The sequence below is a fragment of the Acomys minous genome (assembly GCF_964271855.1).
Source record: "Acomys minous genome assembly, chromosome: 8".
NCBI classification, from domain to species: domain Eukaryota; kingdom Metazoa; phylum Chordata; class Mammalia; order Rodentia; family Muridae; genus Acomys; species Acomys minous.
The window spans coordinates 8,737,419-8,880,728 of NC_140489.1; the positions used below are offsets into that span (position 1 = coordinate 8,737,419).

The following is a 143,310-nucleotide window of genomic DNA, read 5'->3' on the forward strand; positions in this document are numbered from 1 at the left end:
CCTGCTTGTCTGGATCTGCACCAATGATGCCCTTGGAGGCCAGAGAAGGCGTTGGATCCCTTGGAACTGGAGTTACAGGTAGTCGCAAGCCACCATCTGGATGCCGGGAACCCAACCCTGGTCCTCTGCAAACGCAGCAGTTAGCTTAGCTGCTGACCGTGTCTCCAGCCCCGTCACGTACGAGACACGTCCCTACTGCGTAGCCCATGCTTGCCTCAAACTGGCAATCCCCCTGCCTTAGCCTGCTGGGGGTGGGCTTACGACTCTGTACCTCAGTGCCAGGCTTCATCGTTCGTTACTGAAAATTTTCCCTCTAAATTATAAAACCTTGCTTTTCTGAGTGTGGGGGGCAGAGCTCTATGCTGTGCTCCGGGTGCTCTGTGTGCAGGGAAAGGCCTGAGCTCTGTGGAGCTGGAAGCAGGGGAGAAGAGCGGCTTTGTGAGCAGGGAGGACGCCGCCATCTTTACTCCCCTGACTAAAATGAACAGGGTCTTCCTTTTTATGAAAATACTGCTCCACACGCAATTTCACAGAAGCCCGCTATGTGTGGCAGGATGCTTAAAGCAATGACAAGTCCCTGGTTCCCGCAGCCCTTGCTTCAGTGAGTAGATAATGTCATGTCCCTGAGACCTGCTGTTGCGTGGCTTCTGTGGTAAATTGTGTTTCTCTCCTTTATTTTTTTTTTCCTGGTTTCTCGAGACAGGGTCTCTCTTGTATTAGTCTTGGCTGTCCTGGACTCACTTTGTAGACCAGGCTGGCCTTGAACTCACAGCGAACCTCCTGCCTTTGCCTCCCGAGTGCTGGGATTAAAGGTGTGGGCCACCATGCTGGGCTCTGGTTGTGGTTTTTAAGGTGTTTTGTTTTTCTCCCTCTAGACTAGAATCCATTCTATAATCCTTGCATGCATCACTAATCTTTTTTTTTTTTTTTAAGGAGAGTGTACACACATGTATACATATTCAGGTGTATAGAGGAACACGTGTGCATGCAGGCATGTGGGGCAGGAGACCTTCCTTTGGCGTTCACATAGACTAGACTGGCATCTGCCTTCCCAGCACTGAGGTTCACACTTGTGCCCCATGCCTGGCTTTCTTCCGTGACATCTGGGAATCAAACTGCTCCCCCGACTTGCAGGGCAAGGAAGTGTTTGACCCAGGAGCCCTCTCCTTAGCCCTCCCTGGCCCAGTTCAGTGTATTTGTTTTTGTTAATTGCACTGCAGCCCAGGCTGTCCTCAAACTCTCCATGTTCCTGCCTCCACCTCTGGCCCGCTAGCATTTCTGGCTAGCGCTGATCCATTTCCCCGCCCCGCCCCCCCCCCCCCCACACACACAAAATTACGACGAACAGGCACGGACCTTTCCTAAGACTCTGTAAGTGTAAGCTGGGCAGCCTGAGATGAACCAAAGGACAGGCTTCCTGTCCACCATGTGGCCGCAAAGAGCAAACCCCTGCTGTCAGCCCATAGCACGCTGACAGGGGCCGGGGCTCTCTAGTCCAGTGTGACTGAACCTGGCGGAAAGAATTTAAAGCTCACCAATTGCTTCCCCCACCCCCACCCCCACACACGAGATGCAAGCTAACCGGGCCAACAACTGGAAAAGGCCCATCCCAGCATCAATGGCCATTTGAAACTGCTGGGTTCAGTGAATCATACCCAAAGCCCAGCTAATCCTGGAGGCTAAAACAGGGAGATACTTGAGCCTAGAAGGTTAATGTCTTCCTAGAGTATACCTTGGGACTCCCATCTCAAAACCAAACACCATGGCTGAGTGGTAACAGCATTGGCTGCATGGGTGTGAGCACCTGAGTTCAGATCCCCATTAACACAAGTAAAGCGAGGTTGCAAGTGTGACCAAATAGGTCCATCCATCAGGCTAGCAAGTAAACAACAACAACAACAACAACAAACCCCCCCAAAAAAAACAAAACAAAAAACCCAACAAACAAGCAAAATAAAACCACAACAATTATTGGGCAAGGTAGGCATGGTCCTTGACACCAGGAGAGAAGTCATGGTCGCAGAGGACGCGACTAGTCCACAGGTTGGAGGCCTAGTACCCTCCCAGCAGGTCAGGCCTCTGCCTCTGCTTCCCCGGCAAAGAGTGGGTTAACGAAGTAGCTGAAGTTGGTGTCGATTTCCACTTTCTGAGGAGAGTCGGGCGGCTTCACATCGGGCTGTGAGGTCACAGTGTCAGGAGGCTCACAGAGCTACGTACCAAGCCCAGGGGATACCCACACGGCTTCTCCATCTCACCTGCTGCTTGAAGACTATCACGTCGAAAATCGGATTTCGGAAACCCAGCGGCACCCCAGGCGCTGAGGGCTCAGTCTCGCCATGCCTTCTCCACCTGCGGGGATGCGGGTGCAGGTGAACCCCTGGGGCAGCCTGGCCAGCCTCTGGGAGCCGGCCCTCAGGAGGGGCCACACTTGGTACCTGAGCCTCCCGCTGCGGTACAGCAGCAGCAGCGCCGCCCCCAGCAGTGCCAGCAGCACCAAGGCCGCCACGCCGCCCGCCAGTCCTGCACGGAACCCGTCCTGATCCAGCGCGGAGTCCTCCGTCGGCTTGCCGGAGCGCCGCAGTGTCGCCGACTGGATGCCGAGCACGCTCCCTGCAAAGAGACAGGCTCAGCGGGCAGGGTCAGCAGGCTCGGCGGAGGGGCAGGAGGGCGCGGGGTTACCTTGTGCCACCGCGTCCTGAAGGAGCTCGTGGCCCAGGCGCCCCGCTGCGCCGGTCTGGTGCCCGGTCTCCACGAGCACCACCTGGATCTCTGTGTGAGCCTCGCGCAGCACCTTGGACACAGCCACATGCAGCCCCTGGTACTGGGGCTGGGGAGGGAGAGGATTGGCTTGGCCTCTACCTTCTGGCCGATGGGGACAGTTGAGTTGGAGCTCAGCTGCCAACAGCTGGGACTCGCCCTGTAGTCTCGTTACCTGCTTCAGGAAGAGGTCCAGCAGCCGCTTTCGGTACCGCTCCAGGTCAAATGTGGGTTCATGGATTAAAGACACGATGGCTCCTGTGACGGGAGGACAGGTCAACGCCCCAGCAAGAGAGGGGAGGCCTCGGGGAGCGCGTTAGAGGGCGGACAGAGAGCGCTCACCGCAGAGGTCGCAGCACTGTCCTTGAGGCAGTAGGGGGTCGCGGCAGGTGGCCGGAGGGCAGTGGCCGCCCAGCGGCTGCAGCAGAGACGCGCAGACCCAGGGCAGCGTCTGAGTGGGGACACGGAGGTGAGTGCAGGAAAGCACGGCGGCAGCCACACTCCCCACGGCGGCCGGGGAGGACCTCGCGCTGTCCCCGTCACAGCGCACTCACCTCGGCGTTGCCGCAAACGCAGCCCGACGCGTCGGTGCAGGCCTGGGAGCCCACACTCAGCGTGCCCGGCCCGTGGAAGCGCAGGCGGCCCTCGCGGGACGACAGGAAAGCAGTCAGGTCTTCATCCCGCGTGAACGTCTGTGGGTGGTGGCATCAGCAGAGGCCAGGTGAGCGGGGGCGGCGGTGGGGGGGGGCGCGCAGCTGCAAGACGCCACGGGGACGCGCATAGGGGATGGGACCCGAGTCCACCTGCTCACCTGGCCCACGGCCGAGAGGCTGCGAACATGCACCAGGTTGGGGCCCGGACCGAGCGCCACGCGGAAAGACGCGTCGCGCGGGAAGAGGACGTCGTCGTAGCTGCAGGGTACGAGCTCGGCGTCCACGGAGAAGAGGCCACGTGCCTGGGTCGCGGAGCTCCACAAGTGTGGATCAAACCACGAGAAGCGGTCCGGATTGCGGAAGAGCAACGGGGCACCTATGGAGGAACGCACCAACCCACGCCGTGCACTGAACCTGCACTGCCGGGGGGGGGGGGCATTCCCGCGCCCACCTTCTACAAACCACGCTGCAAGCCATGCCTATCTTTCTCACCAGAGTCACAAGCCGGGTCCGAGCCAACTCCTGCAGCACTGAATGAGGCTCCCGAAGCCAGGACGATCTCCCCGTCCAGCGGCAGGAGCTGCGGAAGGGGCAGGCTGAGGTGGCTCGTGGTCCAGGCACACACTGCAACCCGCTAAAACCTCCGGGGCACCAGGGAGAACCCAAGCTGGGACCTTGGCGCAGATCTAAGTGAAGTCAGGGCCCCCCCCTCTGGAGTCTTCGCCTGCCTGAGGCTAACAGGAAGAGCTGGTCTCCCCAGGGAAAGAAAAGGGAAGGGTGTTCTACATCGGGCACAATAAGTGCCCGGGATAAAGGACCCCGGACTCCGAGCTGGAGCCAAGACTAGATGGTCCCGTAGGCCTAGGTGGCAGAGTCTGGTGCTGAGGAGCAGGACACAGCTGAGACCCTGGGAACCCATGGAACACTTGAGGCAGGAGGTGACACTTGCCAGCACCCATCACTCTGGAAAAGATATAAGACAAGGTCTCCCAGGTCGTAGAAGCCAAACTTTAAAATGCTCCTATGCCACTGGGGAAGGGGCATCGGTTTCAGGACCAGGGGTGCCATAGAAGGCAGGGAACCTAAGAGTGACTGTAGCTAGCAGCATGGTTCTGCTATGGGAGCCTTCTCACTGCCCAAATCCAATTCTAAGATAGGACTGTGCTATGGGCATGGGAAAGGATGGTCCCTAACACCATTTCCTGGTCCCCTCCATCTTTTCCCCAGAGCTTGAGGGGACAGGAGCATGTGGGAGCTGCTCCCTGCAAGGCATCACCCACAGCGCAGGCTCTTGTCCCCACTTGGCCTTCCAAAGTTTCAGACCTGCCCAAAGGCTCGCACTAGCCATGGGAGATGACGTCACAGGCCAGCCACACCCATGCCAAGGGTGAAGCACTGTGAAAGCCAGGGATCCACCCACAGGCAGGGCCAGCTGGGGACAGACGCAATATGTTGTAAGCATAGTGCTACACACAGCCATGTGAATGGAGTGCATTTTTTCATAAAGAACGGGGCGGGCTGGCATAGAGCTCAGGGCTGGAGCACCTGCCTAGCGTTTTTGTGTGACCCTGGGTTCTGTCCCTAGCATCCCAATAAAAGATCAGAACTGAAGAGGAAATACGACGAGAATGTGGAAAACCACGGTAGTTAGAGAACAGTCGTTAGTGGGTGAGATAAACACCAGGGCTGATCTAACTCCGGGTGTCCAGTGATAGCTGTCCAAGTCCAGGCTCCACAGAAGACTGCAAAGAAGTCCAGGAGCAGGGTGGGCATCTCAGTACCAAATTCATACATGAGGGAGGGGAGGCCGAGGCAGAAACAAGAAAAGGTAGGGGAGGGAGGGGGGGGCAGGGGAGCTTCTTAGACCTGAAGTTGGGAAACTTCAGCGCCACACGTGTACAGTATGTTTAATACCAAAGTCAGAATATTCTAGCTTCAGAAAGGAAGAACAGAAAGGAAGCAAAACATAACGGGACAATAGACAGCCAGAGAGATAGATGGCCAAGTGGTTAAGGACACCGAGCTAGCAGAGGATGCAGGTTCCATTTCCACACGGTGGCTCACAACCGCCTGTTCTCTGTCGCCCTCTTCTGGCCTCTAGAGGCACTGCATGAACATCGCGTTGCCTGGAGGACCGGAGTCTATTTTGCAAGATTTAAACATGAGGAAATAACACTGAAAATTTCAACAACATACTCAATTTTGAAAAACTTGTTATCTTTAGCAATAAAATTTCTACAATGTTCTAAAGCTTATGACCTCCGAACATAGAGCCAACATGGCAGCCAGTACAGAAATGTGACACGCTTTACATGACAGGGCTCCTACTTCCATAGGAGTGGTGAGCATGGCCAGTAAGAAAAGAAAAAGAAGGAAGTAGGCCTGAGAACAAGAGAAATGGCTGCCATTTTTTCTTATGATAACCACCAATGGAACTACATAGTATAAATTTTAAGGGCATCATTCACGATTGACACCGACTCTATAGAGTACTCATGAGTCAATCAGTATTATGTACAGACTGTTTGTCGTTGTTGAGACAGGATCATTGTGATCCCTGGCTGACCCAGTGGTTCTCAATCCTCCTAATGCTGTGACCCTTTAACACAGTTCCACGGGTTGTGGTGCCCCTCAGCCATAAAATTATTTTTATCGCTACTTCATAACTGTAATTTCAGTTATGTTGTGAATAAATGGCTATGAATCATGACGTAGATGTTTCTGAAGATAGAGGTTTGCTAGGAGGGTCAAGATCAGCACTCAGGAGGCAGAGGCAGGCGGATCCCTGTGAGAACAGCCTGGTCTACAAAGCGAGTCCAGGACAGCCAAGGCTACACAGAGAAACCCTGTCTCAAAAAGTAAAAAAAAAAAAAAGTGTGTGTGTGTGTGTGTGTGTGTGTGTGATAATCCATGTAGACCAGACTGACCTTGAATTTAAAGAGCTCAGCCTGTCTCTGCCTGAGTGCCGGGATCAAAGGCATGCTCGCACCATGCCTGGCTCTGCAGAGAACAACTTAAAACCATAGAAGAGCCGGGCGGTGGTGGCCCACGCCTTTAATCCCAGCACTTGGGAGGCAGAGGCAGGCAGATCGCTTCAAGGCCAGCCTGGTCTACAAAGCTAGCCCAGGACAGCCAAGGCTACACAGAGAGACTCTGTCTCGGGGGGAAAAAACAAAACAAAACAAAACAAAAAACAAAACCGTAGAAGAATGAAACTAATGGAAATATTGGAAGGCACAGCCCATGCTCTAGAATGGAGAGAGCTGCCGAAATGCAAGTATTCTCTGCAGCACTCAGAGCCACAAAGAGCAGCACAGGGGGAGGGCAGGGCGCTCTCCTACCCACAAAGACAGAGACAGAGATACAAGGGGGTAGGAAGTGGGAACATCCCAGGGAAGACCTCTCCGCTCAGGAGAAATGGGTGAGGAACTGGTGAAGTCCAAGATGAGGCAGAAGGATATCACTGGGAGCTGGAGGGGACTCCAAGAAATAGGGTAACCCTCTGCCCCCTCAAAGTGACCTGTGCCCTTGTTCAGCAATGGACGTCCCTGGGCAGTTCACACCCTGAGCAGGAATGCTGAAAAGGAAAGAGCAAGGAAAAGAGAGAGAGGTAGTCCTGAGCTGTCCGCTAAGTGGAGAATCTTTAAGATTTTGTGGTAATAGAGACACCAGGCAGGAGTCTCTGCCTTTGAAGGTTACACACACACACACACACACACACACACACACACACACACACACACACCACTGTCCCTGAGGCTGGGGAATGGTGCCTCAAGTGGGTGAGGGTAACTTTGCTGTAGCCCAGCCAGGGACTGTCCTCTGGGTCTGCCACACCTGTGAGCCCCAGGGCACACTCAATGAGGGATGGGCTCGGGTAAAACTTGGGTATCAAACCTTGGCTAGCAGCTCACACCTGTATTCCCAGCATCTTGGAGGTAATGTGAGAAAAAAAATTCCAGGTCAGGCTCAACAATACAATGAGTTCAGGGCCAGCCGAGGCTACTTGAGACCCTGACCCATAGAAAATATAATTTCTTGCCCAGTGTGGTGACAGGCAGATCTCTGAGATCCAGGCCAGCCTGGTGTACAAAAACTAGCTCCAGGATTGCACACAGAGAAACCCTATCTTGAAAAACCAAAAGACGACAAGCAAAAACCAAACCAAACACCAAAAACCAAACAAACAAAAAACTTGGTCAAGGAGATGGGGCTTTTATATTTGAACTGCCACGAAATAGTGTCCTTTTGGTTTGGTTTGGTGTGTTTTGGTTGGTGGTGTTGATGGTTCAGCAGTTAAGGCCACTGGCTGTTCATACCAAGGGCCTGGGTTTGAATCCCAGCACCCATAAGGTAGCTCACAAACGTCTGTAACTCCACCTCCAAGGGACCAGTCACCCTCTTCTGCGCACTGCACACATGTGGTGCACATGTATATTATGCAGACACACATACACAGGAAAAGCAAAAATAAAACCAAACAAAAAAACACCTCTTAACAAGAACAAAGACAAACAAAACCCTCATTCGTGCTCCAACCGCAGGGCCTGAGCACAGTGTCACGGGAGGTCGAACTGAAGCCTTTGCGTGTGGGCGAGGCACAGGCTGTTTAACTTCTTGCTTCCTACCCTCCCGGCTGGGCCGGGCTAGGTGGGCCGCCAGCTTTGCATGCAGGTTGCTAACGTGGCCTCCTCAAGGACAGGGTGGGGCAGGCAGACTTCCCGGAGCCCACCCTGCACAGCAGGATGCGGCGTGGGGGGGGGGGGCGCAGCCCAGCTGGGCTGGGCGGTCCCCACGTGCTCTCTTATGTCCCTTCCCAGAGAGCCTCTCCATCCAGAGGCTCCTTTGGGCCACACAGAGGCCTAGGAAGGGGCTTTTGGCGACCCTGGGCCAGCCATGGCCCCTGTGGCTACAGCTCCGAGCCTTACCATGTCCGAGATGGCGTGACTGTCTCGGACCATGACCGACACCATCTGTAACAAGAGGTGGCGTCAGGCGCTGGACTGGCATACTCTCCACCCTCCGCCTTGTCCCCAACCTCCACCTAGGCACCTTGTCCGCCGGGAATTGGACCGCATCTCCCGCACACGGGGTCCGGTTCTGGCTCCAGTTGGAGGCAGTATCGAAGTAGGTGTCGGGGACCCAAAGTTTGTAGGTGGCCCGAGTTAGTGCTGGAGAAAAGAAGGCTGAGCGTCTCTTTCGGGGAAGGCTACCCTCGAGAGAAGCGCGACACAGGTGCAGATCGGGTCCCCGAGGTGACCCTGACCCGGTGCTGATCTGTCAGCGCCTCAGGTCAGACCCGGTGAGGACCCAACTGCGGCGTTCTCTGTTGCACTCTTAGCGGATCTGCAGAGCCCGAGCAAACATGTCCTCGCCCTCCCACGGGACGTTGTCTCCTGTTCACGGGACGCTGACTTCCCGGGATGGGGTCCGCAGGGCTCGGAGAGGAATTAGCCGCAGGAAAGAGCTCTAGTGGGAAGCGCACTGGGCGCAGAGAGGGGTACCCGGAGCCTGGAGCCCCGGCCCTGTCACAGCGGTGCGCAGAGGAGCCACGAGGGGCTCGGAGCCCACGAGGACAAGACGTGGTTTCTCCACTTCCTGGCCATTGGGGGCCTCACCAGCCCATGCCAGAGGACGGCGAAATTGAGGCAGGCTGCAAACGCAGCCTCCATATCCCACCCTCTCCTGAGATCGGAACCTTTGTGGGCTGGAGAAGCCTCAGCCTTAGGGTTCAGAGCCGGGATGACGCGCGGCCTACCGCAGAGCTGCAGCCACAGCAGGACCTGGCCCAGAGTGCTCATCTCGCCGCCCCGCCGCTGCCACTGAGGCTCACACGTCGCAGGTACGGACTTTGCTCCTAGGGGCCCACGTGACCGGGCGGGGCTGAGGGGCAGGGGGCGCCCAGATGTTACACATTTACCTAGGGACCCGCCCAGCTGTCTCCTGTGGCCCCTTGGATGAATCTTCTCAGAGGAGATGACCTTAGCATCTGCCCTTTAGGACCCAGGGCCCTCGGTACCCAGTAAGAGGGTGTTGGCCTGGCCTGACTTTCCCTGGGACATGGGGTGGAGGTGGCCAACCCGTCCCCTCATCTTCTCCAGGCCTGAGTTTGTGGCCTGCAGGGATCGTGTGTGCTGGAGAAGGGAAGGGAACACATGTCGAAGTGCAGGTGTGTGGTGTCCTGAAAGTGAACAGGTGGGAAGGGCAGGGCGGGACACGCCTGACTAGATGTGAAGTTGAGTTGTAGGAGACTGGCAGGGTGGACGATGGATGGGGAATGGTCAGGGAAAAAAATGGCACCAAACGGGGGTGGCAGGGGTGGCGTGAGGAGAGCTGACATGAGTACACGGTAGACCGTAGCTCCTGGTGTTGGATATTAAATTCCTGAGAGCAATAGGTGATGTCGGTGGCTGCAGAGTGACAAGGCCAATGGCAGAGGGTGGCTGACAGATAGGAGTGGGTGGTGGCAGGGTGGTTAGCGATGGGCAGACATAGACACAAAGGGGCTGTGTGGTCTGGGCAGGGTGCCTGACGATGGCAGTTAGATGGACAGTGTGCTGTGAAGGGCGGGTGAAGATGTTGGATGAAGGTTGCTTGAGGGAACTGGGGGGGGGGGGCGAGGAGAGGGGGTGGAGTTTCTACGGGGAATGGGTGGAAACGGCCTGTAAAGGAAGGTAGGCCACTCGGCTGGAAGGATGATGGAGAACGCGCAAACAGGGGTAAAGGGAGGCTAATAGAAAGGCTTCTCCCAGTCCAGAGGTCAATATGCCACTTGGAGTTGTCTCTTGTGATCCAGCCCTGCCCAGTCACATGTCCCTGAGGGGCAAAATGGACGAGTGCAGAAGGCACCAGGAAGAATGTGGGTGAGCCATGGCGGATGAGCTGCAGTAGGTGGGTGTGCTGCTAAGACTTCATTGTCAGCTTAACTGTTTCACCATGGAAACACCTCTGCCGTGGCTGTGAGGGTATTTGCAGATGCCATGCAGGTAAGACCTGCACAGAATGTGGGCAGCACAGCCCCATGGGCAGGGTCCAGACTAAATATAAAGGGGACAGCAAGCCGAGCGGCTTCCCCAGACACAGCACAGCGTCACCAATATCACGGGATGACCAGCTGCCTCATGCCCCACCCACCGTCCCTTTCAACTGAAAGCCCAGATACACTGCTCCTTCCCGAGGCTGCCTTTTGTTGGATGTTTTGCCAAAGCGTGGGCATTTGAGGCATCACCTTGGGTTCAAGTTTGTGGTAATGGATGGATGGATGCTGTGATGTCTGCCTAGTGATGGTGCACCTGGGGACGGTGGAGGGATGTGTGGGGGGTGGGAGACAGTAGGGGAGGGTGCTGTAGAGAGGGAGGGCTGCTTGGAGACTGCCTGAGCTCTTCTCCCTGGACTCAAGCACTTACCTAACTCCACTCTTCTTCTCCCATGCAGGAGGCAATTCATCCACTAGGGGGCACCTGTTGTCACACCCAGATTGGGTGCAAACTGTCCAGGGCACCGACTCTGTCTAGCCCTTACCCTGAACAGTTGCCTTCAAAGTGGGCATCAGCTCTTCTGGCTCAGGAGTAAGTGTTGAGAAGGGTTTGCCAGTGCCTCCAGATAGATCCCACACAAAGGAGACTCGTGTGTGTGTGTGTGTGTGTGTGTGTGTGTGTGTGTGTGTGTATGTGTGTTTCTGTGTGTGTGTGTGTCACATTCTTGTTGCCTGTTGTTCTATTCCTCTAGAGACAGCACTGTCGTAGACTGGGCTCTGGCTCTCATTGCTGAGCCAGTCTGACCCATGGGACACAAGTGCTAGTGGCCAGGTGGGTCCTCAAGCCACACAGTGGCCACATGGGAAGGGCAGTGAGAGTACCAGGTGAAGAGGCTTCCTGTAAGAGGCAGCATTCCCAGCAACCACATGGTGGCTCACAACCATCTGATGCCCTCTTCTGGCCTGCAGGTGTACATGCAGGCAGAGCACTGTACATAATAATGGAAGGACAGCATCAGGAAGCTGAGTTCACAGTTCCCTACAGTCCCGCAGTAGGAGGAACGGCAGTGTGTCTACAGAAGACCCTGATGGTAAACAGGACCCCAGGCACTCAGGCACATGTGGACACACACTTGTAAACTGTCAGGACCCTCAAGAGGAACTATGGGCTGGAGAGATAGCTCAGCTGTTACAGGCTAGGCTCACAACCAAAATTCGGTTCCCAGCACCCAAGGCTGTCTGTCTCTCCAGCCACCTCCCCCCACCCCAAAAAGAAAAAAGTAAAGAGAACCCAGGAGTACTCAGTGTGGCTACTTTGGGTAAGGGTGGAGCCACAGGATTGGCTTGACTGTCATCTTGGAACCTTCTTGTGCTAGGGAGCCGTATCCCTCACTAGGCCACTGAAACAGTCACCAAGCGGCTTCCCACTAACTAGTTCATTCAAACTGTGCCAGGAATGCTATATCCAGATGGTTGTCTTCTTGGCATTGTAGTTCATGGCCAGCCTGGGGGTTGTGGGAACCTCGAGTGACAGCCCTGCAGTGCTGTGGGGGAAGGATGGGTAGGTGGGGGATGGGATGGACAGATGGACAAGGATGTGTGCAGAAAGAGAGAGCCTACCGAGGCCCCGAGGCACTGAGGAGGCTGGCAAGGAGGGCAGGGACACTGTTGCTGGGCTGGGGTGGACTTGATACAACTTCTGGGGTGCGGTGGGGAGGAGAGTGTGAACTGGATGGCTTGGGGCTCCTTACACTCTGAGAGATGCCATTAAGTAAGTCACTGGCCTTTCTCAGGATGAGGAGCCAGCAGCTTCTGTCCTTCCTTCTCCACGTGGTCAGTTGTCACCTCCTGTCCCTTTGCTTTGAGACTGTAGGACCACAGGTATGTGGGTCAGGGGAAGCCACAGCTGGAGGCCAGGCATCCTGACTCCTGGCTTCGACACTCTTTGTTCCTCCTCGGTGGGGTCCCTGCAGGGACAAAGGCTGCTTGACAAGGAACAGTTTGGCTGGTGATATCCCAGTGAGTAGCAGCTCCAGTGACCTGGCCCCTGACAGTGCGGTCACATGGCTGTTCCACAGCTAGGGGGCACACAGGTGGAGCCTTGTGGGGCTCAATGCCTGTTGTGTTCCACCCACCTGGGGCTGCAGTGCCAGACACCCCAGGAACTAAAGCACCACAAAGTGGAGGTGCAGGATCCAGCTGTCCAAGGCCACCAGAGGGTTTACCCTACATGGCACCCTGGGAACAGCTGCTATCATGACCACACACAGGAATCCCACTCCAGAAGTCAGCACTCTGCCATGGCTGAAGTGCCTGGGTTCCACTATCTATGGCCCTGGGCAGGCAGGCAGGCTCCTCCCACTCATCTTCAGTTGTGAGCCACCAGCTTGTGCTCCTTTCTGCTGCCAGGGGCCCTCAAGTGCTCAGGAGAGAACTCGGTGAGCGGGTTAGGGCAGAGGGGGCCTTCTTGCTCAGCTCTGAATTCTCCAGGTTTTTTTTTTTAATGAGGTGTGTGGGGTTATAACATTCTATCGTCTATTTCCAATAAAGGGGACACCAGGCTTCCCAGTCTCCAATGCTCCCACTTGTGGTTCTAGTCACCTGGCAGCGTCCTGCATAGCAGGCAGTGGGCACAGAGTGACTGCTGGCCACAGGCAGCAGTCCTCCAAAGACAGTGCACCCGCCCCAGACAGCCCAGGGCCTGGCTTCCTGTCTAAGCCTCATGCTCCCTAGCCAAGACAAACCTTTCAGAACTTGGGCTCCCTGGCAGGGCACAGCTCATATCTAGCCTGGTTCCCATCAGCACACTGTTCTTCACCCTGAACCAAGCCACACAACCTGGTGTGCTACAGGCAGGACCTACGGTGACATAAGCAGGCCTTGCTCAGAGCCTTCTGGTATCTCAGGATGGTGGCGCCAAGTCTTGGAATGAAGGGTGGCCCCTTGTAGCCACAGAGTGTCCCCAGGCAGCTGTCAGCCAGCCACTTGTGAGAACAGCTGGAGGAAGGCCACCCCTGAAGCCTCAGCAGTAATCAGCTACAGCAAGAAAACAGGACTCTTAAGTCAGCTTTATTTTCCTCTAATAGACACGTTAGCATTGCAAAATTTTGCATTCTACAGTCTTACAAACTTTATTATTAGCAGCAGAACAGAAACATTGCAAGACCTCAAAAACACAAATAAATACCAAAGGAAACCACACATAACACACAGTAAACAGAATATGAAACATCATAATGCTATCAGGAAATGAGACGTGCTGCTAACTCCCAGGACAGGATTATTGCTGAGCAATAACTCATTCTGTCTCAGTTTCTTAGAAGAGCAGAACACAGGACTCTAATCACTGGTCACAATCACTTGGACTGTCAAGATGGGGCCTCACAGCGAGCGGCTACTACAGACGGCAAGTGTCAAAACAGGCAGATTAAAAATACAGTCAGATGAAAGATTGGCCTTCTTTGGTCTTTGTTTTTGGGTAAGAGAACTGAACACAAGAGGTGTGCCATCAGAAAGAAGAACGCAACTCTACGACAGTCTGCACTTGTCTGCACTGGCCCCCACTTACTCAGTCAGAGCACCCAGACTCTTAGGGAAATCCTTGGAAGGAAGGCTGGCTTTTGTGTTTTCCAATTAGGTCATTTATTTGCCTTTGGAGGTTATCTTACTTGGCTAAGGGGACTACGGGTGTACGCCAGTCACCACTCACTATAGAGTGGCAGTGACCCTGGACTTGTAAACTCCATTCCACAGTGAACTCACAAGAAAGACTCCAGACATGGGGTGGCTAGGGAAATGGATTATACACTCTGCTTGGCTGCTGGGGCCTGCTTAGCCGTATGGCTGGCTTTGGTGTGGGCTACTGCCTAGCAATGGTACCCAGGAAACCCTCCAAATGGACAACAGGCTAGGTATGTCCAGGCCTTTGGGATGGGCTGCTGACCTCTTTTCACTGTCCCTGCTAACCCAGCTCTCTGACGCCACAGCACCCAACGGCAACCAGTACCAGCTGGGGTGGGACAGTTAACTATGGCTGGGTCACTTGGCAACTATCACCTCACCTGACCCAGATCCTTGTGGGCACATTCTATTTTGTAGAAAACAGCTGCTATGTATTTGCAAACAGAAGACAGAACCATGATCTTAGTCTGAGAAGATTGGGGGGTGGGCAGACCCTTACTGGTTACACACGCTCAGACACAATGGCATGCCTGGAAACTCATACTAGCCAGTAAAGGGCTGGGTTGAAAGTAAAAAATAGTACCATATGCTCCACCGAGCCCCTCTCCGTTCATCCTCCCAAGCAGAGGGATGTATGAGAGGGTAGGGACCGACCCTCCCTGCCACCTGTCAGGTGGGGTATGTCTTGGCCAGGTACGAAGTGCAGTCCCTGCAAAGCTTGGCAGTGTGCAGGGGGAAGAGGGAAGGGCCATGCTGCTGGCACTGGTACCCCCCCTGGTCTCCTCTCGGACTGGCAGGAGTGGTCCTCCCAGGACCCTGTTGCTTGGTGTGCCCAGACATCCCCCTTTGCTGGATGCTGTCCATTGGCTGCCAGGCCTGCCATGGGTGACTGCTTCAGTTACATTGGTATCATTAATGTTAGGCCCAAGATAGCAGGCATATGGTCCCAACTCCAGGCGCAGACTAAGGAGGGTTTGGGAAGGTGGCTAGCTATCCACAGGGGACTGTGTCTGAGCTCCAGGTTCTCATGAGGCCGACCACAGATCTGGCGGTGGTGGGTCTGAAGGCCCCGGTGGAGGCTGCCTGGGAAGCAGAGCCCCGGTGCTTCTGGCTACAGCTCCCCAGAGTTCCTGTCCTTGGAGGAAATGGAGAAGGAAAGGAGGCAGGACGGTGGCCGTCAGCAGATGCCTCCCTCAGCTGATGGCTGTGTTGTCTGACTGTTGTGCTGTCTTAGGGACATGGTGCTCTCTGTGCACAGGCTACTCCAGGAAGGGGAGATGGATGTAGACTGAGATGCAGACCCCTTCAACAGGCCTTTGCTGCTTCGAATGCTGGGCATGGGCTCTAGAGAAACAGAGCTGGTGGGCTGGGGTGTGGGCGCTGCTGTCCTGCGTGCGCCCACCACCCACGCTCATTCACGTTCTCACCCATTCCTGTCTTACCTGCAGCTGCACGGCCTGCGGTGGGTCTGTGTAGCCCCAAGAGGTACAGGAGGCCTGGTCATGGCCCCTCAGGCTACCTTCCTCTCCCTGACAACGAAGGGAGAAGGCCCTCACTCCCAGTCTGGTCCTGGGTTGTTACTGACCCAGGCTTTCTAGCTAAGTCACCAACACCGTGGGCCAGGCCTCAGGACACACTGCCCCTTAGAGGCCCGCATCTTCCTAGGAGCAGCTTTGGGCAGGTATGACACTGCTCCTGGCAAGCAGGAGTTGTGTCCAATTTCCTCATGGAGATCATGGAACAAATGGCCCTTTAAAAGATGAGCAAGTGACACTTTTGCACAGCCAGGTACACACACTGCACGACCACCCTGTTTCTCGTGGCCAGGAGGACCCTGTGAAATGGTGAGGGCTGGCTGCCGGAACTGGCAACAGGGCCTCAACTCTGCTGAGACCGCAGCCCAACACTGGCCCAGGTGGTGAGCACCAAAGGAATGCAAGATGGAGTGGAGCAAGGCATGCCCAGGCAGGACGTGACACGCTCCACACCTCCCGGGAGACGTGCCTCATCACGTCCTCCACACAGCGAGAGACAGGGCACAAAGGTATGAGCTTCCCAGCTACTTTACCAAGAAACACAACAGACACACTACAGGAAGCTGTGACAAGCCAGGCCCTCATCCCAGGGGACAAAAGTTACTTAGTTACTGTACTCACATCCTGCAGGTTCCTGGGTGAGGCTAGGAGGCCCCTGCCCTCACATCAGAAGGAGCCTTGTAAAAGTCTCACCAGAAGGGAGGGAGTGCCCGAGGAAACCTTAGAGTCACCCTTACACCACCAGGGTCTGAAACTGAAGACAGGCAGGGGTTTTACTAGACACAACTGTCAGCCTACACCTGTGGGCACTGCTCTGATTTCTTCTAAGGAGGAGCTGCAGGGATGTCCCTGTTGCTGACCCCTGGCCATGGTAACGCTACCCGAAGCCAGCTAAGGACTTCCAGGTGGTCCTCCCAACTCTAGGTCTTTGGGGAAGAAGCCCGGGGGACAGGCCTGGAGGAAGAAGAGGGCACCTTTGAAATGACGTGGGCTCTGCAGTCTTTCCCTATGAGCAGGACCACAGCCACTGACTTACCCCAAAGTGGTCCCAGCAGAGTGGAGAAAGGAGGAAAGGTGAAGAACCAAATGTTTCAGCCATGGAAGGGCAGGGCAAGTGCTTGAACCAGGAGGTCACTCATGGAAGCACGGGGACAGGTGTGCGAGAGGAGGGCACTTCCAGCAGGCACTGGGGCGAAGGCACACCCAGGACAGATGGCAGCACCAGAGACAAGGTGGGCCACCGGGCACCAACCCAGCTGTCCCCGCGCGACCATGAGGAGAGCCCAGAGGCAGGCAGTCTGAAGCGCGGGCCCAGCTGGCCAATTGTGGGCGCGCCTTTTGGGCAAGTGGCACAGATGTGGTGGTTCGCACACACTGGTTTTGCCTAAGAAGCACCCGTCGCGTGTAGCACCCATCAGTGTAAGAGCACCGTGGAGCGTGGTGCACAGCAAAAGGGGCACCGGGGCAGGGCTCCAGGCTTCTAATCACAGTTGGACCATCGAGGGAGAGACGTAAACAGTGAGCTCAGAGTGCCATCTGGACAGGACAGGCGGGGACATCAGCTGGCCACCCTTCTAACAGGAAGGCCAGGGCTGCTGTGGCCAGCCTGGGCAGGCCCCCAGACCAGTGGTCTCGGGAATGCTTGGGGGGGGGCTTCTCCTTTATGCTGTGGGGGGCTTCAGGAAATGTGTGGCTTCCACTCACACCTCCCTCCCTTGGGGCGGGGCTGAGCTGCTCTGGGGGGGGGGTCTAGAGTTGGACTCTGAATACGTAGCAGCAGAGGTTTCAGAAGCCACCAACGGAGGCCTGGCTTCCCCAGGCAGGTTGGGAGTCGCCTGAGGGCCCTGGTAGAGACAAAGATCTGGTGGTGGTGGAGAGAGAGAAAGAGAGATCTGGTTAAACTATCACTTTCTAGAATCATGGTGAACGCAAACCCAGGGACAAGAAGCAGCATGTCACATCTAAGGCACATGTACCGTATGCCACCATCTCTGAGCACAGATGTTGCTTTCGGAGGTCATTAGCCGAATGCAGCAGTATGACAGCATGGGAAACGCTTGCTGGGGCCTCCTGCAGCACAGGTCACCTGCCTATCCCCGCACACTGGACACTGGAGACCAAGGCTGGTGCTGTCAGCAACACAGAGCTTGTCTAAACATGGGGCAGAATTTTAAAAACCTACAGGATTTTGTTTAGAACTCCAAAGTTCAACTAATGCCCTATTTTAGGGTGAGAACAATTTAAGTCTGAAGTGATGCACAGCATCCATGGGCACTGCCCCTCACAGTCATTGTGAAGTCGTGTCACTAACTACGACAGATATCGAAGGGTTACATTTCTAACGAGAAATAACAACAGGTTGAATATTCTCTTTCCTATCACAAGTGATAACCAGTGTTTGATATTTTACATTTTCTTCCAAGAAATATCAGTCTATCAACGTTTTAAAACAAAATGTCTGCAGTAACAATTATTTGTAGAACTTTAAATTAAAAATGACTTCTGAATTTTGAGACCTTATGCCTACTCAGGGTCTTCTGACAAACAAATTATTAAAACAGAGACCAGATGAGGCCTTAAAAATAGACAATATACTATATTTGAAACAAGATTGCACTCTTGAATTTTAGGATGAATATATCAGAATTGTATTATTATTTCATAAGTTCTCCTTTTAAATTAACATGCTGACACATCCAGCTACCTCCATGTGTGTTTTCTTTTTTGGTGTTCAAGTTAAGGAAGAAAAATCATGTTTCTTTTTAGCATATATGTTTCCACCTTAATTAACTAGATCTTTAAAAATGAAAATGAAAACCTTCTCTGGCAGCAGTATTTATCTTGTTGAAGGATAAATAATTCCTCGGAGTGAATGTGGCTAGTCTATTAGGAAATCTGTTGGGGTCTGTTTTCACATGTGGCTCCTCCTGCCAGCCACGCCTCCTCCTCCTCCGGCTGCTTCCTCTGTTCCACAAGGTCCTTTCTGAGGGCGAAGACCTTTGTGAAGACAGACCGGTTCAACCCCCCAGAGGAGTTACCTTCTGCTGAATCCACCTCCCCAGCTTCTTGTCAGGGGTCAGGCAGATCCGAAGTATCTACTATGACTTTAATAAAAATTGTATCATCTTTAATATACGTCCCGTTCTCCAGAACAGTCTGGGCGACAAAGACAGGGCAGCCAGAGGCGATGTTCATCTCTCCAGTGGGCTTCTTGAAGCTGCTGCTGTTGGGATCCGGCTTGAATGCGTCTCCCAGGTGGCGTCGAGAAGACCCCTGATCCATCAGCATGAGTGTCACTTTCTGCTTGAACGGCCACGGCAACAAAGCATCGTATTCTCCACGCATAATGACAAAAAACAGCGACAAGTGTGTCCCTTTCCCCATTCCGTCCCCATTCAGGTAGACCCTGGCACACATCTTATAGCCGAAATAGCCTGTGTAGAAAGGCTGGCTGTAGAGAGACAGGGTCTTCCCCATGACGGCCTCCTGCTTCCGGCGCTTGTAGTCACGGATCTTCCAGATCAGCACACCGTTGTAGCTGGCAGTCTCGAGAACCTGGAACCGCAGGTCCATGTCGGCCAAGCGGATGTCATGAACACTCAGCATCTGGTCATGCCGGCTCAGCTGGGACTCCAGCAAGCCTGCCACAGGCAAGAAAACATTTGGCAAATGAGACACGCAAACATCAGAGAGGCACATCTGCACCAGGGTGTGGAACAGCAGCCCACAGGCACTCCTGTGACTGCAGAAGGTGGACATGTGCAGAGCGCACAAGGCGTGGGCATCTGCACTGTGCCTCCTCCCCGCCCCGGGTTGTCAGAGCCTGGCGGCCTGTTTGTTCACCTTCCCCTGCCCTATGGCCGTGGCATCCCCAGGGCCTAAGCTGTCTCCTGTTTACTCTAACAACATGCCTTCCATCTGCTTAGTACAACCCATGCAGCACAAGAATCCATGCCTGGCCCTAACCCTGCCATGCAACTCATCGCTGTGCTCACTCAGGCTCAGAGCTACACGCACACATCTGCTCACAGTGTCAGAGAGGCTTGGGTGATGCTCGGCTGCCCATGTCCCCACCTGGTCTGCCCCGTCCCTGGAACTTCAGAGTGTGTCAGGGGCATGTTGACCAACAGGTCCTGACATCCTTAAGTCCTGCAGTTCACCTGCAGTCCAGCCCCTCTGGTGCGGAGGGACACATCCCCCCCCCCAGGACTTTCAGCATGCACCGCCTCTGCCTGAAGCGACTGTTGTAGGGCAGCACATGCTGGGCCTGAATTCCACTCCCATGGCTACTGGTGCTGTGGCATGCCACTGGGCGCAGCTGCCCTCACCTGTGTTGCGAGCCACCTGCCCTGCACTCTTGTCCACACTTTCCAGCTCAGTCACACGGTTTTGGAGGGACTCCACACTGCTCTTCATGCTGTCTGCTTCCTCCCAGTTCTGCCGGAAGGGGCGGATCTCCTTGTCGAGTTCTTTCAGTTTCTCTGCTTGGCTGTCTATCACTCGCTTCCAGACCAAAGGGGTTAAGGATAAAAGCCAGTCAGAACGCTGAGCATGCAGTGCTGTCACCTAAACATACGCTGGAGCCATCAGCCCCTGTGCACCCGTCAGCCTCCTGGAGTCCCTGGGGATAAGGACTAGTGCAGAACACAGATGAAGTAGGAGCAGTCAGACCACAACCATCTCATGCCAAGGACCTCAGATGTGTCAGCAAACCCAGCCTGCGGCGCTTGCTTCCAATCACCAGGAGAAGGCCTGGCTGGATCAGATGAAAGGGGACAATAGCCAACACTGCAGGTGTGCACATGGCCCAGAGCAATTCTTCCTCTTCCTGCCAGAACTCCTACACAGCCTCCCCACCTGGGGCCATTTCTGGATGGCCAACTGCCTGTTTGTCACATGTCTGCATCCAGGCATCCTGTCAATACCATCAGCTCTCTTTTCAGAACCCTGGCTGTGACCTTGACCTCATCCTCACAGTGTCATCTCCCTATCCTCCTTATAAATATCTCACCAGATTGCCACAGGCCTCACACCCTCCACCCACATACTCCCCTGGAGCAGAGGAGATGGGACCGAGGCCAACGCCTCGCCTGCTGATTAGGGAGGATTCTCAGGGCACCAGACTCTTGGCTCCAATCCATCACAGTTTAGGATAATGGAGTCCTGTCATCACAACGATCTGGTCTGTCTGCCTGTCCTGCTGCCTGGCTCAGGACAGAAATGCTGCTTCTGTCCTGTGACTTCAGAGGGGACCCTAGAACTGTTCCCATGGAAACAAAGAGCTCCATCCATCCTGTCTTTACCTGAGACCCCAAGCATTAGTGGCCAGAGAAGGCTTGCTGTGGGTCCTCAAGCCTAGAAAGAGGTTAAGTGTTGGCTAATGACAGTAGGTTCTGCACTCAGGGGCACCAGGACGTATGTCCTGACACAGGGCCTGCCAACAGCAAGGCCCGGTTCTGCACTGTCTTAATTGAAGTAATTCAGAAAACCTTTCTATGGGAACCTCCTATAGGGACCTAGGAACAGAGACTTGTGCTCTGGATGGGTGTGTAAGGGCTGTGTGTGTTCCTGTGTAGTAGTGGGGAGAGTCTCACGCTCCAGCTTGTCTGCTCCCTGTGATGGAGTCAAGGAGCTGAGGATTTGCCATTCATGAGAAGAATCTACACGCGCTCCAGAGGCAGCAGAGGATCTCTGGAGCCGCTGGTCACGCAGAGTGCTCAGGGGACAGCCCCAAGGACAGCCTACTGTCTTCACTTCTTCTTTTGGAAGTCTATATTTGAAATTCTGGGTTTCGTATCTTAGTTGGCTATGACTAACCAGGAAGGAACAAACAAGGCAGGTCTGGATTCCCTCGCTACAGAGGAAAAGGCTAATAATGTGCGCGCCTGTTTTCCCCAGGAGATTTGACGCTGATAAGTAAGAAGAATGACAAGGGGCCAAGAAGATGGCTCAGCAGGTGACAACACTAGGACACAAATGCCAATCTCCAGCACCCATGCGAAAGGCTGGAGACGGCAGTGTGTGTGCCTGTAAACCAGCTTTGCAGGGAGTAGAGCAAGGAGGTGCGCAGGGCTTTCTGGCCACCAGCTCAGCTCCCATTTACTGAGAGACCCTATCTCAAAGGAAGAAGGCAGAGTGACAGACCAGCATCCTTGACATCTTCTTGTATCCTCAGGGCACACATATGTACATACATATGCACATATAACCCCCTCTATAGCATAGATAATATCCTCGGTCTTCCAAAAACCTGCTATGTAGATGTTTCTGTATTTGTGGCTGTGAGCTTAGCTATCTTTTCAGCTCCATGTCTCTATTTAAACAAGAATGTATAATCAGGAGAATATTTGGCTCCACAAGAACTGTTTTCTAAGGGTCAATTGTACTGACTTTAACAAACACCCACAGCCTTGAGGTTCTTGAATGAACTATCCCCATAAAGCAAAGCTATTAGGGGTATTGTTAAGAAAGAAAAGCCTAGCCGGGCGTGGTGGCGCACGCCTTCAATGCCAGCACTTGGGAGACAGAGGCAGGCGGATCGCTGTGAGTTGGAGGCCAGCCTGGTCTACAAAGTGAGCCTAGGACAGCCAAGACTACACAGAGAAACTTTGTCTCAAAAAAAGAAGAAGAAGAGGAGGAGGAAGAGGAGGAGGAGGAGGAGGAGCAGGAGGAGCAGGAGGAAGAGGAGAAAGAAAAGCCTGACTGTGGTGTGAGAGGCGGTGTTTGGTTACTTAGAGGACCAAGGAGGAAGCTGTGAGCTGCTCCTCCTCAACAGCTAGTGACATGCACAGGAGGGGATGAGAGCACTGCACTGGCCAGGGGACACTGCCTCACACTTGTCAGCCCATACTCTGTGTGCAGGTGCATGCTCCACACAACGGGCTCCCCAAACAACTTCTAAGTTGCATCCCAGCAAGGGACTTCAGCTAGATTTTTTTTTCAGACAGACCTTTCACTTGCATAACAACCTTCAAAGCAGAATGCAGGTCTGTGTCAAGCCTTCTTTGCGAAGAACAAATGAGTTTAATGCCTAGAGTGTCGTGGTGAAGACTCAGCCACTCAGTGTTTCTATAAAGGCCCAGCCTAAGTGCAGGTGCAGAGTTTAACTACGAGGTCAGGAGCTGGGAAGCAGCAGTCTCTTAGAATAAACAATCCTGGCTCAGGCCTGTTTCTCAGGACTCAGATGAACAGCTAGCTGTACGCACTTCAACTTCAGAGTTGCAGTGACTCTCCTTTGCCCTTGTCATCTTTAGGTCACTAGGCCCTGGCCATACAAGCCTGTAAGCCTGGAGAGTGAGCAAGGTGGTGTTGCATGTGGCCTGTGGCTGCTGACCTGAGCCCTGCCGCACGCGTCACTGGTTCATTCAGCAGCTGGCAGCAGCAAGTGTAGATAAAGTCGTCACTCAGCTGACTTGTTCTTATTTCCCCTCTCTTGCGGCAGGAATCACACTATGCTGTGGTTCAGACTCAAGAGATCCTTCCACCTCAGCCTTTCAAGCAGCTAGGACTACAGACATGTGCTACGGGGCCTGCCTGCCTTCTCTCAGTGTGTGTGTAGGTAAGTACGCGTCCCACCGCACACACAGGAGTCAATGGTCTCCTTTTACCATGGGTTCTGGGGACTGAACTCAAGCTGTCAGGCTCAGTGACACTACCTCTCCCCACTGAGCTGTTTCACAAGCACTCTTTTCTTTTTTTCCCCCTAATATCCCTTGCAGGGTTCTGGCATGCTAGGCAAAGACACTACCATTGAGCTATATACTCAGCCTTTTTTAGTTTTATTTTGAGACAGGATATAATTAAATTGCCCAGGTTAGCCTTGCAATCTCTAAGCAGACTACAATTTATTTTAAATGATTCGTTTTTATCTTATGTGCATTAGTGTTTTGCTTGCATGTGTGATGGTGCTGGGTTCCTGGGAACAGGAATCACAGACAGTTGTAAGCCGCCATGCAGGTGCTGCGACTTGAACCTGGGTCCTCACAGATCCTCCTGCCTCCCACGTGCTGGATCAAAGGCAAGCACCAACCACCACACTTAGCTGTTCTTTAAAATTCTATTAGGCTGGCAAGCTGACTCAGCAGGTTCAAGTGCTACTAAGCTAAGTCTGAAGACCCAGGTTCACTCTCTAGAATCCACATGCTGGAAGGAGACCAGGAACTGAAGACCAGCTTGTGATCTCGTGCACATGTGGCAGATGCACCTTGCCTATCCAAAAGAACAGGTGTAATAACATCAACACTTCCTGAGCCAGCAAAATGCATAGATAGATCTCAATTCGACTTCCTTAAAACACCCTCAGCAGCACATGCATGCACTGCCCATGGAGGACAGGAGAGGGCATCAGAGTTACAGACAGCTGTGAGTCACCTATGTAGTCACCTATGTGCTTCTGGGAATCAAACCTCAGTCCTCAGCAAGAGTAGCAAGTGCTCTCAATCACGGATGTGTCTCTCCAGTCCTGCAGAAGTGTATGTATTTGTTGGTTTGGGGGCCTCTCTGAATTATTATGGTGAAATAAAGTTGGACATATATGTGTCAAAAACTCAGAACAAAGTACTTGGCTTGATTTCACTTCAGGAAGTGAAACTTGGCCCCCAGGGCTTATGGACAATGTGTACTCCCAATGCAGGGCGATGAAAGCAGACTTTAACCTCCTCCTTCTCTGCAGTGGTGGGGACGAAACCTAGGGCCCTGCACCAATTAGATAAGCGCACTACCACGGAGCTACCCCCCATGCAAAACAGCTAAGTTTTAAAACAAGGGCTTCAAGCTTTACTTTGCTCCAGGGGTTGAACACACAGAAGCGGGGTTTGGGTCAGACTCCTCGGCAGGACCGTGCCAACCCAAGTTGCCCCTGAATGTTCACCTCAGAGAGTGACTCCTGGTGGCATGCGGGCTGCTCACCTGCAAGTGAAGGATTTTGGATTCATTGTTTCGAAGCATTTCCTTTTGTCTCTCGATTTCAATTTCAAAGCTACATATCTGATTGTGCAAACTTTGTATGCTCTTGTTTTTCTCAACACTTTCATTCTGAAGCAAGGAAACCTGAAAAATAAATTCTTCAATTAATTTAACAAAAAGTGATTTGGTATTAATTAACAATAATGATAGTAATTGAATTTTCACAATGTAAGCTTTCTGTTGGCTTCATTTTTTTTTTTTTTTTTTTTTTTTTTGGTTTTTCGAGACAGGGTCTCTCTGTAGCCTTGGCTGTCCTGGACTCACTTTGTCGACCAGGCTGGCCTCGAACTCACAGTGATCCGCCCGCCTCTGCCTCCCGAGTGCTAGGATTAAAGGCATGCGCCACCACGCCCGGCTGTTGGCTTCATTTTTAAAAAAGATTTATTTATTTATTATTATGTATACAGTGCTCTGCCTGCAAGTACATCTGCACACCAGAAGAGGGCACCAGATCACATTATAGATGGCCATGAGCCACCTTGTGGTTACTGGGAACTGAACTCAGGACCTCTGGAAAAGCAGCCAGTGTGTTTAACCTCTGAGCCGTCTCTCCAGCCCTTCTATTGGTTTCTTAAAAGGAGCCCAGGAGAAAAATCTCTCCACACAAGAGGGGAATTGTGGAGAGCTGGCAGGGAGCTGGGTCCAGGGCAGGTGACTGAATATCAGAACACAGGACTAGTTTGTTTGTTTGTTTGTTTGTTTCCCTTTTTTTTTCAGGACTAGTTTTGAAGTGCTCACTGAAAACAAATCTTTTACCAGTGTAGCTTCCAAATTCTGGCCAGGACACAAAATAAGAAACAGTTTTGTATTTACCCAGCTTGTGCAAACCCTGAGTATATATCTGAAAAACGGGCCCCACAGAATCATACCTGCTCTAAAAACACAATGTGCTTGGTATTTTCTGCTCTGTTTTTCTATTTGATATAAAATAATAATAAAAAGCTAGTCTCCTAGCTGACACAGGCATAGCAAGACAGATACTGCTTGGCCAGGCGGTAGTGGCGCACGCCTTTAATCCCAGCACTTGGGAGGCAGAGGCAGGTGGATCACTGTGAGTTCGAGGCCAGCCTGGTCTACAAAGTGAGTCTAGGACAGCCAAGGCTACACAGAGAGACCCTGTCTCGAAAAACAAAAAAAGAGAGTATTTTTTAAGGGGGTGGAGAGATGGCTCAGCACACTGGCTTCTCTTCCAGAGGTCCTAAGTTCAATGCCCAGCAACCACATGGTGGCTCACAACCATCTATACTGGAATCTGATGCCCTCTTCTGGGATACATGTGTACATGCAGATGGAGCACTCATACATAAAATAAATTAATAAAATCTTAAAAAAAAAAAAAAGACAGATACTGCTTGTTTTCACAACTGAAACGTTGAAGCTAGAAGCTAAGGGAGACTCTGCTTCTAAGTTCTCCTGGGCAAGATGGTGGTAACTGTTAACAATGTAACAAGCCACCAAACAGCTGAGAACAGATTTGAAATGTTCACACCATTTTAAAAAATGTGAGGCAATGTATAGGCCTATCAACTGGCTTGTTTTAATTGTTTCCTAATATGCCCACACCCAAACATCACAACCACTATCTGTCAATTTTTAAAAAGCAAACCACAGCCGGGCAGTGGAGGCGCACACCTTTAATCCCAGCACTTGGGAGGCAGAGGCAGGTAGATCGCTGTGAGTTCGAGGACAGCCTGGTCTACAAAGTGAGACCAGGACAGTTAAAGCTACACAGAGAAACCTTGTCTCCAAGAAAAAAAAAAAAAGAAGCAAACCACAGCCCAATGAGTGTGATCTCACACGCTGCAGTGACCTCACCCACTAGTGCTGTATCCCCAAACACGAGGAGGGTGGCTGGGCTGAAGTTACATAGGCACTTTATCTCACCCCTGGACCAGCCCATTAACTCCTCACACACCCAAAGAGATCCTGATGCAAAAACTCAGGTAGTTAGTCAGGTATGGTGGAACACACCTTTAATCCTAGTACTTGGGAGGCAGGTGGATCTCTGAGTTCAAGACCAGCCTGGTCTACAGAGTGAGTTCCAGGACAGAGAAACCCTGTCTTGAAAAAATCAAACCAAACCACAATCAAACAAGTAAGCAAAACCACCAAATCAACCAAAATAGAAAGAAAACAACTGGAACAGACAAAACTTGCATGTCTCATAGGCAAACATGCCTTTACTTTTCAAGACACAGCAGACCAGCTTTGTTCCCGCTGTGTAAGGCCATAAGCTCCTGCAGTGCCAACCTGCACTAACGCAGAAGGGCAACAGCAGGCTTACAAAACTCTGCTGAAGTTACTGCTCCAACATCCCCATCCAGCAAAGCCAGCCTGAGTCCCCAGGTTCTTCCTATCCTCACCCCAAGTGGAGACACCATGTTTAACAAGGAGCTCATTGATATTTCTAAAAATACCAATCGCCCTGCAGCAATCAGGTCTTAGTTGAGCAGAAGTAACTAACAGTGACATGCACCGTGACAACTGGTCTCCATTTCTTCCCTTATTTGACTACGAATCACTCTTCTGTTAGAGAGCATAGCTGTGGAGTGTCTGCATACGACCACTTCATTTGGCTCTCAAGTGACCACACGGAGGGAGCAGACAGGCGTGTTCCAGAAACAGCCTTCTCACTCTCCAGTCAGTGCAGACAGGGGCCGGCCTCCACAGCTGTACAACATCCTTTTGTCTCAGCACTTCCTGGGCTGCTGTAGTGAACAGCCAGCACATACCTCAGAGACACTAAATGTCTGCCTGTGTTGCTGTTAAAGTGCAGTGAATAAAACGGACAAATGAACAAAACAAAAAACTAATTCTTTTTTTCTTTTGTTTTTGTTTTTCCAGACGGAGTGTCTAGGTGTTATCTTGACTGTCCTAGATCAGGCTGGCCTTGAACAGATCCAACTGCCTCTGCCTCCAGAGTGCTGGGATTAAAGGTGTGCGCCACCATGACCCGCCCTCTTTTTTTCTTTTGAGACAGGGTCTCAAGGAGCCTAGGCAGGTCTTGAACTTGTATGTTGTTAAAGATGACCCTGAACTTCTGACCTTCTCTCCCTCCACTTCCATAGGGCTGGGATTACAAGTATGTGCCACAACACCTAGGTTAAAACTAAGTAAGTAAGGGGGCTGGAGAGATGGCTCAGTGGTTAAGAGCACTGGCTGTTCTTCTAGAGGTCCTGAGTTCAATTCCTAGCAACCAGATGGTGGCTCACAACCACCCATAATGAGGTCTGGTACCCTCTTCTGGTGTGCATGAAGACAGTATACATAAAATAAATAAATAGATCTTTTAAAAAAAAAAAAAAGGAAGAGCCTTCAAGACAGGGCTTCTCTGTGTAGCCCTGGCCGGCCTGGAACTCGATCTGTAGACCAGGCTGGCCTCAATCGCAAAGAAATGTGCCCGCCTCTGCCTCCCGAGTGCTGAGGTTGAAGGCGTGCCCGGCTCTATCAGTTCTTGGTGCTATTCTGTTTTAAGTTTTTAATCCAGCATAACTGACCTCCAGTGAGTGTGAGCCCATAACCATTTCTCCTGTCACTCTTTCCTCATGGAGACACAGCCCTGCTGTGGGGTGAACACACGGAACACATGGTGTGAGAGGGCGCACTAACTGGAAGACCCTTGCTCCAGGCTCACAGCAGTTAGTGCAGCCACCAGGAGAAACAACTGCAAGCACAGGACGAAGGTAAATACCTTCCTATCTGGGTCTTAGAAAAGACATAGCTGTAGATCATGTGACACATGGGGACTGGCCAACTTGCTCTGTGAGGAGCCAGCCAGTATGATCAGGGCCAGAGCAGCATGGAGCATGCTCACCTGAGGGGTGGCTGCTTTTCACAAGACCATGGAGCTAAGGACTAGAGTATGGAAGTTGGAACAATCTTTGTCCTAAATCGGCACTAAGATAACCTTCCAAGTGGTTAAAGAGAAAAGGAAAGGGAAAGTGGGCATTGAACGTTGCTTGTCAGCTAAACAGAAGTAAACAGAGAAGCTCAAGATTCCAGAACAGAACCGACTCTACGACTCTACTGGCAATCTCTTCATGTTGGGCCTTTCATTCAAAGACCATTGAGAGTTACAAATTACATTTACTCGTTAAATAGTCTGAAGAACCACAGAACCCGGCAAAAGCTAAGAGACCCATGTGTGCCTACCTTCTTCTCCAGGGAGTTGCTCCACTCCTTCAGCAGGTTGACGTGCTGAACCGCGGAGCTGGCCTCATGGGCCTTGATCTGCTGGTTTGTGCCCTGCAAGAGCAACGATGGGTGACACTAAACCAATCGCTCCACCCAAAGGACAGAAAACCTAACATATAACTCTAGAAGCAGCACTGCACATGAAGGAATCCCAGGGGCTCTCCATCGGGGCCTCCGAGGCTACAGTGCAGCGAGCGCAGCAAGAGCACGGAGATGCTGCAGCGCTAACTTCAAGTCACGGCCCTCCTTCCTCAAGTTCTTCTCACCCAGGTTTCATACTAGTAAAGTGAGGGAGCTAAACTTGAAACTCATCCTGTTCCTTTACAAATCATTTTCATGAAGGTAATCAGAGAGAATGTTCTGGAACCCACAGCTACAGCCAGTTGCTGCTACAGCTGCCCAGTGAACTATGGTACAGCATTGTATCCAAAAAGGCACCGCCTCACCAGGGTGAGTGTGCTGAGAAATTTACATACAAAACATAAACAATCTACAGAGTACATAAGATGCAGACCATTCCAGCCAAGAGCAAGCACATTAAATAGTACTTTTCAAGGACACAGTTAGCATGAGAATATAATTTGTTTTGATACCAGAAAATTAAAAAAAAAAATCAGAAAAAACATTTTCATGATCTCCAAAACATGTACTCTGTACATAGGGTCTCTCTATATGCTGATCTGAGCTTGGCTCCTCATCAGCATACATACGTACACACACAGAGGATGACGGCACTACGCACGACACAGAAGGGAGGTGCAGCGCCTCCTACGCTAGAGCAAGGGAGAGCTTCACTCTTATTTTCAGCTTTTCCTCTTCTCAGAAAAAAATGCTACAGTGCAGCTCCCTGCCTCTGTACTGACCCATAGCAGGCACCAGCGACATACGTGAAACTAAACATACACTTTGTATCATATTTTGCCTTTCGGTAGATAAATATTAGGATATATATTTGAATGAAAACTCAATCCTAACTTACTAGCAATCTCAGGAATGTTTAAAAAAAAATAAACAGAACAGATGCAGGTTTCTAACGCTAACACTGTTTCCCAGGATGTAGATTTTCTACAGGCTTTGCTCAGTCAAATCCAACCTGGGCAGGGGTCAGTCGGCACACATGTGTAAACAAAGCATTATGGACACCCATGTGTGATTCTTTTCAGCTAAGGGCTGACAAGCAATGCCAAAACTACACCCAGTTTAACTGTCGCTCATACTCGGTAATAAACAGTTCAAACAGCCACAGAAACTCCACAGCTGTCACTGCGCTCTCACTGTGCGGAGCTGTTTGGGGTAGCAGTTCTTCTGACGGCCGTGTTGTTCTGCCTGAGCCTCAGAACACCCAGGCCTAGTAAGTGAGCACCACACCTGCTGCATGTGCAGCTTTTTCACCCATACAGCAGGGTGATTTGGTTTCATGACAAAGACTAAAAAGAGTGAGAACTCAAATGTTAAAATATTAAGAGAACTTTCTTCAATGGCAGAATGTCAGTAACTGGGAAGGACAAATGTTGGATACTGACCTGAAAAACGCAGCCATAGCGCTTAAAACTACAGGTGCTGGGGGCATTGACACACTCTGACAAGTGTGCACTCAACTGCAACGGGAAAGAGACGTGAGTTGTGACACAAACATCTGCATGAAAATGTTCAAACATATCAGGGCACAGAAAGCATCCAGGCTGTACTGCTAAAAAGGCTGTTTATCAGCAGCAGGTGTGTACGCATCAACTGCTTGCTGGACTTCAGGCAGTAAAATACAGTTTCATCACAAGTATACACATATACACACCAATATACATGAATACATTTACTGTAACAGTTCTTAAACTTCCAAATTTTTTTTAGAACAAATTGTTCAAACTGTGACATGCCGTCTGAAGTGCCAGAGTTAAAAATAGAAAAGGGAAAAAAACAAAACAAAACTGAAATGCACACTTAAAGACTGTTAACAAAAACTGTATGAAACACAAAAAAATCAGAAAGCATTTGGGATGCAACTGGGTCACACACCTACTGTACAGTACACAAAAATAAACCCATTTTCAAAGCAAGCGCACACACGGAACCATTACTACTAACACTTGAGGTGGCTGGAGGTAGTTACTGCTTCACTGAAGAGGCTTTTCCTGCATGTTCAGAGGTTCATAAGCTGTTCAAAGATTCCTGCCGCCATTCTAACAAGAATCTTATGCTGTCTCCTCAGCGGATAAAGGAAAAATTAAGAGTGCCTAGAAAAATCTATGCTATCCTGAGAGAAAACAGCCTCTTGTTTAGCTCTAGGATGCCTCAAGCAAGAGACAAGGGAACTAAAAAGATGTATGCTAAGGACAGCCTTGTGTCGCTGTGGGCTGGAACGCACTTCCTGTGTGCCTGCCGCCTTCTCACAGCTCACAGCTGTGCCATCTGTGTCGATATGGGGAGGTGCAGGTTTGTGTAGCGTAGGATTTTTCCTCAGTCTACGAGGACCACGGTGGTTATTCTCTATGCTTGGTACTTAGGACTGAGGGGCAGACAGGGATCCATTTTCCCTCTGTTCACTGACCCTTTTACACAGCTCGGAAGAAAGGCAACCTGGCATGGGCTTTGAGGCCCCTACCACCACCAATCATACAGAAAAGGGCCTGGTAGCTGGACAGTCATAAAGATTAGCACCCTAGTTTCCCAAAATCCAGCCAGGATGACAATGAAATACCAACAGGGGTTTAAATTATGGGCAGATCAGCATGGCCCTGCACACAGAAACTGTTCTTCACAAAGTCTGTTTAAAACTTTGTCTGGTAGTCTTTCAAGGCCAGGGTTCATAATTACAGACATGACCAGCTAACACTTCTAATGCTACAACCAGGGCATGCTGCTCTGACATGCTGTTTCTACTATAACCTCACTGTCCTACCTTTTCCTAACCTGGTTTTATTATCAGTACACTAAGAACCCTGAGGATTGTACAGGAACGTCAGAACAGCAGGAGACTAATGCACAGCCCCACAGCTCCCTTCATGAGAAACCAAGAGAAAATGCGGTTTAAATTTTTATTTTAAAAGAAAAGTAACCAAGAGGCAAATTTTCATCTTAATTCAGAGCTCTGAGCAGACAGAATGGAAGTGAGGGTTATAACTTCAGGGAATCATTTCAGCAGTGAGAATCTCCATATTTCGACTTTAACAGAGACTCTTCCAGTGTCTGGTGTGGGTATTTAGTTGTACTTTACACATGTCCTTCCTGAGGCACATATGGGGGCCCAGAGGCCTGACAGCAACCTTATCCACCACTGTCCTGGAAGATGTACCTAGGTGAGCAGGGCTCTCGTGGTCTCCCCAGCACTAGGCCCACACTAGCCCTCCTACTCCATACCAGCTTGCATCCCAGGCTGCTGGAGAAGACTCTAGCGAGCAGGCTCTAAAGGTCAGAGCTTTGAGTACTAAGTAACCATGGGGCTGGTCAGCTCACATGTAAAAATATTCAAAATCCCTGGAGTTTTCCATATAGTATCCAGATGGACAGATCAAATGAAATCAGCGATAAAAATCTACATGTCTTTAATCCCAGTGCTTGGGAGGCAGAGGCAGGCGGACCTCTGTGAGTTCAAGGCCAGCCTGGCCTACAAAGTAACTCCAGGACAGCCAAAGCTACACAGAGAAACCCTGTGTCGAAAAGCCTTAAAAAAAAAAAAAGGTACCTGGGCAGGGTGTAGCGTGGTCACTGGACTCCTCACGTGTGCCCTTAGGGATAATGTAAACTGCACAAGTCCCTTTACTCAGCATGCACTGTGCATCTATCTATCACTGCCCCCGTACATGAGGTGGTCAAACGATTCTAGAAGGCCTAAATTCACTTTTCTGAGAAAATCTTACAGAAATTCTTGTTTTGTAGATTTAAAAACAGTACTTCAAAAACAAAGCATCACCTTTACTTACATTTACAGATAAAGTATTCACATTTTTTCAATTCTTAATATTTTCAATCCTCAATTTACCTTTTTGTAGCTTTGGGCTGTTTGCTTCTGACTTCTAAAAACTTCCTCTCAGTTTTGTCTTTTTTGTTACACACGTTATCATACTCAACCCTCAACACTCTAGATGCCCGAGACTGTAGCACACTGGACCCAATGTCACAGGGCTCCTGACTGGGCCCTGGCTGTGCCTTACCTCACTCCTCAGCAGAGTCTGGACACTGCACTTATGAGGGCAGGACACCACCACACAGGGACAATCAGTGTCTTCATGTTTCTACAAAAAAAAGGAGGTATGTCAACTCTGGAAAACCAAAGCCTATGCTGGCAATGCCTGTCAGCTCTCCAATGTAGACATGAAGGAAGCTTAGCCCACGTTGTACTCAGCAGACAAGGGAGTGTCTGGGGCCTTGAGAGGTCAGAGGGAACCTGTGAACACTGCTGGTGGCGCCCTCCCCAGCAGATCCCAGGTCAAGAGCCCTATACGCAATGTGGGGTTGGTCACAGGCCCATGCTCAGATTTTTCCTCTAGCCTTTCAACTTGGAATCTGGACAGGACACCCCTCTAATAGATGAGCACGGCATGGCTTACTGGACTGTCCTGAACTCGTACCTGGATTATCTTTAGCATACAAGTACAGATAAAGTTCCGTCTAGGCCCTACTGAAATAGTATGATCTTTAGGTCTGCAGAGGATGGATAGGCCCGGCTAATCTCAATGCCAGTGGCACCTGTCCAAAAACAAGCCAAGGGCAAGAACTTCTTAGAGGACATCACACCCAAGGGCCCAGGAAAGCACCATGAATCCCACACTAAAGGCGAAGGCAGAGGCAGAAGTGCCAGTACAGCGGCTGCCGCTGGGCAAGGATGCTCAGCAGTTCTTCCGAGGCCCCAGGACACTTCAGGGACTCAGTAGGTTTTCCAGTTCCTTTGGCTTTCAGTGGCATCTGTCTCTAGGTGGATGAATGGGTGGTGGCCTTTGTTCCAGTCTCAGTCTAACTAGGCAGGGCCAGGGCCAAGGACAGTGGCCCATACACGGGAAGTACATGTTTTACGGAACACTGACCTGGGAGGGTACCAGCTCAATCCTGTTGGAACTGTGAGAGCCTGGGCCTTCTGGGTGTGCACCCTGCATTTGCAGAGCAGGGTCTCAGAGTCCTCCAGAGTACCTGGTGAGCAAGTCCACTACCATTCCCTACTGACCGGAAGGGCTGAACAGGGAGCGCTTAATCACAGGCTTCCCTCAAGGGATAGCCTATATAAGAACCCCATCATGTGGGGTTTGCATGGACCCAGAGGTTACAAGTACCACAAAGTCAAGGCATTCTGTTCATTTCAGAGAGAAACCCTAGAAACGAGCCTTGCTCCTCTGATACCTCTCACATCTGTAAACCAAGTATGATGAGAATCAGACCACCCTCCCTAGAGCCCAGGGCACAAGTCTACAGAGAAGAGTGGGGCCTCTGAAACACAGAACCACGGGGTGGGGGGCCCTGTCAGCTCTGCAACCAGTACACTCCTGTCTTCACTCGCTGGGCTGGGCACTTGCCTGATGACTCATCAACATAAGCACGGTGGAGGGGAGACCAGGATGGCATGGGGGTGGGGGTGGGGAGGGTCTGGCAGGGCTGGCGAAGGGGGCTGGGCAGGCTGACTTGGAGGTTAGTGGGACAGAAGAGGCAGTATGCTTTTTTTTTTTCCTTTTGGTTTTTGGAGGCATGGCTTCTCTGTGTAGCCTGGGTGTCCTGGAACTCACTCTGTAGACCAGGCTGGCCTTGAACTCACAGAGATACATCTACCTCTGCCTCCAAAGAGCTAGAATTAAAGGTGTGTGCCACCCCACCCGGCTTATGTGAGAATATCTAGAAGATTTAAAAAGCATCAAAGGATGCCCTTGTTCTAAGTTAGATTTTGAGGAATTGTTGCCAAATTGCCCTTCAAAAACCTGACCTCAGTTTGGAATCTCATTATCATAAGGAAGCATATTCCTTTACTTTATCAATCCTATTACATTAAAAAAACCTACAATAATCTAATGGATAGGGTGTGTGTGTGTGTGTGTGTGTGTGTGTGTGTGTGTGTGTGTGTGTGTTGTCCTGCAACTCAGTTCCTCTTACTAATCATGAATGTTTCTTTTCATGATTCTTGAATTGCCTGCCCAAGGCTTTACCCCATAGAAGTGACTGAACAGTGTCAACCTACAATGCTGTTCATGTACACTCAGAAGCTTTGAGTAAGACCTTATTGGATCTGGCTCTTTGCAGCTGTCATGAATTAGGACGAAGTTTCATGACTGGCATCCTTAGAAGCAAGGACTTGGGAGCACCAACCTAAACACAGAGACAGAGTACGAGCTGTGCAGCTACTAGCCAAGGGTGGATGGCAACCCAGAGAGTCTAGGAAAAGAACATACTCTCTCAGAGCTGGTGGGAACATGGCCTTGCCAACACCTTGGTTTCTGGTTTCTACTTTTTAAAATATATTTTATTTAATGAGTGGATGAGTATTTGTTTGTATAGATGCTTGCACACCACATGTGTGCCAGGTACCTACGGAAGCCAGCAGAGGGAGCTATGGATGGCCATAACCTGCCATGTGATGTCTGGTGATACTGCGTTGTAACAGCCGAAGGAAAGCATGCACCATTGAAAACACAAACAAAGCCGGGCAGTGGTGGTGCACGCCTTTAATCCCAGCACTTGGGAGGCAGAGGCAGGCAGATCACGGTGAGTCTGAGGTCAGCCTGGTCTACAAAGCAAGTCCAGGATGATCAAGGGCTACACAGAGAAACCCTGTCTTGAAAGACAAAAAACAAAAACAAACAAACAAACAAAAAACTCCCAACCCCCCCCCCCAAAAAAAAAAAACAACAAGAAAACACCAACAAAAACTTGGGCCAGGCAAGCACATGGCACATCTTTAATCCCAGCACTTAAGAAATACAGGCAGATTTCTGTGAGTTTGAGGTAGGCCTAATCTACATAGCAAGTTCTAGGCCAGCTGGGGCTATATAATGAGACTCTGTCACAAACAAAACAAAAACTTGATATACTCATAGTGGTTACCTAGAAAACAGTGTAGCTTTGAACCTCTGCTCTGCCTCTTGAGTGCTGGACTGTAGGTGCACACTCCCAGGCCTGGCATAAGTGCAGATTTGACTGCATATGTGCTGCACATGATCAACATTTCCCACCTTCTCTGTTCTTCCATCAAGTAACTACTCAAACCATTCTGAATGTTGTATTTCTGCCTTTCATGTAAAAGTTTTATAACACATTTATGTGTGCTTAACAAAATAGGTTTCATTTGGGTTGTTTTCAGATTTTTTTTGCTTGTTTTCTTTTGTTGTTGTTGTTTTTGGGTTTTTTTGGTTTTTGTTTTTCAAGACCGAGTTTCTCTGTATAAGAGCCCTGGTTGTCCTGGAACTCTCTTTGTAGACCAGGCTGGCCTCGAACTTACAGAGATCCACCTGCCTCTACCTCCCAAGTGCTGGGATTAAAGGTGTGCGCCACCATGTCTGACTGTTTTCAGATTTTATTAAAATACAATTTGCTACAGGAACTATATGTAGTTTGGTCCTGCACTAGACACTTGCAGTAATGTACTGCTGGCTATGCAGTGTGTTACAGGTCTAATCTGTAGTACTGTGTATTTCACAGCTGAGAGATTAAGTGTGTTAGAGCTGAAAAATAAGAAATATTTGGCGTGCAATCCTGGCATTAACTAGAATGGAAGGAGGCCCAGAGGCAAAGTCACGGGACTCCCGAGTTATGTAGAGAAACATACAGGCTGATTAAAGCCACTGCTGTGGCTAGAGACACAGCTGATAGGTAGAGGGCTTGCCTGGCTTAAGTTCTCAGTATGGGTGCAAAGGGTTAGAAACCAGAGGAGAAAGCAACATACGTCTTAATACAGGCAGGTAGTGGCGGCACATACCCAGAATGCCAGTACTTAGGAGGTGATGGCAGGAAGACCACAAGTCCATGGTCATCCTCAGGTATGCAGTGAATTTAAGTCCAGCCAGGCTTTTTAAGTGTATTTCGGGGCTAGAGAGGTGGCTCAGCGATTAAGGGCACTGGCTACTCTTCCAGAGGACCTGGGCTGGATTCCCAGCACATATATGGCAGCTCACACCTGTCTGTAACTCTCAGATCTGACACTTTTATACAGACATACATGCAGGCAAAATATCAATGCACATAAAATAAATAAATTATTAAAAAAAAAAAAAGGCCAGGCATAGTGGCGCACACCTCTAATCCCAGCTCTTGGGAGGCAGAGGCAGATGGATCGCTGTGAATTTGAGACCAGCCTGGTCTACAAAATGAGTCTAGGACAGCCAAGGCTACACAGAGAAACCTTGTCTTGAAAAACCAAACCAAACCAAACCAAACAAACAACAAACAAAAAAGGCTATTTCAAAACAAAAATGAAACAAAAGGCCATGATGTTGCCACATGCTGATGACTTCAGCTACTTAGGAAGCCAAGGGAGGAGGATGCAAAATGTAAGGCCAGCCTGGATGAGTCGGTGATTTCAAGGACAGTCATACGCTGCCTTAAAATAAAAAAATTTAAAAATGGGCTCTGGGGGCTGGAGAGACGGCTCAGTGGTTAAGAGTGTCGCCTGCTCTTTCAGAGATCCTGAGTTCAATTCCCAGCAACCATATAGTGGCTCACAACCATCTATAATATAATCTGATACCCTCTTCTACAGATAAAGCACTCATTTGCAATAAATAAAATAAATAAGTCTTTTTAAAAAATGGGCTCTGAGGATGGTTCTGAGTTCAGTCCTGAGTAACATAAACAAAATGAAAGCAACAAGAACATTCCAGCATCACTGTTACGCAGCCTACAGCTAGTTCTCATCACAAAGGTCGCCAGAGATTTACAATGACCAGTCATTTCTGTGGGAAATTCAGATCTCAAGCTACCTGCCAGGTCCAAGTCTTTTCCTTCCCTCTGTGGCTGCCAGTATAAACCCAAGTGAACCAAGCACCAGTCCCACCACACGGACTGACTCTTCTCACTGCTGTTTTGCACACACTGCGGCCTCAGTACTTTCCACACTACAGAACCTAACTGTGCACCTGGCTCTCCTTTCTCAGACAGCGACTGAAGATAGAAACATCAAGTTGTCCCCTTGGCTGTCAGCCTGTAGTTAAGCATGCACCTGACTCTTACAGCTTTGCATGGTGTTCAGAGGCAGCTACTTATGTGAGGCTTAACTGACATGTTTTCAGTTTTTTTCTCAAATGAAAATTAATTACTTGATTCTACTCGGCAAATAATTGATTTCTGCAAGCAGCAAAGTGTAACTCTGACAGCAGTGGAATAGCATGCGTGCACCTGAACGGCTACTCGTTGTGTGAGTGCCTCACTCACTGTAAGCTGTTAGTGGCGACACTGCTCAATTATAACACATTCTAATGCTATTTCCCACAGGGGAAGCTCTTAGTAACTGGAAATATCTATGATACATCCTAAAAGAAGAAAGATTTCAGATAAAGTGAGGCCCAGACTCAGGCCTGGCTGATGACGGGAGTGGAAGCTGAGACAGCAGAGCAGAACACACCTGTTGCACAGGGCAGGAGACTCTCCTACACTGTGGCCATGACATGTCCCAGGACAGACACCAGACACTCAGCAATGGCTCTGGAGCCCTGGCTATATTCCCACAGTCCCCATCTGATGACCTCAGCATCACTACCAAGAGAAGCCCACACCTGCTTAGCTCCCCAGCTCTCCTGACACGTCCTCAATCTCCTCTTAGCATATCCTGAAATGGCACAGCACACAGTAGGCACACAACCAATGTTTACTCAATAAATGGCTGCTTTTGGAGCTGGTCCTCTACCCTCTTCGCCTCTTCCATCTTTCACACAGAAATGATGATTCCACTACATACACAGAACAGACTGTGCCGGAACAACGAGGCAGGAGGACATTTTTATCCTCATCTCTCTCCAAGACAGACAGCTGCCTTCGACACGGCAGGACAGGGAGCCTGTTGTGAGTGGTGGCTGTGCCACACAGCTGTGAGAAGATAAGCACTCCATCAAAATCTGATGCTATTCTTTGGGACAAGTTACAAATTCTACCTTTTTCTGAATCATCATTCTTCATTTTTTTTGACATCTCAAATGAGTCAATCAAGGCAATGGAAAATGTTAATCATATAAATCAAAATAGGCAAAAACAAATACAGCTTTGCTCTGAAATAAAGTTAGATGAAACCTGCTATTTAGTCCCGCCTCTCTCTCTGCAGAGGAAGTGCACCTGAGCTGAGCAGAAGGGGCGGAGCGGGCAGTGTCGCACCTGCAGCGTGATCATGGGGACTTGGCTCTTGCAGTGATTGCATGTGGCCTCTCGGTATTTACAGGCCTTTTCCACATGATCCCGCAAGTCTTTTCTCAATACTTTTTCTTTGCAGTCAGCACGCAGACAGGGAAGTTCCTCAAACTGGCATTCGTTTTTTAGGTGCACCTGTAGAACAAAACAAAGTTTTCAACTGGCAGAAAGTGTAAGTGTGAAATGGCAGACTGTAACTGCCTTATAATGAGGTCCTGTAGGACGCTGTGACCCTGCTGCTGGGACAGTTCTGTGCAACAGAGTGGCAAGCACGAGAGACACAGACTCACTGTGTGCACCTTGTATTTTCTCAGCACATGTGGAAGGGACCATGTGCTTGATATCTGTTACCAGGTCGGGGAGTCGGGGGTGTCTGGTAGGAACTATTTTAGCAAGATGGGGCAATTTAGACCTGGAATCCTAGAAGAATGGGCTGAAGCAGAGGACCCTGAGTTCACAGCTAGCCTGAACTATACAGCCAGACCCAGTGTCAAAAGCTACACCCCCCCCCCACATGTGAACTATACAGTAAAACCTGTGTCAACCTCTCCTTCCACAAAAATATCACATACACACACACCCCAACCTTTTATTTATTCTAATTCAATTATCCACTCTGAATAAGATACACAAATTTTAAAAAAACAACAACCTTAAATTATGTGAAATATTATGGTAGAAATGAAGTTCTATAGTGCCTTTGAAAATTAAAACCCGGGGGCTGGAGAGATAGCTTAGTGGTAAGATCACTGACTGTTCTTCCAGAAGTCCTGAATTCAATTGTCAACAACCACATGGTGGCTCACAACCATCTATAATGTGATCTAATGTGCACTGTATACATAATAAATCTTAAAAAGAAAGAAAGAAAGAAAGAAAGAAAGAAAGAAAGAAAGAAAGGAAGAAAATTAAAGCCCAATTCCAATTTCTTTACTTGAAGTACTTGAAATTCACTGGCATCATGACAAGTGATACTGTGTGTCTTAGGACTGGACACTTTCTTGCATGGTTTTGTTTTAGAGAATAAACACAGCACTACAGCTAATGGCGTTGTGTCTCCCTGGCCAGGCCGACTGCTGCTATTGGTGCTTACCAGCAGATGCCCCAGAGCCAGCTGTTCTGCACAGCCTCTGCCTTCATTCCGACAGTAGATCTGAAGGGCCAGAATCTCTCTCCTGCAGCAATTATCCTTAAACACCTGAATTGAAAAGTAGTTAGAGGATTAGTACTTCCTAATCTTCACATGTTGCAATTTTGGACAAGGCAAAACCACTCTAAAAATCCTAAGAGCAACTCTTAAGTGGGCCTCAGAAAGCATTAAGGACCATCTTAATTTCCCTAAGTAGAATGAAGAAGCCGGTCCCACTAAGAGACACCATTTAACTCATATAACCTTAAATGCTATCTTTTATTAGGCAAACCAAAAGACATCTGGGGTGAAGACATTTTAGAGCATTATAGTCCTTGAGTACTGATGTGGCCTCTGGACAGGGTGGGCTGGAGCTCCCGGCCGGCGAGGAGCAGGCGGCCCTGGAGCACACACACCTCTTGCCAGGACTTGGCAGCATGCTGGCAACTCAGCACGTTGTACAAAGGGCTTGTTAGAGAGTCAGACCAGCACTTGTGGAGATGAGGCTTGGGGACAATCTGTAAATAACTGCGCTTCCTTCTGTATATGTTGCTTATAACCCAGTTTTCACCAAAGAACATTTTTTTCTTTTTCTTGCCCCCTCAGGGCTGGGGATGGAGTGCTGAGCAGGGAGGGAGACACTCCACCACTGACCCACTTCTTATGCAAAGGAAGCACTAAACAAGAGTCACAAGGTTGAGCTAGTACTGAACTATTCTCCTAAAGATGGACACCTGTTTCCTTACTTCTATTTTCCCTTAGAAAACAGGCATTCTGCCTCTAGCAACAGTCTACAGCATCTTAGTCATCAGGCATTTCTAAGACACTCTCACCCATCAATACTCAATGACAGGACAGTACGGCACTTAATATGGCCTTTCTAAATTTCCAGGCAGAGAAGGAATCAATAACTGGTAAGACTGAAAACCAGGCCAATTGTGGTGGTGCATACCTGCACTCAGGGAGGCAGAGGCAGTGGGATCTCTGTGAGTTCGAGGCCAGGCTGGTCTATAAAGTGAGTCCAGGACAGCCAAGGCTACACAGAGAGACCCTGTCTCCAACAACAACAACAAGAAGCCACCTCAATTTGTTGCTTTAACTTGTTTTTCTCAGTCACATTTGCCAACTCATGTGACGAGGGAGGCACACTGCCATGTAAGAAAGGAGTGGCATAAGTGACGTGCTTCTGCTAACAGGTGACTGAGTCTTTAGCAGCAGAGATGCTAGTGTGCTAAGGAACAGCATGGAGGGTTGGCCAACTCCTAACTACCCAGAACAAGCTCCGTAAGATGCACTTCTCCCTAAAGCTGAGGGGCCCCTGTGGCCAGCAGCCTCACCCACGCTGCCCTGACCAGCAAGTCCAGCACTTGCAAATGCTTCTGACAGGAAACCCCAGAGGAAGAGTTTTACTGTGGAATTTAATAGCCTACATTAAAAAATTGTTAGGTTCGTTAATCAAAATATTGGACGCACACATTTTTATTGATATTTAAGACCTTAAAAGTGAATTGTTTCAAGCTACAAATATGCCTGGAAGGGCTTAGCAGTATGTGGGTGGCCATGTGCCAGAGGAAGGGTATGGATCGGGCTCAGGGGAAGACGGGGGAAAGCGCAGTGGTGCCCATTCTCTTGGCGTGCCCATGCGGACACTCACACGGGCAGACAGCAGGCTGCCCTCACTCACTGTCTAAGCACTTCAAGGTACTGGTCGGGGAACAAGAAACACATTTCAACAGCCATAACAGGCACCTCAGTACTTTCCACAACTCCCCACTCCTAATACACCTTCCCATGGAGTTAAGAGGTCAGACCAATACTGTTAGAGGCAAAGCAACCGGCTCAGAGGACAGCATGCCTTTCAGGAGTTACAGCTTCAAAGTGTCTGACTTTTCCTCTACCACTAGGCTGCCCAGAGGCTCACACAGCACATGTCAGGCCTGTTGCACCACTGTAAAAACTAAGAGCTGAATATTGTGGCACATGCCTGCAATCCTAGGAGGCTGAGACAGGAGGAGTGTCATGATTTTTAGGGCAGTCTACGCCTCATAGGAAGACCCAATCTCAAAAAACTCAAAACAGAAAAATAGAAGAAAACAAACAAACAAACAAACAACCCAGAGGGACTTGCCATGTATGGAGGCAGAGGCAGGTAGACTCTGTGAATTCAAGGCCCATCAGGGCTGCATAGTGATACACTGTTTCAAAAAACAAACAAAACCCAAGGGACTGGAGATCTATCAGGTGGTGGTGTGCCTGCTCTAAGTACTTCAAGCCCCAGAACAGATCCTCAGCACTGCATAAATTAGACGTGGGAGTCACAACTGTAATCCCAGAATGTGGGAAATGGAGAAGCAGCTCAGGTTCTACGTGAGTTCAAGGCTAGCCTGAGCTACACTTCCACCCTCACCTCCCCATAAAAATATTAATTTTTTTTTGAGACAGGGTCTCTCTATTACGTATCGCTGGCTGTCCTGGAACTTGCTATGTACCAGGCTGGCCTCCAACTCCCAGAGTTGGCTAACTCTACCTCCTAAGTACTGGGATTAGAGGTCTGCGCCATCATTTCTGGCTTAACTTTAAAAAGTAAAACAAAACTGAATTTCAATGCACTGCACAAAAGCTATGTAAAAACAAGGTGGCTCAGGGGGTAAAATAATTTCTGTGCAACCCTAGCAACCTGAATTGATCCCTGGAACCTACTTAAAGGTAGAAGGAGGGACCCCACAAGGCTGCCCTCTGGCTTTTACCTGAACAATAAGGCACACTTGTGATTCTCCCAATAATAAATAAGGTAAACTTTTAAACAGAATTCCAGAGCACCCAATGCAAGCTACGTGAAATGTGTTAGCTATCTAAAATAGCACGGTGCCACACCCTTGCACTCAGAGGCCATGTGCGGCAAGAATATCCACTACCTGGGGCACCCTGGACTACAGAGCAAGCCTCTTCTGAAGAAAGGACATGAAAAGAATACCTTGTCTTTGATGATGCTTTCTTGGCACGCTGTACATTTTGGACTCGAGGAGCTGAAGGAAACAGAGTACGTATGTTAGAGCAGTAGTCAATCCCCCCCAGGCGCACACAGAATGTTCTCTTCGGTAGCCGGGCCTGCTCTAGCTTGCAGCAACAGGCAGGGCTCTGGGATGCCATGGAAAATCTAGTTTAAATAGTAATTCACAGAAGAAAAAGAACCAAACTTTTAAACATGGTAATTTTTCAAAAGGAAGCTATTACATTCAATAGCTCAGTCCCATTGGAAAAAATTAAAGAACATGAAAGTGACATGTCCTACTGGTGGCACTCTGCTTCTCAGAGAGGAGTCTTTTGGAAGGAGCACTCACAGGTACTAAAGGCCTTCTGATACTCTGGTCTTGGGCTACAGAAAAGCTCACTATGTACAAAAATGCTAATGGCACCTCCACAGGGAAGCTGTCTCCATCCTCTAGGTACCCCACTATAGGCCTCTCTGGAGCCCAACTGGTTTCCCTGTCCTGTTTTATAGGAATTAGGTGAGCATACTGGGCCATCACCAAGTTCAACTTGGGTCCTTTCACCCTCAGCAGGAAAAACTAAGTGGGCTGTTTGGGTCCAGTGAGTGGGTGCAATGAGGGAATGGGGTACACAGGAGACTAGCTACTGGGTTGTGCCTTAGTCTCAGGCACCCAGCTGTGAGTAGTTGGTTGGGAGGAGAACTTGGTGGCCTTCTCAAACTAATGTGTCTGAGGGTACTGATGGTGCAGGATGCCCTGTGGTGATCAAGTGCCAAACACAATGCCTGGCAAATACACAAAGCTGCAGCTTGAAGTTTTCCCCTGGTCAATTCAACTTCTGTCCTCCAACGGCAGCTTGCCCCCGTTACTTTACCACAGCAACCCATAGGCTCATGGGCTTCCAGGGTCTTGGTATAAGCTCTGTGTGTACCCCCTAGGCAAGCATGCAGGCTTGCACCTGTTTTGTTCTGCATGTGACCCCGACCTTCCTCTACCCTGGTCCAGTGGCACCCTTCTATTTTAAGGACTTATGATCATTTAACATTACCACCATAAAACATAAACTTCCTGCACAGATGGGAGACATAGAGGCTTTATGGACAGAGTGCTGACACCACTGAGACTTCAGGGAGAAGCCGGGGGAATGGGATGTAAGGTAGGCAGGGCAAGGTACAGAGGCCTCAGAAAACTCAGCCATGAGACTTGCCTGAGTTTTCCTAAAGCCCTCCCAAGCTGGACTTAAAAACATTTAAAGTCTTGAGAGAGACAGGCACAGATGGGCACAGCTGCCCTGGCCAGGCAGCCTGAAGCTGTGTGCAGCACCCACCTGAGCAGGGCAGCCATGCAGCTCTCACAGAACCTGTGCCCACACTCAGTCTGCTTCGGGTTGCACAGCACCAGGCGGCACTTCTCACACTTGTACTTGTCCTCCACTGTCCTCACGAACTTCTCCTTGTAGCCTCCTTGCTCTGGCACAAGCACCGACCCAGCACTGCGATCAGGCTGCAGCTTTAGGGGCGGGTTGGGCTGCAGTGCGCCAGAAGCATCCATCTTTTTGCTTGAATCCATCTTAGGGAAGAGAGATTCTGCCAGGAGAAAAGAACGACGAGTGTAGGTCATCCCCTCGCCCCTTGAGAAGGCCTAAGAAACATGGCTGAGAAAAGCAAAAGTACTCTTGGTATTTAGACAATGCACCAGAGTCCTCCCCAGCCTTAATCTGCCATGGGGTAAGACAAGACCAAGTCACTTCCTTCTTTTTACTTTATCCAGATGGTATTGTTAATACTGCTGTTCAAAATACTTCCTGAAAAATACACTTGGTAAATTGTATTTCCAAGATTCTTTAAAATACACATAGTATTTTTCTGTGCCAAAGCTTCATTCACACCATTTGGCTAAAGCAACAGCCATTGTTGTTAATATTTATTTTGATTTTAATTGTGTGCATGTGTATGTGTGTGAGCTCTTTCAAAAGTTACCAGCTCCCTTTTAAATAATGCACTTGTGTGATTTACTTTTGCTACTTAAAAAATGTCTAGGTTTAGCCGGGCATGGTGGCGTAGCCTTTAATCCGAGCACTTGGGAGGCAGAGGCAGGCGGATCGCTGTGAGTTCAAGGCCAGCCTGATCTACAAAGTGAGTCCAGGACAGTCAAGGCTACACAGAGAAACCCTGTCTCGAAAAACCAAAAAAAAAAAAAAAGTCTAGGTTTGACTGGGCATGTATTTAGTTCAATTGGTAGAGAGCTGGCCTGGATCTGATCCCTAGTATCAAATAAAATGGGTCATGGTGGCATGCATGATCATGAGTTCAAGGTCAGCCTCACCTACACAGTGAGTGTGAGGCCAGTTTGGGATCCATGAGAACCATCTCATAAAAACAAAACCCTCCAAACCAAACAGGACAGATCCTTTGAACCCACAGTATCCAGAGCACCCACCTCCAGGAGTCGCCTCACTTCTCCTGTCAGTGTGGGACTCAGAGCTATGAACCAGGACCAGACGTGAGGACAAGTGCTCACTCAGGAGACAGCGGGGGCAGAGCCGAGTCCTGCGCTCGCCTTAAGCCTTGCTTATGTACTGCTTTCTGCCGCTCTTTCTGAGGTGCAAGGAACAAAGGCAGCAGAAAGAGGGTAGGGCCACTGGGCCTGGTTTGGGCATTCGAAACCCTAAAGCTCACCCTCAGTGACATACTTCCGCCAACCCCTGTCTCAAAACAAAACACCACCACCAAACCTGGGGTGCAGACATGGCTGAACGGTTAATAGCCCACGCCACTCTCCAGAGGCTCAATTCCCGGCACCCATATGGCAGCTCCCAACCATCTGTAACTCCATCTGGTTCCAGGGATCTGATGCTCTCTTCTGGCCTCCTTGGGTATCAGGCATGCACATACCACAGACGAACGTTCAGACAAAACATTCATACACATGAACTTTTTTCCTTTTTCTTTTTTTGCCCCCAAGACAGGATTTCTTGGCTGTCCTGGACTCTGAGCTTTGTAGACCAGGCTGGCTTCAAACTTACAGAGATCTACCTGCCTCTGCCTCCCTGAGTGCTGGGATTATAAGCGTGCGCCACCACATCCGGCCATAAACATTAAAAAAAATTTTTTTAAAAGATTTTATTTATTTATTATTTATATAGCATTCTGGCCCCATGTGTGCCTGCACACTACAAGAGGGCACCAGATCTCCAGATCTCAGTATAGATGGTTGTGAGCCACCATGTGGTTGCTAGGAACTGAACTCAGGACCTTTGGAAGAACAGAGCTCTTAACCTTGAGCCATCTCTCCAGCCCCCCATAAACATTTTTAAAATAAAATAAAAATGTAAAAAAAACAATTAGCGCTGGCTAGATGCTCAGCAGGTAGAAGGACTTTGTGTCAAGTCTGACTACTGGCCTAGTGCCTGGGACTCACACAGCAGAAGAAAAGAACTGAGTCCTGCAAGTTGTACTGTGGCCTCCACACAAGTGCTATGAGGTCAAACACAAACATACATAATATATTAAACTTTAAGAAATCTTGATTAACAAAGTAGGAGATGGGACATCCAGGTGTGGCTCCCTCTGTGCACAGCTTGGTAAACACTGTTCACCACGGCCAACCTCAGGGAACGGTGAGCACACTGCCCCCGTGCCACACAGTAAAAGGTAAAGGTAGACATGAGTAGATAGTAGAAATTACCCACAAGAACTGACCCACGGCGTGTACACTGGACATAGAGAATCAAAGGACAAGGGGCAGGAGGACTACTGGCAGGGGCTGTGGAGCACGGGTTCTGGGGACAGCTGACTCCAGACAGTGGTCACCACAACCTTCTCTTGATCCTGGGTGGGGACAACACCTACGAGTTCAGTACCCGAAATGACTTAAGTTCAAAGACTTCTAGACAGAAAACCTTTAGTAAAAATTAAGTCTCTATAGTTAGCTTCATATTTCTAAAATGTCTGTCACGAGGTCATCCTCAGGGATCTCCCGCATCCCGCCTGTAGACCCCGCACTATCATCAGAAAAAACAGCAAAACCAGTCTTTGGAATCTCTCCAAACAGAATAATGTGTAAACCTTTGATTAGATTTCATTATTGGATAGAAATACTTTTTTAAAATTAATTTATTCATATTACATCTAGATTGTTAGCCCGTCCCCTGTTTCCTCCCATTCCTCCCACTTCCCCCCTTCTCCCCTCCCCTATGTCTTGGATAGAAATACTTTGATTTCAATAGTGTTTGCATGGCTATAGACATAGCATGCCTCTGTCCTAAAATTTAGATTTAGCAACTATAAGCTAAGGAAATTCTATATTTATAATTGCATTGAAGAAAAAGTATGCTGTTTCAGTCAAATGTACTAACGACAGCATTTGAGGCAACTTTTACAGTTTTGTCAACTAAAGTGTAACAGCCTGAACTGGGGAAACACCATAGAGTTTCCAATGCCTAGAAACTGAACACATACAAATCTGGGTGATGATGGAATCTGAGGTCTTTGCTGACACCTCCCCTTCCATCATCAGGAAATCAAGTGGTAAACTGTTACATTAAAAATGTATCGGTCTATGATGCTAATAAATGACACAGAGTCTGAAGAAGACACAGAGTCTAAAGCATACTTTTAGGCTGTCAGCTCTACGCTGGGCAAAATCTAAACTGATGCAAATCTATTCCTACACTATGGTAAACAAACTACTCTAAACTGATAAATACATATACTCCAAGCATTAGCCACTAAGATGCTCGTCTGGCCATGCTCCCCATGCTCCCCTTTGTCTTCCTACCAGTCAACCATCTCTCCTTCACCCCAACTGACAAACCTCCTCTTCCTCTCCCCAGCAAGGCCCACCTTCTACTTCCTGTCCTTCTGCCCAGCTGATTGGCTAAACAGCGCTTTATTGACGGTTGATACATCCACTCAGCATTCCTCCACAAAACAAAACAAAACAACCAAAACACTGGTTTGCTTCCAATACATGAAGAGCTAGCTTCTGCTGAACAGAAGTGATGGTTACCCAGGCAAGGGCTTACAGTGAAGGGGTCTGCATGGCTCGGACAAGCACTGACCCTGAAGAGGGATCAAGGCCAGTGGTGAGCAGAAGCAGCAGCCCTGGAGTCCATGTCCTGCGATAGCTACGGACTCCAGTTGCAGAACTGGAACTCTGTGCTGTCCTTCAAGCAGACCTGCTGCTCTATTCTTCACCCTCTGCTGTATCTTCATATTTCATGTACTTCCTGTATCTGACCCCCTTATTTTATCCAACACAAGATGTCTCCAGTCCTCTTAGGACACGGTGCCTCGTTTCCAGTCAGCTGCCGTGTGCCTTACACACGGGACGCAGCAGAATGCATGGTACCTCCCCACTTCCTCTACCTTCACCATTAAGGTCTCTACTCCTGTGATTTGACTACACTTTAATTTTGGAGCTTAGAAACTAGAAACAAAAGTACATCTGCTGGCAAAAGAGTGTTCCAAAAAACTGGAAAGCCCGGGGAAAACCAAAAAAGGGAAGCATCAGATAAACAAAGAAAATGGCTCCTGCCAGCAAGAAGGGCTAAACCAGCATTCATGCAGAGGACAAGCTTAACATCCAGGCCAGCAGGGAAGCAGTGCCATCCTGTGAGGCCAGTGATGGGGGAGGGAGGCTGGTGGGCGCTGACAGTGAAGACACCTCCTGGAAACCTGGTGCGCATGGGCTTTCCCACACACAGCAGCTCCCCCATGATCCTACAGGAGGCGACCACGCAAACCAGTGAGCAGGGCAAGAACACCTATGGTGTAGTTATGATCTGACCAAAGCAACTCATGGAAGGGTTTACTTTAATTCACAGTTGGAGACGGCAAGGAATGGGGGAGATTTCCCTGCCAGGCTCCCTTTGTTTACTTTGCACACCTTGTAGGAAAGTGTCCAGGCCCCTGCTGAGGAGCTCCAGCAGCAGCCAGGCTGGGCAGCTTCAAGTTTTGCCCCAGGGCTCCCCTACATCTAACCCTGTGCAGCCTTTTCAGATCTCCAGCTTCTTTGGTGCCACACCCTGTGGTCCCTGAAAGGGGAGCTCTGGTTTTCAGCCTGTGCTGCCGGCCTCTCTACACCTCCGGACAGCAACACCTCAGGACTCCAGAGCACCTGAGGCTAAATCTCCACAGCCCTGGGGCCTGAGATCAGACGCCTGGAGAAACTTGAGAAGCTCACACCAGCGAGAAGGCAGCAGCACCTGAGGCCTCAGTTATGGCTGCTGCTGACACAGAACTAAGGGGGAGGGAGGCGTGTTGAACTGGAGCTAGTCTGTGAGCTCCAACGGCACCATCTTTGTGACAACAGTCTATAAACTAGCCATTCTTCCAAGGCTGGGAGCTTTACATGGTCTGACTCTGCCAGGCAGGGACCAGAACTAGAAATCTGACCCCTTAGTATGAGTTCATAGTTTAGTTAAGGAAAGTTGTTTTGTTTAGAGTTCAAGTCTGAGTAAACCCCTTAGGGCACGAGTTAATAGGCCTTCCCCCACACCTCTCTAACTGTCCCAACAGCCATTCCCAGCCCCCCCCCACCCCAGTGGGGTCTCTCCCAGATTTAGGTGAATTTTAGGTGAAAAGGCTGAACAAAACCCACCAATCCCTAAGCTTCCCCCAAGCTCAGGACTTGAAATCTCACCAATCCTCATTCTGGCAATCTCTGTCCTAGAAATCTCTGCCTCCTAAAAATCCTATATAAAGGCTGTGTTTGCCGAGTTCTCTGCTGTCTTCTCCTGGGAGCAGAGGCAGTCACTCCTGGCCTTGTCCCCCCAATAAGAGATTTATTGCCTGGTGTGACTCTCTCACTGGAAGAAGCAATGAAGAAGAAAAGAACAGAAGAAACGAAGGAGCTAGGCTCAGGTTCCAAAGCTCCTCAGCACCTCAGGAATTCAGGTGACTCTCCCGTGGGAGCTGCAATGTCTCTGCTGAGAAGGCCCCCTTCCAGAGCTGTGTGGCTCCTGGGCTCCCGTGTGTCAGGGCTGTGTGGCTCCTGGGCTCCTGTGTGTCAGGGCTGTGTGGCTCCTGGGCTCCCGTGTGTCAGGGCTGTGTGGCTCCTGGGCTCCCCTGTGTCAGGGCTGTGTGGCTCCTGGGCTCCCCTGTGTCAGGGCTGTGTGGCTCCTGGGCTCCTGTGTGTCAGGGCTGTGTGGCTCCTGGGCTCCCCTGTGTCAGGGCTGTGTGGCTCCTGGGCTCCCGTGTGTCAGGGCTGTGTGGCTCCTGGGCTCCCCTCTTTCAGGGCTGTGTGGCTCCTGGGCTCCCCTGTGTCAGGGCTGTGTGGCTCCTGGGCTCCCGTGTGTCAGGGCTGTGTGGCTCCTGGGCTCCCCTGTGTCACGGCTGTGTGGCTCCTGGGCTCCCCTGTGTCACGGCTGTGTGGCTCCTGGGCTCCCGTGTGTCAGGGCTGTGTGGCTCCTGGGCTCCTTTCCCTTTCCGGGACACACCTTTCACTCTATCAGGAAGGCAGCTGATCACACTCCATCAGCAGTCAGTAAGCAGAGAGATAAGTGCTGGTGCTTAGCTCTTTCCTTTTAATTTACTCTACTACCTCAGCCCTTGAAATAATGCAGTCTGAACACATGGTAGGCTTCCTTCTCAAGTAAACCTTTTTGGAAATAACCTTCATAAATACATCCAGAGGTGTGTTTTCATGGTGATTCTAAATTCAGTCAACTGTTTAAATAGAGAATGAGAGATACAGACCAACTCACCCAAACTGACAGGAGCAAAGAGCTAAATTATAGAGAAGAGCTTACAACTGTAATAGTAGCTGGCAACTCTACGTTACTCCTTGATTTGTACAATTTGGGTTTTTAAAAAGATTTATTTAATTTTAGTTTTTACATATGACTGTTTTATCTCACCTATATGTGTACCACATGCATGGTACTCCGGGAGCCAGGAGCACTGGGCTCCCTGGAACTGGAGTGATAGGTGATTGGTAACTAAATGTTGGTGCTGGGAACCAAAGCCAGGTGTTCTGCAAAAACACTAGGTGTTCTTAGCTGCTGAACTCTCTCCAGCCCGACAATTTAGGAGTGTTATAGCGCTGCTCAACCCTCTTAGATGCAGGCCTATAGCTTTCCCGGCCAATAGCTGGAGCCCTGCCATCTGGACAGAGAAGCAGCAGTGTGACTCTGCAGGCCTCCAATAGCAGGCAGCACCTCTTCAGGGCAGGCTCTGCCTGTGTAGCAGAAAGGGAGTGGAAGGCGGGGGCGGTAGGCTGTAATTTCCTTTCCTAGAGTGTTAATTTTACAGAAAAATGGATACAAAGAGCAAAAACCATTGCCATATTAAGGAGGAGGCACTTACAGTATTTAACTTTAGAATAGAATGTGGCGTTCCAGCCAATGGTTTTCACATCGCCTTCCACTCTCCATCAGACTCCCCATTTCTTTTCTTTTTTTGTTTTTTCCAGACTGGGTTTCTCTGTGTAGCCTTGGCTGTCCTGGACTCACTTTGTAGACCAGGCTGGCCTCAAACTCACAACAATCCTCCTGCCTCTGCCTCCTCAGTGCTGGGATTAAAGGTGTGGCCCACCACTGCCCAGCTTTGAACTAGATTATTTTTATACGAAGCAAAAAAGGTAAGCGCTTAAGAAAGAAGCCTGGCTGTACTGAAAATTCCTAGCGGCATACCTGTGTCATCCGCTGTAAGGAGGTCCAGGGAAGCTCAGGCGTGAGGGGGAAGCTTCCGCAAAGCCGTCGGAGCAGTGCCAGGCTTACCCTTCAGTAACGGGGACCCTGTACCTGGGAATCAAGAGGAAGGCCTGGTCAGCTCTCATTTGGAAAATGTAAAGCTTCAAAAACAGAATTTCAAAGCATACATTTTTATAAAACGACGAAGTTCAATAAGTATTTTTAATCATTCTCTATGCATATGTACTATAATTTTCTACACTTTAAAAATCACAGCATGCATTATAAAATCTGATTCTTTTTTCCTTTAAATCTCTTTTATGCTAAACTATTACAGACAGCAAAGTTCCAAGAACATTCATACAGTGTTGCCATGGTTACTACACAGAAAGCCTCGCTACAACCCTAGGCAAGTAATGGAATGCTGCCAAGAACTGCAGACCCTGAGTGCCTTGCTCTGATCTCAATGCTTCTGCCCCTCTAAACAACCACCTTCGCTTCCATGGTTGTGTTTCTTTGCTTTTCTTAATACAGTTAAAACCCAGCTAAACAACCCTAGCACATATTGGATTTTCTTTCTTTATTTTTGCTTGCTTCTTACTTTTATATAAATAGAATCATATTCTGTGTATGTACACCCGGCTGGTCTCAATCTTAAAGAGATCTACTTGTCTCTGCTTCCCACCTGCTGAAATTAAAGGCCACTGGGACTAAAAGCCGCCACCCCTGGCAGTGGCGCACATCTTATTATTTAGCCTTTTGTTGATCAACACTGTTGTTGCTGTAGCTATGATTTTTTCCCCCAATATCATGTAATACTGGAGAATAAGTACAAGACGTGGCCAGCTAGTCTTTGGTCCAAAGTTCCTGCTCCAGAGAAAGTATAAACCTCATAAGATCTTTCTTCTACATCTACCGCAAACACATAGGAACAAATTTCTCTGATGTACACATAATTAGAAGTATAGTGGACATTTTGGTTTCTTTAAAAACTCAGTTATGTTATGTAAATATGCTTTTTTTTTTAAATCCCAAGTGTACGATATAAAGCCGCTTTTAGTTTGTCCACAGCTGTTAGCTACAATTGCCTTGTGAGAGCTTGGAGAGGGGTCTGATCTTTGCCAGCTGCAGAGAGTTTAATTCTGAGGACTCTGAGAGGGTATAAACACCAGGGCACTGAGAGGAAGAGGAGTCGGAGGAGGAGGAAGGAGGCTGCGAGAGAAAGAGGAGTCGGGGGAGGAGGAAGGAGGCTGCTGCTCCCCATACTGCTGCTCGTTCATCCTGTTGGTGGTTTGCTGGACTGCTAGATATCATGACAACCGAGACTGCTATTTCCCAAAGAAGCGGGCAAGCCTAACCAGCTGGAAGTAGTAGAGACCTACAACCCTCTCCTCACTAACGTTCTTTCTCTCCTAGTGTTGGGGTGTTGGAAGGGATTAGGGTGGATAAGGGCTGGAAGGGAGGTAGAGGCATAAGAAACGCCAATAACACAGATGAAAAGCACCTACACAGAAGAGCGACTCCTGTCTCAGGCAAGTGTGCGATTCCACACCTACAGAAAGGCAAGTACTTCTCAAAGCAGCTGTAATTCGCACTCCTAGAAGGAGGACCTGAGAGTATTCCTGTTGCTCACTTTCCAGCAGAGCTGACTGGTGTGAACCCTTCTAACTAAGCAGCTGCATAATGGTACCCTTATCAATATTTAATGCAAAGTTTAGGTTATTTTGAATAAATTTTATAAAAACTTACATCTGATGATCACTGCACAGAAATTTAATTCTGCAACTAAGCATCTGCTCAAGTTCTTACACCCCAGTTTATCAACAAATGTAACTTCCCACCCTGAGCCCACTCTGAACACCAGCTTCTAAGCTCTGTGCCCACAGAATCACACTGATCTGGGCTTGCCTTATCAGTGTCAGTCCACTCTTTGAACATGGCCTAAGAAAGCGTATGGAGTTTTTACTAAAGAGACTTTCCCATACAACTTGAATATAGTATAAAGAAGGCTGCAGCTGACAATGTTATCAGCCAACCCTGACTTGAGAACAAAGCAAACTCAGGAGGCTATGCAGGAAAGCCCTAGCCTGGCTGCAGTACCCACAGGAGGCCTCCCGGATGCTTCCAACCGGCAACACACACTTTTAAACTAGTGTACCTAAATTATTTTCTAGCTTCCACTAATTTTTTAAAAGATGGTATTATTTTATATATATGAGTGCTCTATTTGCATGTATACTTACATGCCAGAAGAGGGCATTAGATCACATTATAGATGGTTGTGAGCCACCATGTGGTTACTGGGAATTGAACCTGCGTCCTCTGGAAAAGCAACCAGTGCTCTTAACTACTGAGCCATCTCTCTAGTGCTCCCCCACCCCCCCACCCAGCCCCACTAATGTTCTTTAACCATGAATTATACGAAGAGTTTTGTTTTTTGGTTTTTTTTCTTGAAATGAGTCTTACTATGTAGCCCTCGCTTGTCTAGAATTTACTATGCAGATCAAACTGGTCTGAGACTTGCAGCAATCCTCTCCTCCTGCTTTCCCGAGTACCAGTATGACAGATGTGTACCATCATGCCCAATTAAAGTTTGTTTTTAAACTCTTAATATATTACTATTACCTTTTTACTACTGATTTACAACTTAATTCCATAAAGGTCATATATTACAATCTGTATTTGAAATGTACTGAGACTGATTTGAACTGACAGACTGGCCAATTAAAACAAAACACTTTGCATATCTGAAAGATAACTATGGTGCTTTTTAAAAAAGATATATATGTAACATCAAACCAGATTTAGACGCTAGTTACAATTACTTTTTTATTTGATTGTTCCATCAATTATAGCAATGTGCAAAAACTGGAAAGCTTATTAAACCCCCAATACTTCCTTAGCCTTCTGGCACACAGGTACATGCCCAGCCACAGTCCTGCTGGCTCATGAGCCAAGTTCTGCTAAAGAACTGCAAGCATACAAAGCAAGTCCAGGACAGCCAAGGCTACACAGGGAAACCCTGTCTCGAAAAAAAAAAAAAAGAAAGAAAGAAAGAAAGAAAGAAAGAAAGAAAGAAAAGAACAAGCATAAGCACTGTGTGCCACTTTCAGGTCTGGCCTAACCCACGGAGATGTTCTCGGCTTTCTCCCCTGGGTGAGACGATCCTGCAGAGTGTGCCAACGTGCTGGCTGCTGGGAGGCTCCGGGTAAAGAAGGCACCTGCCATGCAAGCCTGGTGACCTGAGCGTGACCCCTGGAGCCTATGCAAAGGCCGAAGGAGAGAAACAAATCCAAAGATGTCTTCATACCACATGCTTTCTGTGGCACACACACACACACACACACACACACACACACACGATAAAATAAATGTTAGATTAAAAAAAATAAAAGAAAAACCTTGAATCCCTAAATTACCATGTGTAAAGAGATCTGCTGACTAAGGCAGGCTGTTGAGGACCTCTACAGGACAGGAAATGGACGCATTACTAAGCTGCTGAGACGTGTGGCACCCTCCACAGTACTGCCGAGGTGGGCATCTTACCTCGCTTTCTACAGCTGTGCATCTGGCTATGTAGATTTGATTTGCCAAATGTATGGGGGATTTTTTTGTGCTTTACAGTTTCTGTCATGGAAGTTTGTCTTCACTATGTCTTGTCTGGCCTTGTAATTAGGATGGTGCCAAATTTGCAGAATTTATTAGAAAATATTTTCTATTCTATTTTTTGAAAAAAGCTTTTGCCAGTTAATATTTTTCTCTTATTTTTAGATTTGCATTATGTTTATAAATGTTTTGCCTGCTTGTATGTACGGGTACTATGTGGACGCCTGGTGCCTGCAGACATCTGAGGAGGACACTGACCCCCAGAACTGAAGTTACAGATGGCCACGAGCCACCTGTTAGAACCGGAACCAACTGTTTTCTGCAAGAGCAACAGGTGCTCTTGGCTGAACCAACTCTTCAGCCCCAACATTCTTTTCTATTAAATATTTTGTATAATCTACCAGTAAAATATAGTGTACATAGTATTCTTTCAGGCATTCTAAATACAATTAAATTCTCTTTAAGACAATTTAAATTACACTTATTTAGTGTATGTGTGTGGATGGAGTCAGAAGACAGAGTTGGTCGTCTGCTTCCACCGTGTGCGTCCTGGAGGCTGAGCTGCAGTGCTCAGGTCCGAGGTCCTTGGCCTTTCTCTGCTGTGCCATCTCACTAGCCCTAAGCACAAGCTTTTCAGTAAGTATACAGATTATGTGTCTTTTCTTGCATAAGACTCAGCAACTGTTCATTTGTCAAACTATTGGCATAAAAATAATCTTTATTCTCATCCTTTGGCATGTGATCTATAGTGGTGTCCCATTGTATATTTCTGATGTTGGCAATTCATGTTTTTTTTTTTTTTTATCCCTGAAGAAATATTTCCCTGGTATACTATGTATCTTCAGCTTTTCACAGTATGGAAGAAAATGCATGTATGGAGTTTATAAGATTTTATTTTTGTTTCACTGATGTTTTGTTTTTGAGACAGTCTCCATGTATCTTATACTGACATGGAGTCTGTGATCTTCCAGTCTCAACTCTCCCAACATTAGGATCAGAGGCATGTTCCACTATGCCTAGCTATGGAGGTTTTATACTGTGAAAATGTTTATTTTTCAACACAAATTTCATTTAATTTTAGTTTTTAAAAATATTACATTAAGAGCCAGGCAGTAGTGGCTCATACCTTTAATCTCAGTACTCAGGAGGAAGAGGTATGCGGATCTCTGTGAGTTCAAGGCCAGCCTGGTCTACAAAGAGAGTCCCAGGACAGCCAAGGTTACAGAAAGACTCTGTCTCAAAAAACCAAAAAGAAAAAAATTACATTAAAATAATAATTTTAATTACTACCATTTTTGGTGTTTCCTTCAATTCTATACTGTTTACTTCCCCTGGGCATGGCAGAGACCTAGTCCCTGTTATCCCCCACAGAGCAGGCAGCAGTCTCCAACAGTGCGTCTCCCACTAGGCAGAACCAATACCAGCAGCAGTTAGGAGGGTTTTCTTCCTAGTGATGGAGAGAAATGGAGAATGTTCCAATTTTTTGCAGCCAACAGTCACAAAAACACGTGCCTGTTCCTACCCTATCAAAGGCAATAATCAAATGGCTATAACTTTAGTTTTAAGAAGCACTTGGTAGACAGGACAGCACCACAACCATTAAGTAATGCTCACAAAGCACGGCTGCAGATAAAGACAGATGCGGTCAGGCGGTGTCTCAGCAGCATGTTAGCTCCTGCTCTACCGCCATGAGGAGACACCAGACTGCACACTCTTTTTTGTTTTGTTTTGTTTTTCAAGACATGGTTTCTCTGTGTAAAAGCTTGGCTGTCCTGGAACTCCCTTTGTAGACCAAGCTGGCCTCGAACTTACAGAGATCTGCCTGATTCTGAGTCTGTGCTGAGACTAAAGGTGTGCGCCACCATTCCCAGCTTGACTATGAAACTCTTAAAAGATTTAACAAAAGTGTGGTGGGTGGCTGACAGCTGTCCTCATCGTGGGGCGGGGAGGCAGACTGAGGCCGACTCTGACTGGGCCTAGCATGGGTCTTTAAAACCTCCAAGCCCACCCCGATGGCACACTTCTTCCAATAAGAAGTTCTTATAATCCTTTCAAATGTGCCACTCCCTGGGGGCCATTCTCAATAAACCACCAGAGGCAATAATTTACTTTAGAATATGAGAAACGGCAAGCAACTCTCTGAAGCACTGACATGAAGTCAACTTATTGATGATCTCAACGCCTGGTCTCATCAGTTCAATTACAAGCAAATGAACTGTCACACTTGCTGTCTTGGTTTTACAGAATAACTACTTCTAAAATCAGCCATCTCATTTCCCAAATATTCCCAACTCCTAATTCCACTGAATAAATATAAAGCACTTAGCAGGCAAAAGAAAAAAACAAGGTCATCTATCTACATAAAAACAAAGAAATAAAAAAAAAAGAACAAAGAAATTCACTAGGGAGGCAGAGGCAGGTGGATTGCTGTGGTCTACAGAGCAAGTATAGCTAAGGCTATACAAACAAACCCTGCTTTGAAAACTGAAACCAAAAAGAAAGAAAGAAAAAAAAAACCAAGGAATTCTTACCATTTGTAACATATTTTCTACATCATTCATTTCTTTTTTTAAAAGATTATTTATTTATTTATTTATTATTGTGTATACAGTGCTCTGCATGTACACCTGCAGCCCAGAAGAGGGCATCAGATCACATTATAGATGGCTGTGAGCCACCATGTGGTTGCTGGGAATTGAACTCATGACCTTTGGAAGAGCAGTCAGTGCTCTTAACCTCTGAGCCGCCTCTCCAGTTCTGTCGTTCATTTCTTTTCTAAAGTACAGTGCAAGAGATGTTTTCAAATATTCTGTCAACATTCCTTACACACACAAAAATAGCTATAATAAATTTTGTTTAAAAATATGGAGGGAAATGTTGAAGACAGGTTGGACAGTTATGAAGCAAGTCTAGGAAAGAGCCGGTGCACCGGGCATGCCTGGAAGACAGAAGGCACAAAAGGCGCTGTGGCCACAGCCAGCCCCACCTTTCACACGCAGGCTGGCAAGCAAGCCGGACAACAGCAGGAACCCAGCACCCACTACTTTTGAATGCCAACACTTTCTGCCTGGTCTAGCACTTAGAAGAAAACAGAACTTAAGAGGGCTGCTTATCAATCAGAACGTCAAAGGCTCTGGGGCAGGTTTTACTTGTTTTTCAAAATTACCTCTTCCTCTTCAGCTCTATGAATGCAAATGCAAGAGAAGAGGACTCGCTCAGGACACAAAAAGTCATTTACTGCAAGAAGGAGGAAGAAAATAGAAGTAATCAATAGTTTGAGAAACTAGAAAAGTTGGTCATGGAAAAAAGATTCCTTGGTTGCACCTAAAAAACCTGAGAAAATCTTAAAAAGGAAAGGGTTAACATAAACCTCACACCACCCTAATTTATCTGAGCGTCTCCCCATGTTGGAGACACTATGGAGAAGTGGACGAGGACAAAGGCCTTGTATTCACCAGCGGACAGGCTAAGCAGTGGACAGCCCAGTCTCCAGGCGTAAGACACGAAAACAGGACAGATGCACAATACACAGCACAGTGACTCCGATGCCACAGGGAAGGGCTTCCAAAGAGGACATGTATGCCATAATCTAAAATATATAGAGAGAAATCAACCATTTTCTCTAAATCCTTAGATTTGAAAATAGTACACAGGTAAATGGAGTAATAAAAGGCCAATGCTTGGGCTGTAGTGATGGCTCAGAGGTTAAGAGCACTGGCTGCTCTTCCAGAGGTCCTGAGTTCAATTCCCAGCAACCACATGGTGGCTCACAACCATCTATAATGAGATCTGGTGCCCTCTTCTGGTCTGCAGGTGTACATGCAGGCAGAGCACTATATACATAAATAATAAATCTTTTTTTAAAAAAGTCAATGTTTAAAAAGCATTGAGTATCTTATTTTATGAAGCATGTGTTTTATATCTGTATAGGGGTGTGTGTGTGTGTGTGTGTGTGTGTGTGTGTGTAAGTGCAGGCCAAGTACATAGTGATTCACAAGTGACTGTTCTCAGAGTATGGGGCAATGGCTCAATGGGTCAGACTGTTTGCTATGCCTGCATGAGAATCTGAGCTTGACTGAGTTTATCCACATAAAAAGTTGGGTGTGGCCAAATTTCACGTGGCTACATGTAGCCTTCTTTGTGCCATCTTCTTTGTGGCAGCAATGCTGGAGGGACCCAACATGGGACTCAGGACAGTGTGCCAACTCATCAATATTAGTGAGGGGCAGCAGGTGTCTGTTTTTTGAGACAAGGTCCCACTCTATAGCTTTGGCTGTCCTGGAACTCTGTGCAGACCAGGCTAATCTCCACCCGCCTTGTCCCAAATGCTGGGATTAAAGGTGTTCTTAAACAAATCGTGTATTAAAAACCTGTTCTAAGTTAATATTGCCAACAGAAGTTTAAATGAACAAATTTGAAAATAGGACACAAACTGTTTGAAAGATGACAGCTCTAGTGGTCACACTGACCAGGATGATGACAATGGTAGCAACACTACATCAAAAAGAGGGCAGCACCGTTGAGGAATCACAGGTTCTGAGATAAGGTCCCACACCAAGCACACCTCCTGAATTCTGGACAGTGGGACCTACAACTAGGTCTAAAGGAAGGAACATTCATGGGCTGTGGTGGTGCACACCTTTAATACCAGCACTCGGGAGGCAAAGGCAAGTGGATATTTGAGTTCGAGACCATTGTGGTCTATAAATCGAGTTCAAGGACATCCAGGGCTACACAGAGAAACCTTTCCTCAAGACAGACAGGTAAATAGATAGATAGATGGAAGGCAGGAAGCTAGGAAGGTGCATCCCTCTACAAGCAGCACATGGCCTTGGGCCAACCGGCCAGGCCAGGGGGTGCACACCAAGACCACCACCTGGACATGTGAAGTCGGGCAACTTTACATGGTGTAGCAAACTGGATATCACGTTAACACTTTCTTTCAAAATATTTTAACTCAGCCTGGTACAGAGACAAGCTTTTGATGCTATGGTAGATGCAGCTTAAAAAAATGACAATCCTGGACCAGGCAATGGTGGCGCACGCCTTTAATCCCAGCACTTGGGAGGCAGAGGCAGGTGGATCTCTGTAAATTTAAGGCCAACTTAGTCTTTAGAGCAAGTTCCAGGACAGCCAGGGCTACACAGAGAAACCCTGTCTCAAAACAAAACAAAACAAAACAACCAACAAAAGACAGTCCGAAGTCTGGTTCTCTGGTCTGTTGAGTCTCTGAATCTGAAAGACACAGACTACAGACTATAGAAACAAGCCTCAAAAGCAAATCTTCTCTGATTTCTTTGTCACTGCCTTTTCTCCCCTACAGTGACTCACAGAAACCACAAATTCTCTTCCCTGAGAGGCCACATAAATTATAAACATTACTTCAAACCTCCATCTCTGGGGCTGGAGAGATGGCTCAGAGGTTAAGAGCACTGTCTGCTCTTCCAGAGGTCCTGACTTCAATTCCCAGCAACCACATGGTGGCTCACAACCATCTGTAATGAGATCTGGTGCCCTCTTCTGGCCTGCAGGAGTACATGCAGAGCACTGGATACATCATAATAAATAAATAAATCTTTTTCAAAAAGATAAAAAACAAAACAAACAACAACAACAACAACAAAACCATCTCCACTCCAAACCTTAGGCTACTTCCTCTCATAGCAGGTCCTCAGACACTCTAGAGTATGCTACACAGCAGGGGAGGTAATTAATGATGCATATGGAAACCAAGCAGAATCTGAACATGCAGGCCTTCTTGGGTCTTCTTCAGCTTACTGTCACCAGATCAAGGCCTTTGGACTTGTCTACACAACTGTCCACTAAACCTGTACATTACGGTGATGGCGCACGCCTTTAATCCCAGCACTCGGGAGGCAGAGGCAGGCGGATCGCTGTGAATTCGAGGCCAGCCTGGTCTAGAAAGTGACTCCAGGATAGCCAAGGATACACAGAGAAACCCTGTCTCGAAAAACCAAAATAAATAAATAAAAATAAAAAATAAAAGAAAGGCCACAGGCAGGATTGGAGGCAACATGATCATAAATCTGAGGCCAGCCTGGTCTACAAAGACCAAGGTGCTTTTCCTGGGGCCGTTGGATCATAACATTTTCCCCCTTTGAGATGCAGCCTCACTTCTGTAGCCCATGCCAGCTTAGAGCTCACTATGTAGCACAGGCTGGTCCTGCCATAGCCTCCCAAATGCTGGGGTTGTGGGTGTTACCCACCCCAGAAATGTCTTTGTTTCTGACACAGGTTCTCACTCCTGTGGCCAGACTAGGCTGGAACTTATTCTGTAGTCTCGTAGTCTAGGCTAACCTAGAACTTATGTATATCCTCTTGCCTCAACCTCCCTGGGTTCTGCTATTAGAGACATAAATGGCCATGCTCAGCTTGAGTCTTTATCTCTGAAGCCTCATGTGGGCCTTTAGTCTTAGCATTTGGGAGGAAGGCAGAGGTAGGCAGATCTCTAAGTTCTCTGGTCGACAGAGTGAGTTCCAGGACAAGCCAAGGCTACACAGAGAGACTCTGTCTCAACAACATGCCCACCCCCGACGACCGCAAAAAAAAAAAAAAAAAAAAAGACAAACCAGGTGTGGCATGCCTTCGATCTCACCAGAGCCTCGATATAAACTCTTACTCACATAAGAAGTGCTGTGAAGTACAGCAGCAAGGGCCACTGCGGCCTTGGGTACCACCATCACTCTTCAGTTTGTATCTGGGCCTACAGGGCAAGGCATGCCATGATACTGATCTTCCATTTATATTTGTGTGTTGAATAAATTAAGAATCTATAACTTTAGGTTGATGAAAGTGTTCTAAAATCAAATAGGATTCCTTTTTTTAAAGATTTATTTATTTACTATTATGTATACAATGCATGTACATGTGCAAGCCAGAAGAGGACATCAGCTCTCATTATAGATGGCTGTGAGCCACCATGTAGTTGCTGGGAATTGAACTCAGGACCTCTGGAAGAGCAGTCAGTGCCCTTAACCTCCAGCTCTAAGTAGGATTCTTAACAACTATGAACACACCAACACTGGATACCACTGTACAACAAGACAGTTTATGCTATTTAAATTATGTTATTAAAAACACATTCTTGGTCACTGAGACAGCTCAGTGAATAAAGGCACAGCAGCAGACAAAGAATAATACTTGATGCTCTTTCAGAGGATCAGGATTTGGTATCCAGCACTCACATGGAATCCAGTTCCAGGGGATCTGATCTCTTCTAAGTACCAGCCATGTACACATATCTACACATAACACTAAACAAAGAAAATAAAAAATTTTTTAAATCTTTTTTTTTTCTTAAGTATAAGAAACCAGGTGTGCCCCTGGATGGGGAGACCTGGTGGCACTCAGAGGAAGGATAGCAGGCTACCAAGAAGAGATTTTATGAGCATATACAGGGGGAGGAAGACCCCCTCAGTCACAGTCATAGGGGAGGGGAGTAAGGGGAAAATGGGAGGATACAAGGGATGGGATAACCACTGAGATATAATATGAATAAATTAATGAAAAAAATATATATATAAAAGAAAGAAACCAGGTGTGATGGTGCACACCTTGAATCCCAGCACTGTAAGAGGCAGAGGTAGACATCTCTGTGAGTTTAAATCCAGTCCAGTCTACACAGTGAGTTCTAGGATGATGAGGGCTATATGGAGAGACCCTCTGTTTAATAAAAAAAAATAAAATTAAATAAAATAGAAAGGAGAGAGAAAAAATGCAATGTCACCCTAAGTGACCTACAATAAAAATATTATTTTTTTAAAAGTTTTTTTTATGTATATGAGTGTTTTGCCTGCATGTATGTAGTGTGTATGTATGTATGTGTACCACATGTGAGTATACTGGATCCCCTGGAGTTGCCATGTGGGTGGGGAACCGAGCCCAGATCCTCTACAAGAGCAACCAGCGCTCTTAAGCACTAAGCCATCTCTCCAACCTTCTAAAGCCTTAATTCTTTGAATACCAGAAAATTAAAAATCAGGGTTAACCACAATCTGGTTGGAAAATCAATTTGCATTTCAAATTCTGAGAATGCAACCACTTACTACTTTTGTAATAAATAGACTGAACCTATTATTATGTCATTCTGCCTTTGTCAGTGTGGTACCATGACGGTGACTGAATACACAATTGCAGTGTGCCTGTTCTGGTGGCAGGCGGCTGACACTGGGTGTCTTATTGCATCTTTCTCATTCTCCACTTCAACTCTGAAGATAACGTCTCTTACTAACCTGGAGCTTTGGCAGACTCAGCACCCAGCATGATCTGAGGGTTCTCTTGTCTCCACCCTCATCCCCAGCCCCTATACCTCGGTGCTGGGGATCCAGACTTGAGCCCTCAATGCGTGCGTGGTAAGCATTTTACCAACTGAGTCATCTCCCCAGCCCCTCAATCCAGAACTTATCTGGACAGTCCTTGACTGCACACAGCCCTCTCATCATAGCAGGTGGCACTAGGGCAGAGGTCACGTCCTTCCCATGATGTGCCAGTAGAGAGAAACGTGAAATTTTTTTCAAATTAAATTGAGACCTCTAGGTTAAAGACCTGAAGTTATGAAAGACCCCCTTCTGACAAAAGGAAAACAAAACTATTAACTAAGAGCAAACTCTGCCAGGAAATGAATCTCAGGGGATCAGACAGGTCTCTGACCCTGGACCTGCTTCTGATCTACTCTGGGACCCCAACCAAGTACATAATTTCTTTGAGCCTCAGTTTCCTCATGTGAAAATAAAGGAATAGAACCCACAGGTAAGCCACAGCAATATTCCCACTAACGGGTAACTGAAAGACTAGCCTACCTTCAAATTAAAAGTTTCACCATATAATTCTGAGTTCTAGGCCAGACCAGTATACGTAATAAGTTCAAGTGCGAGTCCAGGGCAGCCAAGGCCACATAGAGAAACCCTGTTTTGAAAAACCAAAACCAAAACCAAACCAAACGAAAGAAAAAAAAAAAAAAAAAAAAAAAAAAGGCCCTGTCTCCAAAAAGATATCAGTGTGGTTTAAATGTACAAGGAAGACTGTTCGTTTTGCTTTTTGTTGTTTGACACTTCTTTACAGTATGTCTGGCTTGGAACTCATTGTGTAGACCAGGCTAGCCTTAATCTGCTGCCAACAATTCTGTGATAATGAGCCAATAGGCCCTCCTCTCTAACTTTAATAAGCTTGATCACTGGCCCCTGCCCCAAACCAATCACCACAACTTCCAAACTATAGGAAGCCAGGCTCTCTGGAGCCTCAAACTTGTGGGAAGGAGTTCTTCAGATGGACAGAAAACTGCACCAAGACACCAACCATACTAAGACATGAAGCTATAAGCACAGTTTGGGACGGGGGATTATCAGGCACTGCCAGCCCAACTCTATATGGTCTATTGGCTGGCTGTGGTGAGATAGCTCCCCAACCTGAGGCTGAAAACAATTTTTCAACCATAGTCTGTGACCAGGAACCAAGGGGCAAGGTAGAGTCACCAGGGAAAGAACTGGACAAGGGTAGTCAACTCTGGCAAGCACAGAGAAAGGATGTACTGTCCACAGAAAGACGAATTTATTTATACTGATCATGAATGCAGGCTCTCAGCTAGAAAATCTCAGTTAAAATGCTAGGAGGTTCAGAGCCCCATTCACAAGCTTTTCAGAACACATGCAGTTGCCATGGCAACCGTGACATTATATTTCTTGGTGTTGGACACATGAAGTTACCAACCATGATTCATTTAATACATTTTGGGGTCAAAAATTTATAGCAAAACCAATCTGAGTTTGGATTTACCGTGCCCCCCCCTTAGATAAATAAAGAGGACCAGGGGAAGGTGGTACCCAGCTCATCCATACATGAGCACAGAGCTCCACACTTAATAAAATGCTTATCTGAGGACTGTCGTCTGAGGAAAAATAAGAACTCAGGGAGCTGGACCTTATCATCTATCATCATATGGCTGGTGACATATCCTATGCCACATCAATGAATTGTCATTGTCTTAAAAAATGTTATAATCTGTATCTACATTTCTGAGAGTCAAGCTTGTTTATTAGAAAGCCAAAGAAAAAGCGATCCTTTTTCAAAGAACATCGTGAGTAATTTATTAGGGGACATTAGTCTACAATAAATCAGACAATTCTTCAAACGTCAAAACTGCCATTAATGAAATACAAAGTTTTATTTTAGATCCAGTGGAGATCCTATTCAAATCATAATTATTTACTTTCACTTGGGATATTCGTAAATACTTAAAATATATAAATGCATAATTTTTAAAGTCCCTTACCTTCGTATAACCCACCATCTGAACTCATAGATGAAAACCAAATTATCAGGCACAAACTGCAAAGGCATCTTCAGTTTCATATTCTGAGGAAAGCCCACTGCACCAGAAATTCAGAGCTGCTGCAGGACAAGCCTATGCTAGCCACGGCACTTACAGAACTGGCTGTGTCTAATGACAGAACCACACGGGTCCTGAGGCATATTAGACCCACCGTCTCCTCCCTTAGCTCACAGGCGGCAGCAGCAGTCTGAGAGGGAGCGGGCAGCTTCCATATTACCAGGGCTTTGCTGAGCGCTGCATTGCAGTCTTTCTGAAAGCTACCAGCCTCGGAAGCAAGGGCACTGGAGACAGACTTCTCAGCACAAGCAGCTGCCTTTAGATTCACAAAGATATATATATATATTTTTTAAATCCTTAAAAAATGTTACAAACTTCTTGAGGTATTTCTGGATTTCTGACCTGTTTCCTAAAGGCTGCCTGGTTTGTGGTTTGTACTGGGGTGGATATGGTTGGGATAACTGATTGAGCCAGGGAAGAATGCTAAAATGAATGAACTGTGCGTAGTGACACACACTCTCTAATGCTCAAGCTGCCTGTGAGGACTGTGCACATCTGCTATCAAGACTGACAGCTTCCAGGCCCCTGCTGAGAAGCTCCAAGAATAAACCACAGCTTTCATTACAAACAACAGCAACAGCCACAACACAGTAAGCATGTCTAGCTCTGTGCAGGCAGCTTTCACCTGGATTCCTAGTGAAAACTACGGGGTCAGAAGACCCTAAATAATAACCCACTGACCATGCAGTCAAATTCAGAGACTTCAACATTAGCAGCAGCTTCCTAAGTGATTTTTACTTTGCATTCATTAATTTGTTCACTCACTGACTCATTTGGTGAGCACTGACTGTGTACTCTATGGAAAGACAGAGGGTGTAAGAATGTGATGGGAGAACAAACTATTCCACGTGTGAGGACAAGCACTATGGTCAGGGCCAGCACAGCACAGGAGAACAGCAGCTACTCTGGGGTCCAGACAGGGATCAGAACCAGGTCCTGTAAGGAAGGAACCGATGTTGAAGCTGAAGGAGTGGGCTGGCTTGGGGCCATTTTCATTCAAACCACCACACTGACAGCACCCCTAAACAGCTCTCTGCGTCCACAGCTGACAAGGCATCAGAGTATGTGGTATCTGAGGCACACACTTGCTCAAGGCTCATGAGGATCAAGTGGCAGGGCTGAAATGTGAACCTAGCAGGCAGCAGGGCAGTCCTACTCTACTGCCCTTAGCAGGTGGCTGCTTCCAGTGATGCTGGTGACTGGACCCTGGAAGGGTTCTGCTCAAATGCTCTCTGTTCTACTGTGTATATGTTCTACTGTGTCTGACTTGAACAGGTGGAGGACTAGGTGAGTAAACAAATGAAGCTCTGCTGGCCACTGCCACACATTGCTGCGGGCTTCATGAAAACATTCCTTCCCGCGTCCAGTCTACCTACCTGCACCTTAACCACAGGCTCTAAGACTAGCTCCAGGAGGTTTTCAGGAGCTTCTTTGCGATGCCCAGCCACAGGCCCCTTCCATCATCCCAAAGGGATCCACACTGCACTCCTGACACGGTACACCCATGTATATTAAACTGCTGCCATTCGCAGAAGACACAGCAATCTCACAGAACACAAGTGCTCGCTGTGAGGTGGCTTCTACTGAGGCACAACAGCCCTAAGTTATAATCCAAGTGGGAGCCAGGATTGAAACCCAGGCCCTGGTTTCCACAGGACATGTGCTAATCAGCCATTTCCTGCTTTTATGGGTATCTACAGGGTCTGCTGATACTAACTAGGAGGATATTGGCCTAATGGGAAACTTTTTATTTTATTTTTTTCTTTTTCTTTCTAGTTTTTAGAGACAGGGTTTCTCTGTGTAGCCCTGGCTGTCCTGGAACTCTGTATACCAAGCTGACCTCAAACTCAGAGATCTGCCTCTCAAGTGCTGGGATTAAAATACCTAGCAAGGACGTTTTCTCTTTGTTTCGTTTCATTTTTTGTTTTAAGACAAGGTTTCTCTGTGTAATAGTCCTGGATGTCCTGGAACTTGCTCTGTAGACCAGGCTGGCCTCGAATTCACAGAGATCTACCTGCCTCTGCCTCCCAAATGCTGGGATTAAAGGTGTGCGCCTCCACTGCCCAGCGCAAGAACATTTTCTAATCTTACTGCCCTGAGTCTTTTTCCAGCCAAGATTTGAATAAATACAGTCCCACCACATAATGACATTTGTCCAGCAATGGACCCCATTCACAGCGTGTGGCCGCTGTCCTGCCGTGAGCACTCAATGAGGGTCTCACCTCTTCAACCACTGGCACGATCTGTGAACATACCCTCAATCCTTTTGGGATGCAGGGCTGTTGATCTGGCTCACTAGTAAACTCCTAACTGATCTGGAAAATCTCACAGCACGCAGGAAATGAGCAGAGAGACAGCAGGAGGAAGCGTCTCTTTTGTCATCACTGTGCTTTAGAGACTCACTGGAGTAGCTGAACCCTTAGAGGAGCTTTCATCACATGCCGCTGAGCAAATTTAGGTGCCACTCTGGCACTCCCCACTGAAGTCCCAGCAGAAGTCTACCTTTCAAGTCAGGGATCAAGGCTTGTGCTCTATGGTTGTCCTAACCCCTAGCTACAGGCAGCTGTAGCACAGCAACTCAACTTCTCCACTGAGCTGCCCATCCCAACGCAGCCCAATGGTGCCAGGCCCTATGCAGGCTACTGCAGGGACAGGCCAATGTTTTACATTCAAGACCCTTGAGCCTCCTGGGAACACCCACAGGGGTGGAACCCACAGCTAGTCAGGGTCCGGTACATGGGGGCGGAAAGGAGCTGGCAGTAGACAGCCCTTCATTCCACCTTTTAAGTTTGACCACTGGAAGGCCTAGGATAGGGATGTTCAGTGTGGATGTGCCTAGGTTCCACAGGTCTGTGATGCTGGCTTCCTGCTACCTCTACACTACAGAGGACGCCAACAGAGGAATAGGTTTTCAAGTGTAGCAGCACTCAAGCACTGCCCCGCCCTCCAGCTCTGATGTGGCATGCCCCTCGTAAGAAGAGCAGCTCCAATCCTCTGGTCTACACTGTAGGCAGAACAGAAAGGGCCCTCACCACTCTGCTGTGACTCATCTCAAACAATGGCTCCTACACTAACTCCCAGGCCCCTTGTCCAGGAAAGGAATGAGACATATGCTATCAATACCTTTGGGATGACGTGACTTTCAGCTCACACTGTGTCAATAGCCCTTGAAAGGACAAGCTGTCTTAAAATGCTGGGCATAATGAATACAAAATACAACTGTGAAACTGAGTTATTTTCCAAGTCTAATTTGGTTTAAACATATGAGAGACCCTGGAATGACCACAGCAAGACCCACCCTTTATTAAATAGCCATACTGAAATGAATACTCCAACTCAGACAAATTAAGTATTATTAGTGCACACTTATGTGAGTTTGATATGAATTATTATCCTTAGAGGTTTCACTTTTTAAAAATGCCAAAAGGGGTTAGAGAGATGGTTAAGTGGTTAAGAGCACTTGCTGGTCTTTCAGAGGATATGGGTTTAGTTCCCAGCATGCACACAGTGGCTCACACCCATCAGGCAGTCAATGTAGTGTCACATGCATGCAAGCGAAACATATACACATAAAGAGTAAGAATAAATAAAACATTTTTTAAAGGTTTAAAAATGCAGTAGGACATGGTGGAACAGGCCTTTAAGCCTAGTGTCTGGCAGGCAGATGTCCGAGATTCAAGGCCAACCTGGTCTAGAGAGTTAGGGCTATATGGAGAAATCCTTTCTCAAAAAACTGGGGGGAGGGGGGGAGCTAAAGAGCATTACTATTATCTTGTAACTTCAAACCATGACTCAGTTACCAAAATTAACCTGGAAAAGAACAAAGGAGCCAGTGGCACACTGCTGAGTAAGAAACGAAGAAAATTATTAATTGGTTCATATATGTCATCCTAGCCTGGGCTACAAGAGGCTTCAGAGATGGCTCAGAGGTTAAAAGTGCTGGCAGCTCTTGCAGAGCATCAGGTTTGATTCCCAGCACTCACACAATGACTCCAACCATCTGTAACAGCAGTTCCAGGAACTCTAAAGTACATACATACATACAGACAGACAGACAGACAATACTCACACATATTAAGTAAAATAAATCTTAAAAACAACCCTCCCAAAAAAGAAAAAACAAACAAACCCAACAACAATAACAAACCCCAACTAGTTGGTAACTTAAGAGAAATTCTGTAATTAGCTGAAATCACCATGACAATAATGTGTTTGTACTTTCTGGGACATAAAAATCACATCTACTCACAACTCACACAAGTCAGCTAATGTGACAAATATTTCACCTTAATGGGAAAATTGACTGTGACCTGAAAGTTCAGGGTGTTCTCATTAAGTTACCAGAAATTACAGGTGAAGAGAGACCTCTATGTTAAACTAAAGCAAAATGAAGAAACTTCAGATATGCACATTTCTGGTCCCACATACCAAATTCTTTTTGTGGCTATATTCATAATTATTCACATTAGTAAATCATATTTTTTAATCTGCTTGTTGGCAACTTAATTTAAACTTAATTTAGGCACTATGTTGCTTGTTCTCCCTAAGCAAGGCAAAGCAAAACCTTGCGATAGCTTCAGATTCTGTTTTCTGTTTCTAAGACAGTCTCACTACATAACCCAGGACAGCCTCAAACTCAACATCCTCCTGCCTCAGCCTCGCAAGTACAAGGATTATAGATGTGTATACCACAATGCCTGGCTAGTGAACATCAAAACGGTGACATGATTTTCCAAAACTGTGATCCCATAGGAAGTGTCAATAGAGTCTTCCCACGGTGCTAAACTGCAAAACCACTATTCTGTGGAGACTCCTACAGCACTGCAACCACTCAGCATTCCCACACGAGATCTTCATCATTTTTTAATATCAATGATAGCACATACTTAAGCAATCAAAAATATGAAACTTTTTTGTTCTTTTTAAAAAGTCATGTTCGGGGCTGGAGAGCTGACTCAGAGGTTAAGAGCACTGACAGCTCTTCCAAACGTCCTGAGTTCAATTCCCAGCAACCATATGGTGGCTCACAACCATCTATAATGTGATCTGATGCCCTCTCCTGGCCTGCAGGTGTACATGCAGGTAAAACGCTGTATACATAATAAATAAATTTAGCTGGGCTTGGTGGCACATACCTTTAATCCCAGCACTCGGGAGGGGAGGCAGAGTGAGGTGGGTGGCTGTGAGTTCGAGAAACCAAAATAAATAAATAAATAGCCACGTCCATGCACAACACAGATAGGCATTCTACACTGCATGGCCTACTGTGCATTCACAAAGCCAGAGGGCAGTCATCTGCAGAACATACATAGCCAGTCCCAAAACTCTTACTTTGGAAGTTAACTCCCAGGAAAGAATAACCGTAAACCTATGATGGAGGCTCTGTTCCTGCTCCCTTTCTAAACATTTACTACTTCTGGGACAGGATCTCACACACTCCAAGTTTGCCTCTAGCACGATATCGCAGAGAACGGCTTTCCACTCCTGCTCCTCCTCCACCTCACAAATGTTGGGGTCACAGTTATCCACCACGCCCAGCAAGACTTTTTTTAACCCAGCTGAATAAACTGTTTGCAGTTATTAACCATAAAGTCACAGTGGCACCTACTTGTCCTGGTATCATTACTTAAGTCAGAATGTACGCTGGGCGTGGTGGCATGGACCTGTAATCCCAGCACTGGGAGGCAGAGGCAGTCGGATCTCTGTGAGTTCGAGGCCAGCCTGGCCTACAAAGTGAATCCAGGACAGCCAAGGCTACACAGAGAAACCCTGTCTCCAAAAACCAAACCAAACAAACAATATGGAGAGGCTGCATTGGTCTCCCTAGCCAGCTCAGCTGTGGCTAATAAGGGATAGCAAGGACGGGAGCTCTAAGTCACCAGAAAGGAGCTGGCAGAGGGAAGCATGCAAAGCCTTTGCAGGCTGCCAGACAACTGTGAGGGTCATAGACTACAGTGGGCAAAAGGTGCTATGGCAGGAAAAACCTCTAGCGAGTCCAGGATAGCCCACCCTGGAGGCACCTGTATGGAGAAGCATGTTTGTTTCAGAGGTGGTAGACTAATTAGTTAGAATTTTTGTGGAAAGAGACAGTCTCCCTATGAAGGCCAGGTTGGCCTTGAACTTGGAATCCTCCTCCTTCCACTTCCTGAGTGCTCAGATTATAGGCATGCATCCCTGCCAACCAAAGTTTTTAAATTAAAATTTAACTGCCAATGAAAAATGTATACATTTATGGGTTCAAACAATGACTTGGTATATATGTTGAGGCATATATGTATGTGTGTGTGTGTGTGTGTGTGTGTGTGTGTGTGTGTGTGTGTATCTCTGGCTGTCCTGGAACTCACTCTGTAGGACCAGGCTGGCTTCGAATTCAGATATCCTCCTGCCTCTGCCTCCTGCACACTAGGATTAAAGGTGTGCACGCCAATACCACCTGGTTAGCATTTTCTACTATAAAGGCTCCAGAACTTTAAGACAGGGTCTCACTATATAGTCCAGGCTGGTCTTAAATTCTAAATTCTCCTGCCTTAACTTCCTTCATGCTGGGGTTATAGGCATGTACTACCACATCAGGCTAGACTTCAATGGCCAGGGAAATTATTCACATTAACCGTATAGAAAGGAAAAAAAAAAAAAAAAGAAAAGCAAGCTTTGCAAACAACTTTTAATTACTGATGAGTATTAACTACTGTAAGCTGTAGCTAAGAATCCTATACTTGGCTCAACCAAAGCCCCTGCCAAAATTAGGAGCAACAGCATCTCTAGTAAAAATGAGAACACAGAAAAAAGAACCCGTGAAATTGTCCACATGGAGCCACACACTCTGGAGTCTAGGCAGGACCCACTCCCTCCACAGCCTCAGCTGCGGGGGTTGTGGGCATCTCTAAGGGCCGCTGCAGCATGCCATGCAGACCTTCCCCCGTGCAGAACGAAACGGCTTGCCAAACAACTATTAAGATGCACAATTGCAGGGATATTTGGAGCAGCTGCAAAAGCTCTATTAGGGATAACAAAATGGGTAAGTGAATCTCAAACTCTTTAAGGTTAAACACTCACTAGGGTAAGATTTAATAACACAGCAACAGACTACAATAATGAAGTGACTTCTCAAACTTTCCCATCAAAGCGTCCCCAGGGCACAGGAGAGGAAACCCTCAGGGGCTTGAAGCAACTCAACTGACATGAATCTCTATGTTTTTTATTAAAAATTCACACAGTTTACAATGAACTGAAATTATCCCCTCAAACCCCTCCCCCTGTCTTTTTACCCTCTTGGAAAAAGAGGCAACAGGAGATGTTCTTGCTCCCACTGGCTGCCAAACGGAGAGCCTGCCTTCCCGCTGCACTTGCTCTGTGCTCCTCCTCTTCTCCTCATTGCTCCACCCCCATCCAGGGCCCAGGCTGGCAGCTGTGAGCCCCAGTTCTCCCATATCCAATGACAACGACATCAGCATCTCTAACTAAGCACCCAAAAGACTCTAGTGGGTCAAACACTGACCTCAGTGTCCTCTCCTCTCCCATCTGTCTCTAGCCGCCCCTGGTCAGACACGAAATGTACCCCTTTTTACATGCCCCAAACCAAACACGCACCGAACCAAGCACACTCTCACCACCTTTCTGCTTTCAGGTCTTCACATGCCTCCCTGCCCTTAACTCACTCAGTCCTGACTCATCCGCTCAGAAACCTGGCAAAGGTACCAAGAGAGCCAGCACCCTGCCCACAGCCTAATCATGAGACTGCTGCCTTTGTTTCCCTAGTGCTGCCCTTTAGTATGAACTGATTTGCTGCTTATTGACCATTTCTTCATTCACTAAAACAGCAAATTTAGGAAGACAACAATTGTTCCTAATTCTCATAGGGATTCAATATATGCTTAGGATTCTATGCAGATCCTTACTTTAACCCAGTTTTTGGTTAAAAATGAAAGTGTTCACAATTTCTTAACATAAGAGAGAGACTACATGACACCAATTAGCACATAACCATGCTTATTCAGAGTCCTGGAAGCAGTCACAGGAGTCTGAAGACCACAGCATTATATCAAGCAGAGAAAACTGGAAACAACCTACATGCCCACCAATACAGAACTTAGTCAAGAAACATGACACAACCATTACATAACCAGCCACATTATTAAGAAATACCTCTGGCCTCAACCCTACTCAAAGAGCTATAGGCAAGTAACAAATGCCGAAAGCAGAAGTGGTCTCGCCCAGGGAAAAGCACAGCAATTGATTATCTAATACCAAACGGTCAACCCAGAACATGTATACACACAAGTAACAATACACAGACCAGGCAGGTTATACCTGTGTATTTAGGGAATATATGCACACATATGCACATTTGTGACAATTAAAGAGAGCCCATGAATTTGAAAGACAAGAAAGGGCCAGGTGTGGTTGCACTCACCTTTAATCCCAGCACTTGGGTGGCAGAGTCAGGAGGATCTCTGTGAGTTCGAGGACAGCCTGGTCTACCCAGAGAAACTGTGTCTTGAAAAACAAAACAAGTAAGAATAAGAATAAAATTATAATAATTAAAAGGAAAGAAAACATCTCTACAGGGCTTGGCTGTGGCTCGTTAGTGCACCACATCTGTACAGGGCTTGGCTGTGGCTCGTCAGTGCACCACATCCGTACAGGGCTTGGCTGTGGCTCGTCAGTGCACCACATCTGTACAGGGCTTGGCTATGGCTCGTCAGTGCACCACATCTGTACAGGGCATGGCTGTGGCTCGTCAGTGCACCACATCTGTACAGGGCTTGGCTGTGGCTCGTCAGTGCACCACATCTGTACAGGGCTTGGCTGTGGCTCGTCAGTGCACCACATCTGTACAGGGCTTGGCTGTGGCTCGTCAGCGCACCACATCTGTACAGGGCATGGCTGTGGCTCGTCAGCGCACCACATCTGTACAGGGTTTGGCTGTGGCTCGTCAGCACACCACATCTGTACAGGGCATGGCTGTGACTCGTCAGTGTGCCACTTTCTTAGTGTGCTCTCAATTCTAGTTCCAGCACAGGCGTGAAAGACACGCTGCAGCTTCGGTCTGCTTGTCTTCGGTTTTTTGAGACAGGGTTTCTCTGTGTAGCCCTGGCTGTCCTGGACTCACTTTGTAAGGCGACCTCAAACTCACAGCGATCCACCTGCCTCTGCCTGCTGAGTGCTCAGATTCAAGGTGTGCACCACCATGCCCATCTTATAGTTTTTGGGGTTTGCTTTTTTAAGGAAAAAATTCTGTTCAACAGAAATGATGAGGACATATTTTTATTTATTATTTGTGTGTACATGTGTGTATGCAAAAATGCATGACGGTCAAAAAACAACTTTGGAGTCAATTTTTTTCCTTTTTCCTTTACATGAGTTTGCAGAACCAAACTTAAGTCACCAGGCTTGCTAAGAAAGCACCTTTACTCTCTAAGCCATTTCACTAGCCCGATATTCATATAATTTCACATCTTTTATTGGGCATATTAAAATAACTCACAAGATTGTCTAACAAATATTATGTAATGTGATATAAATTTTCATAGTATCTTTTTAAATTTTTGAGACCTTTGTTTATTTATATCTTCTGTGTTTTATAAATCCTGCCCTGACAGCTGTCACAAGACTGCATAAAGACCCAGCTCAAGGTTAAGCAAACAAAAGTAGCTACAGAAAATGGGGTACCTCTACCGTTTCTCCAGGGAGAAACTTGAAATGTGTCTGTAAAGGCCTCAGGAAATGGCCTGTCACTAAAAATTCAGACTATCTCCTGGAATCAGAGCACCTTTTCTTCCTTTGAAAGAACACATCCACACAGATGGGCTGACTCTGACACGCCACCATGGACATTCTACACACAGAAGACAAGCAGCCGGCACTGATACTGACTTCTGTCTCCAGGTTCTCTTAAGTTCCTCAGTTTATGAAATCCCAAAACTATCTGCTGCGGGCCTAAAAGTATAAATACTCATCACCTATGACTGCAGTTGCAGACCAGCCAACATCCACACCAGAGTCGGGAGCCTGGGGAGCATTGTGACCCCTTCGGCTGACAAATGAAGAACGTGTCTCAGAACAAAATGGATGCTCATTTTCTTTCTTTCTTGTTTTTTTTTTTTTTTTTTTTTTTTTTTTTTTTTTTTTTTTTTTTTTTGGTTTTTCGAGACAGGGTTTCTCTGTGGAGCCTTGGCCATCCTGGACTCACTTTGTAGACCAGGCTGGCCTCGAACTCACAACTCACAGCGATCCGCCTGCCTCTGCCTCCCGAGTGCTGGGATTAAAGGCGTGCGCCACCACGCCCGGCTTTTGTTTTTTTTTTTTAAAGATTTATTTATTTATTATGTATACAGTGCTCTGTCTGCATGTACGACTGCACACCAGAAGAGAGCATTAGATCACATTACAGATGGTTGTGAGCCACCATGTGGTTGCTGGGAATTGAACTCAGGACCTCTGGAAGAGCAGCTAGGGATCTTATGACTTTCTTTTATTTCTTGTGCATTAGTATGAATATGTCAGATCCATTGGGACTGGAGATACAGACAGGTATGAGCTGCCATGTGGGTGCTGGGAATTGAACCCCGGGTCCTTTGGAAGAACAGCCAGTGCTATTAACCACTGAGCCATCTCTCCAGCCCATGGAATGTTCATTTTCAATTGAAAAGCTGTTTGTAGTTTGTGGCTCCAGATCAGCAGTTTTCAACCTGTGGGTTGTGACCTCTTTGGGGATCGAGTGATTCCTTCATTAGAGTCACCTAAGATATTTACATTATAGGGGCTGGAGAGATGGCTGGATGGTTAAGAGCACTGTCTGCTCTTCCAGAGGTCCTGAGTTCAATTCCCAGCAACCACATGGTGGCTAATAACGTTCTATAAAGTGACCTGATGCCCTCTTTTGGTGTGTACGTGTACATGCAGATAGAGCACTTGTATACATAAAAATAAATAAATAATGAAATGTTTTTTAAAGATATTTACATTACAACTCATAACGGCAAATTTATAGTTATGAAATAGCAATGAAAATAATTTTATGGCTGGGGACACCACAATATAAGCAATTGTATTAAAAGGTCACAACATTAGGAAGGAAATTTTAATTTCTATCAAACCAAAACAAATGAAGTTATTGGTCCATGAATCTTCAAAATAATCATTTTTAAACATGATATACTAGATGTTAAATTCTTATCTAAGCATTTTCTACCCCAAGCAGCTAAGGAATTTAAGCAAACAGTCACTTTTTTGTTTTGTTTTGTTTTTCCTTTGAGACAGAGCTTTTCTGTGTAGTCTTGGCTGTCTTGGACAAGCTTTGTAGACCAAGCTGGCCTCAAACTCACAGAGATCCTCCTGCCTCTACCTCCTGAGTGCTGGGAACAAAGGCATGTGCCACCATGACTGGCTCAGATAAATAAAATCTTAAAAACAAAACAAAACAAAAACTTAAAAACAATTTTCACTTGGGGACCTAAATGTGATGCCCAGCTCCCACCTGGTACCTCCCAACGGCTGTGTCTGGTTTCAGGAGAGTGAAATGTGGCCTCCACATTTACATGGCATACAAATATAATGCAGGCAAACACGTTACGTATATACAGAAAACAATAAATTTTAAAAATCTGAACACTTGGTATACAAAGAGTTTCTAGATGAGATGATACAAGAGATTTCTTTGTTTTGTTTTGTTTTTCTAGACAGGGTTTCTCTGTGTAGCCTTGGCTGTCCTGGACTCACTTTGTAGACCAGGCTGGCCTCGAACTCACAGTGCTCCACCTGCCTCTGCCTCCCAAGTGCTGGGATTAAAGGCGTGTGACACCACTGCCAGGCTGATACAAGAAATTTTTAAAAGTTAGGACTGGGGGTCTTTAGAGATGGCTCAGAGGTTAAGAGCACTGACTGCCCTTCCAGAGGTCCTGAGTTCAATTCCTAGCAACCACATGGTGGCTCACAGCCATCTATAATGAGATCTGATGCCTTCTTCTGGCCTGCAGGTGTACACGCAGGCAGAGTACTATGTATGTAATAATAAATAAATACTTTTTTTTAAGTTAAGGCTGGAGCCATAGCTTAGTAGTAGAGTGCTTGCCTAGCATGCATGAGGCCTGAGGTTCAGTCCCCACCACCACAACAAAAAAACAAAAACAAAAAAAACATATCAAGACACTAAAAACACAAAACTTAGGATATGGTACAGCACCCTGTAGTCTTATCACTTGCAAGATGGCTGTAGGATTAGGCATTGGAAAGTACCTTCCGCCACACAGGCACAGCAGCTTGGGATACAAGAGTACAAGAGGGCTTATTGGGGAAAATTAAGACAAGGACTAAATTTCCTCTAGAAATAGCATCCAGCCATTACACCCAGAGCATGTATTTCCTCAATAGGAAACGTAGTTTCAGTATCTCCAGCTCTTTTTTATAAAAGGTCTCTGTGTGTGTTCGTCCAAGACCTTTTAGGTCAACCTGGAAACTCCTATCACTCACAAACCATCTCCCGTGTCTCAGTTTCTCCTCTCTGAAGCCCCTCAGGATTCCTGTATCACCCGGGTCTTGCCCTCCTCCTCTCCAAATGTTAGTATGCTACAGCACAGCCTGTCGGAGACAAGGGACAAAACAAAGTGCCTCTTTGTCCCTTTCCACATCCTGCCCAACTAAGACACTGAGCCAAACAAACTCCATTTTAAGTGTAGACACCTTGACTGTGCGCTGCCATTCTAAAAACAGTGAGACCAAAGATTTGAGATATGACTTAAGGCTCAGCAGAGCACGGAAATACACCAGTTCTGCTCTGTTGCCACAGCAACTTACATGCTGGAGTAATTATGGCAATACAGTATCTTGAGTTTTCCATTTCCTTGTTGGCAATGAGAAAGGCAACTTCAGAAACTTCTAACATCAGCTGGGCATGGTGGAGCCTACCTTTAATCCCAGCACTTGGGAGGCAGAGGCAGCCTGCTCTACAAAGCAAATCCAGGATAGCCAATATAACACAGAAAAACCCTGTCTCAAAACAAAAAACAAACAAAACAAAAAACAAACAAAAATAAGCTTCTAATACCACACAACTCCCTTTGGAAGATGGGAAGCACTACAGGCCAGCTGTCGGGTCAGAGGACTCCCAGGAAGTGCAGTCACTGTCCCCAGCCCTCATCACTTAAGCCTCAGTTCTTTTCATACTCCAAAGGGTAAAGAAAAAATATTTGACAGAAAAATCCCCTATACAAAAGTCCCAACTCTTCGGGAAGGGGTGGGTCCCTGTGAATCATCCCTCCTCTCACGAAGGGTGGCAGAGGTAAGGGGTTCTGTGGCCAACAGCCAGGGTCACAGAACTGAAGTGAGGAAGAGTCTGAAGGGATCCTGCAGCAAACAATAGCAGGCCCAGCACAGGTGCAGGCCCCAGCACAGGTGCAGGCCCCAGCACAGGTGCAGGCCCCAGCACAGGTGCAGGCCCCAGCACAGGTGCAGGCCCCAGCACAGGTGCAGGCCCCAGCACAGGTGCAGGCCCCAGCACAGGTGCAGGCCCCAGCACAGGTGCAGGCCCCAGCACAGGTGCAGGCCCCAGCACAGGTGCAGGCCCACCACAGGAAGGATGAAGCCGTGGGCAAGGCGGGCACCCAGGCGCCCAAGGGAACGAAAATGGTGCTCTGGGCAGGAAACACACACACATGTAAACAATGAGGTGGGACTGGAGTGGAGAAAAGAGCGAGCACTAGCAGGACAGAAGGCTCATTGGACTGCGGGGCCAGATGGGTGAGAGTAGCAGGGCTAAAAGCAGCACCCAGGAGCTGAGCGTGGTGCGCACGCCTTTAATCCCAGCACTCAGGGAGGCAGAGGCAGGCGGATCTCTGTGAATTTGAGGCCAGCCTGGTCTACAAAGTGAGTCTAGGACAGCCAAGGCTGTTACAGAGAAACTCTGTTCCCAAAAAACCAAAAGAAAAAGAAAAACAAACAAACAAACAAACTCCAGCACCCAGGGACCAAACAGAAGGGAAGAGGAGGGGTCAGTGAGAAACCACTATTTTCTGGCTTAGCAACTGGTTGTGGACAGAGAGGAGGCAGCGTAAGATCAAGTGAAAACCCAGGTGGTCTCACTGGCCCATCCCCGCCTCAGGAGCTTGTGAGTGAAATGATTCCTTCTTGGGGCTGGACAGATGGCTCACTGCTTACAGCACTGGCTGCTCTTGCAAAGGTCCAGGTTCAATTCCTAGCATGGCTGCTCCCAAGTGTCTGTAATTTCAGTGCCAGGGAATCCTGACTCACTCTGGCTTCTGAAGGTACTGCATGCACGCGGGGCACGGACGCACAAGCGAGCAAAATACCCATACACATAAAATAAAATAAAGAACAACAAAAATCACTTCTTTCTCCTACAGATCCCAGTTAGCTAGCTGACTCTTCTCAGACCAACTGAGAACTGAAGAGTTCCATTCAATCTGTCACAACCCTGTAGTCCCCCTCTACTTTTCTGGAGTGAGCAACTAGGCTTTTTGTCCTTCATGACAACAAGCTAGCTGCCCTCACGGCTTTCCTGAACATGTTGCATTTAGGGTGGTGCCTGGTACATACTCAGGGCTCCAGCAGTAGTCCACTAACACCCAGGTCCAACAGCAAAACTCAGGGGAACAAGCTGAAAGCACACATTTGGGGAACTTGGAACCACAGCTGGAAAGTTACTATCTTTCTAATGGGATCCACTCAAAAGTTCCCAGTCCACTGACCTACGTTTCGCTGTAGATTACAGAATCTTAGATGAGAAGACGCAGGTGGATTTAAGCAGCATCTGGGCTCCTGTCCCAGGCTCGCTCACCTCCACTTCCTTCTGCTAACTTTATTTTTTATTTTAGTTTTATTACATATATGTATGTGTATCTGACTGTAGGCATGTATACATGAGTGCAGGGGCCTGTGGGGCCAGAGAAGTTGGATTCTCTTGGAGCTAAGAGTTAGAGGCAATGCCAGGCGGTGGTGGTGCATGCCTTTAATCCCAGCACTGGGGAGGCAGAGGCAGGCAGACGGATCTCTGTGAGTTCAAGGCCAGCCTGGTCTACAGAGCGAGTTCCAGAACAGCCAGGGCTGTTATACAGAGAAACCCTGTCACGAAAGGAAAAAAAAAGAGTTAGAGGCAGTTGTCAGGCACCCAACATGGGTGCTGGCAACTGAACCTGGTTCCCCTTCAAGAGCAGTACGCGTTCTTCACCACCACACCATCTCTCTAGCCTCCTCCTCCCCCCACCAGTCTTCACACAAACCCACTCCAGCCCTCCATATTACAAATATTTTTAATACTGAAGTCATTTGATGACTACAGATGGAGTTTTCTATCAGAAACACCAATAAACTTGAGCCTGGTATGGTGGCGCACACCTTTAATCCCAGCACTCAAGAGCCAGAGGCAGGCTGATCTCTATGAGTTCCAGGCAGGCCAGGGCTACACAGTGAGACCCTGTCTGGAAACAAGCACACACATTAGTCCAGGGTCACACACTTAACAGAAGGAAGAAAAGATGTCTTCGAACAATTTCTAGAACAGGTTTCTCACAGTGGCACTAATGATATTTCATGGGCTGTTGGTATTACAGCATCCTTGGCTTCTTACCAGCTGTTAGGAGCATATCCTCTAATTCAGGAAGTTCCCAAATACTACCAACCATCCTCTGGATGAGAATGACTGCTGTGAACCAAGTAATTTCAGGGGGGTGGAGGCGACATGTTCGCACGTAGCCCAGGCTGGCCTCAAACAAGGATGACTTTAAACTTTGAATCCCCTACTCCATATCCTGAGTGTTGGAATTATGGGTATATGTCCCACTACACTCAATGTATGCAGCGTTGGGGATAGAACCCAAGGCTTTATGCATCCTAGGCAAACACTATACCGACTGAGGTACACCCCCAGCCCCCCAAGTGATCCTTTATATAATTTTTACTATGAGGACAGGGATCAACTCAGTTTAAAATGTAGCTGTCCATTAAAGACAACTAGATGAGCACTTGGGAGGCGGAGGCAGATGGATCATGAGTTCAAAGCCAGTCTCCGTCACCTAGACCCTACACTGTGTTAATAAAACAAAGAAACCAGCAGAAGTACAGCCTCTGACGAAAGTGAAAGCAGAGACGCCCACCCACCCTGGTGAGAGAGCGGGCCACACTTCAGAAGTGCTGGCAGTTCCTCTGGAGAATGAGTCTGAAGTAACAAATGGTGGGAGGGAACTCATTACCCGGCCTCTCCACTGCTACAGAATGAAGACCCTCAAATACACCAACCGCTTGGCTGACCACAGCCGTTTAAGGCTGACAGACACACTGGAAAGCACGGCTCTGAAGATCACTGGGTGGAATCACAGAGGGGAAGGTGTCCCTGGCACTGCCGTGGCATGCAGGTTCACCAACTGGGAGGATCAGTACAAGTCAGCACTGTCAGGCCCAGCGCCACCACAAGGGGCACTGACTGACGTCAGTGTAGAATCTTCTGGAAGAGCCTGGGGGCCCCAGACCCTAGAGCATGCGTCTCCGGCAGGTGCTCCCCTTCCCCTGCCAAGCACCACTTACTGCAGAAAAGTCAGTATCTCTTGCACATGTTAAGTCATTTGAGACAGTTGTAATATCTCAAGATGCCCCCATCAGCTTACCATTTTTTTTTAAGGTTTTAACTCTTCCCTCCACTATCTAAGAAGAGCCATCACACGAATCAGGCATTGGTGAGTCTCTTGGCCTTCCACATTTCCCTGGATGGGACTAGGGATGGCAGTATGTAGACTGAAATTTTTGATGAGACCAAAGCTAGCTGCTAATTATCTAAATTATTTAAACAAATGTTGGCATAATGTTCTTGTGGACTGTGTAGTTTACCCTTGCTCACTATCTGATTTCAATCCAGATATTGCGTTGTGATGTTTATTCTAAGTATTTCCTATCTCAAGTTTATGTAAACATGTCACCATTTGTTCTCTGTATTGCCAATAAAAGCCAACTAGCCAACGCTGAACAAGACAGAGAACAGAGTGGGACATCCTGGGCCAGTGAGGGGAGGAGAAAGGGAGGAAGGCTAGGAGGGATGCATGTGGGGAGGACCTGAGGCACCAGAGGGAAGGGGCCAGACATAGGCTATGAGTGAAAGCAAGTATAATGTGGGGAATCTGAATGGAAGGAAATATACTAGCTTGGAGGTTTAGGACGGAGTAATTATTGCGCAGCATTGTGCTATAGACTAATTAAATAGATCCTGGTCTCTCAGTGTGGTTATTTGGGTATATAAGCTGGTTAAGGAGCAACCATTGATTTATTAAAATAATAACTCAATATTAAATATTAATAATATCCAACAAACAAACTTAGGAGCCAAAGGAAAACTGAAGACAATTAAGAGATTAGAGAAGTATTGATCTCAGTGCAGACTATGCTGTACTCAAGTGAGACCAAATTCTTCCTTTTGCTTGTTTGGAAAGTGTGGACTGAAGCCAGGCGTGGTGGTGTATACCTGTAATCCCAGCACTCAGGAGGCAGAGGCTGGCGGATCTCTGTGAGTTCAAGGGGAGACTGGTCTACAAAGCAAGTCTAGGATAGCCAAGGCTACACAGAGAAACCCTATCTAAAAAAATAACAAACAAACAAAGTGTGGACTGTGTAGTGGGCCCAGGGATTAGTTTTGTCCTAAAAGGTCAATTTCAGCATCAGGAAAATTTCAGGAAGGTTTCAACAGTAAAAGTGCATTTATACCAGAATGTAAAATTCACAGAAGTTTTAAATGATAGCGTCCACACAACCCGATATTAAGAATGAGCTATTTTAGAATGTTGTGGTTTTGCCCTCTAAAAGGCCAGAGGTCACATGTTTGCTCTCCTCTGTCACTGGGAGGCTCCCACAGTCAACGGTTTGGGAGATACCTATAGTTACTTTCACTGGAATAAGAATGTCCTAATGATTCTCTCAATACAGGTTGGCTAGAGTGAAGAATCTGAAGGATGCTCCAGAGAGCTGAAGAGTCCAAGTCTCTACAGAAAAACCAGTAAAGACAGCTACAAGTAAACACTATTGTTCCAATCAGCTTTTTAGTGAGTCTCATGTCGTTACCTCCTCAAAGGCAAGAATTTTTTTTTAATTTGTAGATTTATTATTTATTTATTATTATGTATCCAGTGCTCTGCCTGTATATACACCTGCAGGCCAGAAGATCTCATTATAGATGGCTGTGAGCCACCATGTGGTTGCTGGGAATTGAACTCAGGACCTCTGGAAGAGCAGACAGTGCTCTTAACCTCTGAGCCATCTCTCCAGCCCCACAAAGGCAAGAATTTTATCAATGCATATTTTTGTGGTATATGTAGCTATCATCAGATGCTCAAAGAGAAACGGACAGGGCTGGAGATGCAGTTCAGCTTGAGAAGCACTTACTGAGCATGCAAGGGGCCCTGGACTCAACCTCCAGACACAGTGGCCTACACAACAATCCCAGGACCCAAGAGGCAGAGAGGCCGAAGGTCATAATCTCAAAGTCGTCTTCAGCTACATGAATGCAGGCCAGCTTGGCATGCAAGAGACTCTGCTGCTAATTAGTTAGTTGTAAAATATGAAGCTATAAAAGCAGAGAGAAACGACCATTCAATAAGCAAGCCAGGAGACCTACTGGCTCTAGCTCTCAACTCCAACCCCAGCAAGAATATTCCACTTTGAGTCCCAAGTTAGTGACTAGTTCCATTACTATTACTGTACCACAAGTTTCTGGTACACTAGTACTATTCTTGTACCACTAGTTTCTAATTAAACACTTATTTATGCTAAATGCAATTTTATTTTACTTATTTGAGATAAGATCTCACTGTATATCAAGGATGGCCTGAATTTGCTATACTGGTCAGCCTGGCTTCAAACCCACTATTTTCCTGCCCTGGCTTCCCAAGTACTGGGAACTCTAGTATATGCCATCACATATAGCATGGACACCTTTCCAGGAAGTGGGCACTATTTCTCTATTTCTAGACAGAGAAGCACATACACCATAATGAAGTCATTTGCCCATGGTCACCTGAGCAGGACAGCCTACACCAGCATCCCCACTGCCGACCACACACCACCCCTGTCCCTGGACATCCCCAGGCATTCACCATCTAGACATAAAGAAAAGTAAGAAAAGGCTGAGGGTCTGCCATCCCTCCCTCCCACCTCCTAACATGTCTTCTCTTGCCTTGAACGTCAATCGCTAATGGCTGGAGATACGGACACTTCCCTCCTGTTCCTGTTTTCTTTCTAGAACCACTTTTCAAGCTCTTTGCTGGCAAGGACCATGTTATATGACTGTTACATTAAAAATGTATCAGTTCAACCTATAATAAATGACACAGAGTCTGGAGAGGACACAGAATCTAAAGTGCACTTTTAGGCTGTCAGCTCTACGCTGGGCAGAAACTATCGCATAATACAAATCTATTCCTAAACTATGGTAAACAAACTACTCTAAACTGATATATGATACATATACCCCAAGCATTTGCCACTAGGATGCTTGTCCAGCCTTCGTCTACCTCCTCAACTGACAAACCTCCTCGCTCCCCTCCAGGAGGTCCCGCCTTCCACTTCCTGTCCCTCTGCCCAGCTGATTGGCTAAACAGCACTTTATTGATAGATGTTACATCCACTCAGCATTCCTCCACATATGACATTTGTGTTAGGCTTCTATTACTGTGAAAAAACACTATGACCAAAAGCGACTCAGGAAGGCAAGGGTTTATTTAGCTTCCAGTTATAGTCCATAGTGAGGAGGAGTCAGGGCAGGAACGCAAAACAGGAACCTGGAACAGGGACTGAAGCCGAGACCACAAGGGATGCTGTTTACTGCTTGCTCCTCCCGGGTGGCTCAGCCTGCTTTCTTACAGCCTGCCCAGGGATGGTACCGCCCAATGTGAGGGGCCCCTCCCCCATATTGCCTATCCTAACAGATCCACAAGATGGGGAGCTGCAGTACCAGTCAGTCTCTTATCCAAGTGTTGTCAGGTGTGTTTCAGAGTACAGAATACTTTTGGATTTTTTAGAAAAGAAATATTTTGTGTTGTACATTATATAGCACTCCCAGTTAAGTCTGGGATAATACCCAGAAGAAAACACACAAACCATCTGCAGAAGTACAGAAATGTCCACATGGTTCACATGAAGTGGAACAGAGTGTCTAAGTAGCCTCGCATAAGCTCAGGTCAGATGGCTGAGGAACTGGGTGTCTGCTTATTCACACTCCTTTTGTGAGCAAGGGCCAGAGGCTCAGGAAAGTCAGTAACTTGCTCAGATTCATGCATGCTTTGAAGGGCAGGGCTTGGCTCACTCACCTAGTGCAGCACAGTGCTTCTCACACCAAGTGCACAGCTGCTGGGGTGGAAGGTGTGGATGATGCTGGCCTGTGTTTCTGCATTTCTCAAGAACCAAAAGAGCATTCCTCCTTACAGCAGACACTATTAGGCTTGGATAAGCATCATCCCTTGGGAGCTCTTTAGAAGTAATCTTTATTTTGCTTTTCAAGACAAGGCCTCTCTGTGTTAGCCCTGGCTGTCCTGGACTCCCTTTGTAGACCAGGGTGGCCTCAAACTCACAGTGATCACTCTGACTCCCAAGTGCTGCGATTAAAGGCATGCACCACCACACCTGGCTCCAACTGAGATTTTGTTAAGAACAACATTTGGGGGGCTCAACTCCCAGCACAAATCACACAGACAGAGAAATCACGCCAGCTGTAGACAAACTGAGAAGCCATCAGATTTCGTAAGACACCTGGGAAGTCCTCAAGGAGAAACTTAAGAATAGGAAATATTGTCAGGCATGGTGGTGCACCCCTTTAATCCTAGCACTGGGGAGGCAGAGGCAGGCACAGGCGGATTGCTGTGAGTTCGAGGCCAGCCTGGTCTACAAAGCAAGTCCGGGACAGCAAAGGATACACAGAGAAACCCTGTCTTAAAAAAAACAGAAAACAAAGAATGGGAAATATCATAATACAAGGTGTTAGAACCCTGGATAGTGCTACTTTAGATGGCTTGAAAACAGAAGCAGGAAAAAAAAAAAAAGAAAAGAAAAAGAAAATAGAAGCAGAAAATGAAAAGATAAATGACTTTACCTGAGATCAACAATGCCAATTATAATTACTATCAGTCTTGCACTTCATATTTTACCCTGAATAGCCAAGTATGTGAAGTTGACTGATAAGAGTCAAGCTGTAGAAAGACCTACAAATGGAAATAGGAAAAATACTCAGACACAGACTGAGGAATTTAGACAAGAACCTACGAGGCCATCATATTATGAAACTGAAAAGGGGCAGCCCAAGGTTAGAAAACCAACCTCAGTGCCAGATGGTGGTGGTGGTGGTGGTGACAGTGGCGCACGCCTTTAATCCCAGCACTGGGGAGGCAGAGGCAGGCGGATCTCTGTGAGTTCAAGGCCCAGGACAGCCATGGCTACACAGAGAAACTCTGTCTCAAATAAAAAAATAAAAAAAAATAATAAATAAATAAAAAGAAAAAAGAAAACCAACTTCAGTGTATCCAGTCACTATACAAGAACCTCCAAGAGACCACAGACACCTCCAAAGTTATGAAGACGTTAAGTGGAATCCTACAGAAACATTAGATTTGAGAAGACTTAAACAAGTGTTCATTTCATATGATATGCATTCACCCTGTGTGAAGTAGATATTAAATTCATGGGCAACTCAGAACAGAATCATCCCCCGAGACTGGAAAGATCTGATAACAGCAATATTGGAAGCTGGCCCTCAGCTATAATGGCAAACATGGGAGAATGAGGAAGCGAAGTTCATAGAACAATGAAATAGGGCTGGAGGTATTAACAGCTCCCAAGATCTGCAGGTGTGGTGGCGCACACCTTTAATCCCAGCACTCAGGAAGCAGAGTCAGGTGGATCTCTGTGAATTCGAGGCCAGCCTAGTCTATGAAGCTCTGAGTCCAGGACAGCCAACGCTACACAGAGAAAGCCTGTCTTTGGGGGGGGGGGGGGGCAGAGAAGAAAAAGAAAAACATTTATGTATGTAGATGTTTTGTCTGAGTGTACACTTATGGTGTGTGCACGCCTGATCCCCAAGGAGGCCAGAAGAGAGCATCAGACCCCCTGGGAAACTCCCAGGGCTGTTACACAGAGAAACCCTGACTCAAGCCGCCTCCTCCCAAAAAAGCCAAACCAAATCAACAAAAACAAATACTTTCCAAGATCAATTGCTAGATGAAAGTCAATATACTGAGTGACAAAGACAACTTAAATTTGATGATCACACCTTGCACTATGTTGTTTAGCAGTTCTAAATGTTTAGGACAAGGCTGAAGACTCAAAAAAGAGGTCTGAGTTATTTACTAAAATTATACAAGGCCCAAAAGAAGCCTTCAATGATTTTTTTTTTTTTTGCAAAGATTGACGTTAGCTGTAAATAGAATAGTATCAGATTCAGAAGTCAGGAAAATACTAATCGGATCCTTAGCTTCTGAAAATGTTAATTCAGAATGCAAAAGAATGATTCCATCTTTAAAGGCAAGACCAGCACCAACAGAGGGATGGATCAGCAGTATGGGTGATACTGGCTCTCATGTTTACGCTGCTAATATGATGGGAGAAGTGATTTCTAATATTTTAAGGAAAAATCAAAATGGTATTTGTTTCAATTGTGGTAAGAGAGGTCATCTGAAAAGGGACTGTAGGCAAGGCATTCCTAGAAATAATGTTTTTTCTAGAGACAGAAGACCCCCGCCTTCTGGAGTTTGCAGAAGGTGTGGCAAAGACTAATGAATGCAGATTAACAAGGAACAGGCAAGGCAAACTTTTGCCATCAGAAAATGCTGTTAAGGAGGCAGAGGCAGGAGGATCTCTGTGAGTTTAAGGCCAGGCTGGTCTACAAAGTGAATCCAGGACAGCCAGGGCTACACAGGGCGAGAGAAGCCCTGACTAAAAAAACAAAAACAAACAAACGAAAGAGGGAATTAGGAAGAAAGAAAAGAAAAGAAATTGAAGGCTTAGCTGGGCGTAGTGGCACACACGTGTAACCCCAGCACTGGAAGAGGCAGAGCCAGGCAGATCTCTGTACATTTAAGGTCACTGTGATCTACAAAGTAAGTCTAGGACAGCCAAGGCTACACAGAAAACCCGTCTCAAAAATAAAAAATAAAAACAAACAAAATAATTGAAGGTTTAATGGATACAAAAGCAGATGTAACAATCATTTCCCCAAATCTTGGCCTCCATATTGGCCTCTTTAGGGGTAAATATTCAGCTTCTAGGGACTGAACTTCCTCACGTAAAACAAAGTGCAAGATGGGTCGAGTGTATAAGGCCAGAAGGGCAAACAGAAAAAGTAACACCTTATGTGGCTATATATCCATGAATTTATAGGGACATCATTTGTCACAGCAATGGAAAACATATTAACATTCCTCCAATCTCAGAAACAACCCATAAAATAAAGAATGGTTCTGAGAAAAATATTAAAAGATATTATCAAGGACAGTCACAGGTTGTCCAGGTTGTACATAAGCAGGACACAAAGCTGTTAGTCTTTCAAAGAAGGTACCAACCTCCCTACCTTTGAAATGGTTAACTGACAAGCCTAAGTGGGTGGAACAACGGCCTATGACAAATAAAAATTAGAGTCACCAGAACAACTGGTACAGGAGCAGCTAAATGATCAATACATTGAGGAATCTACCAGCCCATGGAATTCCCAATTTATAAAAAAGAAATCAGGAAAATGGAGGATGTTAACAGATTTAAGAGCTGTAAGTAAGATGACTCATACAATGGGCTCTTTACGCCTGCAGTGTCATTGCCTTCTTTATCACCTAAGTCATGGCCTTTGATAGTCACTGATTTAAAAGGCTTGCTTTCTTAGCACTTACTTATAATAATAGTTGCTCATTAAAGAGCTATCATTGAAAATTCTTACCACAAGGAATGTTAAACAGTCTTACCTTGTGCCAATATTTTGTACAACAGTCATTAGAAATAATTCATAAATGGGGTGTGGTAGTATGCACTTTCAATCCCAGCACTTGGGAGGCAGAGGCAGGTGGATGGCTGTGAGTTCGAGGCCAGCCTGGTCTACAAAGCCAGTACAGGACAATCAAGATAACACAGAGAAACCCTGTCTTAAAAAACCAAACCAAACCAAACAAAATCCATAAACTGTTTCTTCAGTCTATAATTTACCATTATATGGATGATATCTTACTGGCTGATTCAGATGCAGATATCATAGGAAAAATATTTGATGAAGTAAAGAGAATTTTGTGTTGCTGGGGATTATTAATTGCTCCTGAAAAAATACAAAGAGGAGATTCTATCAATTATCTAGCATAAAAGAAAGGTTTACAGAAAACTCAACCACAGAAAGTACAAATCAGGAGAGATCAACCACAAAATCTTAATGATTTTCAAAAATTGCTGGGAGACATTAACTGCCTATAGCCCACAACTAAATTAAGAGCTAAGTAATTTATTTCACACCTTATAAGGTGATAAGGACTTAAATAAGTCCAAGAAAATTATCACCTGTATGTAGCCAAAAGAGAATTGGCTATGGTAGGAAGAGATTACAAGACGTACGTACGTATCACTCACTTGGATTCAAACACGGCTTGTATTTTAGTTATCTTGCCTTCTACTCAATTCTCCCACAGGAATTCTTATGCAGAAAGAAGATAATATCTTAGAGTGGATATTTTTAGCACACAGAGTAAAAAACTAAAGACCTAGGTAGAAAAGGTTTCTGAATTGATTCTGAAAGAAAAAAGATGAGACTTTATCAATTAGCCGAAAGTATGGTACCTTTTACTAACACTGAGACATTATGGACAGAAAATGAACATTGCCAAAGAGCTTGCAGTAATTTTGGGGGAGAGATTAACTGTGGGGCTTATGGACCACGCCTCCAGGGAAGCTGGGATGGGCCTAGAAAGGTGGAGCATGTTCAAATCCCAGAAATCTCAAACTTGAGATTTAAAATCTCATCCTGAGAATGGAAGGTGTCAAAGCTCTCTCCTTGTTTCTGTTATCTTTCCCCATGCAAATAGAGAATTGCCATTGTCCTAAGTCCCAGCCAATGAGGTGCATTCATCTTCAAAGCCCCTCCCCACTGCCCAAGGTTTCTAAGTCCCTGTTTCACATGACATCAAGCAGGGCGCACCACTTACTCCACCAAGGCGCCTGAGGCTGGCGGTTTATTCAGGGCTGTAGCACTGGGGAAAGAAGGGCTCTCCTTCTCCCTGAAGAACTCATCACTGGACCCCTGGACTTGATTGCCACACAGGCAGTTGCTGCAGAAACACCAAGGTCACCACTAGAACGTGCCCAGCTGCCAAAAGCATCTGCTGTTCAACTCCACCCCGCTGCAGTGCCAATCTGTGAAAGCGAGCTGCTGGCTGTTCCCAAAGCAGGCACCCAACTCACCCCAGTAAGGCCAGACCTTCGCTGCCAACTGACTTGGTCTCAGAGCCCTGAGCTCCCCGCTGCTACATGGCCTAGTGCTGGCAGCCCAGCTAAAAGAGCAGTAACACTTATTGCAGAGAAACTCTCTCCCTCCCCTCCCCCCACTGGAGATCTTGTGACGTGGACCTTAGACCTTGGTCCGCACTCACTCAGACCTGAGCTTCATCCTTCTCTGCGCAGAGACTAAGGGCACTAGGCCCCTCTGGTGGAGAGGCACTTCCAGGCCAGTAGTGTCCCTGCCTTCCCGGGAGAGGCAGAACCACAATTAACAACTAATATCCCAAAAGCAAGGGACATCAGTTTATAAAAAGAATTGGACTCTGCCTCATATAGTAAAAAGGATACCGGTTTCTGGAGCCCCTACATTCTATACTGATGCAAATAAGTCAGGAAAGGCAGGTTATAAATCAGGAAAAATAAGTCAAGTAGTTCAAAGTGCTTATGATTCAGTTCAAAAATCGGAGTTGTATGCCATTTTTCTGGTGTTATTAGATTTTTCTGAACTTCTTAATACAGTTACTGACTCTCAATATGCAGAAAGAATTGTTTAACATATTGAATTTATTCCAGATGATTCAGAATTAACTTCATTATTTATTCAACTACAACAAGTAATCAGAAATAGAAACCATCCATTGTATATAGGACATGTGAGGCCCCATACAGGTCTACCAGGCCCTCCAGCACAAGGCAATGATGAAAGTCATCAGTTATTAACAGGAAATGGCCTAAAAGCCTAAGAATCTCATAAGAAACACCATGTTAACAGCAAAGGTTTGAAGATTTTTCTGTCACTTGCCAACAACCCAAGGAAATTACATAGAAATGTCTACTTGTTTTTTGTATACTCAAAGTCCATTACCTGCAGGAAGTAACCCAAAAGGTACTCAAATAAATGAAATTTGGCAAATGGATACGTTTCATTTTTCAGAATTTGGAAAATTAAAGTACATGCACCATACCATAGACATATATTCAGGACTTCAATGGGCAACTGCTTTAAGTTCTGAAAGGGTTGATTCTGTAATTGCACAGTTATTAGAAATTACAACTATTGTGGGACCCCTGTACACATTAAGACTGACAATTGTCCAGCATATGTCTCTAGTAAGATGAAACGGGGTTTTTTTTTTTACATATTACATATTACAACATAGAGCCTATTACAGGTATACCACACAAACCTACAGGTCACGCAGTTATGGAAAGATCTTTAAAAGATATGCTTAATAAACAGAAAAGGGCAATAAAGAACCCTCCCCAAGACAGATTACACAGTGATTTATTAACTCTAAAATTTTTAAATGCTAACGAGACAAGAACAACAGCTGTGGAGAAACATGGTATAATAGGGGGGAAACTGCTGAACTGTATCAGGCTGCACAGTTTAAAGATGTGCTGACCTCAGAATGCAAATTGGGATATGTGTTATGTGGGGGAAGAGGTTTTGCCTTTGTTTCTACAAGAGAAGAAAAGCTGTGATACCATCAAGATTGATAAAGATTAAATTCAAACAGGAGAGATCTCCTGACTAAGGAGAGGCAATAGTTCACCAGACAGCATGGTCAGTCAGTCCAAACTAATTCATTAAGACTAACAAATGCCTTTCATTTGATCAGGCATGAAAAAATAAAAATAAAAAACAATATTTTCAAATGATAATTTACCAAAGGCACACTTGCCTTACTGTCATGAAATGAAAAATGGGTTTTCTTAATTCCAGGTTAAAATGTTTGACTGTAGATTGCCACATGGCCCATGCCATTTTGGACATCAGCTTTTGAGTTTTCTTCTTAAATAAAAAGGATTTTTTGTTTTGTTTTGTATTAAAAGCAATTAAGGAGATAAGGAAATAGTGACAAATTGGCATCAGGTTTAAGACTAGGATATTCAAATTTGCCAGGGAACAAATTCAGAATAAATCAGCAAGAATTATAGATTACATATGCAAAAAACTTGAAAGTTTACTTTAAAAAAAAAGATTTATTTATTTTATTTATTGCATATGAGTGCTTTATCTGCAGAAGAGGGTTATCAGATTACATTATAGGTGGTTGTGAGCCACCATGTGGTTGCTGGGAATTGAACTCAGGACCTCTGGAAGAGCAGGCGGCGCTCTTAACCACTGAACCATCTCTCCAGCCCCGAAAGTTTACTCTTAACACTAAAAAAATAAGGGGAAATGGAGAACTAAATTAAACCAGGACAATCCAATGAGAATACCTATTATAAAGGAATCCATAGCCAGGCGGTGGCTTACTCCTTTAGTCCTAGCACTTGGGAAGCACATACCTTTAATGCCAATACTTGGGAGGCAGAGACAGGCACATAAGAATTGCAACAATTTAAATTTAAAATCTGCCTGCAGCCAGGAGTGGTGGCGCACACCTTTAATCCCAGTACTTGGGAGGTAGAGGCAGGTGGATCTCTGTGAGTTTGAGGCCAGCCCAGTCTACAAAGAGAGTCCAGGACAGTCAGGGCTACACAGAGAAACCCTGTCACAGGGGGAAAAAATCCACTGCAAAAGTCAGGCTGATATTCAAAGTGAATGTCCTTTGTGATCTAAAAATACACACACTTAGGCCTTGAATTTGTAAAAAGAAAGGGGAATATAGGTATATTAATCTACATATACTAAGGTATATTTAGTTTCAATTTTTCAAAAGAATTTTTAAATTTTCAATTGAAAGATAATAATTCTTCTGCTGCCAAAAATCGTTTTGCCCTGGGGAAAAATATAACCTGCCAAAAAATGAGCCCACCAGAATTAGGGTTGGTGCAGGGTTTTGCTTTTATCTTTCCAGGGAAATAAAAGCATCCAACTAAGAAATCTGGAGACCATTGGTCAAATGAAACATCTGAAGAAAAAAAAAAAGACATTTCAAGTGAAAATGTCCTTAGAGTAAATTGGCCAAGTGGTACCACTGACTTCCAGCTTGTCTCTGCTGCCCTCTACAGGCAAGTGGCAAATGGTCTTTCTGTGGTCCCAATTCAATTAAAAATTAACGCTGGCTTTGGGGCTGGAGCATGGCTCTCTTCTTCTCTAACCCCATGAACGCTTGTTAAAGAAAAGCCAAAACCTGTCTCATATCAGAAGAGCCACCTTTAATGGCAGAAGAAAACAAAAAGTAAGGGAATATAGTCTATTGGGTTTTTTTTTTTTTTTGGTTTTGTGGGTTTTTTTGTTTTGGTTTTTTGAAACAGGGTTTCTCTGTGTAGCCTTGGCTGTCTAGACTCACTCTGTAGACCAGACTGTGAACTCACAGAGATCTACCTGCTCTGCCTCCCTAGTGCTGGGATTAAAGGCATGTGCCACCAGGCCTTTCTCTTTTTTAAAGATTTATTTATTATGTACACAGTGTTCTATTTGCATGTACACCTGCAGGCAGAAGAGGGCACTGGATCTCATTACAGATGGCTCTGAGCCACCACCATGTGGTTGCTGGGAATTGAACTCAGGACCTATGGAAGAGCAGCCAGTGCTCTCAACCTCTGAGCCATCTCTCCAGCCCTAAACTTTTCTTTAGGTATAAATATTATTTCAAAATCTGTAAGATTATTGTATGTATGTATATATATATATATATATATATATATATATATATATATATATATATATATATATATAAACTTTCTGTTGGGACATTAGAAGCAATACAGAGTACTAACTAATTCTAAAAATGAGCTTCATCCAGCTTCTTGTACATATTTTCGGGTCTGAGTCTGAACCAAGTACCTAAGGACAAAGTTTGTGCACCCCAGATGTACTTACTAAGACTGTGGTCCTCAAAGCTTTTGAGGATCTGCTGAAAATGGAACTTAAAAATACTTAAATTTTGTACAATAAACAATGGTCATTCCTAACAGTAACCTTTGAGGTCTCCAAGAAGATGGGGCCCTGCAACAAAAAAATCCACCTGCACTGTGGTAACACTAACCACTAGAGAAAGCTGCCCCATGCTTCTCTGCTGCCAGGTTCTGGGCAAACAGTGGACACTCAGAGACAGGTCATGTAAACAAACGGGGTGTGGTGGTGCACACCTGTAATTCCAGCACTCACAGGTAGAGGCTAACACAAGGAGCTCTCTGTGAGTTTGAAGCCAGCCTTGCCAACATAACAAATTCCAAGTCGGCCAGGACTACATAGTGAGATCTTTTTAAAAAAACAAAACAAGCAAACAAGCAAACAAAACTCCCAAACAAAGCAGCTGGGTATGACAGCACACACGTGTGATCCAGCACCTGGAAAATAGATCCAGGCAAAAGTTAAGGTGATTCTCGGCTACACGTTTAGTCCAAGGCCAGCCTAGGCTAAATGAGGCCTTATCTCAAAGTTTAAAAAAAAGGAAAAAGGAAAAAAAGTCATGCCCAGAAAAACAGAAGGCCAAAGCTTTCTATGAGGAGGTGTGGTCTCAGGGAAGACCACTCAAAAAGCTTCTTAGAGGTTAAACCATACCTGATGGGCTTCATTCCAAGCGTTAAGTGATGAAAGCCTGAAGCAGTTCCTACGAACCCTAGGGAAAAACAAAAAGTTAACTGCATTAACACATCAGAGGACAGGGCAAACCATGCTCTACGAACCAGAACTCAGAAGTAAGTAAGGCAAGTTAGATGAGGCAGCTCAGGGGAGAACATCTGACTACAGGAAAAAGGCAGCACTTGTGCAAAATGCTGTTGTCCTTGCACCTCAGTTACCACCCTCCCCAAAGACTAATTACTCAATATTGTCCCCCACATTGGGCAGCCCTGGCCACAGCCACCACACTGTGGTATAGAAAACCCTGAAGGTAACAGTGGATGAGGAAGGTACAGTGTATCATATAACATGGCCAGAGGCTTACAGACAGCAATATTTTTGACCTACATGACATTTCAAAAACTGGCAAATTTAAGGAATTAAAAAATAAAATGACCCGGGTGTAGTGGCACACTCCAGAGGCAGAGGCAGATGGATCACTGTGAGTTCGAGGCCAGCCTGATCAACAAAGTGAGTCCAGGAGAGCCAAGGCTACACTGAGAAACCCTGTTTTGAGAAAAAACAAAACCCAAAACAAACAAACAAAAAATCACATTTGTAATTTTCTTGTGGCAACAGACCTCAGACCATGTGAGACCAGAAGCTCTTGACCTCTGGAGTCACGGGAGGGAAGTAGAAGCTCCCACAGTTCCCTGAAACTTCCCCTCAGTCATTCTGGTGCATCACACACTTAAAGCAGAACATGCTCCTCTTCATTCATGCTTTTTCACTAAGGCCACATGCCTAGAAGTGAAACACAGCACCAGTGACTCCCTGGCCAGAAACGCTGGCGCTCTCAGTGCAGACGCAGGCAGGCATGCCTTCCCTCACGGATTCCAACACACTATGACTGGAAAGGCAGACTTCCAGTTTCATTATTTAACTCCCTCAGTGCCCTGTGACATCAACATCGTAGGCCTGGCTCAGTAGTGTTACAGCCATCAGCTGAGATAGGCTGAGAAAGCAAGAGCCACAGAAAATGAGACGTCCATGTTAGAGTTGATGCAGCACCTCTGTGCACACTAACTGACCCGTCCTTCTACCCACAGTCACAAGTCCATTCTAACAAGTCTCTAAGGAATTTGCTAGAATGAGCTGTATGGGGAAAAAAAGGAAATTTATGATATACAGGCATACTATTATTTTCTCTCTCTCTTTTATTTTCTGCGCATTGATGTTTGCCTGTATGTACGGCAGTGTGAGGATGTCAGATCCCTTGGAACTGGAGTTACAAACAGTTGTGAGCTGCCATGTGAATGCTCAGAATTGAACCCGGGTCCTCTGGAAGAGTGGACAGTGCTCTTAACCACTGAGCCATCTCTCCAGCCCCACTATTATTTTCCCAATGAAGCTTTTTAAAAACCGGACAGAAATACTAGCCGGGCATGGTGTCACATGCTTTTAATCCCAGCACTTGGGAGGCAGAGGTAGGTAGATCTCTAAGTCTGTAGGCCAGCCTGGTCTACAAAGTAAGTCCAGAACAGCCAGGCCTACACAAAGAAACCCTGTCTTGAAAAACCAAAGAGAACAGAGAAAAACAGTCACTTAACTTCCAAACACGAGTTTCAACTTATCATGTTAAATAAACTTCCAGGAAGGAAAAGATCACAGACCCAAAGCTGCACCTAAAGATCCACTAATCTAACTCTTAGAAAGACCTTTGGTGACAGACCCAAGTCCAATGCTGAGAGTACCCTAGTGAGTGCTCCCTGCCTATCATCCCTGCCCTTGGGGTGAGAAGCAGGAGACAGCAACTGCAAGGTCAGCCTGGGCTGTACAGCAAGACCAGGTATAGAAAAGAGCAAAACAGGGCTGGAGAGATGGCTCAGAGGCTAAGGGCACTCACTGGCTACTCTTCCAGAGGTCCTAAGTTCAATTCCCACATGGTGGCTCACAACCATCTATAATGTGATCTGATACCCTCTTCTGGCCTGCGGTGTACATGCAGACATAATAAACAAACAAACAAACCCTTAAAAAAAAAAAAAGGAGCCAAACAGCTCCTGATACATAGACTTTTATTCAGCGACTGTCATTCCAGAGTTCATTCCTAAATTCTCCACCCAAAGGTGTACCTGACAGTCCACTGAGAACACTGTGCTGCCTGAGCATCACATGCAGTGGGGAGTGACCAATCACAAATCCTTACACTCTGCTCATCAGGCCATCCGATCTACATTCCATCCTTTAACTCCAAACGGGCCCTGAGGCACAAATAACACCACACTGATTTCCAAACTCAAGTTTAAGACAGCAGCACTTTAAGGAGCTCACTGTCTAGGAGTTCTGAGCACCCATACTCAGCAACGACATCAATAACAACAGACCTGAGACCACACACCCTGATCTAGACCTTCCGACCACACAGGCACCTGAGTGCAAACATCTCAGATCCTTGAGATCAGATCAGCCACCAGACAGATCCCAAGGGCGACTTCAATCAATGCTACCTGGAACAGAAGAACCAAATAAATGAAGTACACCTTTCTCCTATCTTCCTGATTCTCTGTTGGTAGACACAGGGTGATGGATGTAATGTCAGCCATGACTTTCCCTGCTGTAAGGGGAATGCTTGACCCTAGAGCCAATACTACAGCCGTGTGTTGACAAGTTTGGGAAATAAAAAGCTACGTGGGATTATCACCATGCCTCTTTTGAAACCCTCCTAGAATTTTTGTTTGGTTTGGTTTGGTTTTTCGAGACAGGGTTTCTCTGTGTAGCCTTGACTGTCCTGGACTCACTTTGTAGACCAGGCTGGCCTCGAACTCACAGCGATCTGCCTGCCTCTGCCAGCCAAGTGCTGGGATTAAAGGCGTGCGCCACCACCACCTGGCTCCCTCCTAGAATTTTTATATGACTGGAGATAGGGAGACCTGGTAACAAAACTCTATATAAACATGATATACCTTTTGGTACCTATTTAACAAAGGAAGAGAAAATTACAAACTAATATTCCTTAAGAACACAAGCACAAACATCATCAGGACAGCTGTGGCACATAATCCAGAATCTGTTAAGAGGACTGCATACATGACAAATCAGGATTTATGCCAAGAACGCAAGGATGAGTCAGTATACAGAATCACTAGGGCTAGAGAAATATTCAGTCAGCAAGAGCACTTGCCATGCAAGCGTGAGTACCTGAGTTTGACCCCCACCACACACAAGGCAGGTGGACAAGCAGGCGGCTTGCTGGCCAGCCAGCCTAGGCTAACTAGAAAACCTCAAGTTCCAGTGAGAGATCTTGGCTCCCGAAAGAAGGTAGGCTGCACCTGAGAAATAACACCTAAGGATGATCTCAAGCCTCTTGTGAGTGTTCTCAGTGTTCCTATACAAATAAACACACATAGACTTATACACACACACACACACACACACACACACACACACAATATAACACAGTATACTATTAGGAAAAAAGAAAAAAAATACATGTTCATTCTCATAATACAAAAGAACTTGACAAAACCAGGCATAATGGTGCACACCTTTAATCTCAGCACTCAGGAGGCAGAGGCAGGTGGATCTCTGTGAGTTGGAGGCCAGCCTGGGCCTGGTCTACAAAGTGAGTTCAGGACAGCCAAAGCTACACAGAGAAACCCTGTCTTCAAAGAAAAACAAATAGAACTTGACAAAATTCAACAACATTTTATTATTAAAAACAGCAAATTAAAGGCTGGGATTAGTGGTGCACACCTTTATTCCCAGCGTGCAAGAGTTTCTCTGTGAGTTCAAGGCCAGCCTGGTCTACAAGGCAAGCCCTAGGACAATCAGGACACCACAGAGAGACCTTGTCTCAAAAACAAAACAAAACCAACGAACTAGGAACAGACACAAACAAGAGCTCCCTTACTGTAATAAAGCCTTTAAGGATTTGCACTAACCCCAACCTGGCAAGTCCAGGGCCCCACATAGGCTAAGCACTGAACCAGTGAGAGGCTGAAAGTCTCCTCCAAAATCAGAAGCCTTACAAGGATGCTCTCCTCCACTATGACCCTCATCACTAGCCTGGATAGGGAAGAAAAAAGAGGTAAAGCATCAGGCTGGAAAGCGGATACAATGTATCTCTATTTGCATAGAAAATGGGCCAAGAATGTCCCACAAGCGCTTAGAGAGATAGCTAAGAGGTTAAGAGCACGCTGCTTGCTCTTCTAGAGGACCTGGGTTCAATGCCTAGAACCCACAACCATCTGTAACTCCAGTCCCAAGGAATCTGATGTGCTCTTCTGGCCTCTGTAAACACTAGACATGTATACAATGCACAGATATGCACACAAGCAAAATTCCCAAACACATTTTTTAAAAAGCCAGACAGTGGTGGCACACACCTTTGATCCCAGTACTCAAGAGGCACAGGCAGAGGCAGGTGGATCTCTGAGTTCAAAGCCAGCCAGGACAGCCAGAACTACACAGAGAAACCTTGTTTTGAAGAAACAAACAAACACCCCAAAAAAGGTGCTTCTATACATCACAAACAGCAATCTAAAATGAAAATAAAATAATCCTATTTACAGTAGAATCCACAAGAACAAAATATTAAGTAATAAAATTACCCAAGGAGGTGAATATTTATACACTGAAACTACAAGGTACTGACGAAACATGGCTCGGTGGCACAATGTTTGTCCACCTCTCGTTGAGGACCTCAGTCAATCTCTAGCACCATGAGAGAAGGGAAGGAGAGAAAAAAAGGAAGAAGGAAATTGAGGAAACAAACAAGAAGACACCCATGTTCATGGAGTGGATGGCAGTGTTAAGATGGCTACCCCAAAGCAATCTAATTCAGTGTAACCCCAGTTAAAATTCCAGTAGCCATTTTTATAGAAACAGAAAAGCAACTCTTATAACTCACAATAAACACCAATGGGCTCAAAACTGTCAAAACAATATTGAGAGTGAAAACGTTGCAATACTCTCATTTTCCAAGCTTACTACTTCAATGTTTACTACAGAGCTACAACCATCAAATTAGCGTGGTGCTGCCACGAGGCTAAGCTCGCAGGGCAGGAGAGCGGACCTAAGAGTCCAGAAGTAAATGCAGGCACCTACACCCAGTGTGTCTTCAACAGGAAGCCAGGACCTTTCGATGGGAGAAAAAGTATTCTCTTCACAAGTGGTGCTGGGAAAACTGGGTAACCATCTACAAAAAAAAGTGGGACCATCTACCTTGATCTCTATACAAAAATGAACTCAGAATGGACCAAAGACCTGTGCATAAAGCCTAAAACTGTAAAACTCTCAGAAAACACAGGGGTAAAAAATTTTAATGGTTTAGCAGTAGATTCTTAGCCTTGACACCAAAAGCACAAGTAACGAAAGAAAGAAAGAAAGAAAGAAGCCGGGCGTGGTGGCGCATGCCTTTAATCCCAGCACTCGGGAGGCAGAGGCGGGCGGATCACTGTGAGTTCGAGGCCAGCCTGGTCGACAAAGTGAGTCCAGGACAGCCAAGGCTACAGAGAGACCCTGTCTCGAAAAACCAAAAAAAAAAAAAACAAAAAAACAAAAAAAAAGAAAGAAAGAAAGAAAGAAAGAAAGAAAGAAAAAGAACTTCAATTAAAACTTCTGTGTAGGGCTGGAGAGATGGCTCATTGGTTAGGAGCGCCACCTGCTCTTCCAGAGGTCCTGAGTTCAATTCCCAGCAACCACGTGGTGGCTCACAACCATCTATAAAGTGATCTGATGCCCTCTTCTACAGATACAGCACTCATATACAATAAAGAAATAAATCTTAAAAAAAAAACCTTCTGTGTAAAGAATACTATTAACAACATTTATGAAGCATTCTATTAAATGGAGAAAATAGTTGCAAATTGTGTATCTAAAGGGTGTCATGTCTACAGTCTATAAAGAGCTCTTATAAATCAACATGAAAAAATCAGCCCTATTAAAGCAGAGACAAAAGGCTCAGACATTTGAAAACATATACAAATAGCCACCTAAAACACCGAGAGACATTCAGTATCACTGGCCATCAGGAAATGACAAATCAGAATGACAATGACACAGCAGCTCATGCCCTAGAACAACACAAGTTAGTTTTAGTGAAGAAGGTGGAACCCTGGTGGTAGGAATAAGTTAAACTCACCAACAACTGCTCTGTGAGGTACATCCCGGGGAACACACATGCCCTTAAACATCAACTCATGGCAGCATTATTCCTAACAGTAAAGAGGACAAAACTAAATGTTCACAAACAGATGAGCAGACAAAGCCGGGCGTGGTGGCGCACGCCTGTAATCCCAGCACTCGGGAGGCAGAGGCAGGCGGATCTCTGTGAGTTTGAGGCCAGCCTGTTCTACAAAGCGAGTCCAGGACAGCTAAGGTTACTTACACAGAGAAACCCTGTCACAAAACAAAACAAAACAAACGAACAAAAAAAGACATATTAAAAATAAGCAAATGCATGGACACACACAGCAGACTAGGTCAGGACCTGGGAGGAAGGGAGGGAAGTGATTTCTCCATGGGGATAGAATGTAAGTTTGACCTAGAAAGACCCGGTAGTTGAATGACGTTTTGAGTACATTAAATACCACTGAACTATATACCTTAGGACAGTTAATTGTATGTCATGTGAATTTTATCTCAATGGAAGAAATGCTGAGCTATAATTACAGATTCATTTATACAAATACTTGACTACCAACCACATGCCAGAAACTCTCTTCACTATGGTGATAAACATTTTTTTTTTCTACCAAAGAAAAGAAGCAAGCTAAGAGATTATGAGAGACATGGACTATTTTAAGAGATTTTAAAGAAGACTCTTTGAATATTTTTAAGATACTTGAATAAATCAGAAAACATCATTCCTGGTAAACAATGGGAGAAAATTAAAATACAACTTATTGCTGAGCGAGGGGGTGCATGTCTGTAATCCCAATACTTGGGGAGGCAGAGGCAGGTGGATCTCTGTGAGTTCAAGGCCAGCCTGGTCTACAAAACGAGTCCAGGACAGCCAGGGTGACACAGAGAATCCCTGACTCAAACAAACAAACAAACAAACAACAACAAAAACCCTTACCAAAATTCAACCATTAAGTGCTTGCTGAAGTTCCCAAATACGCAAGGATAACTTTCACAGTTTTTCCTTTCAACACTTCTTGATTGGCTTTGCAGAAAGTTTTAAAATAAAAAAAAAATTATATGCAAAAATTGCTTTCTTAAAAAGAAACAGAAATATCCAAATATAGATGTTCCTTTTATGCAAATACAATGTGACTTTGGTTTCCAGATATTTTACCTTCTAAAGACTTTCTTGGCGGGGCATGGTGGCCTATGCCTATAATTCCACCACTCAACCTCAGGAGGATAAGCAAAAGAATTGCAAGTATCAGGGCTGGAGAGATGTCTCAGTGGTTGGGTGCACTGCCTGCTCTTCCAAAGGACCCAGGTTCAATTCCCAGCACCCACATGGCAGCTCATGGCTGTCTGTAACTCCAAGATCTGACACCCCAACACCAATGCACACAAATGAAAATTAAATAAAGTATTTAAAAAAAAAAGAATTGCAAGTATCAAGGTGGGCCTCAGCTACACAGCAAGGCCTTGTCTCCAAAAAGAAGGGAGCGGGGACTTTGTTCATAGTCCAGTAATGTTTTCCCTCAACCCTCATGTATAAGGTATTCTGGCCCAGCCCACATACTCTAAGCGAGCCTGCCTTTTACCTTGTTAAAAACATGCAAAAAAGGAAAAAGAGAGAGAAATAACCACTTCTTTAAAATTATTTTTGTTTGTTTGTTTGTTTTTTGTTTTTCGAGACAGGGCTTCTCTGTGTAGCCTTGGTTGTCCTGGACTGGCTGTGTAGACCAGGTTGGCCTTGAACTCACGGTAATCCACCTGCCTCTGCCTCCCAAATTCTGGGATCAAAGGCATGCACCACCATGCCTGGCTTAATTTTTTTTAATTTATTTATTTTATTTTTTTTGAGACAGGGTTTCTCTGTGTAGCCTTGGCTGTCCTGGACTCACTTTGTAGACCAGGCTGGCCTCGAACTCACAGCGATCCGCCTGCGTCTCGCCCGGCTTATTTTACTTCTAGAGACAAGTCTACGTGTCCCAGGCTGGCCTCAAACTGGCTGTGTAGCCTAAGGCTACACATCTCGCAACCCCCCTGCCGCTGCCTCACAAGTCCTGGGATTGCTGCGTCTGACCCGCCTGGAGCTGGAGTACAAGCAGTTATGAGACACTTGGTGCAGGAGCTGGGAACTGAGCTCTGGTCCTCTGCAAGGGCATCAGTGCATGCTCTTAACTGCTAAGCCATCTCTCCAGCACCCCCATTACTTCCCACGTTTACACCTCACAATTATTTTCTATTGCTGTAAAACACATATAACATAAAATTTACCATCTCAGCCATCTTAAGCACATGGTCTAATGATGTGAAGTCAGTCATCCTGCTATCATCTGGCGCCAGCACCAGAGCTCTGCATTCCACAGAAAAGAGAGGATGAGTAACTTTTTTTTTTTTTTTTTGGTTTTTCGACACAGGGTCTCTCTGTGTAGCCTTGGCCATCCTGCACTCACTTTGTAGACCAGGCTGGCCTCAAACTCACAGCGATCCACCTACCTCTGCCTCCCGAGTGCTGGGATTAAAGGCGTGCGCCACCACGCCCAGCTCCTGAGGATGAGTAACTTGACACCAGCTGCAGGAATAACCAGAACTCAGATGGCGTCTGAATCCTTCCATATGTGAATGTGTCTCGCCTTTTAGTCTATGTAGATGAGTGCTTGGCCTATTGCACCGTAGGTATGCCTGGTGCTCATGGAGCCCAGAAAAGCCCCGGAACTGCAGTAAAGAACACTATGAGACTCCAGGCGGGCACTGGAAATTGACTCCAGTGTTCCTAACTGCTGAGCCATCCTTCCATCCCCAAATGTGTCTCATTTTCCTTCACACTTCAGGCTGAACTGTGGAAAAACAGAAGAGTAAACAACTCCCTTAAACAGTCTGTCATCTCACAGCTGGGCAGTGGTGTTGCACACTTTTAATCCTGGCACTTGGGAGGCACAGGCAGGTGGATCTCTGAGTCTACAAAGCAAGTTCCAGGACAGCCAGGGCTACGCAGAGAAACCCCGTCTCGAAAAGAACCAAACAAAAAAGTTTGTCGCTTCAACCTAGAGGTCAGTCGGAGATACACCAGCATTCCCCCAAGCCTGAAAGGGCAGGGAAGAATTTTAGCTGCACTGAGGTCCTGGCTCACAAAAGGAGTACTCCTATTAGCTCAGGGACTTGGGTGGAGCCCTGGTGCGCAGCCCTCCAGAGTAGGAACGTGGCCATGAAACAAGGCCCAGCCGCTGGCCCCGCAGTCTCTGCCCATTCCTGGTTCCACATCAAAACCCTCACAGTGGTTCTAGCTGAAAAGCCAGATTCTCTGCAACAGCCAACATCACTTCACTGCTAATTGGGGAAAAGGCTTCTTTGCTTTTAACTTATATTCCCATAAGCCGTCTGTAGCTATAATTAAGTCTGAGATAAACGGGGGCTGGGCTATAACTATGATACTCTCTACAGAGTGACCAGGCCTCAGGGACGTGTTCACCACTAACAAGCTAATGTTTGTAAAACTCTGTAAAGACATGATGACTAAATACTATCATTACCGGTAGACTACTGGTTTAAATGTAAATTAAAAGAGGTAAAGAGGAAAGAAAACACATTAGTAAATCAGGTTAGGGCCTGCTACACACAGCAAGACTCGTGCAGCACCTGAACCACAGGGTAAGGAGTATCCTAACTGATTTTTTTCACTGCTGGGGATGAAACCCAGAGCCTTGCACGTGCTGGGCTCCACCAATGATCTGCAAGCCCAGCCCCAGCTAGGCTTGGGAAAGAATACAAGTTCACTGGTGCTGCTCTAAGAAACACAGAAAAGGAATGAAAGCTGACCGGGGAGTGGGGAGCCCATACAGGCAAGCAAGCGCAAGCAAGGAAAGGCTGCATGAAAAACTGCTTGAGCAATCCACAATATATTTGAAAAACACTATATAAGAACAAAACAAAATCTACATTCACCAGACAAAGCCAAAAAAACCCTACAACTGAATAAAATCTACAACTGCATTGTAGCCAGATGCATCTCTTGAGAGTTTCGGGCCAGCCTCTTGTACACAGAAGTTCCAGGACAGCTAGGGTTACATAGAGAGCCCCCATTTCAAAACAACAACAAGCAGCAGTAGTTCGCCACTGTGTCACTCTCTAACATACCAGAACAGCAGGACAAGAGTAGCATGGAGGAAAATGACCAAGGGAGGCATTGGGCCTGCCCAACTGCACAGACTCCAAGCCCGGTGGAACACTGTGCGCATCTGTCGTGTCCTCCTCCTCTTCCCTCCCACCTTGCAGAATCTAAACACAAACATTTACCAAGCTTGCCACCACATACCTAGCATGCAGGTCTCCAAATGCCCACTAGCCTTCCAGAGTAAAGTCAACCTTGGGACTGGAGAGATGGTTCAGAGGTTAAGGGCACTGACTGCTCTCCTAGAGGTCCTGAGTTCAATTCCCAGCAACCACATGGTGGTTCACAACCATCTATAATGTGATTTAATGCCCTCTTCTGGCCTGCAGGTGTACATACAGGCAGAGTACTGTAAACATAATAAATAAATGAATCTAAAAAAAAAAAGTTAACGTTGGAAAACCTCTTCAAAAATACTATGACTCTGCCAGACAGTGTTATCCATGTCTTTAATTCCAGGCAGCACTCAGGAGACAGAGGCAGGCGGATCTACAGAGTGAGTTCCAGGTCAGCCAGGACTATACAGGGACATTCTGAGTAGGGGGGGAAAAGTATTATGACTCACCAAGCATGGTGGCTCTCCCAGAACTAAGGTGGCCATGGCAGGAGTATCCCAAGTTTAAGGGCAACCTGGGCTGTATAGGGACAACCTGTCTCAAAAACAAACAAAAATCATCATGACGCCTAGAGACATATTTCACCACTGGAGTGCTGTATGAAAGAAAGACTGTATCATTCTGTATTATTCAAGTTAACTTTTCTCACTACTTAAAAGATAGCAGGCTTCTTGTTAATATGGCTTTATGGTCTGGATAATAATCAGTGTTTAAATTGGAGAAGAAATTGGGATATCCGAACAGCAGTCCCTGATACCTTTCTCAGTAAAATGTCCTCATGAGACGCTACCAGATAACCTCCATTTCATTTTTGTTTTCCTTTACGTTTTTTGTGGAGGTGAGAGGGCAATCTGCAAAAATTGGTTCTCTCCTTCTACCAACTCTTTCCTTTGACCAAGAGTTCTAGGACGCAAAGTCAGGCCATGCCGCTTGGTGGCAAGCACCCTTACCTGCTGCTCCCTCTCACCACCCTCTATTTAATTTTCAAATTGCTAAAATCAACATAAAGCTTTTTTTTTTTTAAATAAATGAAACACTGGGGACGATCAGACAGCTCAGTGGGTTAGGGCACTTGCCATCCAAAGATGTAAGTGTGACCACCTGAATTCAATAAACAGAACCCATGTGACTATGAAGGACAGAACTGACTCCACAAAGTTGCCCTCTGACCACTACATGCCCAAGGTGGCACACACACCCCTGTCCCCCCCTTACAATAATAATAAATAAAATAAATGTTAAAAAGTGAAATACATCACTTCTCAGCCTTTTGGCTAAGATCAAGTATAAAAAGTGAAACACAGGGTCCAATATTTCATTTCTTGAGAATTAAAATGTTTCAAGTTCACTAGTAAGGACCAGACTGTGGTAGGTTTGGGAAAATTTGGTTCTGTCTCACCACCACCACCACAGCTTTTTCAAGTTTTCTACCTACAACAGTGTTCTCACCCTATGGGTCATGATCCCTTTGGGTAGTATATCAGATGTCCTGCATATCAGATATTTACATTACTATCCATACAGTAGCAAAATTACAGTTATGAAGTAGCAATGAAATAATTTTATGGCTGGGGGTCACCACAACGTGAGTATCTGTAGGAAAGGGTCGCAGTGTTAGGAAGGGGAGAACAACTGACCTACAAAGAGCAACCATCAGCACAGTATGCGCCACCACCCTTTGCCCTTCCACAGACGGCTTCAGCTCCAAATCACACAAGAGCCTGCAGGAGCTGGAGGGCAGCACGGATGTAACATCTGCAAGCAACTCTGGCTAGCAGCACTGCCAGCATCATATACACCAGGAGGAGCAACGAAGCAGCAAGCTAACAGCTCTCATCTTATACAGAAGGGCCACTCTCAGGGCCCTCCAAGTGGGGCCAGACCTCCTAATAAGGCTGTGGTCAACTGGAGTACCTTCCCAGAGGCCACCCCCACACTTGCAGACCTCATTTCCTCCTACCTAAGTGGAGGGCTTTCCTTGTTTTCCGCGCTCTCTGGGAGCAGGACAGTGACTTGACTTTTTTCCTCCACTCTTCCGGTGGGAAGCTCCTGCCCAGGTGTTGCAGTCTTAGGTGAGTTCCCGTACAGCACTTCACTGTGCACACGGCCCTGATGCGCCAGACTTCTACAGATCACTCCCCTAAAAGCAGGTGCTATGCCTCACTCATCCTAGCGTAGTAACTAAATTATGGGGACTCGGGCACATTAATTGAACATTAATTAAATGAGCAAAAGACTCCCAAGCTCCAGTTAATAATGTGCTTGTCTGAATGCAGCGAGAATGCCAACCTGACTCCTGGAGGGCCAGAAGCCAACAGTCACCTGCACTAGTGACATCCCACTCCTTCTTGACAGCTGCCCCCAAGTCTGTTAAGTTTCATCAAACAAAGGTTCTATGTTTGACAGAAACCTCACCTTCTTCTTCCTGGATTGGCCTGTCATCCCAATTCTTTCCTGGAATATGCAAAACAATAAAGGTTTTCCAAAATGAAAAGGCATTTTATAATTTTATTAATTAAGAATCATAGAAACTACACAAATACACTTAATGTTTCTTCTATACTTTTTAAAATTTGAATTTTCTTTTCTTTCTGTTAGCTCCTCTGGGACTACACCAATTTGTAGCTCCCACTCTCTCTCCCGCCTTCTTGCCTGCAGGCCTCTGGGCTGTCCCACTCTTATGCCTCAGCTGCCTCTCTCTGGTCACCTTCCAAGTCCTCTGGCCTCACGTCCCTCCTCACTTTAGCCTTCTTCACGGCTTCCCTCCCTATCTGAAATGCAATGAGCATATACATACGCAGACATCAACCATAAAAAAACTCATTCTTCTTCTGCAAATACTTGCAAGACCCATACAGGGGCCCTGATGCCTCAAAATCACACTGTTGGCCTCGGGTATGAGACTCCTCTGAAACTGACCATTGAGAGGAAGCTCAACTATTTCATAATACTTGATAGGTTAGCGCATGTGCTGCTTTCAGAGTCTTACTATACAAGACGAAAAAAACAAAAAATGGGCAAATTTAATGCAATTTCCTTTGTGTATTTGAGCTACCTCGGGCTCCAACACCACAGTGACAGTTTCATCTCTCCTGAGGTAGTTTCATCATTGGGGAAAAAAAAAGGATTTTTTAAGGGAATGATAAACCATGCCCATCCTTTTGGCTCATTAGCATACCTACCCTGACAGTACCCCAGAAAGTCCTTCTTCCTTTGCCTCCTGACATTTTCTAAGGGATTCTTACACAGGTGTTCTCAGGAAACCTCAAACACAGGGAGACGCCAGTTAAATGAAGGACTTTCTTCAAAGCAAGAGTAGCAGAAACAACTGGCTACTGCCTGCTTCCAGCGGAGCATCTCCGCAGTCTTCTCACTGAGGCCATCTTATTAATTCCGAAAAGAATGGAGAGCGTCCAAGAAAAATAACTGGTCTTTTCCCTCACAGAAAAATTCACATGAATGTCTTGTATTAAAAATGCTGGAATTCTCCCCGGGGCCAGCTCTCTGCCTCCCTGGCTCTGCATTGTGACAGCTGGAACAGATGGTGTCTGGGTGAGACACCTTACATCTATCTTAAACCTTGTCCGTGATGAGGTCTGATTTGAACCAGTGAGGCTGGCACCCAACGGCTGTCAGAATTGATTACCAGCGCCTACTCACAGGGGTTTCTGACTCCTGTGAAAATGTTCCAAGATTTCACATTTTAAAGGTTTGATTTGCTTTAGCCAGAGAATTTTCACCTTCAGACTAATCTTTAATATATAAGATGTCACAATATGGCGAGAAGGGAAACATTTCCTCTCCTTTGAGTAAAGGATGGCTGTACACTATTTTGCTAGACACCCTACAATGATGCAGTATTTTCAACAGGCCATTTTCCAAGACCTGAAAAAAATGAAAAGATTTTAAAGCCCAACCGAGGGTCTGTCTGGACATTTCTACACCTAAGCATTTTACACACAGCACAAAACGGCATTTCTAATGATTTCACCTATGTGTCTAGTCACAGAAATGCTACCCCCCCAAAAAATTATGGCTCCCCTTCAGTTGTATGCTGTGAATGTAAATTAAGACAATACAACAGTCGATATACCCTGAAGACTCAACAAAAAAAGAGCATACTTACAAATGTGTACAACACAACATACACACACACACACACACAGACACACACACACACACTTCTATTTCATTCTCAAAACTGAGTCAGAGCTCAGTACAAAAGCCGTGGAAATAAAATCAGTCCCTTCAGCCGATCATTAATCTGAATGCTTCTTAGATTTCAGAGCACGTCCACAGCGCTTCACCCATTTGCATTTTCTTGCCGTTTCAAATTAAAGGTAAAGAATTTTCCACGCAGAATTCTCTCTAAAGGTCTAATCCTGAAACCCGCGTCCCCAAACCGGGGGGTGATGACAGTGTGGAAACGTGGCGAACCCTACGTGAGCCATAGCCTGGCGCGTCCAGAACCTGCAAGCCCCGCGGCAGAGATCGTTTTAATGACTCGCCCGTGGGAGCCCACTCTGACCTTTGGTGCTAATCGAAGGTGGAAGGTGTGCATTCGGGGCCCAGCTGGATCCCAGACCCGCCTGCCTTCCAGCCCCTCTGCAGCTCTCCGACTATGAATCAGTCATTCATCTGCAGAGCAATGACTCAGTATAAACTTTTAAATAATGGTTCAAAAACCCACCTCCACCAGCCAGGGCGAGCACGCTCCTCTATGCGGGCACCCTGACTCGGTCCTTCCGCACCGCGCCAACCCCCCGGGCCTCGGAGATGCCGGCTGCTCAGCACCCCTCGAAGCGGGCACCTAGGGCGCGAGGCCTGGCTGCCCCGTCCGCCAGAAGCGCCGGCGCCTCGGGCCCGGAGCCGGACCCACACACAAAAGTTTCCAAAGTTGGGGCGACGGGCGGGCCGCCCCGCAGACGGTGAGGCGGCTAGGCCTGGCCGCACAGGACCCGCCGGGCCCCGGGCCGCCGCCGAGATGGAGCCACCCGCCGCCCCGCCGCCCCGTGGCCCCGGGCCGCCGACCTTACCCCGCGGCCCGCCCGCTCGGCCGGCTCAGGGGCGCCGCGCGCATCCTCCGCCGCCGTCTGCAGCGTCCAGCTCCCCGGGCAGCCCCATGTCGGGGGGCGGGGAAGGGCCGGCGGCCGCCGCCGCCGCCGCCGCCGCCGCCGGCTGGAAAGTCCCTGCTGGGCTGCAACCCGGCTCGCGCACGCGGCGGCCGCCGGCCGCGCCGCCTCACGCACCCTCGCGCTGGCACTTCCTCTCGCGCGCTGGAAATCCCCGCGGGCCGCTGGCGCGCGCCCCGGCGCGCCCGCCCCCGCCGCCCGCGCGCGCCTCTCCCCCATTTCCCCCCGCCCCTACCCCCACCCGCCGCTGGCGCGCGCCCGAGCCCGCGCCCGTTGCTAGGGACCCTCGGCCCCGCGCTCGCCGCCGGCCTTAGCAACGGCGGCGCGCGCCCCAGGCCCTCAGGGCCCGGGGACAGCCCCCCTCCTTCCGCGCGAGCGCGCGTGCGCCCTCGCGCCCCGCCCGCGTCCCGGTCTTTCCGGGTCAAAAAGCCAGTCAAGCAGAGCGAGGTGAAGAAGGTTCCTCGTGTTGCCACCTCGACGGGCGGCCCCAACCCACTCGCCTACTCCGGCACTCACTCACTCACTCACTCACTCACTCACTCACTCACTCACGCCCTCCTCGCACCTGTAGAAGACGCTGGCTCGCGGGCACCCACTGACACACGTGCAGAGTTCGTCCCTAGTGTCCCCAGGCTCAAGAACACGCTCACCGGTGCGCAGATCTCACAGACACCCCTCGCATTCCCACACAGGCACGCCATTTCCACGCGTGCCCCTCGCATGCTCACAGGCGACCCGGCTCTCAGCTTTAGCAGAGTTCCCCCTTGGCTCCCTACCTACCCACCCAGGAAAGTGGGGCCTGGCCGGGCGTGGACAGAGTGGCCGATTCGCCCTGGGCACCTCTCTAGGCTAGGGACGCCCATTTCTCCAGCGACATCATCCTGCTGTCTCATGGCCACCGAGGGCGCACAGGGCTCCCCCAGATGGTCCCTAGAGCCATGGCAAGCTGGGAGCCAAATGCTGGCCTACCCCTTAGGAAGTCGCCTGGAAACTCACACTGCCCTTCTCAAGAAAGCTCGTAGGATCCCTCGGCTGGAGCCCAGAACAGTGTGACCAGGCTACCTCTCCCTCTCCACGTGTTCTGCAGTGAACAGAGGCAGGAAGTCCAGCATCTTCTGGCCAGCTCACTTCATGGAATATTCTAGAAGCCTACATACTCCCGACAGGACATCTCTGGCTGCACCAGCCCAACAGGTGTCTGTCCCTGTATGGGAGCTCAGTCGGCAGGCCTGGCTAACCAGGCTCCACTAGGCCAGTGGTACCCCGACCTGGGCCTCAAGGCCACAGTTGTGAGTTCAGGGTCAGGGGGTTAGATGGTCAGGAGGGCTTCACCAAGGAACGCTGCAAGAGTGACAGTCCCACCTGTGGGGACTCTGGAGCTCACTGTTGACCCTGGTTAGATGGGCCTTCCTTGGGGGTGTCTTTAATGACCCAGAAGGCCCAGGTACCCCACCCCCACCCCCGCCTCCTACACCCCTGCTCTGCGGCCTCTGTCATTTCCGACCCCAGCCCTATCCAGGGTGCAATACAGGATCAGCAGTGACTGTGCTCCCCTCACGCCTTACACTGTCCGCACAAGGGAACTGCCCCGATCCAGAAGGACTCCCTCCCTCTAGGCTGCACTATTTGGAATCTTTTCAAATAAGCCACAAGGCAGAAGGTACAAAGGCTGGTGCGTGGGGTTTCCTATGGCAGCACGGCTCCTTTTATTCTCTGCCAAAGCGCTAGTAATCCTCGGTCAGAACGAGTAGGTTGAGTCCACCCGCGTGGAGCCCTCTGCGGCTGAGCCCAGATCAAGGTCGTCTCTCTCTCCACCCCGAGCGAGCTCTTCTTCTCCCATTCAGCAGCTCCAGGACCCCAGCTTTGAGGAACCAGAGCTGCCAGGATAAAGAAGTTTGCCCCAAACAGGGCTAGCCAGGGCTTTGGGGGCGGTGTTCTGGCCGCTGCAGCGCCAGTTGCCGGGCAGAAGTTGATGAGCAGTACGGAGAACCAATCAGAGCACTCTCCTCTGGGCATTTCAGAAGCCAAGCTGGCTGTTCCCTATGGCAACGCCGAACAACACGCTGACACTGTTTCTGGACAAAGAAATTTCTCTCAGGAATTTATGTGGCCTGACATGTTTGCTGCATTTTAGAGTGCATGCAGATCTCGGGATGACTCACTGAAGTGCAACCACCCAGAAAGCCGCTCCCATCTGTTGTGCTAAGAGGAAAAATATTCATTGCATGGTGGTAGGGGTTTCAGGCCTGTGAACAGGTGTCATCAGGGCCCTCCCTGTGCCTCAAATGACAGCTCACGGAGCAGAAGCCACCTGCCCCTGCGCGGCAGGTGTGGGCTGAAGTGAGTTGACAGTTTGCTCGCTAAAACACGATGCTGCCAAAGGAGGGACACACAGCAAAAGTATAGTTAGGTAAGAGTTCCCAGCAAGTGGCTGTCAAGCCTGTTGGATTGACAATATACCCACATACACATCAGTACTGAATCCCAAACATGTAATGTGCTCTGAAATGTCTATTTGTTAATTTTAAAGATGGTTTTAATTAGTTATGTATCGTGTGTGTGGTGTGTGTGTGTGTGCGTGTGTGTGTGTGTGTGTATGTGTGTGTGTGTGTGTGTGTGTGTGTGTGTGTGTGTGTGTGTAGGCCAAGTTCTCTCCTTCCACCATGTGGGGCCCTGGGATCCAACTCGGACTGCCCAGCATGGCAGCTAGCATCCTTACCCACTAAGCCAACTTGCTGGCTGTGTCTATCGATTTTAATTCAGGCTCCCACTATGTAGTCCAAGCTAGCCTCAAACTTGAAATTCTCCTCTCTCAGCTTTCCAGTGTTAGGATTACAAGCAAATGACACTCTGCTCCAGGGCAAGCTTGGGTCTCTCTGGAGTGTTCTGGAGGTCTCTCTCTCTCTCTCTCTCTCTCTCTCTCTCTCTCTCTCTCTCTCTGTGTGTGTGTGTGTGTCTCTGTCTTTCTTTGTCTCTCTGTCTCTGTCTCCCCCCCATCTCTCTTTCTGTCTCTGTCTCTCCCTGTCTGTCTACACACACACACACACACACACACACACACACACACACGCCAACCTGCCTCACATAGGCTCTTCTGTAGCCCAGGCTGGCCTCAGGCTCACTATGTAGCTGAGGATGACCTTGAACTTCTGCCTCTGCCTCTGCCTCTCAAGTGCTGAAATTACAGGCATGCTCCACCATATCCAGCTTTCACTATTACTCATTTTTATTATATTTTGAATCTACTATTGTTTGAGGTGGGGCACACATGTCAAAGCACACTTGTGGAGGTTACTGGATACTTTGCGAGAGTCCATCCTTTCCTTCCGCCACGTAAGTCCTGGTGGTCAGATTCTGGTCAAAAGGGTTGGGGGTCAAGCGCCTTGACCCGCTGACCTCAGAGGACCCCTATTTATTATTTTTTTAATGGTGATCTTGACCCTCTAAATTTACTGGAGATTCCTGACCAAAACAACACTTTAGACTACAAGGTGCTGATTGTAGTGGAAGGGTCCCAGCCTTGAGGTAGCACAGCGTCCCATCCCTACCTGGTCCTGTCTCCTTAGTGGACCACTCCACAGAAGAGTCACGCCACCAAAGGAACAGGCTGCAGCCCAGGACAGTTGACACAGGAGACACAGAGCAAGCCTAAGGGTGAGAGAGTACATTCCTGCGTGATGCCAAAGCAACGGGGGAGAAAAACTTGGAGGGTGGGAACTGGGCCACATAAAAGTTTCCGGTTTTTTTTTTCCCATCTCTGTGGGCCAATCGGGAAACAAAGATGTCCTTGTTTTAAGGAGTCTATCCCAGGATTCATGTGTGCACACGTGCATACATTATACATACCATCTGTGCCTTTAAACACTTGCCTGAAATTGTACAAGGGAAAGAGTCCTCATGGGGCCTGTCTCCACCTGCCTCCATCTTTTAAAATTCCTGAAGATGGATCCCACTCCACCACAAGATCTCGCAAGAAACAGAGATCTTCAGTGGATGTCCTGGGAAGCAGGGGCACTATCTGCAAGCCCCACGAGACAGCTGGCAACACCAGCCTCAAGCCTTCCTCAAGAACCCAGAGGCTTATCCCTCCCTCACTACTGGCCCTCTCCTCTCCCCACGGGCCTGAGCTGGCTCCTTTGACTTTCCCCAATCCCTTAGCAAACAAAAGCCAATGGCTGCAGAAACGGTCCTGGAGAAGACACGGCTCCTCCCACACAGCAGCAGCCAGGCAGGGGAGGAGGGAGGAGCTACAGCATCCACAGCAAGCCCAGGACAAAAAGGGGGGTCTAGAAATAGCAAGAATAATTCTAATCCCAGGCGTTGCAATATCCCGTCTCCCTGCAAACCTGGGGAAATGGCGTGCTTCTTCGTCTTCCAAGCTTGAAACGCCATGTGGCTGCAGATGGAAGTGCCTTCTCCACATCCTAGTCTGCTGTACTGGCTTGCCTGCCGAGCAGCACCCCTGCCCAGCCCTGCTAGCTCAAAGCCAAGAATGTGCCGGGTCCTTTGAGCTTTACCGTCTAGTGGGTAGAAACGGAAATAAACCAACCACGCGTTGGTGGGGAGAGGCAGGCCTGAGCAAGGGTCAGGGAAGGGGGCAGAACATGGACCTAAAGTGGGTTGTAGCATGAAAAGCTAAAGCCTTGAGGTCAGTGAGCATTTAGAGAGGCCAGTGTGACTACAGCCAGGAGGGGGTGGGGGGTAGGGAGCCAGAGAAGAGACGAGGGGGAGCCAGGGATGCGGGGGACTGTGCAGGGTCCAATAAATACACACGGCAAACTGGAACAATGGCACGTTACCTTACTGTGTCACAGGGAACCAGCTCTGGCAAGTGGGAACTGGGGCACAGGGGAGTTGCAGGTAGACACAGGTGTGGACCAGCAGCGTCTAGAGCCTTCAGGAAGGAGGCAAATCTTCCTGACAGGAATAGGCAGCTAGCACTCAGCTCAACACTGGGAACAGGTAGGCCCTTCCTTCCAGCCAGCGGAAGGGAGATGAAGTTGGCCTTTCCCTGAGAGCTGACCGAGCCAGCTCTAGAGCCCACAGTGGATATCCAGTGACAGGCTTTACCAACCTGTTCTGTGTAGTGTTTTCTGTCTTGGTTTGGGGGGACTGAAAGTAAACTCAAGGCTTCGTGCAAGCTAGGTGCGGCCAGTTATGTTTTCAGTTTCAACTCCAAGTGCCATAGAGACCTCCGTGCCAGCTTCAAAGGAGTCCATCTCAAAGATGAAGGAGAGAGAAACCGTAGATAGGGACCCGAGAGTCCTGAGTACAGGGCCCGTGAGCCGAACCGTTCTGTCATGGCCCAGTTTGCTGTGCACCCTTTGCCGGGCTGCCCCCAGGAAGAAGTGAGAGGGCCTGTGAGTTCCCCTGTTGCCCACCTGGGAGGACCCAGCTGGCTGGCACCTCAGAGCCTTATCCCCCAGGCTGCCCTTCTGACTGGCTCTGTGCCTTTAGCAAGTGGAATGTGTTATGGTGGGCATGTGGTGTCAGCGGCCAGCTCTCAAGAGTCTGCTCTTGCCTTCTACCTGGTGGAGGTAGGATCTTTTGTTCTGCCTTTGCTTAGCATATTCCAGGACAGCTGACCAGCCAGCTTCCAGTCAATTCTCCTGGCTACCTTTCTCATGCCAGGCTTGGTGAGTGCCTGGAATCAACAGCTTACCTTTACCAGCAGAGCCATCTTACTGATTTTTTTTTCTTTTTTCTTTTTTCTTTTCTTTTCTTTTTTTTTTTTTTTTTTTGGACGGGGTTTACAAAGCTTACCTTTACCAGCAGAACCATCTTTCTGGCTTTGTGTGTGTGTGTGTGGCGGGGGGGGGGGGCGGGGGGAGAGACAGGGTCTTACAAAGCTGAGCCTGACCTTGCACTCCTGGTCCTCTTGCCTAAGTGCTGGGACTACAGGTTTTTACAACCAGGCCCAGCAAGTTTCTCCTGCTAACGTCTCCTAGGATACCACAGTGAAGGGCTTCCTTAAAGGTGTATATAGTGGAATGGTGGCGCACACCTTTAATCCCAGCACTCAGAAGGCAGAGGCCGGGGATGTCTCTGAGTTTGAGGCCAGCATCATCTACAAAGTGAGTTCTAGGACAGCCAAGGTTACCCAGAGAACCTTGTCTGGAAAAATAAATAAATAAGATGGGTGTGCTAATTAGTTTTGTCAGCTGGACACAGCCTAGACACACCTGGGAAAAGGCAATCTCATTTGAGGAATTCCCTTTATCACATCTGTGAGGTATTTTCTTTGATTGCTGATAACGTGGGAGGGCACAGCCCACTAGAGGCAGTCCCAACCCTGGACAAGTGAGCCTGAGTTATATTAAAAAGATAAAACAGAAATAAAACGTTAGCTGAGCAAGCCAGTGAGAAAGCAGCATTCTTCTATGGTCTCTGTTCCAGTGTCTATCTCTCGGCTCAGGCCTTGCGCGCCCTACCCTGACTTCCCTCAACGGTGGGCTGTGACAGGAAAGTGGAAGCCAAATAAATCCTTGCCTCTCCCAAGTGGTTTTGGTCAGTGTCTTAACACAGTGACCGAGAAACAAATTAAGAATGGAACAGAAGAATTCTAGAGTGGGACTGAGAAAGCAGAAGTCAACTCATGAGTAACCGTGAGATCTTAGGAAGGCGCTTCATCTCCCGGGGCCCGGGTTTCCCCTCTCGCACAGCGGAAATATGCCGGTGAGCCCCACCCTGCCCCCTTGGAGCTGTGAGGGGAGGCCCTTGCTGCTCAGGACCCTGCAGCTACCGCGCCTCGCTCTAGCTGGCCTGCGCTGGTGGCACCTAAAAGCTGTCCTGTGCTTCGGTGGGGACCAGCCCGGTTTCCCTAGGTGAGAAGGATGGCGTGGTAACCCAGCCGGCAGGAATCGCAGCTGCCTTGAAATGACTGAGACGGGCCTGGGGCGTGGCCACGAGCTTTCTCACCCTTTGCCATGCTAGGCTGACTCTGTCATCCGCTCATTCAACAGCGTCTGCTGAGGAACTTCTGGCCCACGGACCTCCAGCTCAGTTATGGGAAGGTGTCCAAACTGCCCCCAGCCCCTCACCGTCCAGTCAATATTTTCCAAACTCCAGATTGCTCTCTGTTCACAGACCATCAGTTAGGTAAGTGGGTGTGACCAGTATCTTTAAAAAAAAAAAAAGAAAAGAAAAGAAAGGAAGGAAGGAAGGAAGGAAATGAAGGAACGCAATACAGTCCAGGAAGGACTGGTGGCACATGAGCCCTCATCTTTGGTCCTGTGTGGATACACATGAGTATGTCTGTGCATCTGCAGGTGAGATGTAGCTCTCACTGTGGGTCCTGATGAAGAAGCCTGCAGGCCACCAGGTTGCAAAGGAAACCCAGCTGTTGTGGGAACCGTCATGTAGCTGAAAAGCACTGTATGTGAAAAAGGCGGTGGGTCACTCACTCACATCAAAGCCCTCCTGATCAGTTCCACAGTGGAGCCTTGCTTTCAGGAGGCTCTGCCTAGGCTGGGGCCCTGAGCTGAGGACCTCAGTCACTTTAGTGGGCATGGCCAGCATCTCTGTCCCTGGAGGTTTCTTGAGACTAGCAGGTCAGTCTGTTTTCCATGGCAAAGAACACACCACAGATTATAGAAGCTTTAATGTAAGGAAGTTTGTTCTGATGCCCCACACTGGAGAAGTGAGGTGGAAGGGGCCACGTCTAGTGTTGACCTTGTTCAGAGTCCCAGAGTGTCAAAAAGTGTTGTGTGGATAAAGCCAGGAAACTTGCATGACCGTTCTAGTCTCTCCTTCTTCTTCTAAAGGCTCCACCTGCATGACCTCACTCATCCCTTCTCCCTTCCCAAAGGCCTCACTCTATGGAACATGAGTCCTTCTTACCTTTTTACATTTTTGTTTTGTTTTTTGAAACAGGGTTTCTCTGTGTAGCCCTGGCTATCCTGGACTCACTTTGTAGACCAGGTTGGCCTCGAACTCACATTTTTTACATTTTTAAAACATTGGCAGATCTGGGGTCTCCCTAGTTGTTCCTGGTGGCCTCTTTCAGCCTGTCCCTTTAGCCCATTTCCAGCACCCTGTGACACCTCCAACCCACATAACAGGGAATCCACAGCAACCATGTGGTGCTGGGATTCAGACGTGAGCATGGCTCAGCCTTCATCCGAGAAGCTTCTTCTCGCAGTAGATGGTTATTAGCAAGAGATCCGCAACTGAGCAATGTGCAGAGTAAGAGACTTGGGAGCACTCACCTTAGTGGGATCCCTTATCAAAGCTGGACAAGGTGGTGTGCGCCTTTAATCCCAGCAGAGGCAGGAAAAGCTCTGAGTTCAAGGCCAGCCTGGTCTACAAAGCCAGTCCAGGACAGCCAGGGCTACACAGAGAAACCCGTCTCAAAAAACCAAAACAAACAAACAAACAAACAAACAAAAAGTCTTTAATTGGACAGCCAAGGCTCCGTCTCAAGAAATGTTTGAAAAGTTATTTTCTGTGAATGGGTGTTTTATGTGCATGTAGATCTGTGTGCCACATACATATCTGGTACCCAGGGAGGCCAGAAGAGGGTGTTGGATCCCCTGGAAGTGGAGTTACAAATGACTGTGAGCTGCCACGTGGGTGCTGCAAATCACACTCAGGTCCTCTGAAAGGGCAGCCAGTGCTCTTTAGCGCTGAGGCTTTCTCCAGGCCCTGTTTGCATCTTCTAACTATATCACAAGAGGATACAAACCATGCCCCAACCACAGCAGGGTACCCGTGGCAGACCGTATGCCTCGGGAGGTGTCTGCAGAATTTCCCTTGCATTCTCATTCCTTTATTGCTTTATTTATTTATTTTTTGAAGATTTATTTAGTTATTATGTATACAACATTCTGCCTGCCTGTGTGCCTGCCCCCCCCCCAAGAGGACATTAGATCTCATTATAGATGGTTGTGAACCACCAAGCGGTTGCTGGAAATTGAACTCAGGACTTTCAGAAGAGCAGGCAGGCTTAGTGGGTACAGTGCTACAAGCCTGACATGTTCCATCTGATTGGTGGTGTCCGCCCATCATCCTGCGGTTCCTACAGAGTTGGGAGGTGAATGGGCTGGAAGTAGCCTGGAGTATTCTGGGCAAAGGCAGGGACAGGAGAGACCTCCACAAGGTGAAAGGCAACAACAGACTCCTGAAAGTCACCCTCTGACCTCTCATAGGTGCACAGCTCTCACGCATCTGTCCTCACACACACACACACACACACACACACAGCAATAAATCCATAAGGGAAGGAAGGAGAAAACGAGGGGAGAGAGAGGGAGAAATACAACTTAAGGCTAGGCTTCTGTTTGGTCTCGTGTTGTCCCCATCTGAATGACACTCTCAGAAGCCAGCTGTCTTGTGTCTTAACCCCTGAAATGTGTGAGCTGTAATCTATAAGCTGGCTAGAATCCCCAGGCACTACAGCCCTGCGGGGGCCTGAGGTCTGCAGAAGCTGTGCCTGTGGCACCCAGGCTGTTCAGCCACGGTGGCACTGGTCTGTAGAAATCCTAGCTTCAGGACCCTTCCAGAGCTGCTGTGTGTGGGTCCCAGTGTGGGAGCCGAGGGGATCTAAGCAGGCCCCTAAGTGCCAGGTCCTCCTCATCTCTGTCCTGGCTACAAGGACAGGTCCAGGCTCTCATTGCCCTGTGGCAGATCACCCACTTGAAGTCACTTAGGAGCCCCAAGGCAGGACTCCGGAAGGGCCACCTTAGGCGGAGGTGGGGCCCTCCAGGTACTCCCTGGGGCCCTCAAGTGGGTCAATTCCAGGAAATGGCTTTTTCTCCCTTGCTGTTTCTTTTTGAGTATGTGGCAAACTAAAAATATTTCCTCACAGATGGTTGAAGAACCAACGTTGGAGGCTCTAACTCAGCTTGCTGCTTTTGCGACTGGGACAGGGACTTTGTTCTAAGTCTCTACGTATCAAGCCTGAGCCACCAGGCCTGAGATCCAAGGCCACCCTGAGAGGATGTCGTGGGTCTCTGGGTGCCCCCTCACTCTCCTCTCAGGAAGAGTTCCCAGGGTAGTTAAGCCGAGAGACGTGAATGTGCCTGTGTGCGGGTGAGGATGCTCTGGATCCCCAAACACAAAAAAGAAGTTAGGATAAGATTAAGAAAATGAAGCTGAGGGCTGGAGAGATGGCTCAGAGGTTAAGAGCCATGGCTGCTCTTCTAGAGGTCCTGAGTTCAATTCCCAGCAACCACATGGTGGCTCACACCCATCTGTAATGAGATCTGGCCTGCAGGCATACATGCAGGCAGAATACTGTATACATAATAAATAAATAAATCTTTAAGAGAGAGAGAGAGAGAGAGAGAGAGAGAGAGAGAGAGAGAGAGAGAGGAAGGAAGGAAGAAAGAAGAGAAAGAAAGAAAGAAAATGAAACCAGGTGTGGTGGCACAAGCCTTTAATCCCAGCACTTGGGAGGCAGAGGCAGGCGGATATCTATGAGTTTGAGGCCAGCCTGGTCTACAAAGTGAGTCCAGGACAGCCAAGGCTACACAGAGAAACTGTCTCAAAAAGAGAGAGAGAGAGAGAGAGAGAGAGAGAGAGAGAGAGAGAGAGAGAATTTTGTCCAGAATGTGACTTTCATTTTCTCTCCACATTTAAGAACAATGAAGGTTGGTTTTGCTTTAAGATATATCAAAAATGGGGCTGGAGATATGGGTCAGCATTTAAGAGCACTGGCTGCTCTTCCAGGGGACCAGGGTTAGATTCCCGGCACCCAGACAGCAGCTCACAACTATCTCGTAACCCTAGTTCCAGAGGACCCAGCATCCTCTTATGTCCTCCAACATACTGCACAGATGTCACACACAGTTATACATATAGCCAAAACTCCCATAAACAAATAATATAATATAGCCAGACATGGTGGTACACACCTTTAATCCCAGCACTTGGGAGGTAGATGCAAGTGGATCACTGTGAGTTCAAGGCCAGCCTGGTCTATAAAGCGAGTCCAAGACAGCCAAGGCTACACAGAGAAACCCTGTCTTGAAAAAAAAACAAACCAAAAAACCAAAACCAAACCAAAACAAAACAAAACAAAAAACCAACAACAAAAAACATCACCTATGATTCTTTGAGACACTTTTTCACGGCATCCACATGTTGGCATGTGACTCGAGCAGAAGCTTAGAAAGTGCCAGTGTGCTGGGGTCCTCTCTCTAATGACATGGGAACTCTACATGAGTCACCAGCCCTCAGTGACATCTTAAAGAATAATTAAGGTGTCCCAATGAGCAGTGGCCTGCATTGCCCCCTGCAATACCCATTTATGTCAGAGCCACTGAGCAGCCAGGTGGACCCATGGTTGCCCACATGAGCCAGCCCAAACTGTCACCACACCACACATGACCAGGAGCCAGGCAATGGCTGTTACGTAAAGCACTTTCTTAGTGTGTTGCTCAGCAAAGCTCACTAACTGGTGTGCAGCTCAGAAAACTGGTGGTCCAAAGGTCTACACACACACACACACACACACTTTTTGGAAAGATTTGTTTACATTTTGCACAGCATTTACATCTATGCACCTCAAACACACAACGCCCATTGGGGCCACAGAGTGTTGAATATCCTGGAACGTGAGTTACAGGCAGTCGTAAGCCTCCCTGTGGGTGTCAGGGATCTAATGCAGGCGCACTGTAAGAGCAGGCCAGCTGGTGCTCTTAACTTTCCAGGTTTGTTCACCCTTGATAACTATATATTAAGGCCTGAACCTTGGTGTCCTGACTGCCAGCCCTTGTTTCTCACACTGAGCTATGGCGATGTCACTGTAGACATAAGGTTATTATATAATTCAAACGCTGATTTCCATAACCTCCCTTCCCCATATCTAGTTGCAATCCTTATGCTGAGAATCTTCTGTCTCAGTGTTGTGTAAACACTGCTCCTTAACTGTCCCCTGATATGCCAATAAAGCAGCTTACAGCCAATCGCTGAGCAGGGGGAGAGAATAGGGCTGGACTTCCTGCCAGCCAAGGGAGGAGGAGTTAGAGGAGGAAGTAGGGTATTGAACCATGGACAGAGGTCCAGGAGACATAAGGAGAGAGCAGCTGAGCAGAGAAAGCCATAAAGTGCAAGATCTCTGGAATTTACACTGGGAGGAAGCCAGGCTAGCCTAAGGGTTAAGAATAGAGTGATTGGGGCTGGAGAGATGACTCAGAGGTTAAGAACACTGGCTGCTCTTCCAGAGGTCCTGAGTTCAATTCCCAGCAACAGGGTGGGTCACAACCATCTATAATATGATCTAATGTGCACTGTATACATAATAAATAAATCTTTAAAAAAAGAATAAATTAAACAAACAAAAGAACAAAGAAGAAAAGCCAGCTGTGGTGGCTCACGCCTTTAATCCCAGCACTCGGGAGGCAGAGGCAGGCAGATCAATGTGAGTTCGAGGCCAGCCTGGCCTACAAAGTGAGTGCAGGACAGCCAAGGCTACACAGAGAAACTCTATCTCAAAAAACCAAAAGAACAGAGTAGCTGCACATTCCAACAGGTAGCCCAGCATGTGACAGCTGCACTGTTTGCACGTCTGTCCTCATTGCTGCTGCTGGAACTGTGGCCTGAGCAGCTGGTAGAACTCCGCCTCTCCAGCGGGCAGATGACCACTGCTGGACTATAACTACCCAAGCCTAGAATGTGAGTCAACCTGGTGAATCCCCTTTGATAATATACGCACACTCTACCAGTTCTGCTTAACACAGAAGAGACAGGCACAGTTCCTGAAATGTTTCCGGGGTAGCCCCAACCATGCTTTTAACCTTGACACTGACTATGAGTTTCGGTAAAGGACACAGGTCACCTAATCACCAGGCGACATACTTCAAACGTAGGAGAGCCTTGCTGAAGGCCGAGCTACTCGCTGCAGAACATTTTTGGGATCCCTTGGATAATCTCATGATTAAATTTTCCCTGGGTGTGTGCATTCACAGAGGGGTGGAGGATTTAGTGATTTTTTTTCCCATAAATGTCAAGAGTATATATCTCTCTCTGAGGATACAGCTCATGGCAAATTTCAGATTTATGAGAAGAAAAAAAATTTGATGGATTTAAGAGACCAAGAAGGGGAGTTGAAATCTACAATTCAAACGTTATGAAACCACTAAGTTTTCAGTTAATTTACAAGCCACCTCAGTAGAAAATGCTTTTCTTCGGTAATCCAAGGGGACTGCTTTAGCTGAAGTGAGCCCTGTACAAGCAGTTGCTTGCTGGATAAAAGCTCAGATCAAAGGCAGTGGCAAGCAATAGGCTCTCAATACAGAAAACACTGCATGGAGCTCCTCACCACTCAGCCCTACTCCAGCCTTGCAGCCCAGCGAGCATGCAACAGGACCGCTTTCAATTTTGTGGTGCAACGAGGTTTGCAGTAAATATTTATTAGCTGCTTAATAAAGATAATTAAATTTCTGGCCAATCCATGCGTGGCTCTTATTAGAATTAGCTAAGATTTACTTTCAAGTCTAAAAGGATCCAATAGAATAAAGTGGTATAGACATTAAAATTCCAATTAAATAACAGCGCTCTGCTTGGTACAGCAGTGGAGTAAGGGTTTCCTGTCCTGAGTGACAGAGGAGCCAGAGCAAAAACTCGAATGTGGCCTTTCTATGTCCTTGATAGGAAGCCACCTCATCACTCCCCAGGACCAGCATCACAGGACTGTTCTCTTCGTTGGGCTTGCTGGTACCTGCCCAGGGCTGAGCAAATCCACGTCAGGACCCTTAAATGATAAGGTCCCCCAGTAGAGACAATGTAGAACAGGCCTTTGGCCAACTTCTGTGCTGAGAGGGCAACCCAGCCCATACCACTGCCCCTCCAGACCCTCTGATGCTACCCATTAACCCCTGAAATATGGATGCCCTTCCTGTCAGAATGATGTGGCCAACAATTCTATTCCTGAGTATTTGTTTTAGAAAGATGGAAAACTGTTCACACAAAAGCACACACATCGGCGCTCAGACTGGCATGTTTGGCAATACCCCAAGAGGCAGAAACAGCCAAATGTTCATAGACTGATGACCAGAAAGGCACAAGGCGGGCTGCCTGGGCTGTAAGGTGTGCGGTGGCACTCAGGACGAAGACACAGATATGAGTAAAACAAGGGTGATGTGCATGAGGAAAGACCAGGCAGTGTGTAAGCTGCAGCAGGACTCACAGTCTCCTTAGCTTTCGTGGGACACTGTGGCTCATCCCTCAGGGTAGTCCTGCACCCCTGTAGTCCTGCACCCCTGTAGTCCTGCGCCCCTGTAGTCCTGCACCCCTGTAGTCCTGCGCCCCTGCAGTCCTGCGCCCCTGCAGTCCTGCACCCCTGTAGTCCTGCGCCCCTGCAGTCCTGCACCCCTGTAGTCCTGTGCCCCTGCAGTCCTGCGCCCTTGTAGTCCTGCGCCCCTGCAGTCCTGCGCCCCTGCAGTCCTGTGCCCCTGTAGTCCTGCACCCCTGTAGTCCTGCGCCCCTGCAGTCCTGCGCCCCTGCAGTCCTGCACCCCTGCAGTCCTGCGCCCCTGTAGTCCTGCACCCCTGTAGTCCTGCGCCCCTGTAGTCCTGCACCCCTGTAGTCCTGCGCCCCTGTAGTCCTGTGCCCCTGCAGTCCTGCACCCCTGTAGTCCTGCGCCCCTGTAGTCCTGCGCCCCTGTAGTCCTGTGCCCCTGCAGTCCTGCGCCCCTGTAGTCCTGCACCCCTGTAGTCCTGTGCCCCTGTAGTCCTGCGCCCCTGTAGTCCTGCACCCCTGCAGTCCTGCACCCCTGTAGTCCTGCACCCCTGCAGTCCTGTGCCCCTGTAGTCCTGCGCCCCTGCAATCCTGCGCCCCTGTAGTCCTGCGCCCTTGTAGTCCTGCGCCCCTGTAGTCCTGTGCCCCTGTAGTCCTGCACCCCTGCAGTCCTGTGCCCCTGCAGTCCTGCGCCCTTGTAGTCCTGCGCCCCTGTAGTCCTGCGCCCCTGTAGTCCTGCACCCCTGCAGTCCTGTGCCCCTGTAGTCCTGCGCCCCTGCAATCCTGCGCCCCTGTAGTCCTGCGCCCCTGTAGTCCTGCGTCCCTGTAGTCCTGCACCCCTGTAGTCCTGTGCCCCTGCAGTCCTGCGCCCCTGTAGTCCTGCGCCCCTGTAGTCCTGCACCCCTGTAGTCCTGTGCCCCTGTAGTCCTGCACCCCTGTAGTCCTGCACCCCTGTAGTCCTGTGCCCCTGTAGTCCTGCACCCCTGTAGTCCTGCGCCCCTGTAGTCCTGCGCCCCTGTAGTCCTGCGTCCCTGTAGTCCTGCACCCCTGTAGTCCTGCACCCCTGTAGTCCTGCGCCCTTGTAGTCCTGCGCCCCTGCAGTCCTGCACCCCTGTAGTCCTGTGCCCCTGTAGTCCTGCGCCCCTGTAGTCCTGCGCCCCTGTAGTCCTGCGCCCCTGTAGTCCTGCGCCCCTGTAGTCCTGTGCCCCTGTAGTCCTGCGCCCCTGTAGTCCTGCACCCCTGTAGTCCTGCGCCCCTGTAGTCCTGCGCCCCTGTAGTCCTGCACCCCTGTAGTCCTGTGCCCCTGTAGTCCTGCGCCCCTGTAGTCCTGCACCCCTGTAGTCCTGCGCCCCTGTAGTCCTGCGCCCCTGTAGTCCTGCGCCCCTGTAGTCCTGTGCCCCTGTAGTCCTGCACCCCTGTAGTCCTGCACCCCTGTAGTCCTGCGCCCCTGTAGTCCTGCGCCCCTGTAGTCCTGCACCCCTGTAGTCCTGTGCCCCTGTAGTCCTGCGCCCCTGTAGTCCTGTGCCCCTGTAGTCCTGCACCCCTGCAGTCCTGCACCCCTGTAGTCCTGCACCCCTGTAGTCCTGCACCCCTGCAGTCCTGCGCCCCTGTAGTCCTGTGCCCCTGCAGTCCTGCGCCCCTGTAGTCCTGCACCCCTGCAGTCCTGCACCCCTGTAGTCCTGCGCCCCTGTAGTCCTGCACCCAGCACTAGCGTGCGCGCGCGCACACACACACACACACACACACACACACACACACACGGACTGAGGGTGGGAAGAACCAGCTCCTGAAAGCCTGCATGAGCACACAGCTTCTCCAGACACCGGGCAGTGACAGGTGGTCGCCATGACACTCAACGGACTGTCAGCATGAGCTGATTTTGTAGCTTTCTCCTCTTAGTGGGAACACTGGGATCTCAGGCTGACCCAGACCCTAGCTGGGCCTAACAGTGTCTGAGGGTCTTGCTGTGACAGAACAAAATACTGGGGACAGAGCTGCAGTCCCTTACTCAGGACCTGCTCTTCTTTTCTAACAAGAGTGCAGCTTTGTCCTAGGGGCCAGACACTGTGCGCCTTGGGATTAGGCTCTGATTTAGTAAGCCAATGGTTCTACCTGCCTGTTACTGGCTTAGCATGGGTCATGTGACCCAATCCTGGCCAATAACAAATGAGATGATGGCCACTGAAGAATGCCAGTAGATGACTGTCAGAGCCGTGATTGCCAGGTGAGCCAGCGCCAATGGATGAAGGAGTGGCCCTTCAAGATGATGCAGAAGTGGCTGGGCGTGGTGGCAGACGCTTTTAATCCCAGCGCTCGGTAGGCAGAGGCAGAGGCAGGCGGATCACTGTGAGTTCGAGGCCAGCCTGGTCTAAAAAGTGAGTCCAGGACAGCCAGGACCACATAGAGAAACCCTGTCTTGGAAAAAAAAAAAAAGATGACTTGGAAGTGTCAGGTGTGGTGGTGGACACCTTTAATTCCAGTACTTGGGAGACTGAGGCAGGAGGATCATGAATTTAAGACCAGACTGGGCAACATAGTGAAATCCTGATTTATCAGTCCAAGAGGTGGGGACGTGGCTCAAAAATAGTACATTTGTTTAGTATGCACAAAGCCCTAGGTTTCGTTCCCAGCAACAAATAAGGAACTTCATGCAGCTGCCCCTCAACATGCTCTAATCTCTGAAGCCATTGTGTTGGATGCATCTCATCACAGCTGAATCACCCGAGCTGATGGACTAGGCAAAGTGAGGGATCTTCAGTGCTTGAGGACTGAGGAGCTGATAGAGACATCTCTGCTTTCACCCACTATAACGCATCCCAGAGAGACTCCGTTTGTAATGAGAAACCGTTTGTTTTGGTCACAGTTTCAGCTCATCAGTGATGGATTCTGTTGCTTGGGGCAGCCCATCACAGCAGGAAGGGCTTATTTTGGCGTCCAGTACAAGGCACAAGGACGTCTTGGAGGGGATGGCTCAGCAGCTCACCACAGTGTGTCCAGTCGGGAAACAGGTGAATGCTGGAGCTCCGTTCTCCTTTCCGTTCACCCCAGGACCGCGTAGCCTGTGATATGTTACTACCCGTGCCCAGGGTAGGTTTCCCCTCCCCCCTCACAGACATATCCAAAGGCTGGTGGTGTCCCAGGTGATTATGAGTCCCATCAAGGTGATGGTCAGGACTAACCATTCCTACCAGAGGACAAAAGAGAGAAAGATACAAGGAACCCATTGAAGGGCACACGCCCATGCTTGGTACCTTCCTCCTAGGCCCTAGTAGGCCCATGCCTCCCAACTGTACCACCCTGGGTTCTAAGCCTCCATCACTCAGGTTTTTGGAGACACTAAAGCAACAAATTGCTGCCAAGAGCACTAGGCTCAAAAGTAGGGATAATTTAAAAAAAAAAAAAAAAGTATGGATAATTTCCACAGACATTCCTAACATCCCCCTGATTGTTTACCAGGAGATGTGTACTCACCTGCAGCATGTGCCTGCTGAGTCAGCCAGCCCCTGAGAACTGTGCTGTGGCCTAAGACAAGAAAGAAAGACATGTCACAAAAGAAAAATGGCCACTGGCCAACGTGAGACTTTTGCCCTTTCCCTGCAGGCGCCCCAGCTTCACAGCCATTTGTTTCATGGCCTCCCACCTCCGAGAAGGCCTTCAAGGGTCTAAGGCCCTGAGCCACCACCACATCCTTCTTTCTGGAGAGGAGACGCCAAGGTAATGTCACAGGGGGCATGAGAGTGGGGATCCCCCAGGCATGGTGGACTTGGGGGTAAGGACAACTGTGCAAAGGCAGAAAGCCACTGCCAAGGCCTCCCTGAGGCGCTTGTCCCTATGAGTCTCACCACAGGCAAAGAGGAGAACCAATCAGAGATGAAGCTAAGTCTGAGCATGAGCAGTTAGTGCTCAAGTATCAATTAATTGGAGAGAGAGAAAAAGTAACCTGCTGGGCCACAGCATCACTTGCCTTTAATCCCAGCAGATCAGACCAGGAAGATCTCTGAGTTCAAAGCCAGCCTGGTCTACAAGTGTGAGTCCCAGGACAGCCAGGACTATACAGAGAAACCCTGTCTCAGAAAGCCAAAAAGAAAGAAAGAACAAATGAAAGGAAAGTGGAGAGGAAAGGAAAGGAAAGGAAAAGAAAAGAAAAAGAGAAATAGGAACTTAATCCCTTCAATCCTTGGTACTATAAGATCAAATAGCTTCACACTTGACCTCCCACCAGAGGCAGAGTGCCTGGGCCTAGAGTGGAGAGAAACTCAGCTCCAGTGCAGAGTCAGGCTGGGGGGGGGGGGGCAGGGGGCGGAGGGCAGTTCTCAGGTCTCGGCAGGCACCAGGCTGGCTTCTTGGCTTCCAGTGTCTGCAGTCACCTCAGCCTCCGTTTCCTCCACTGCAGCCATCACTGTTGGAATTGCTCCTTGTCTTTATTTCACCCATGAAGTAGTGGCTCTCGCCCTGAACCCAAGGGCCCGCATCTGCTTCCTGGGATGTGACGTCACAGTCCGCTACAGCTGGCATTCTGCAGCAGAGGTGTTTAAAGACGCAATAGTTGAGGATGGTAAGGAGGCCCGGATTATTAAGATCTCCCTCGGTTCTCTTTGAAAACACCTCATGCAGTATTCTCCTCCATAATTAAAGCCAAGTTTCACCTAACTAACTAAATGGGAAAGGGCTGTTTGCCTGTGGTGTCCTCAGCTGACTCTTCAGAGCCACCGTTCCTTGCTGCACTCTGTCACCAGATTGATTTACACATCCTGGGCTTTCTAAACTCATTCTCTTCTCTCGGGCCAGTGCTGTTCCCTGGCATCGCCGGCCAAGTCACTGACCTTCCCAATATATCAGCCGTCTGCTGATGCACAGGCGGGTCAACCAGGCGCTGGTGCCCATTGGCCAGTCCCAAAATATGGATATATATATATATATATTCTGGACATGCAGCGGCAGCTATACTTAGGATGTGGACTTTAGTCTCGCTGGACCACAGTGAGCTCATCGCCTCAGAAAGCCCTGCAGTGTCAGTCGATGGACATCGCTGAGCATGTCTCAGTGCCAGGGAGTTAAGGTCCTCCGAGTGGCCCCTTGTTGGAAATGTCCTGAGGGGTGAGGCTGTTGTGAGGGGAGGAAGGCTGACTGTGCTGAGTCACTTAAGTTGACATCTGCACAGCTCCCTGCAGGGACACACAGACTATCCTACACACCCTGCTGGCTTATGTCTTAGATTTCCTTTCAAGAGCCAGTGACATATCGCATTCTGAGTGCTGGTTGTCCCATAGGCATTGCTGTCCTACTGAGTGTTGTGACTGGCATCCTACTGAGTGTCAAGTGGACACTTGGTGGTGCAGTGTAGGGATCTTTGCAAATCTCCCTGAGAAATATGCACTGACATGATGGTAACCATGGAGACAAATGAGCAACTGCAGGAGATACTTCCAAGGAAGGACGGAATGAAAGCTGAAAGTGCCTGGCTACAGCCACCCTGCGCAGTCAGTCAGGTGGTCCGCATCTAAGAAATGGCTTTCCCTAATGTGGACCTCTTAGTCCCGTGGTTCTCACCCTGTGGGCCAACACCCCTTTGGGGACCAAAGAACCCTTTCAAAGGGGTCACATACCAGATATCCTGCATATCAGATATTTACATTATGATTCATAACAGTAGTAAAATCACCATTACAAAGTAGCAATGACAATAACGTTATGGTTGGGGGGTGACCACAACATGGGGAACTGTATTAAAGGGTCGCAGCATCAGGAAGGTTGAGAACCACTGCCTTGAACCAAGTCCAGCAATGGGCAGAATTTGAACTCGGTGGACATTGTGGTTTTGTCTTTCCCCTTCCTGATTCACACCTAGAAGCCTCAAGAGCCAGCAGGATCACATTTGCATCTGTCACCCAGGAAGGTACAGGTGACTTGGAGCATCGCTCTGGGAAACCTTTGGGTAGCAGGTGGCCAGAGCTTCTGCGGCCAGAGCCAGGGTTGGATGGCAAAGAGCTGGGCACGGGGCACAGAACCCTAAAATGGAGAGAAAAACAGATGGGTGAAGTGGGGCAGGTCGGGTGCTGAAGGACCCAGGCCAGAGTCACCTCCAGAAGGGGACAGTGTCCCCAAGAGCAGGCATCATGTAGGGTGAGCACCCGAGGGAGTCAATGACACTGGAGGTGGCTGTGGTGCCCAGCCTTGGCTGATCTGTTTGGTTTGGTTTGGTTTTGAAACAGAGTCTCATATAGCCGAGGTTAGCTTCGAATTTAGTATGTAGATTAAGGTGAACCCCTATCCTTTTGCCTCTACCTCCCCAGAGCACCATCACATCCAGTTTTACGTGGTACAGGAGACTAAACCCAGAGCTTCATGCATGCCAGGCAAGCACTCTCCCAACAGTTACACCGACAGCCCCACTGGCTGACCACTATCCAGGAAGGATATGACACTGCTAAGGACTAGTGCAGGGGTGTGTGTGTGTGTGTGTGTGTGTGTGTGTGTGTGTGTGTGTGTGTAAAATGAGGGTATTCCTCTCCTGGGGTCTCCTCATTTGGTGCCATCCAGACTACAGCCAGCTGTAGGCCTAGTCCCAGAAGCCCCCTGAGAAGGCTGTGGACTCAGTTGTGCTCCAAGGGAGCCAGTGGCCCGGTGTCAGGCCCAAGTTTCTGGGGAATAGTCTTAAGGGGTCATTGTTCTGAGCACAGACCTTTTTTTTTTTTAAGTGGGTCCCCATAAAGTTTTTTTGTTTGTTTGTTTGTTTGTTTGTTTTTTGAGACAGTGTTTCTCTGTGTAGCCTTGTCTGTCCTGGACTCGCTTTGTAGACCAGGCTGGCCTCAAACTCACATTGATCCTCCTGCCTCTGCCTCCTGAGTGCTGGGATTAAAAGTGTGCGCCACCACACCCGGCAATAAAAATATTTTTGGGGGAAAAAAAAAAGTTGCTTTTGAAAGGTGGCTTTCACATCTGTGGATGATGCCCCTGAAATGATGGTGAATGTTTCCTTCTGCCTCTTCTTGTTGGACCAATAAAGTCTGTGATACGTAACAACAACAACAAAAAGCTGGGCGGGGTTGTGCACAATTTTAATCCCAGCATTCAGGAGGCAGAGGCAGACAGATCTCTGTGAGTTTAAGGCCAGTTTAAGGTCTACAAACCAAGTCCAGGACAGTCAGGGCTAACAGAGAGACCCTGTCTAAGAAAAAAAAAAAAAGAAAGAAAGAAAGAAAGAAGTTTTGCTTTGAATTGGAGAAAAATGAGAATGATGAATGGTCATTTTCCTATGTGGACTCCGGGTCCAAAGGGGCTCTTCCCTACATCCTGAAGTACCTGGGCTCTGGCTTCTGCCCCTCAGCTCCACCTGAGCCCTAATGGCACCCAGCTGCCTGCAGCCTGTGCTCTTGGAGGGAAGAGGTAGGCAGCCTAGCAAGAGAACTCCTGGACACAGAGGTGTTGTTCAGCCTGGCTCCTGAGAGACGCTCTGAGCACGGAAGCCATGCAGTGCCCCTGCAGAGGGAGGGGAGGGCCCTGTCCTCTGAGCACAGAAGCCATGCAATGCCCCTGCAGAGGGAGGGGAGGGCCCTGTCCTCTGAGCACAGAAGCCATGCAGTGTCCCTGCAGAGGAAGGGGAGGGCCCTGTCCTCTGAGCACAGAAGCCATGCAGTGCCCCTGCAGAGGGAGGGAAGGGCCTCTGTTTAGTGGATGCTGATGCCAGTAATGACAGCGATCTCCTCCATCAGGAGGCCTCCTGGGTCACCCCAGGGTCCCTCAATCCCCACTACAATGGAAAGCATTTCATTATCTCTGTATTTTAGAGATCGAAACACTGGGGACTGGGGATATAGCTCAGTGGCAGAGTGCTTGCCTGGCAAGTGCAAGGCCCTGGATTCGGTCCCCAGCTCTGTTAAAAACAAAGATTAAAGCCGAGAGAAAGGGAGCTACTTGCCACGGGTCACACAGCTGCTAAGCAGTGAGCTGGTGTGTGTGCATGCACATGTGTGTGTGTGTGCACACACGTGTGTCCATCACCCCCGGGGAAAATCCTGGCTGTCTAGTGTCTCCTCCTAACCGACCCCGTTCTTCTCCCTCACTTACTGATGTTCACAGTTCTAGATTGAGCCCGTGCGCCAATTTAACACTGCTTCGGAATGGACTGCTCTAAAGTCTTGCTCCAGAGTCCCCAGTAAATCCCCAGAGCCCAGCTCAGCCCTGACCACCTCCACCCTCCCCCACTCCAGGAGCTGCTGCTGAGGGCAGCTCGACTCAGTGGCTGTTTCCTCAAGCTGTTGAGCAGAAGCCCCACCAGGCTGGGCTCAGGCCATGCAGCATCCTGGGGTTCATGGGTTGTACTGACCTTTAACCTCCTGGGGAGGTTTCATGCCCACAGACCTTCCTGTTGTGGGTCACCGCATCCAATCACTGTCACCTTTCCCCCCCCCAAAGCCCTGCTGATGAAAACCGGAGAACTTGTGTTCTCAAGGCCCTGTGCCCCAATTTCTGCATAAGGTGGCTGTGCTCACAGGACAGGGCCAGGAGTAACTTTAGGCTCTCAGACCCAGCTTTCCTTTCTTTCCCTGTCTACCGTACAACTCTTCTTTCTCTCCCTCTCCTTTTCTTTTTTCTTTTTTTCCTTCTTTTTAAAGATTTATTTATTGATTATGTATCTAGTGTTCTTGTCTGCATGTACACCTGTACACCAGAAGAGGGCACCAGATCTCATTATAGATGGCTGTGAGCCACCATGTGGTTGCTGGGAATTGAACTCAGGTCCTCTGGAAGAGCAGCCAGTGCTCTTAACCTCTGAGCCATCTCTCCAGCCCTTTCTTTCTTTCTTTCTTTCTTTCTTTCTTTCTTTCTTTCCTTCTCTCTAGTAATATACATTGAATCCACTGAGCCATCTCTCCAGCTTTCTTCTTTCTTTTTTATTTTGACACAGGGTATCAGTAAATGGCCTTGATCCTTCTGCCTCAGCCTCGCACGAAGCTGAGATTACAGGCCTATATCACCAGGCTAGTTGGGCTTAGATTTTTTTCTATAACAGGCAGGACCCTTCAAGAGTGTCGGGGTGTACTGACTCCAGGACACCTTACCCTGTACCCTCCCTTCTCATGGGCTGACACAGGCACTGTGTGAACCCCCACTCCTTAAGATCTTGCTCCTTGGAACTGCTACTTGGGCCCCCTAAAAATCTATCTGGTCTCGCTAAGGAGCTGAAGTAGGGACAGGTCTGGCCCTGGTGTTACCGGAATTAGAGTCAAAGCCTGGGCTTACAGGCTCTAACAGGCTAGGCTCTGCTGCCCTTTCTCAATCCACCAATTAAAGAGACAAGTTATAGGGAAATGCAGAGAAAGGGCATGCACTCAGTGTGGCCACACTGGGAACAAGGACAGTGACTCTGAGGCCATCATGTGGGAGCTATTGTGAGGTTGAGCAAGACTATGCCTAAGCTTAAGCGGTCTTGGCTAAGATGTAGGCTCATCCTTCATTGGCCCGTCTTGGTTTGGCTCCAGCAAATTGCAGAACGGTGTGGAAGATGAGCTCCACGCTGGCTGGCCTCCGCCCTTCGCTTCCCTCAGCATGAGATGCCTATGGAAGTACCAATTTCCTGAGGGATGTTGTCTCGATAGCCAGCTTGCCCAAGGGAGAGACTACAGATTCTCTCTTGACTTCCACCAGGACAGTGACCTGGGTACCCACAAAGGTGACCACCCCTGCCCCCAGGTTTTGGTGGCCCTCCCAGGCCTTCCCTGTTCCCCATATCAACTGCTTGCATTAGGCTTTGTTTCTTAGCGTTCTCGCCAGATCTCTGACCTCTGACCCTCCTGAGCCTCCTGTCCCTTATGGGGTAAGGGTGTAAGTAGGCCCTGTACGACCAGCCCTCTAAGAGGGTCCTTAGAGCTGTCATATCTTGGACATATTCAAATCAGATAGGGGAGGGAAGGAGGTGGCTCAAGAAACCGCCACAAGCCTCTATGCACCGGGCCCAGGGGGCCAGATATTATTGGCTGATCTGTGGTGTAACTGGTGACTTACTAATCCCTGTTTGCTGCCTTTGGGTCTGCACAGGCTTCTTCAACCACACTCCCTGCTACTTCCTGCCTAATTCAGGCAAAACCAGAATGCGCTCTGCCTTGCATGCACTCAGCCTCTGTCGCAGCACAAGCTGGATAACGGATGACAGGCCCTGCCCCCACCTGCTCTGGGAAAACAAACAGCGTGATTAGCCAGAAAGACTTGGCCAGGCGGCCAGAAGGGAGGGAAGTCGTACAGGGAGGGTAGCTCCTGGAACGTTCAGGAAGCCAAAGCTTTGGTGACTGGGCCCACCTGCCACAGGGACAAGCACTAATAGGTAAAGGCATGCAGTGCTGTCCTCCCTCCCCCAGCTTCCAGTCCACAGAAACACGGTGGCATTAGGGACCCTGTGCAGGGGGGGGGGGGGGCGGGGCGGGAGCTGTCTTGGCCCAGGCCAGCTTTCCTGGCGCAGGCTCCTGGCTTCTCCTATACAGGCCGGAGTCCCCAGGGAGCAGACACAGGGCCCTGATACTGGCCATGCTGGGTCTTGAGGCCATTTACCTGTCGCTTACAGCAGCACCTTAGAGAGCTTGGGACAGATCTTCATTGAACCCAATGCCAACTCTGGGGCACAGGCCCTGGACCAGAGATGGCAGTGCAGCACTGGCTTCTGCTCCAGAGAGGGGAATGCTCCTTCCTCTGGCCCTTGTAGAAACATGTGACAGCCATAGCATGGCCCTAGGGAAGAGAAGCCCATCAGGGTCTCAGAAGCTGTGGCATGCTTATGACACCCTCGGACCTAAAAATAGACTGACCCTTGTAACCAGCTCTGCCTGGTCAGGCCACAGGTGGTGGGCCTGGGATACACAGACAGACTCCAAAAGGGGTAGGCACACACACTTCCTGACCGAGCTTTGGGGCAGGGGGCGGGGGGTCAGTGAGCAGAGGGTGACCCAGGCAGAGGCCAGAATGGGCCAGGCCACACAGGCTCAAGAGTTGATGAAGGGCCAGCGCAGAGATCCGACAGGCCCCATCCCAGCTCACTCACACCCTGGGCACCATGGACGGGAAGAAGACGGGAGCCGCAGACTGCAGAGAGCAGGTGGTTGGAGATGACCCGAGGCTTGTGGGTCAAGCAGAGGACTAGGCTCCCTGAAGCGGGTGTTTCCAGAACTGAGTGGGAGGAGCCGTGTGAGGGGGTAAAGTTGCAGGCTTGGGAACCGAGGGCACGGAGCCGAGAGCTCGTAGCAAGCCCTAGGAACACCCGACAGCTGATGAGAACGGCTCCCGGCCTGTTAGACTTTTCAATCTCAAACTTAAGTGACGTGCTCCGCTGGCTAAAAAGGTTCAGTCACCGAAACGCAGCCACCAAGGCGCCGGGCGCCCGGGTGGAGGCCCAGGCTACGCACTCAGACGTCGAGCTCACGTTTTCAAAATATCACTCCTTGTGACTATTTCCAGCTCGGCCAGAGAAGCTGGGCTTTTCAGCAGCGAGCGAGAGCCGCCTCTCTCCCTCCACTGGGCCAGCTTCAGGGAAACCTTGGCTGCTTTTGCACTGACAAAGCTGCCCACAAGTGGAAACTCAGGTTCTCCCTGACCCTGGAACTGAGGGGAGACACAACATCACGGGCAGGAGCCATGGCAGGAGCTCTCAGAAGCAGAGGGTTCCACGGTGGCGAGGGAGGGGGGTTAGGGGGTGCTAGGCCTGTTCTCACACCCTCAGAGGCTATGAGCTCCCAATGCTGGTCCACGTTCCAGCATCAATGCTTGATTTATCAGTGCTGGGAGCAGACTGTTAAAATCTCCAGCAATTAGACTTCGTTCTTGTCTCCCTTTTGTTCCGAGGCCTTCGCTTCCTGTCCGCCCAAGCTCCTTACAGAGCCATGCATATTCACAGTTGTAACATCCTTCTGATGAGCTGACCTTTCTATTGTGAAGAGCCTTCCCGCTCCATCTCCTGCAATGCGCCTGCCCGGAAGCCTATTTCCTGCAACACTTACCGGCCTGCCAGCTGTCCAGCCGGCTCCATGTTTGCGTGGTCTAGCTACATACCTTTCCTTTCTGCGCTGTCCTGGAGCTGGGGCTGTAGCTCAGTGGCAGAGTGCTTGCTTAACACACAGTCCTGGGTTCTGCTCCCAATACTGTGTCAACTACGCTTGGGGGCAGATGCCTGCAGAAAATCAGAAAATTAGAAGTCCAAGGTTGTCTTTGGCTACACAATGAGTCGAAGCCAGCCTAGGTCTTGAGACTCTGTCTCAAAGAAAAACAAAAATGAAATAGACAGAGAAAGGCTGTCTCTTAAGGACAACATGTCAGAATCTTACTCTTTACCATCTGATTTTCTTCCATGCCTGGGGATTGAACTCGGGGCCTCATGCATGATAGGCAAGCACCCTGCCACTAAGCCACATCCCCAGTGTATCAGCCAGGATTCTCTAAAGGAAGAGAACTGATAGAAAGTATGTATGTATGTATGTATGTATGTATGTATGTATGTATGTATGTAAAAGGAATTTATTAGAGTGGTTTACAAGCTAGTCTAACAATGGCGGTCTGCCAACAGAAGGTCCTAAAATCCAGGCTCAGTCCACAAGGCTGGATGTCCCAGCTGGTCTCCAGTATACGCTGGAATCCCAAAGAAGTAGGTGCTATCTAACGCTAGAGAAGGAAGGGACTTGCCAGAGACAGCAAGCAGGCAAAGAGAGCCAACTTCCTTCTGTGTGCATTACGCAGGCTGCCAGCAGTCAATATGGCCCAGATGGAGGCTGGATCTTCACACCTCAGAAGATCCAGGTTAAAAGTGGGTCTTCCCACTTCAAATTTAATTTAATTAAGAGAAAAACTCCCTCACAGGTGCAGCTCAGTCTCTAGGGTTTTAGCTCACTCCAGATGCAGTCAAGTTGCCAACCAAGAAGCCATCGCACCCAGTAGCATGCTGGATGGAAAAGAAAACCTGGAAGAGTAGAGAGCTCAGCTGCTCAGCCCTGGCCGAAGACCCAGGGTTGGTTCCCAGCGCCCACTCGGCAGCTTGTAACTCGAGCCCAGGAGTGGTCATCTTTACCTACTTGTGAGCTTGTGTGCACTCACGTGTGCACGGTGTATGTGGTATTGGGAACTGGACACAGGAGCAAGCGCTCCGAGCTACACGCCCACTCCTTGTGTTTGGTTTTGTGACAGGGAATTACTCTGGAATAACATCTCAGACTCACTATCCTCCTGCCTCAGCGTCCCGGGAGGAGGAGGAGGAGGAGGAGGAGGAGGAGGAGGAGGAGGAGGAGGAACACGGGCGTGTGAAGTAGGCGGACCTCAGATCGTTACCTAGAGGATGTCTCCAGCTACACGGCCTTACCTGGAGCCCGATGACTCAGCTGCCCTGCCACCCATGGCCTTTTCTCCGCAGCTGGCTCTCAGCTCTTCTGCGCTGATGCGGTACTTTTCAGTATTCTGTAATTTTCTTATTATGTGTGGTTACGGATATTTTTAATGGTGGCTCCAGAGATTAAACTTAAGTTTATCCCGGCATACTCAGAATTAGAATCAAATTACTTCAAGTAAAATATAGCAACAGTGAGTTTTCATTGGCTCTGCCCTTTAGTGCCGTCTCATTTCCGTTAGAAAGTCGGCACAGCATGAGCGTTTGCCATTTCTCTGTGTGTGGTTTTGACAAAGGGTCTCGCTCTGTGGACCAGGCTTGCCTGGAACTCACTGTGTAGCTCTTGAACTTGTGACATTCCTCACGCCGCTGCTTTCCAAACGCTAGGCTCGTAACACACCTGGTTAGTGTGTTCTTTGAAAGAAGCAGAGGCATCTGGGGGGCTGAGAGCGTACAGTGCCCCTGGGAGAAGACTCAGGTTCACTCCCAGACACCCACGCTGGGCGGCTTGCAACCACCTGCAATTCCAGCTTCCGTGGAGCCGCCTACGCCGCTGGCTTCTCAGGGCACCTGCACTCACATGCACACACCCACACTCAGACTGTCTTAGCTACTCTGCTGCCGCTGTGATAAGACACCATGAGCAAGGACAGTTCTGAAAGAACGTGTCTAATTTGGGGCTTATGATTTCCGAGGGTCAGAGCGCATGACTACCAAGGAGGGAGCATTGGCAGCAGGCAGGCACGGTACTGGAGCAGTAGCCGAGGGCTCACATCTCCAGACACAATCCTGAGGCAGAGAGAGGGAGAGACTGGGAATGGCAGGGTGTTTTTAAAACCTCAAAGCCCACCCCCAGTGAACCCCCCCAACCTCTAACAAGTCCCCACCCCCAAATCCTTTCCAAACAGTTCCACCAGCTGGAGACCAAGTATTGAAACATGAGAGCCTGTGGGAGCCACTCATATTCCAGGAACCTCAACACTCATAATTTAAAATTTTAAAAATCAAGGCCGGGCGTGGTGGCACACGCCTTTAATCCCAGCACTCAGGAGGCAGAGGCAGGCGGATCGCTGTGAGTTCGAGGCCAGCCTGGTCTACAAAGTGAGTCCAGGACAGCCAAGGCAACACAGAGAGACCCTGTCTCGAAAAACAAAAATTAATAATAATAATAATAATAATAATAATAATAATAATAATAATAATAATATAAAATAAAATAAAAATCAGCTGGGTGGTGTTGGTACCGACTTTAATCCCAGCACTCAGGAGGCAGAGGCAGTGGATCACTGTGAGTTCGAGGCCAGCCTGGTCTACAAAGCGAGTCCAGGACAGCCAGGGCTATACAGAGAAACCCTGTCTTGAAAAACAAACAAAACAATTGCCGGGCGTGGTGGCGCACGCCTTTAATCCCAGCACTCGGGAGGCAGAGGCAGGCGGATCGCTGTGAGTTCGAGGCCAGCCTGGTCTACAAAGCGAGTCTAGGACAGCCAAGGCTACACAGAGAAACCTTGTCTCAAAAAACCAAAAAAAAAAAAAAAAAAAAAAAAAAGAAAAACAAACAAAACAAAATCAATATTTAAAGAAAAGGAAATCAGCTGAGCATGGTGGTGCACACCTTTTATCCCAGCACTCGGGAGGCAGAGGCTGGCAGATTGCTGTGAGTTCAAGGCCAGCCTGGTCTTACATATAAAATAAAATAAATCTAATAAAAAGAATTTAAGGGGGCTGGAGAGATGGCTCAGTGGTTAAGAGCACTGTCTGCTCTTCCAGAGGCCTGAGTTCAATTCCTATCACCCACATGGCAGCTCACAACTGTCTGTAATTCTGGTTCCAAGGAATCTGACACCCCCACATCAATGCACGCACACACACACACACACACACACACACACACACACACACACACATATATTTTTAAACAAGCTGGGTGTGGTGACGTTTAATCCCAACACTTGGGAGGCAGAGGCAGGCGGATCTCTGAGTTCGAGGCCAGCCAAAAGTGAGTCCAGGACAGCCAAGGCTACACAGAGAAACCCTGTCTTGGAAAAAACCAAAAGACAAAACAAAACAACTGGGCATAATGGCAGCATAAGCCAGTAACTCCCGAACTTGGGAGGTGAAGGCAGGAGGATCAGATGTCAACCTCAGAGGGAGCTACAGAGTCCAGTGTCATAAAATGTGATGGTGTGGTGGTGCCCGACTTTAATCCCAGCACTTGGGGGTGAGGGCGAGGCAGAAGCTTCTGTGTCAATTTGAGACCTGGTCTACACACCCTACATAAAAGGCTGTAGGCTAGCCAGAGATACATAGTGAGACCCTGTCTCAAACCAAGCAAACAAGCAAACAAAAAACCCACTTTAAAAAAAAAAAGGAACGAAATAAACAAACAGTAGCCTCAAGTATGCAATGGGTCTGTTGTCACGAGCACTACCTCTGCCCTGCCAGTGCTGGTCCAGCCTGCTGGAGCAATGTTGAATGCTGTCAACAGAGGGCGCTGGAGGGACACTGCATTCTTCAGTGCATTTCCCCTGGCTGAAGCAGCCGGGGCCCAGCCAGCAAGGTTGGCCAGGTGGCCAGGTTCTTCCCCACGGCCAGGTGACTCCACGCAGCTCCCCTGCTCTAAGCTCCGCATCCTACCGAGCACTGCACTGCAGCTGGGCCTTGCCTTTCTCTAGGGCCTCTTCTACCCATTTGGTTAGCTATCTTCTTTACCAGCTTGCAGCTCTGTTAAGATGTCTCAGCTTTAATAGAGAATGAGAACAAAGTATAAACACACACACACACACACACACACACGCGCGCGCGCGCGCACACACACACGTGCATGCACGCACATGCACCCATGTGCACATGCACACGAAGATGCCAGGGTGAAACCCATCGCTTTGTACGCTACCCTAAAAATACGTTAAAACAAAAAACAAAAACAAAAAAAAACAGAACAAAGCAAACTTCCTTCTTTCTTCCTTCCTCCCTCCTTTGTTTCTATTTTCCCCCATTTCTTCGTCATGGCTCCTTTACTTTTCAGATAAAAAATTTAAGTATGTGTGGCTGTTTTGTCTGCATACATATCTGTGCACCACAAGGCAGGCTTGGTGCCGGACAGCATCAGATCCCCTGGAACAGGAGTCACAGCCAATTTCGAGCTGCGACATAGGTGCTGGGAATTAAACCCAGGTCCTCTGCAAGAGCAACCAGTGCTCTCAACCACCGAGCCACCTCTCCAGCCTCCGGCCTTGTTTGTTCGAGACAGTGTCTCACTCTGTAGCCCAGGCTGACTTCCAACTCAGAATCCTCCTGCATCAGCCCCCAGAAAGCCAGGATGTGTCCTAGGCCTGGGCCACGGTGGCCAGCACACCTCATCTCTTACGAGGAGGAGCTGCTGGTGGCAACTGTCCTGGTTTCTGTTTTAGAAAATGCTCTTGTTGTTGGCTTCATTTTGAGGTCTCCATTTGGAGTTCTGGCTGGGTGGCTCTGTACCACCCTGGCAGCCTCCCTCCTCAGGGGTCTCTGTGGGGAAGCCGGCTGCTCCTGCAGAGCTGCTCCTAGCACAGCTTCTTCTTCTGTCTACCTGGCAGCTATGCCTGGGGACCCTGCTAGTGTTTCAGTGAGATTATTGGACTTATGACTTAATATTTTCCATCAATTCTGGGATGCTTTTATTATTTAAAAAAAAACATATTTACTACCCATTTCTCCATCTCTATTTTCATTGGTAGTTTTGTTTTGTTTTTTGAGACAACATTTCTCTGTGTAGCCCTGGCTGTCCTGGAACTCCATATGTAGACCAGGCTGGCCTCGAACTCACAGTGATCTGCCTGCCTTTGCCTCCCCAGTGCCGGGACTAAAGGTGTGCGCCACCTCCGCCTGGTTTCTCCATCTCTTCTTATGAGACACATTAGCATACGCTGGCTCATCTTTGTTGTAGCTTGTCAGAGTTTCTTTCCTTTCTAGGGCTGAATAATACTCCATTGTCCTGCCAGGCCACATCAGTATCTCCGTTCAGCTCCGGATGGGCTCCTGGGTTGCCTCCGCCTATCAACTGCTGTGAGCTGGGAGAGTAAAAATGCTTTCTCCAGCTCTTGCTTTCAATCCAATTGCTTCCAATTTTTTGGGTATGTGCCCAGAAAAGGAATTGCTGGACCATATGGTAATTCCATTTCAATTTTTTTTTTTGGAGGAACTCAATACCCTTTCAGTAAGAACCTCTCTGCTTAAATTGACCAGAATTCTGCAAATGACAGAACGCATGTGTCCAGCCTCCAGTGTGCGGTGGGCTCTGTCCCCTGGAGCACAGGCCGAGGGCCGAGGCTCAGCCTACCAGGAAAGCAGAGCCAGGAAGCAGGAGAGAGAGGCCATTGGGAAAGCAAAGTCAGGAAGGCAAGGGCGGTACTGTCGGTACTCCTGGGCTGCTCAGACCCGGTCCATCCCTTCTCAGTGAGACTAAAGCAGACGCTGCCCATCTGATGGGTTAGGAGGGGGGAGGGGAGGG

General features: G+C 48.0%; 2 protein-coding genes and 2 long non-coding RNA genes across 12 annotated transcripts; 1 reads left to right on the forward strand and 3 right to left on the reverse strand.

The window, feature by feature from the left end:
- Positions 1 to 1,841: 1,841 nt before the first annotated feature.
- AMN (amnion associated transmembrane protein) lies at positions 1,842 to 9,291 on the reverse strand. Its single transcript, XM_084793179.1, has 12 exons — positions 9,169 to 9,291; positions 8,463 to 8,581; positions 8,339 to 8,383; positions 3,903 to 3,990; positions 3,569 to 3,786; positions 3,312 to 3,449; positions 3,100 to 3,208; positions 2,933 to 3,015; positions 2,680 to 2,827; positions 2,436 to 2,610; positions 2,256 to 2,349; positions 1,842 to 2,176 (listed from the first exon to the last, which is right to left on the reverse strand). Exons 1-12 carry the CDS (start codon positions 9,209 to 9,211, stop codon positions 2,072 to 2,074), a joined length of 1,365 nt encoding a protein of 454 aa, XP_084649305.1. The 5' UTR covers positions 9,212 to 9,291; the 3' UTR covers positions 1,842 to 2,071.
- LOC311603909 lies at positions 9,183 to 11,302 on the forward strand. 4 transcript variants are annotated; one of them, XR_014781321.1, is made up of 4 exons: positions 9,183 to 9,252; positions 9,512 to 9,605; positions 10,163 to 10,396; positions 10,845 to 11,302. It is a non-coding gene; the product is annotated as an uncharacterized lncRNA (long non-coding RNA). The 4 variants fall into 4 exon arrangements; XR_014781322.1 differs by lacking the exon at positions 9,183 to 9,252 and having other exon boundaries at positions 9,364 to 9,605; XR_014781323.1 differs by lacking the exon at positions 9,183 to 9,252 and having other exon boundaries at positions 9,364 to 9,605; positions 10,163 to 10,273.
- A 2,137-nt stretch (positions 11,303 to 13,439) lies between these two features.
- Positions 13,440 to 111,410, reverse strand: TRAF3 (TNF receptor associated factor 3). 6 transcript variants are annotated; one of them, XM_084793503.1, is made up of 15 exons: positions 111,188 to 111,410; positions 95,736 to 95,793; positions 51,820 to 51,930; positions 46,941 to 47,014; positions 45,624 to 45,781; positions 44,512 to 44,770; positions 43,169 to 43,220; positions 40,159 to 40,263; positions 39,033 to 39,200; positions 32,909 to 32,989; positions 30,284 to 30,358; positions 28,719 to 28,811; positions 24,510 to 24,650; positions 19,931 to 20,105; positions 13,440 to 19,243 (listed from the first exon to the last, which is right to left on the reverse strand). In XM_084793503.1, the coding sequence occupies exons 6-15, from the start codon at positions 44,751 to 44,753 to the stop codon at positions 18,672 to 18,674; spliced, it is 1,704 nt and encodes a 567-aa protein (XP_084649629.1). In that variant the 5' UTR covers positions 44,754 to 44,770; positions 45,624 to 45,781; positions 46,941 to 47,014; positions 51,820 to 51,930; positions 95,736 to 95,793; positions 111,188 to 111,410; the 3' UTR covers positions 13,440 to 18,671. The 6 variants fall into 6 exon arrangements, with proteins under 6 accessions (XP_084649629.1, XP_084649625.1, XP_084649628.1 ...); XM_084793499.1 differs by lacking the exons at positions 45,624 to 45,781; positions 46,941 to 47,014 and adding exons at positions 108,567 to 108,605; positions 109,334 to 109,415 and having other exon boundaries at positions 111,188 to 111,409; XM_084793502.1 differs by lacking the exon at positions 45,624 to 45,781.
- A 1,550-nt stretch (positions 111,411 to 112,960) lies between these two features.
- LOC311604037 lies at positions 112,961 to 115,826 on the reverse strand. The gene is made up of 3 exons (XR_014781361.1): positions 115,630 to 115,826; positions 114,832 to 114,931; positions 112,961 to 113,358 (listed from the first exon to the last, which is right to left on the reverse strand). It is a non-coding gene; the product is annotated as an uncharacterized lncRNA (long non-coding RNA).
- Between the last annotated feature and the right edge of the window lie 27,484 nt (positions 115,827 to 143,310).

Coding starts and splice junctions, on each gene's coding strand:
- AMN (XM_084793179.1), bottom strand. CDS start 9,211: ATGAGCACTCTGGGCCAGGTCCTGCTGTGGCTGCAGCTCTGCG. Junction 8,582..9,168: donor GCTGTGGCTGCAGCTCTGCG/GTAGGCCGCGCG, acceptor TCTTTTCTCCAG/CACTAACTCGGGCCACCTAC. Junction 3,787..3,902: donor GGACCCGGCTTGTGACTCTG/GTGAGAAAGATA, acceptor GTTCCTCCATAG/GTGCCCCGTTGCTCTTCCGC.
- TRAF3 (XM_084793502.1), bottom strand. CDS start 44,753: ATGGATTCAAGCAAAAAGATGGATGCTTCTGGCGCACTGCAGCCCAAC. Junction 30,359..32,908: donor AGACTCTGCTGAGGAGTGAG/GTAAGGCACAGC, acceptor TTCCCGTTGCAG/TTGAGTGCACACTTGTCAGA. Junction 19,244..19,930: donor GCAGGTGGCTCGCAACACAG/GTGAGGGCAGCT, acceptor TGCCTGTGGCAG/GCTTGCTGGAGTCCCAGCTG.